Source organism: Astatotilapia calliptera, chromosome 14 (assembly GCF_964374335.1).
Source record: "Astatotilapia calliptera chromosome 14, fAstCal68.1, whole genome shotgun sequence".
In the NCBI taxonomy this organism is placed as follows: Eukaryota; Metazoa; Chordata; class Actinopteri; order Cichliformes; family Cichlidae; genus Astatotilapia; species Astatotilapia calliptera.
Window position 1 is genome coordinate 32,605,312 of NC_137435.1, and position 143,329 is coordinate 32,748,640.

At 40.9% G+C, this 143,329-nt stretch overlaps 8 protein-coding genes and 1 long non-coding RNA gene across 16 annotated transcripts; 5 read left to right on the top strand and 4 right to left on the bottom strand.

Moving 5' to 3' along the window:
- Nucleotides 1–1,152: 1,152 nt before the first annotated feature.
- Nucleotides 1,153–4,954, bottom strand: LOC113035789 (histone H3.3A). Its single transcript, XM_026191508.2, has 4 exons — nt 4,795–4,954; nt 3,724–3,867; nt 3,373–3,526; nt 1,153–2,656 (listed from the first exon to the last, which is right to left on the bottom strand). Exons 2-4 carry the CDS (start codon nt 3,849–3,851, stop codon nt 2,528–2,530), a joined length of 411 nt encoding a protein of 136 aa, XP_026047293.1. The 5' UTR covers nt 3,852–3,867; nt 4,795–4,954; the 3' UTR covers nt 1,153–2,527.
- A 1,238-nt stretch (nt 4,955–6,192) lies between these two features.
- On the bottom strand, nt 6,193–8,923 carry LOC113035788 (histone H3.3A). The gene is made up of 4 exons (XM_026191507.2): nt 8,753–8,923; nt 7,546–7,689; nt 7,210–7,363; nt 6,193–7,100 (listed from the first exon to the last, which is right to left on the bottom strand). Exons 2-4 carry the CDS (start codon nt 7,671–7,673, stop codon nt 6,972–6,974), a joined length of 411 nt encoding a protein of 136 aa, XP_026047292.1. The 5' UTR covers nt 7,674–7,689; nt 8,753–8,923; the 3' UTR covers nt 6,193–6,971.
- A 507-nt stretch (nt 8,924–9,430) lies between these two features.
- nop53 (NOP53 ribosome biogenesis factor) lies at nt 9,431–17,640 on the top strand. The gene is made up of 12 exons (XM_026192910.2): nt 9,431–9,673; nt 10,179–10,255; nt 10,375–10,480; nt 12,114–12,316; nt 13,573–13,628; nt 14,103–14,198; nt 14,487–14,588; nt 14,702–14,869; nt 15,891–16,066; nt 16,614–16,680; nt 17,059–17,135; nt 17,247–17,640. Exons 1-12 carry the CDS (start codon nt 9,468–9,470, stop codon nt 17,305–17,307), a joined length of 1,395 nt encoding a protein of 464 aa, XP_026048695.2. The 5' UTR covers nt 9,431–9,467; the 3' UTR covers nt 17,308–17,640.
- A 3,082-nt stretch (nt 17,641–20,722) lies between these two features.
- On the top strand, nt 20,723–57,174 carry gjd1b (gap junction protein delta 1b). Its single transcript, XM_026192398.2, has 2 exons — nt 20,723–21,780; nt 50,655–57,174. Exons 1-2 carry the CDS (start codon nt 21,710–21,712, stop codon nt 51,502–51,504), a joined length of 921 nt encoding a protein of 306 aa, XP_026048183.1. The 5' UTR covers nt 20,723–21,709; the 3' UTR covers nt 51,505–57,174.
- A 34,998-nt stretch (nt 57,175–92,172) lies between these two features.
- Nucleotides 92,173–97,505, top strand: dmac2 (distal membrane arm assembly component 2). 2 transcript variants are annotated; one of them, XM_026192358.2, is made up of 6 exons: nt 92,173–92,321; nt 92,692–92,882; nt 92,996–93,076; nt 94,931–95,070; nt 95,169–95,331; nt 96,715–97,505. In XM_026192358.2, the coding sequence occupies exons 1-6, from the start codon at nt 92,304–92,306 to the stop codon at nt 96,884–96,886; spliced, it is 765 nt and encodes a 254-aa protein (XP_026048143.1). In that variant the 5' UTR covers nt 92,173–92,303; the 3' UTR covers nt 96,887–97,505. The 2 variants fall into 2 exon arrangements, with proteins under 2 accessions (XP_026048143.1, XP_080144684.1); XM_080288558.1 differs by lacking the exon at nt 92,173–92,321 and adding an exon at nt 92,398–92,436.
- A 94-nt stretch (nt 97,506–97,599) lies between these two features.
- On the top strand, nt 97,600–107,328 carry sirt2 (sirtuin 2 (silent mating type information regulation 2, homolog) 2 (S. cerevisiae)). Of its 3 annotated transcripts, none has more exons than XM_080288556.1 (16): nt 97,600–98,030; nt 100,263–100,309; nt 100,509–100,557; nt 100,896–101,006; nt 101,128–101,169; nt 101,301–101,407; nt 101,930–101,986; nt 102,098–102,166; nt 102,240–102,369; nt 102,460–102,519; nt 102,612–102,667; nt 102,788–102,864; nt 103,041–103,092; nt 103,170–103,237; nt 104,402–104,468; nt 106,386–107,328. In XM_080288556.1, coding segments are annotated over exons 3-16 (1,038 nt in total). In that variant the 5' UTR covers nt 97,600–98,030; nt 100,263–100,309; nt 100,509–100,556; the 3' UTR covers nt 106,527–107,328. The 3 variants fall into 3 exon arrangements, with proteins under 3 accessions (XP_080144682.1, XP_026048932.1, XP_026048931.1); XM_026193147.2 differs by lacking the exon at nt 97,600–98,030 and adding an exon at nt 98,858–99,912; XM_026193146.2 differs by lacking the exon at nt 97,600–98,030 and adding an exon at nt 99,937–100,107.
- Nucleotides 107,329–109,518: 2,190 nt separating this feature from the next.
- Nucleotides 109,519–119,491, bottom strand: LOC145419974 (uncharacterized). Its single transcript, XR_013901244.1, has 3 exons — nt 119,353–119,491; nt 111,090–111,284; nt 109,519–110,988 (listed from the first exon to the last, which is right to left on the bottom strand). It is a non-coding gene; the product is annotated as an uncharacterized LOC145419974 (long non-coding RNA).
- rinl (Ras and Rab interactor-like) lies at nt 112,112–123,260 on the top strand. 3 transcript variants are annotated; one of them, XM_075410394.2, is made up of 11 exons: nt 112,112–112,399; nt 112,667–112,832; nt 116,762–116,873; nt 117,486–117,558; nt 117,705–117,793; nt 117,902–117,981; nt 118,274–118,484; nt 119,227–119,907; nt 120,059–120,376; nt 120,464–120,598; nt 121,728–123,260. In XM_075410394.2, coding segments are annotated over exons 1-11 (2,319 nt in total). In that variant the 5' UTR covers nt 112,112–112,397; the 3' UTR covers nt 122,180–123,260. The 3 variants fall into 3 exon arrangements, with proteins under 3 accessions (XP_075266509.2, XP_080144680.1, XP_080144679.1); XM_080288554.1 differs by lacking the exon at nt 116,762–116,873; XM_080288553.1 differs by lacking the exons at nt 112,112–112,399; nt 112,667–112,832 and adding an exon at nt 113,312–113,632.
- Nucleotides 123,261–129,997: 6,737 nt separating this feature from the next.
- On the bottom strand, nt 129,998–141,448 carry meis3 (myeloid ecotropic viral integration site 3). Of its 3 annotated transcripts, XM_026193365.2 has the most exons (14): nt 141,054–141,447; nt 140,609–140,711; nt 140,085–140,155; nt 137,179–137,318; nt 136,717–136,891; nt 136,580–136,630; nt 136,441–136,491; nt 136,035–136,184; nt 135,766–135,874; nt 134,596–134,741; nt 133,897–133,973; nt 132,495–132,553; nt 132,312–132,398; nt 129,998–131,334 (listed from the first exon to the last, which is right to left on the bottom strand). In XM_026193365.2, exons 3-14 carry the CDS (start codon nt 140,100–140,102, stop codon nt 131,135–131,137), a joined length of 1,263 nt encoding a protein of 420 aa, XP_026049150.2. In that variant the 5' UTR covers nt 140,103–140,155; nt 140,609–140,711; nt 141,054–141,447; the 3' UTR covers nt 129,998–131,134. The 3 variants fall into 3 exon arrangements, with proteins under 3 accessions (XP_026049150.2, XP_080144681.1, XP_026049151.2); XM_080288555.1 differs by lacking the exon at nt 136,580–136,630 and having other exon boundaries at nt 141,054–141,448; XM_026193366.2 differs by lacking the exon at nt 140,085–140,155.
- Nucleotides 141,449–143,329: the final 1,881 nt, after the last annotated feature.

Consider the following 143,329-nt stretch of genomic DNA (forward strand, 5'->3'; position numbering starts at 1 on the left):
AAGTATTGACTCAATAAAGTCATGTGAGCTTTTGATTAGAAGTGACATCAGACAGAAAAATGGTGCCCAGAAGCGATCGCTTGTCTGTGGGTATGTGGGTGTACATCCATACATGTTTGTAAGTCTGCACCAATGTACAGTGGTTGGTCAAAACAAAAGGATTAAAGGCTGGTGTTTGATTAGATGTTTGTTTGTCTGTGTGCGTTTCATTGTAATCAGTATAGCTGAGGTCACACAGACATGCAGCGACATGGGCAAATGTGTGTGTTTTATTGTGATGAACATGGCTGAGGGTATGGCTTTATCCCTTTTAATCAAGGGAGTAGAAGGATGAAATGAAACAGTGATGAGGGGAATGATGTCAACCCAGGAAGGGAGTCTCACATCTGTGTGTGTCAGAGAGAGGGGCCTAAAAATATTAAAAGGCAAAGTTTAATGGACAAAAAAAAAAAAAATTTAATGTTAGAGCTGAGCTTAAGGTTAACTTAATTTTGGTTAACCACATTAGTGGTAAGAAAGATGGAAAAATATTTTGATTTCATTCATACAATTACAATCATATACATATATTTCTAAATTAAGGCCCATCGTAATTTTAGAAGTAACTAATTTCTTGGTGTAGAGGAGCTATGAGTTCAAGTCACAAACACTGTGTTGTAGCGCCATCTAGTGGTGTCACTGCCATTAATATAATATAAGGAACTTAAGGAAGTCCCAGGTGCTCTCGAACCTGCTGTTTGTGCATCTCATTTAGCTTCAAGTTTTAAAGTTTGGGGTCATATTGAGTCATAAAAACTATTTTATTTATTTTTGTTTCTGATTTGTTGGGAGCAGTTTGTAAGTGTTTGAAAATGAAGAGCCAAAAATATTTAAAGCTTACAGAGCACAAAGTACTCTTCACAATAAACTGGATCCTTACAGCGCCAACTCTAGCTATTTATTCCTGCTACAGAATAAGAAGCTATACAGGTCAGCAACCATTTACATGTAGCCTGAACCGAAATGTAAATTCTTAATATATTTTAGACTTCTCTTTTGTAATGCTGCTAAACTGTTGGAAAAGCTTATTGGTAAATGAACAGTGGTCTTTCTTTAACAGGTATAAACAATCCACCTGAGAGCATTTATTTATGCAGCACAGACACAGAGGAGTGTGTGTAACATCCATTTATTACCACCTTATATGACAAATCTGGAAATTACAAACATTGTTTAATTGAAACATTATCTTCAACATTTAAAAAAAAGAAACTCAAATAAAGCAAAAAACAAATTTAAGTTAAAAGGGGTGAAAAGTCAACCTGAGAAGCGGTATACAGATGATCAATTGATCCAGAGTGAAGAAAATAAAAGTACAGGGGGGACGTATACAGAAAAAATGACTATTATTAGTCATTCAATGCTGATTCAGAATATCCTTCACATTTTAATCAGTTGTTTTATTTTCTTAAAAAAATCTTTTTTACACTTTGAGAACTTTTGGTTTTACAGAATGTTACAAATCTTGATGAGCCTTTGCTATAAAAAGGTCTTGGTATTAAAAAACGTGCCACTGCTAAAAAAGTATCTCTGACACCATTTGAGCTCATAAGCTTTGGTTTTAAATAATTAGAACCCAATTTGAACACAACAAACAGACAGATGAGGTTAAACTCTATAAGAGCGTGTACAAGAGGATCAAACTTTGGTGTCACTGAGAGTCAGTAGCATCACATTTCAGTAGAAAAAAATATTTCAAATCTGCTTTCTGTATTTGTTTTGTTTTGAATCTGTTTCATCCCCCCAACTCTGTGTCAAATAGTTTCAAAAATAAAATAAAACAAACAAAGAAAAAATCACAAGTGTGAGACTTATTTGGAAAGACAAAACCCAACACAATGAATAACAGCAATGAGCCATATGGTAATCATAGAACTACTTCCCCAAGATGCTGATAGACTGTATACAATTTGCTGTGGTGATCAGAGCCAACACTCACGCAGACACACAGGACACCAAGTCCAGGCTCAGCTCTCTGGGGCAGAAACAAACTGCTGCTGAGCCGAGGCTGGCAGGACAGGAAGCAGGACGAGAGGACCAGGCAAGTTCTTCTAGCACCCTGCTGCAGAAAGGAGACCAGAGTCCCCCCAGCAGAAAAAAAACAGCCATCCTGTCCTCCTGCTTGTCCCTCCCACGTTTGCATTGTTCTACTCTGTTTCTCTCCTCACTTTATCCATGTTACCCACTCTCTCACAGAGCCTGTTAGAAACAGTGCAAACCAGGATATGTGTGCTTGAGGAGATCTCATCACCAAAGATTTGGTACATGCACAAAAAGAGAGTACCCTAGAAGTCTGCTGCCGAGAGCACTAAGAAAAACACGACTATACACTTTAATTATAATATAATCAGTTTTCCTCTACACACTACTAACACAGGGAGGGAGGGAGGGACGGCGGGTGAGGGGCAGAGGGATGGAGAGGCAGAAAGGTGAAGGAAGGACAGGAAGAGGTGAGAAGGAGAAAGACCAAGAGGGAGAACGAGAGCGTTTAAGCACGCTCTCCGCGGATGCGACGTGCCAGCTGGATGTCTTTGGGCATGATGGTGACACGCTTGGCGTGGATGGCGCACAGATTGGTGTCCTCAAACAGACCCACCAGATAGGCCTCGCTGGCCTCCTGCAGAAAAGAGGAAATGCAACAGTTTTCAGCAGAGCTGAAACAATCACTTCAATGATCACTTGAATTTGGTATATTTATTACACTTTTGGAGTTCATCAGTCATTTTGCAAAAAAAACAACAAAAACAACAAAAAATCTTGAACAAAATTGTGCAGAGATTTAATTTTTTTTAAACTACATACTAGAGATATGTTTGTGTGTGTGTGCACACTGTATAAAGTCTTCAGCACACCTGATATACAATATAGATGTAAATTTTAGGAGTGCAACAGTTTGCAAAATGCACTCTAGCAATGTTGGTTCAAATCACATTTTCAGCACAAAAAAAAGCACAATAACATGCCAATGTTTAAAAAAAAAATGCATAAAGTAATGACACCTCTCTCTTGTTGTGTCAACACTGAACACACAGCTTCAAGAACCCTGAGCTTCACATGGTGGCAGGATGATGGATCTGCACAGTGTGAGCACAGAGGCTGCAGGTTCTGACCCTGATTAAATATCAACATATTGTGTGAGTTAACACATCACACACATTTATTCAAACCAGCATAGTGTCTGGCCAGCTTTAGAAACTAACCCTGCGAGCAGTCAGGCTGTTTCAGGTGGAAACAGTCAGGTACAGATACCTCATCCAAAGTCATGTGTGGGCAGAGCTAGCTGAGAATTTTTTCAGAGGGATACTCCTCTTGAAAGCCCCATTTCATACTGACCTGCAGAGCTCCGATGGCTGCGCTCTGGAAACGCAAGTCAGTCTTGAAGTCCTGGGCAATTTCTCTCACCAGACGCTGGAAGGGCAGCTTGCGGATCAGCAGCTCAGTGGACTTCTGATAACGACGGATCTCACGCAGAGCCACAGTACCCGGCCTGAAGTGCAGAGGTGGAAATTAAACTTACTTTAAACTTGGCTTTGACTTGCACTGTGCATATGCAACAATAAACACATTTAGAAGAGGAGAGACATCAGTGATAGCCTGAAGAAAAAACAATAACACAAAACCCTTACAGTAAGCTGAAAAAAACGGAGAGGAGAAGTTTTGCAAGTTAGTTTTTGCCTGCCTTACCTGTAGCGATGGGGCTTCTTGACACCACCAGTGGAAGGGGCGCTCTTGCGAGCAGCCTTAGTGGCCAGCTGCTTACGTGGAGCTTTACCTCCAGTGGACTTACGGGCAGTCTGCTTGGTACGGGCCATGGCTACTACAGATCACCTGAAAAAGAGTGAATAAAAAGGTTGAATTTGGCATTTTATAGGACAATTTTTCAAATGCCTTCTTTTTCTTGCTGAGTAATATGGAGGACAAATACATTAAATGCTTGAAAGGCTCCAATAATTAAAATATGATAACAGGAAAACCTTTTATTGCATTTTGTGTTATTTTCTGTTATTACAGCAACAGCACTGATGTAATGCTACTGCTGTGTCGAATATGCTCAATAATGGCAATTTGAAATTAGGCAATTATTTAATCACAGCTACCGCAGCTTGTAGGTTGCAGCAGACAACTTAGATTTACTCAACTTTTCTAGTAAATAAACACACAAGACATTTCCCGTTGACGACCAGCCAGACATGCGTCAATCAAAGCTGAACGACTACACGATTGGCTGGCAAAGCTAAAACTATTACCATGAGCCAACCAGCGTATGGAAACTAAAATGGGCGGGCTCTCCAGCTACCTTCCACTGTTACTAGGTCCGCCCACCTCGCTCTGATGATGGCGGCGGTTTGATGCGCAAGCGGGATAAAGACCCAGGGCAGAAGAACAAGCGGGTAGCACATAAACAACTTCAATTTTACAACTCTCCGACGCTCCAGCGAATCGGAAAATGAAAAAAACAGAGATAGTACATGTTAAGGAACTCATAGGTGAACACAGGAATGCTGAACGACCCCTAATGGCAGCGTAGAACCGAGCTGAACCGGCGCATAATTTGAACCAGAATATCCGCTCATCTGAAAGGCTGCAAAGAGGACTGCATTTCACCGCCGCTTCGACAGCCGTGTGTGTCTTATTTTCTCACACGACGAAAACACTGCTTTTTCTCCCTCAAACGAGCTTGTGAATTGTAAATAAAACAAACAGAAAAATTCAAAGTTCAGCCACGAACCAGGTGACACATTTCGAGACGCTTACCTAGAGGGAAAGTGAAGAGAAGTGGAGAGAAATGTGTCGCTTGGCTGTATTTTCTTCTTCGTATCCACAATGGGAAGCAGCGTCCAGCGGGAAAATGGCCGCCGCGTCAATCATGCGTCCCACAATGCAACGGCGTTAACAACATTTCTGTGGTTACAGTGACAGGTGCTGCCCGGTGTTGTGCCAAAAAGTGATTGTCTGCCAAAAACTGATTTCCGGTATTTGCCAAAAATTGATTGCTCGTATTTAAACTGCTATAAGTAACTTGTTGGCCTATAATATGTGAAACATATGTCAAATGCATCCCTCATGGATGACACAAAGTCATATTGAGCCACAAACAACATTCGTGTAACAAGGTAGAAGCCGCAATCAGTTTTTGGCAGCGACTTTTATAGAACCTTTATTTATGCAGTTAAAAAAAATCTCATTAACATTAAAAATGTCTTTTGTAAGAGTAAGACAGCAGAAATGGCAGCAAATATTACAATAGTTCTGTAAAAATATTGTAAGTGGGGAAAAAGGACCGGATTGGTTATAATGTGAGTACAATAACACAGAGTTATAAAGATACTTGAAAAAACAGATAATCTTTTAATTCTATATATAACCCCTTTGTAAACGCTGTTCACCGAAGTCTATTTACCAACATACGTAAAGATATTACACATAAAAAATACACGGAAACATTGGAAATCACTTTTTGGCACAACACCGGCACTGGGGAGTTAGTTTGACGTTTTCTTTTTAATCGAACATTTCGGGCTTTTAAATGTCGGTAAAGCTAAATGTAGAAAACGGAAGTGCCTGCGCTTCCTTTGAGTGCCTTCTTTATTGTCGAATTAAAGTATTAACATTTGAGTCAAACTGAAAGAGACATTTAAAAGTTGGCTTCATGCAGTGACAGTTCAAAGGTTGTTTTTAAGTGCTTTTTCGCAGCAGTCGGAAAACTACTGTCAAAATGTTTCATATTCGAAATGCTGTTATTTAGTTTTACAAGGACTAACTTTAAAAAATAAAAATAACTTTGGAGTAGTTCTTCCGACATTTTTAATAGTATTTTCACTAACTATTGCTGTTTTATGAATTTACAATAAAAAAGTAAGTAAAGTTATCCTTGTCCCTGGAGTGAGTTTTTCTCCCCAACCCCTGTTAAAAGGACGTTTTTCCTACCTACTGTCACCAAGTAATTCCTTATAAATGGTCATCTTTTTTCCTCTATTATTGCAGGGTATTTACCTTACAATATAAAGCACTTTGAAGCAACTGTTATTGTGATTTAGTGCTATATAAATACAACTGAAATTAATCTTACTAGGTTAATTTTTATAAATGAATATGCCAAAAATACAAAGCTGGGGACTTTAAATTGCTTCAAGATAAAAATCACAACTCATCTAAGCACAAGAATCTGTTTATTATGTTTGTATGTGAATTCTGGAGTACAAATATTTTGCTCTTAAAAATGACTGAAACATAAATCAAGAACACAGTAGAAAAAAAAAGGTTACCATATCAACCTGAGAGAGGAACAAAAAGTCATAATATTACCTGGACATGATAACGTGGCTGAAAATTAAAATATGATTAACAAAGGTCTGCTACATATATGCCGCTCATCATCTGTCAAACCATGCAGTGTCATCATAGCACAATGACATTTCCAATTGACAACCAGAATTGATCTTTTGAATTTTGATACATCAAACAGCAACAGTAGAAATACACCATATCGTAAAAAAAAAAAAGCAAAAGAAAACTTACTACTTTTACAACAAATTTCTACTTGTTTTTTTAAAAAAAGAAAAGAAAGTCAGAAGACTCATATCAATGTATGTGTCTGTCTGAAGATGAAACTCAACCTTAATGCTAATTTCTATTCCCATGTTCAGATCATACACTATTCTTGGTTCGCAAAAGCATCTTATTCATAGAGGTCACAAGGTATTCCTGTGGCTCACTAATTAGAACTGATGAATGATTTCAAAGTACATGAAGATACCGCTAAGAAAAATCTGCTACCGGTAGCACCAAAGAAGACATGATCACACATTTACGGTTATCACAATCATGATATATATAGAGAACCTCAAACCAAACTACTAAGTATAGAGGAAGGAAAAGGAGAAATGAGTGGCGAAGGGACGAGAGGACAGAGTATAATAAATCAAAATGTTTTAAGCACGCTCTCCGCGGATGCGACGTGCCAGCTGGATGTCTTTTGGCATGATGGTGACACGCTTGGCGTGGATGGCGCACAGATTGGTGTCCTCAAACAGACCCACCAGATAGGCCTCGCTGGCCTCCTGCAGGTGGCAGAAAAATTCAACATTAGAGGCATTTTAGTGAACAGATGACAAATAGCCTGTTTTTTTGTTGTTTTAAAAATGAAATTAATCAGTGAGAGCTACTGACCTGCAGAGCTCCGATGGCTGCGCTCTGGAAACGCAGGTCAGTCTTGAAGTCCTGAGCAATTTCCCTCACCAGACGCTGGAAGGGCAGCTTGCGGATCAGCAGCTCAGTGGACTTCTGATAACGACGGATCTCACGCAGAGCCACAGTACCCGGCCTGAAGTGCAGAGGTGGAAATTAAACTGGCAGTGAGTCAGTCTTATCTTATAGTGAGAATGTGCAACAATACAACGGGGGCCCCTAGTTAAGAAGACTGACTAATGACGGATGCCTGCTCTTTTCATACACATTAGGTTTACATTATACTATAGTTTCCAGGAGAGCTAGGTGACATCTCACCTGTAGCGATGGGGCTTCTTGACACCACCAGTGGAAGGGGCGCTCTTGCGAGCAGCCTTGGTGGCCAGCTGCTTACGTGGAGCTTTACCTCCAGTGGATTTACGGGCAGTCTGCTTGGTACGGGCCATGGCTACTAAAGATCACCTGAAGAAAACAAGTAAAAGGCTGCATTAATAAAAACAATAACAACAATAATAATAAATACAGACACTTTTTCCCATATCTATGACAATCTTTTTCGTTACAGCAATAATAAAAATAAAGTGATTGCATATTAATTTAGTTTCATATTTCTTAGATGTTCAACAGACAGGGGTTTTTTTTTTTTTCTTCCGGAAAGTTCAGAATAAAATATGTGTACAGGCTGTAAAGAATGAAAATTAACTTTCGCATTGTATTTAAAATGATTTGGAAGTTAACAGCAACATGACAGACTCCACTCTTCCACGGGAGCCTGAGTTTTGTTTTGTTTTTTTTAAATACCCGAGGTGGCTTATGCAATGGCTATAAAAAAAAAACAAAACAGTAATAGGCAGCATAGGCACCCAATCAAAACTGAGCCCTTTATCAGATAACCCAAACACATCATGGATTAGCGCCTTTGGGGCGGGACGTAATGAACATGCCAACCACTCAGGGCACGGGGTTTCCCAGACAAACCTCGCCCCTTGCGCACTGAACGTGGGTTTGTTCGTTTCTTCATATTGGGCTCTCCGCTTGCTCACAAGTCTAGTGTTTTTCATTCAGAATGAGCTATTTTAAAGGAAAACCAGTCGACCCCGCCCACCCCGGCGGCCTCGTAAAGGCAAACTAGCGCACCGAAGATGATGGCTGGCTGGTTGGCTTGAAGAATGTAAACGGGAAGGAAAAATCGTTGTACCAAACGAAGAGGGTGACGATAAAAACGACGGAAGAATATAAAAACCGCGGCGTGAAAGTGGAATACACTTTTTGAGGACGACACTAGACATGTCAGGGGATCGATTGATGATAATTATTGTGTCAGATGACCCCTCACTTTAGGCGCATTTCCGAGTCAAATTCGACCGGATCACAAGTGCTTTTTAGGTCCCTCACTCCCCGAGCAGGCAGATAATAGCTCGAGTGCCCTGCGTTTTCGTCGAAAATAAACGAAAAAACACATAATTTCCAAACTAACTTGACATTAAAAGATAAAGTGGAGTTTTATTCAAATAATGATACTCACCTTTGAAAACTTGGTCAAAGATTGCCGCCTAAAACTGGGAATGTATTCTTGAGACTCTTAAGCGTTGTTCTCGCAATAAAATGAAGGGAGGAAAAAAAGGAAAAAGAACATATGAAAGCAAGAGGAGACACGTTTCCCATGATGCAACTGTGACAAACATATTTCACACATGCTGCAACATGATAAACAACTGCATCATCACCTTCACCAGCAACGTCCCGCAACAAGTTTTTCCCCAAGCTGATTTTTGACCTTTTTGTTGGTTAAAGTAATTATTAGAGAAGTGTTTAAACCAAACGCCCATTACAGGAAAAGGGAGACTGAAGCACCATCAGCATTCAAGAGTCATTGCAGAAACAGTGATATTCAGTCTTTCAGCCCTTTAGAGCTATATTTGCTGTTTATTTTATATTATTTCTCGAAATAAAAATGTAAAAGCAGTGTAATTAAACTGTTAATATTATACAAATATAAATATATATATTTTACATTAGAGCCAGTCCTACAATATGGTGAGTTTGTAAAATATATAAACAAATCTCATCTTAATCTTGTAAACAATGCAGTGAAAAGCAGAACTACTTTTTCATTAAGTTAGTTATAAAAGCAGTTTAATAGCGTTTACTCTGCCAGTCCGGCTGGTGGCGCCAAACTGTGGTTCCCGCATACAAAAGAAGAAGAAACGCGCTTCTCCCTCCCCCACTAGTCCTCCAACATGGCGGCTGCCAGGAGATTGAAGCGCGTGGCGATCTCACAGCCAGGTTTTTTAACTTTAAACCCCAAAGTAACCCCTACAGACCTGGTCAGCAGTCGGAGAAAGCGTGTGAACAAGAATAAGAAGAAGAACTGGAACAAATACAGTGACGTACAGGACGTAGAGGAGTTTCTAGAAGACGTCAGGCATCAAGAGAGGACCACGGGGTGAGTTAACAGCCAGTGAGACGTGTTGAAAATGTGTATTTTAAGTCTAAAATTAAAAACAGAAATTGTCAACTATTATATCTGATACTAGTATTTCTGCTCACCTTTACCCCTAGGTTTATATTGGGCAGATAAAAATGTGCTGTGTTTACCTTTCAGTTGATAATAATCATGGTCTCAGAACATATCCGTTTTAAACATTACAAGGATGAAGTTGCTTCTGTCGTGGGACTTTTATTTTGTCACTATCATGGTTTGTAATGACTTGATAGTTTCAAACCTGCTGTCGGCCAAAAATAAACAGACGTGTTGGTTTGTGGTCTTGAAATGTGAGCGTTTACTGTTATTGACTTTGGTGGTTTTTAGTCTGCTTAAAAACCCCTGTGATGGACTTTGTTTTTCTCCACTGTCCACAGCATACATGACACTGTTGAATAATTGTTGTAGTTGAAAATCTGTCTTTTAAATTATACGTATGACATAATGGCATCTTTTTGGATTTCAGGGGTTTGCTGTGTGAGAAATCAGATGACAGTTTGTTCTTTTTGGATGTTGGACAGCCGAAGAAAGTTGAAGAGAAAGGTAAACTTGTTTCCCTGTCATCTAAAGCACTTTATTTCTATCCAATTATTTCTATTATTTTGTTTAAAAAATGCACCTGAACAAGTTGGTAAATCTGAAATTTTGTTTCCTCTGTGAAGAAGCTGCAGAACCAGTCAAGGGGAAGAAGAGGAAAGGGAAATCATCGCGTCCTCTGAGGATAGACCTGATCCTTCAGCATGACTCCCTTGTTGCACCGCCTAAAGAGTCAGTAATCCTAGTCTCTCTGATCCTTGAATCTGTGGTCTTTCAACAGTATTTTTTGCCTTTATTAAGTGGCACAGTAGTGAAGAGTAGACAAGTGTGGGAGCGTCAGGGAAGACACACAGCAAAGGGCCTTGGGACCAAGGTCTGGGCATATAGTCCTACTCACTGAGTGTGACACCCCCCCATCCCCCCTTTGAATCTGTTTTAAATTGTTTGTCTGATTTCCAGTTTTTTGTTTATCACACTTAAATGTTTTAGATCATCAAACAAATGTAAGTATTAGACAAAAATGATGCACGTAAACACGATGCAGATTTTAACTGAAGGTGTTAATTATTAAGGGGGAAAAGAAATTCAAAACCTACATGGTCCTATGTGGAAAAAGTGATTGTCCCCTCCTTTTGTAACATAAATTGGTGTATTGCATCTTTGCAAAGCTGTGTTCAATTTCTCTAGCCACACCCAGGCCTGATTACTGCCACTCCTATTCTCAGTCAAGAAATCATTGAAATAGGACCTGCTTGTGGCGTAGATCAAAAGATCCTTGAAAGACATCATGCCAAGGAAATTCAGGAACAAATGACAAAGTAATTGAGATCTGTCAGTCTGGAAAATTTTATAAAGCCCTTTCTAAAGCTGTGGGACTCCAGCAAACCACGTTGAGAGCCATTATCCACAAATGGCAAAAACATGGAACTCCTTCACAGGAGTGCCTGGTCAGTCAAAATGACTCCAAAAGTGCAGCAATGACTCATCCAAGAGGTCACAAAAAACTCCAGAACAACATCCGAAGAACTGCAGGCCTCACCTGCCTTAGTCAGTGTGGTGGAGTCAGTGTCAATGACTCCACCATAAGAAAGAGACTGGGCAAAAAAGGGCTGTATGGCAGAGTTCCAAGATGAAAACCACTGCTGAGCAAAAGGAACATAAAGGGTGGTCTCAGTTTTGCAAGAAAACATCTTGATCTTCAAGACTTTTGGGAAAATACTCTGTGGACTGACGACTTCACCTGTGAATGGCTTAAGGAAAACAAAAAGACAACTTTAGATTGGCCTAGTCAAAGTCCTGACTGGAACCCGATTGAGATGCTGTGGCATGATCTTAGAAAGGCAATTATGCTCGAAAACCCCCCAGTGTGGCTCAGTTATAAGTGTGCAAAGATGAGCGGGCCAAAATTCCAGTTATCCCAACACTTGATTGCAGTTGTTGCTGCTAAGGGTGACCCAAACAGTTATTAGGTTAAGGAGGCAGTCACTTTTTCACGCGGGACAATGTAGGTTTGGATTTTTTTTCCCCCTTAATAATAAACACCTTCATTTAGAAATTCAGGAGACAATTTGTAGAATATAAACCTATGTTTTAAGAATATTTATTTGGCTTAATGTGGAGGACTGTGTGTGTCCTGTGATGATCTCATCCTTGCGCTCCCAGTATTTCCTTCATGGGAATGTGAAGACAGTTCACAGGAGCTCAGGAGACTGTTATGTGAACAGTGTCCTGGGATCTGAGGATATAAAAACACACCAGGAGAGGAGATTCTGCTCTAACACTTCCATTTCTTTTGCATCCTTCTTCCGCATGTAATCAAATAATCATCTCTTCTGCTTCCTCTTCCACCCCACCCCCCCACTAGTGTGCTGGCCTACCAGAAGCCAAATGCCAAGAAACTTCGTCGCACTGCCGAGAGAGCGGAGAAGCTGGCAGCCAACGGCGTGGTCCCACGGAGCAAGAAGCGTCTGCTGAATAGAACCGTTGTCGACAGGACGAGCAAAAAGACAGAAACTGAGGCCAACAACAACCCAGAGAGAGATTTTTATGACATTTGGGGACAAGAGAGTGAGTTTTGTGTGTTCATTTATGTACATCCAATGATGATCCCATCCTTGCGCTCCCAGTATTTCCTTCTTGGGAATGTGAAGACTAACATGGAGCTCAGCTGATTGTTGTGTGAACAGTCGTCTGGGACCTGAGGATGCATCTTATACATATCAGATTATATCTACTGTCTACTCTGAGATTAAAAAACAAAAAACCTTTTGCCTAAGATTTTCTCGCAGTGGTGCAGCCAGTGATGCAGTCACTGACAGTTCTATTTGTTTCATGCTTCTACTCAAATCTACAGCACGAGATCCACCTGACATATTTTGATGGTTCACTGGTTTCTGTAACTTTATAGAAGTTGTTAATGGCTTCAAGGGTAAAGGTGCCAGAGCACTTCATTGATTTTTGATGGATTCAGCAGTGATTTAACACTTTCACATGGCTCTGAGACTCGGGGTTCATGCAGAACTGTGGATATCTGTATCTTGTTTACATTCTGGTAGTTTATATGTGAAGGATAAGCTATAAGCAAGCATGAACCTGAAATGTGTTTGCATGCATTTCTAGGTTTGGGTATAGCTATTGACTAATATTAAGCTGGGTATCCATAGAGCAGGTAGCCATCAGTGATATGGGCACCGTGTGAGTGAATACTCATTTAAAGATTTCTGTGGCACAGAATGTTTGTCCATAACAGCTGATGTGATTAGGGGAACCCAGAGGAGGAAGCTGTAGGTCACAGGTGTCGAACTACAGGCCTTGAGGGCCGGTGTCCTGTAGGTATTAGATGTGTCCTTGACCCAAAACAGCTGATTTAAATGGCTAAATTACCTCAACATGTCTGGAAGTTCTCCAGAAACCTGGTAATGAACTAATCATATGATTCGGGTGTGTTGACTCAGGGTGAGATTTAAAACCTGCGGGACACCGGCCCTCGAGGCCTGGAGTTCGACACCCCTGTGTAGGTTTTAGTGCTGGCTTGTTTAGAGTTGATTGCAGTATGCCAGTGTTATTGTACATGTATTATGAAGTTCCAGTTTAGGTCAGCCAAAGGAAATGTTCCAGCTGAGGTGGAGGGATACTTTAACATGCTGCTTTGCTGTCTAACAGCTGCTTTCCCTGCAGCTGTGTTGACAACTTGCAAGACTGGCACAGGGGTGTGGTTTGATTTTTCCAATATCTGTTGTTAATTTAGAAAATGTGGAAGTTTTGACACATTTTATTGGAATGTTGTGTATAAACCCCCCCCCCCCCCCCAATTTCAATTACAGCCAAAGATTTGGGCGAACCCTGGTATCTTCAACAGACGCGCAAGAAACTTGTCAAGGTGAGAATAACAGTTGACTAAGATTAATCATGCTGTCTGAAGTGCTCCAATTATGCTCATTTACACGACCTACTAATTGCCTTATTTTGGGGGGTTAGAATAGGTTCAGCTTGGTGTTAATTTGCATAGATGTGCATGGACCCCATGTATTCACGCTTTCATATAATTACAGAACGTATTAAGGTTGTAGTAGAGGAAGCTGCTCATTCATTCATTGTGTGCAGAGATACTGGTTTGACATCACGGCAGTGTGTTACATGGCAGTGTAGATAAATAATATAACTTGACTACAGCAGTGTGATAAGCGGGTTGGCAGCAGTGTTTTCTGTGGGGGGGGGTGTAACTGTTTGGCACAGGCTTTAACATTTCAGAACCCTTACGTGTAAGATAGGGGGAGGGCTTTAATTGATTCGAATCAGTGTATAAAAATATATTTGTTTGATTTTGTTGAAGTGTGGTATTTTGATATTTCAGCGTCCAGAGAAGCTGAACGAGAAGCCGTCTGTGCTCCCGGCTGTAGAGGTGATCGCTCCGGGAGGGTCCTACAACCCAGACTTTTTCTCCCACCAGGTAAATTAAAAACCTGCATCTTTGGGTGTAGTTACTGATCCTACATATTGAAATGTAATTGCCGAAAAAGATTAAAGTGTTGCATAACTGTTAATAATTTAATATTAGTGCTCTTTGGTGCAAAAAATAAACATGGTAACTTTTATGTAGGCAAATTTTTGAATGGAAACAGTATTTAGAGCAAGGTGACTTTGAAACTATGGCCCCAGCCTAACAACCACTGACTTAGATTATTATAAAGCTGCAGCTGGTAATTAACAAATGTTCATCTCTCTCTTCTGAATGCAGGAATTGCTCAGGGAAGCCCATGAGGTGGAGTTGAAAAAGAAGAAGGTAGAAGACAAACTAGAGAGACAGCTGGCTTACAACAAAGCAGACACAGCTACAGAGGTACAGCTGACAATTCCTCTAGCTCGCCTTCATCTTTCACTTTGTTTTTGGTGCTGCTGATGAATGTGTCTTTGACTTTTTTCAATTCTATTGTGCGTTATTGCGTTTTTCAGGAGACAATCCTCCGTGAGCAGGTAGAAGGCTTGGTAGAGGAGAGTGAAGAGGAGGAAGAAAAAGATGCTCCAAAAGAGGATGGGGAGGAAGTGGCAGTGGGAGCCATCGCAGTGGCCGACAAGAAGACTGAAAGACAGAGAAAGAGAGAGAAGGCAGAAAAAATGAAGGTACGGCTACAAGGTTTAAAACATCCCAAATTACAGTGACCCTGACCCTAAGAAGTCTTCATACATCTGCAAAAAGATTGCACAAAACCCAAAGTGCAATGATTTTCACAGCACACATTTTGATTTGCCACTGTTGGTAAAGGACGGGTTTGTTAAGGACTGCTTCTTTCCACTTGGGTGGTCCTTCTGTATACATGCTCACTGTCGTGGCTTATTAAGGGCACCTAATGGAGTCACTATTGGGCTGATGAATGTGTGCCTACAGTGAAAAGCCAAAAAGTTCCACTGAAAACTCATTAATTGCATTTTATTGTATTAAGATTTTTCACTGGAGGATACACTGATGTCTGTGTAAGAATATTTAGTTCAGTTAGTGGTGGGTGGGACTTCAATACTCACGGACGCAGCTGGCAATATCTGCTCTCCCTGAAACCATACGGGACCAAGAGTAGAAAAAACTAATGGAAACTGAAGTTTTAAAGTTAGTCTAACAAGCTCACCTCCTATTACCCATATTATCATTCCACTCACATTTTAAACATTTATCTCACTGCCTAAGACTCCAAATTAATCATTTTTATAAAGTATACAATATCTCTTAAACAGTATAACAGTACTTGATATAAACACACCAGTCAGAACAGATGGGTTAGACGTGAGTACATCAGAGGGCAGCTTAGGTTGAGCAATTTGGAGCCAAAGTTAGAGGCAAGGCAGAGATCATTTGGACATGTACAGAGGAGGGACAGTGGATACACTGGACAAAGGATGACCAGAGATTCATGGATTTAATGCAGATGAATATGCAGAGGGGCAGTGTGACAGAGGAGGGCGTGAGAGGCAGGTGATCTGCTGTGGTGACCCCCTAAATAGGCAGCCAAAAGAAGAGTCAGAACAAACAGCTCAAACGTAATCTGGTGACTTCAACACTTGTAAATAGTTAACCTGAAATCTGAAGGGGATAAAACATGCGTGTATGTAACACAGTCCACTCATGGCTCTCTTTTGAACCCTAATATAGGAGCAGCAGCGGTTGACAGAGAGGCGACAGACTGAGCAGCAACAGCAGCTCTTCCAGCTTCGCTCCATAAAGACCTCGATCAAACAGCAGGAAGAGACGACCCAGATCAGACAGAAACGACGCAAGGCCAAGGAGGAGGCCCAGAAAGCTCAGCCCAGGCGACTCGGCAAACTCAAGTACAAGCCTAACATGTTTTTTTACACACTCATACTTACGTGCTCCAGAGTTTTAACAACTTTTATACAGTCTGAGGTGCAAAATGGGTTTAAATGACAGGTTTTCTTTTTTCTTTTTTTTTTAAAGTTTTTATTATTTCGTATGACATACGAAATATTATTTCTTTGTTTCTTTGACAGCTGTTGTTGTGAAATCAAAAAAAAAAAAAAAATCTGATTATGACAAGGGAAGTTTGAACACTTAGACTCTTTATTGCTCATCTGGGTTTTCTCCTTCAGTCACAGCTGCTAATGGGGACAGAACTGCAATCCTGTAAAGTTGTACAACAGCTTCAGTGCACTCTAGTAATGGCTGCTATTCCTGATAGCTATGAAATCAAAATATTGTTTTTAACTAAACAAAACTAGCATGACAAGTCACATCACCTCGCCCCAGCTCAATTTTCTGTTGGTAGTGGCCAACATTGTCTCAGCAGGGGTCATTTTTGGCTATAAATAGCCTTTTCTATCCACGTCTTTAATGTTTGCTTTATATATTTCTTCACAGGTTCCAGCCTCAGGACATGGAGGTTCAGTTGAGCGACGAGCTAGCCGGCTCCCTGCGACAACTCAAGGTACTTCAGAAGCACTTTGACCTCCGTGAGCAAGGACACAGTTTATCTGTAATGGGTTTTGGCTAATTTGGCTGCTGTATTATCTTCAGCACTTCTCCACTATTCAAAGCTTTATCCCATTCTCTCATACTGTGCTGACTCGCTTTCCCCACAGGGATCATTAGTTTCATTTGATGTAATTGCTGGTGGAAAATTCCCAGTCCTTCCCTCTTATCTCCCCCAATTATGTCTTTGAATAATACTTAAATCGGTCTTTGTGATGAGAATAGGATTTTATGATGCACGTGGGAATTGCATATCCAGTGAGAGCAGCGTGACATTTGTGTCACATGGCTTTGTTTTGACTATTTCTCTTTGTGTAATGTTGCGACTCCACAGCCAGAGGGCAGCGTGCTCATGGACCGCTTCAAGAGTCTGCAGAAGAGAAACCTTATTGAACCCAGAGAAAGAGCCAAGTAAGGACCTCTGCTTCGCTCTTACATAACATCTCATCAAAGGCCCAGAGTGATGTGTGAATTCATAAGGTGTGTAGTGAATAACATGAGTTTCCACCCTCTCCCTCCTAGGTTCAAGAGAAGACTCAAGGTGAAGTATGTGGAGAAGAGGGCTTTCAAGGAGATTAGTTGATGCCGACCTACACATCACGGGACTGAACGCAAGAAGCTGGGAGACTTTTAAACCACCAGTGCAGAATAATGGAACTGTGTATATACGACATAATGACTGCTGAGGGCCTGCTGGGCCCTTTCAGACTGATGTCACCTGCAGCAGTGATATATAAACTCTGACCAAGAGTGCCGGATATGAGTTTTAATTGTTTCCTGTAGTGCATCTGCCATGCAGTGTTTCTATAATTTCTTTCAGTTAAATACAGATTACTGTATCATTGTGTGTTTGTGTTACATAATGTCATGCCTATCAGGGCACGATCAAAGGGTTTGTAGTAAATGGTCGAGTCCAGCTGTCAGTGTGTCACTACGCTGCTCATACAAGAGTACACTAGGTTAATGAAGGGTTAAACCCTGTAGTGGTAATGGCAATATGTCAGCTCATTGCTTAAGATTATGCCATACTCACACACCTAAACATTTTTCTGTGCTTGTTTGTTTTTATATATTGATTACACAAGTCCATCATAGAAGCTGCTCAAATGAGATTGCATCATTTAGTCTGTTTTCACAAATAGTTAATACACTCTGCTTTAGATGCTAGGATGCCCACATTATATAACAATTTGCAGCATACAAAGTTAAGGGTACACAATAGAAACAAAGTATGTCTTTTTAAAATCCTCACTTACATTAGTTGATTGAGCTGAGCTTAACTGAAGTAGATTAATGCATTTCTTTTTTTTTTAATATTGGGTTTAAAAAAAACAAACAGATGGGCTTGAGGAAGTTGGCATGTGATAATTGATTCCATCCCGCTGGCTTAAAACCATAATTGCCTTCAGTGTCCCACTGGCGTGAACAAGGACCTGCATGCACACACACAGACACCCACGCCCCGTCCCCTAAGCCCCATGGTCCCTGGAGTTGCTCCAAAGCTTCTTATCTGTTAATCAGTGTGAAATTGTAGTCTTTACCTTCAGTGTCCACAAAAGGGCTCCCAACCACATGCTAGTCGGTTGAGCTGTCCCTCCTCCCTCTCAAGACAAACTGAGCACCTGATCCTGGGCTATGCTCGTTTGAGCACTTATTAGTGGTGATGACGCCAAATTACCTGCTGATGAATTAACCTGCTGACTCATAAAGCCACAGCTCGTCTCCAACCCCTCGTTCTATATTTAAAGTTTTTACGAGATACTGGGCCAGAAGTAATTTTATCAAATAATTTGTTGTACAGATATTTTTGTGGATGTTGCTGGGTTTTTTTGGGGTTTTTTTTTAAGTATTTGGTAGGTTGTATCAAAAAAATTGAGGCATTTTGACATATAACACCAAATCTGTAGGCCTTCATGGGAGGTGACAGGTCTGGAGAACTGAGATTTGATAAATCAGGCCTATGGTGAGGCCTGCAGCTCTACAACGCTATCACCAACTGCACATAAACATACCGTGGCTAATCAACATAAAAATTTGTCACCAAGCTGTTTCCAAACTAATTTCATTGTTTTAGTCAAAACAAAAGCGCGCACATCACCATATAAGGATATTAGTGTTTTCTCCTGCACTCATGCCAGTGACCGACTGCAGCCAAGTTGTTTGCTCCCCTCCCGTTTGCCCTCCTCTCTTCACGTGTGAGACATGGTGCTGCCAGATTGTGTTGGCATGAGGAGTAGGAGGGATTACGTGTGTGCGCAGTCACTCATTACCTCCTTCAGAATAGATTACTATTCCTCCGGTCTGCAGAGCCAGCGAGTAACAGTGGAAGCCTCTAAAACACTCAGCTGCACTGCATGGAGATGCCACAGTGTGTATATGTGTGTGTGAGTCAACGTTGTCAAGTGATCTCAGGCTTGTTTGCTGCAAAGTGACAGGCATTTTTTTCCCCTCCCTCTCTCGTGCTCTTTTTTTTCTTTCTTATTTTTTTGGGGGGGCGGCCCAGTATCCTCCTGCCTGTCTCACCTTGTCCTCCTTGCGTACACGCAGCACACGCAGAGGCACGTGGACGCACTGAGCTCTGTGATGCAGGATACAGGGATATAAAGATCCCAGAATGACCCCAAAACAAGATACACTTCAGACAAGGAAGCAGTGCTGAAAAATCATATACGTTTGTTGTGTTTAGAATGTACAATCTGTGTGTCAGAGCACCTGTCAAATCAACACAGAAGCTCTCCTAACTCACACAAAATATATGGACTGAAGTCGACATCTATCAATCTTTGAATCCAGGTGTTTTCAGTCCCAGTACTCACTTATTCTGAAGGGGAAACTAGCCATAGAAACATACTGCTTTTTGTACCATACTGTAAATATACCTTTTAATCAAGTTTATGGGAGCATAGCACCTTTTCAGCACTGTCTCTGAAACTACAGGAAATGTGTCCTGAGGAGCTGAAAGTCAAATATTTTAATATTAAACATAAAAAAAAAGTCAAATATTTTCAAGTTTTTGTTTTTAATGTCATTGCAAACTAAATATGGGATTGTTCGAGCAAAATAGCCAAAGGAGGACCCTATCCTTTGTGCTAGATTCGGGATTCATATTTTTTCTGTAATACTGAGTAGGGATGCCCTGAATGTGAAATATCAACACTCGTTTGTTTTGATTTTGTTCTTTTCTGGCTTTCTATCATCTTTAAAAGTGCTTAAACACACAATTTTTCCACATTAAGCCTGTGGAAAATGGATGTAATAAAAATATCAGAAGGTACAAGATGTGACATCTTATTTGCAAATACTGAAATTCCTCATTATTGACTAATATTTATATCACATTAATATTTATATTACCACTGCGAAATATATCTAATGTATATCCCTTATAGACTATTGTCCAGGTAGTATTTAAAAGCCTTACTAGCAGCATATTACATAATATCTGAATTATTATTTATCACCGTAGATCATGAAACAGAGTACTACAGTGCCTCTTTGCAACATCTGCTCTGTGACATTTAATGATGATTAATGCATTTGTTAAAAAAAAAAGAGCAACAACGGGAAGAATCACTGATAATGAAAACACCTAGATGTTTGGTCATGCGTGATTTACTCGCATAATTACTGATGGTGTGTTTGAGTGAGTATCTCACACACACAAACACACACATGGAGCGCTTCCATCGTGTTCTCGCTCTGTCACACACTTCCCCTGTGTCGCCTCAGTATCCTTGCATAGCCTCGGCGTGACACTGCCTCTAATGTCTCCGTCTGCAGTGTACAGTAGGTATCACTGCACAGACGCGAGAACACAATGGATGGCAAAAATGTAAATGCAGGAGAAAATCGTGTGTGGCGGAAGAGTGAAAAACTGTTTGTATGGTATGATGGGGGGGGGGGGGGGGGATAAACACGGTGATGGAGAGTGAGTGAGAGGGAGCCAGAGGGGGGAGGAGCAGAGAGATGATTCCTCGCTCTAATCCTCTAGACACACGCTCGGTCTGGCTGCCTACTGGCTCAGAGAGACAGAGGGAGAGAGACGGAGGCAGGTGGAGGGCGCACACAGAGAGAAACCAAGTGGGAAGGAAAAAAACAAGATGAAGGGAAGAAAGGAAAGGAGCGCTGCCTCGTAAAGCACGCTGACAGAAACAAACAGAGAGAGAGAGGCAGGGAGGAACTGGATAACCCAGCGACTCCGGCACGGTTTCTAGCAGAGGGAAGGAGGAGGAAGAGTGCGATGCTACAGTGCTGCTCTGCCTGAACCAAAGCAGGAGGGAAGGAAGGAGCAAAAACAGCCTGAAGAGTGGACAGAGAAACAGGATGGAGGAGAGGAGAACACGCAGAAACCCCTGGCTGCTCAGGCTCACATGAGTGTATGGACCTCTGCCCGGCCGGAGTTACTACAAGATGCTGTCAAAGAACGAGCGTACGAGGGCGTAGTGTTAGTGTGCGAGCGATGGATGTCTGTTTGCACAAACTACGGCCGCTCCGCAAAAGTCAGCAGAAGTAGACGAGAGGCTCGGGTCTCTGTCAGAGCAGGTGTGTGCGAGTGTTGGTGTGAGAACATAGGACACACCAGCTGTTTTAGGAGGTAAACAGAGCCGGGGTAGCCCAGAGGAGAGGAGAAGGAAGACACGTTCACGTGAAGAAGTGCATGGAAGGCGAATCGCACACGCGGAGTCAGGAGTCACAGTTAGTGGTGTGAGGAAAGCGTGGCGGACAGCACATTTAATAGAAGACACGGAGTTTACAATGAGGTGTCACTGAGGTTCCTGACTTCTCTATACCAAACCAGCCACCTGAAGCCACTCCCTACCTCAACTCAACCTAACAAGTGGACTTGAACACTGAGAGACAAGGACGAATAAAGCTTTGATTGATTGATTGATTGATTGACTTGAACCCCAGCTGTCTGGGAAGCCCACCTGAAGTGGGGTCAGTCCTGACTTTCTGTGCCCAGTGGATGCCTCCTGACTCCAACCATGGGAGAATGGACCATCCTAGAGCGCCTCCTGGAGGCTGCTGTGCAGCAGCACTCTACTATGATTGGAAGGTGAGCTGTTGAAGACGTGAATGCTATCTTTTAATTGAAATTATGTGCATGTGTCCTTATCTATATGTGTTTCTACAGTATAGTAAGTGTGTGCATGCTGACTGTGAGTCCCTCTGTGCTCACATTCAGGTCCAGGGTGACGGGCTGCAGGTTGTGGGGGGTAGGTGGGTTAGTTTCTTTAATCTGTCTGGGTGATACGATGGGAGGGTTATGCAGCCATGAGGGCTACTATTAGTCCACACAGAGGACTAAAACATCTACAATTCTGTCATTCCCAGTTTTTGCCATGTGCTTCTCCACGCTGATGCCTCCCTCCTTGCCGTAACATCAAGTTGGTTTCAGAAGCCAGCACGCTACACAAGCGTGACCCAGTTGACAATTTACCACAGTTTTCTTCACCTCTTGTCTTTTTCTGTCAAGTATGATGTCATCTTCTTTATCTTTACTCCCCCCCCCCCAAAAGAAAAAAATCCACGAGCCACAGCCGATCACAGCAGTTATGATTTATGCATTCTCTAACATGCCGAGATGTGTTGCATCTTAGTTGGAGTAACTCGTTCTCAGGGCCGCAGGACGAGCAATTATTCATGAGCATTTTAGCACATCGGCTCTGTAAACATTATTAGAAACGTCTTAACATTAAGTAAAGGACGTATTCCTGAGTATGAAGGCTTTCTCAGGATATGTGTGAAACCGCAAGTTCAACTTAAGTTCATGAGAAACCATCTGAATTTGCAGTTTAAACCAATTCCCTCCAGCTACTGACTCACCCTTGCTAGTGGTACTCTTGAATTATTGAGCGAATGAATGTTGGGCAGTTTATAAAGTAAACGATGCGTGGAGTTTGTTTTTTTTCTGGATGAGTCTTCTTCTGCTTACAAAACTCTGAGTGTGAAGATTGTCGTGTTGACTTGAAGCTTGATTTTGAGAGTCAGACTGGTCAGAGTCGTTTCCTTTGGTGTTATGATACATGGTTTGTCAGCATTTGCTTTCCCTCATTCACGAGACCCTGGGAGCACACTGTCCCTCATCATCTAGGCTAGTCATAATGGGTGTGGGGTCTCAGCAAAGAGCGGGAAGGAGAAAAGACAGAAAGAGAGGGTAGCTAAGGAGAAACTCTCAAAAAGAACAATGACATCTACGGCAGGCAGTGAAGGGAAAGGGTAAAAATTAAACAAATCAAAAAGCAGAGCAAGAGAACTTGGTTCCAAAGTAGAACGGGGATGAGGAGAACCGACAAGCGGAGTGCGAGATGTGGGAGACACGAAGCAGATGACGGAGAAAGAGTAAAAAGACCGAGTGAAGGCGAAGGCAGCGGGGAGCGCTTATTCACAGACAAGCGAGCAGACACATGGCTTCAGTCTGCAGGGCGTTGGTAGGAAGCCAAGAGGAGTCTCGTCACGAGATGGTGCTGCATGTCATGACCTAAGCAGAGCAAGCAGGACACCCAGAGGCTCAGATCATCTTTGCACAGATTATATCTATTGTACAGACAGCTGAAATGTTCAGAACACAGGAGGAGCCCATTAGAAATTTAAAAAAATATCCAAACATTCACATGGGCTTACCAGCAGCCCTTTCCTGCTTAAGTTGCATCTGCTCTGGCTCAATGAGTACCCTCACTCTAGATACTCATATGGCAATATTTGTAGCAAGTCTGCAAATTATAGCACCTGAAAAGTTCCCACATATCTACAGACAACAAAAGTTCATACATAATCTTTCTGATAAAACTGAGGTGGTACTTTTTTAAATAAAGAAGTTTTTATCATGAATACACCACCATCACTATCCAAGCTAAGGGCTCATTCTCCTTGTTGTGGTTTGCCTGGTTTCACTGCCAACACGCCACTAATGAAAGTTTTGGGCGAGACTCCTTATGTGTGATTTAGACTTCTGCAGGAAATTTACACTGTGAATTAATAATGTAACTGGAAACCCCTTTTAAACCCTTTAACACAATAACGTCCCATTAGATGATGGGGTGGCTGTAGCTCAGGTGGCAGAGCAGGTCAGCCACTAATCAGAAGGTCGGTGGTTCGATCCCAGGCTGCCTCCTGGCTGCATGCCAAATATCCTTGGGCAAGATACTAACCGCATGTTTGCCTACTGGTGGTGGTCAGAGGGCCCGGTGGCGCCAGTGTCCGGCAGCCTCGCCTCTGTTAGTGCGCCCCAGGGCAGCTGTGGCTACAATGTAGCTTGTGTGTGAATGTAGTGTAAAGCGCTTTGGGGTCCTTAAGGACTAGAAAAGCGCTATACAAATGCAGGCCATTTACCATTAGCACTGGGGTGTCCAACTCCAGGCCTCAAGAACTGGTGTCCTGCAGGTTTCAGATGTATCCTTCATCCAACACAGCTGATTTAAATGGCTCAATTACCTCCTCAACATGTCTTGAAGTTCTCCAGAGGCCTGGTAATGAATTGATATGAATGAATGATTTGATTCAGCTGTGTTGACCCAGGGTTATATCTAAAACCTGCAGGACACTAGTCCTTGAGGCCTGGAGTTGCCCACCCCTGCATTAGCACTAGTTTGTTAATATGTAGAGTTCATGCTGCGGCAGGACCTAATTGCGATCTTTTCTTAAACCCAACCCTTTTGGTGCTTGAAGCTAACAAAAGCAAAAGTGAACAGTAAGTAAAAAGAGAGTTCCCACTCAAAATACGAACTCCAGTCTTCTGATAGACATCATTGCCAATGCCTAAAGTGGGGATTATGTTTTCCCTCTCTGCGAGTTTGCTAGCGTCTGCTTGGGTCCCAGTGATGTCAATGTCATCATGAGACAGTCAGCGAGAGGGTTCATGCAAGAGTGTGCATGCCTGGCTGTTTTCTGTGCCCGTGTGGACTTGTCTGTAAAGAATTTACATTACAATGCACCGACTATGCATGCGGCCAGGCAGCGGACTTTAAAGCAGTATAATAGGAACGACTACTTGCCTGTCGGGTCTCTAGCTGTCCGCAACCAAGTATAACTAAGGCTTTAAATGCACCTTCCTGTTCTTTCAATCAGGAGCATTTTTTGTTGGTGTCTAACATTGCAGCAGTTATTACATAATGGCACTGACATCAAAGAACACCTTGCGCATATGTGCAAGACCCCAGCGACTTTGACAGAACGGCAGTATTTGATGCCCTAGGATTGAGCTCAGGTTAGAAGTGGGTTAAAGGCTGCTGTTATATCAGCATTTGAATTCCAATTCCAAGACACAAAGCCATGTCCCAACAGACATTTTTGCAAAGACAGATATCGCTATCCGGTGGAGAGAAAGCGGGTTTCAGGCACTTCCACGCTTATAATTTGGAAGCAATGTCCATTTTTTATACCGTCTATGATGACATCAACGTGAATGTAAAGAGGCAATTTAAAGTTTCAACCCCACACCGAAAACACTGGTTGACACCAGTCTGTGTTTACTGTAGAAGTGTTTTTGGAACTACTTTGTCCTCCACTCCCACATTGTTTGACATACTGACAGACTGTGTAATGACCAGCTGATTGATAAACAGCTTTGCCTTTCTCAGGCAGTCTTGCCAACCGACCGCTTATTTTCGTTGCTTCTGGTGGGAGTGACTCGGATATTTATTCACTCATCATGAGATACACAGTCTGTTTATTGGAAATCTCAAACACATTGCTGTTTATCTCAGTCATGCTGGAGGACATTTTAGCAACTTGTCCAATTAAAAAATGGATGAACATGGGGATTATGTCTGTTGTTTACTACGGTGAATGGACCAGCAGTGTAATGAGGTGGGTGCTTTGAAATATGTAGTCAAACTTCAGGCGGGCATTTGTAAGCAAGTTCGGGCTGGCGCTGTGGAAGTCAAAAACCGTGTGACTGCTCTTAAGTGTCAGTCTGACTTGCTGGCTGGGGCTGCTACTCGGAGCGCTGAGGGACCGGGGGACCGCTTCTCACTTTATCCTGGGGGAATCATTCTGAAGAGCTGCAGGAGAGTCAAGGCAAAGGTGGCCTGACTGGAAGGCAGGGAGCTGGAGGCTTGGCTGGTTCGAGGATCTGGGTGAGTGATGAGTCAGTGTGTTATCTAGAGATTTTAGTGTGTGATCAAGATCTGGCTCTGATGACAGCCACTTAACATGGACACTACTACTATGAAGGATCCAGCTGAGTCAGAGCTCTTCACGTGTTCTCCACAATAGAGTAAAGTTGTGAAGAAGGGGAGGATTTCCGGTAGCCGGAGAAGGTTGTTTCAGGTTCGGCAATGGATGTTGCAACCATTGGACGCAACAAGAGACCTGGAACTGTATCTATCATTGGTACTGCAGCTGTGAGTACTATCAAAACTGTAAAGACTAAATTAGTTATTATGTTCGACACTAAATTTGCCACAGATGTAGATGCAGAAACGCGTTCTCTGTATCTTAAAGAGAAACTTAATAGAGATGTCACCCACCAGAAAACTGTCAATATATGCAACAAGCCCAGTTCTTTCAAGGTTACTGCTGAATGTAATGACATTAGTGAAATGGTCAAAAAGTGCATCCAGCAGGGGAGATAATTGCATCTCCTGGTGTTAACATATTAGCATGATGATGTCTCTTCAGGTGTTGTCTTACAACTGTGGTGGCCTGCGTGGCCTACAGGGGATAAAGCTCGACATATCGTTGTGGACAGTTTGCTTGCAGAATGGGACATTTTATGTTTGCGAGAGACATGGTTACCTAAAAAAGACTTGGGAAACTTAACTACCTTTCCAAAATTTGATGTCAGCACAGCTATAGTCAGAGACAGAATAGCGGGGGGTGTGAATGTGCTTTGGGGCAAAGAAAAATGATGCTGTGATAAAGTCAGTTAGACTGGATGATCAGCTGGTGTATTGGTATACAATATACGCAGAAAAACAATAGTTTTGTTATCCTAAATGTTTATACTCCCTATAATCTTTCAGCCATGGATGAAAGACCTAAGCAAGGTCCAGAGTTTGAACAGAAGAAACTTGCGAATTCCAGATATAAGTATGCTATTCGCTTTATATTTAAAATGAGAAAGTTATGACTCTATGGCCAGGACAATGGTGAGTAATAAAGTCACAGATTTTTGGAAAGAAACCATCAGCCATCAGGCAAACCATCTCTACCGTGTGTGGTTGAAGATATTTCTGGGGCAGATAATATTGCAGCATTATGGAGACAACATTACATTACTGCATTATGGATCACATTACTGCAGCACATCTAAAAAATGCTCGTTTAAGCTCTTTTAGCACTCTGTTTCCCTGGTTTTATGATCCATACCAGACTCAATGTTGTGTATTTTGCTTTTCCCTGTTATTAAGGACAAAGCTGGACTAGTGAGCTGTCTGGATGATTATAGGCCGACTACACTAGCCAGTATTTTATCTAAGGTTCTAGAAAGAATCCTGCTTGATAAAGTGTGTATATCTCTTCTCTGGATAATCAGTTTAGTTTCAAGCATGGTATCAACATATGTATATGTGGACTTAAGAAAACAGTGAACTTGTATAGGACCAAAAATTCATCAGTCCTCATGTGTTTTATTGATGTGTGTAAAGCTTTTGATCGAGCAAACCACAGGAAACTATTGGTAAATTTAAACAATGTGTTCCTGGGTACATTGTGAGGGTTCTCTTTTACTGGCATGCTCATCAGTAGATCCAGAAGGTACACGTTGCATCCAAAGATGCAATGTCAGATGTTTGTAAGTGTAGGTGTTTGTACTTTAAAAGCACTTTTCAGGAAGTTAATGTTCACTTTTATAGAAAGTTTGAATGGTTCTGCTAACAGTATAATTTTAGCGCTCATGAATCCTACTGTGAATTTTTCCTGTTACTCATCCAGTCTAATGAATCAATGGTTGAAGTGTTTGTGTAAACTGATTTCTTATAACTGCGCTATGTGTAATATAAGATTTGTATTCATTGTAGATTCTATTTCTAATATTGTTTCATGTTTTAAATATATATATACATATATATATATTTTATGTTGTGCTTTTTCTGTGTAATCATGGACTTAAGTCTCTTAATAAAGCTTGTTTCCGTCAGTCCTAAACCCATTTGTCTCTCCCCTGCTATTTTCCTTCATCTCATTGGTCACTGAAGGTGGCGTCCTGTGAAAGAAGCACTGGACAGGTTGCTGTCCCTAAGGCGATGCCAGCGTGTGCCTGAGTCAATTTGTCATACATGAGTCACGCACACTTTAGCAGTAATATAACACTCCTTCGTGTAAGAATACACACGACCGTGACTGTAGAGTCCCTTCTACAGTCAGGGTTTATATGTATGTGTGTGTGTGTCTACAGAAACACTCAGGCTGTACGTAAAACGTGAGCTCTAACGTACTTTGGCAGCAGATCATGTGCGCTTGCTTTAGTTCTGCCTGCGAGTGTGTGTGTTCTTGTGCATCACCTGCTAGCAGTGATTTATTCTTCCCATTACGAGCAGCGGCCCAGGTGTAAATCAAGTTCTCCGGGATCACATGATGGACTGTGGCACTGCCTTTTGGTACACACAGCCTCTGAACACAAGCTGTGATATAACACTCGCCACTTAACTGCTGTCAACACATCACTCATTCTGTCGCTATGGTCCTCCTTCCATATGCGGAAGTGTCATTTGTCAGCTGCCATTGGCCAGCACGAGACTGCTAAACATGTAAGTCCATCCTCCCACCTCCTAATATTGATCTCCAATAATCGAATGGAAAGCGGCGCTTGATAGAAGACAGGTCGCTTAATGAAACAGACTTTCAGGCCTGTCCATTTGCAATACGAATTACCTCATGGGTTTAACTGACTGAAATGTTAAGTGAGCGATTAAAGCTCTAAGTACCTCATTGACTTTTTGCCTGTTAACATAAACCTTGATATTAATTAGCAGGCCAAATATTTATTCTTACAATGGCTTTCTCAATGAGCCACCCCAAAGACAGTAAAATAAAAGTTCAGTGATCAGCATCACCATTTATGAGCAGCAGTGTTAAACAGGTCCATTGACAGCCCTAATAGGCATGACTAGAGACAATATAAGAGAGAACAACCGCCCTCAAAGAATCCAGAATAAAAGCAAAACATTGAAACAATGAACACTAAGATTAAAGTTCATAAGATAAAAATATCAAGAAGCAAGTGACTCTCTGAAGCTACAAAACATGACTCTATGATACTAATAGTTCAAAGACATGATCCTCTCCATCTTTCAATTTTTCAATTTTATTCAGAATCTGCTGGGAAAAAGAACAACCTTAATCAAGCATTTGCATGTCTTTCTATCACACATTCGCTCTCTGGAGCCATCAGGACAAGTTTCTCTGGCTGATTTTCAGTCCTTATGTTGAGCCTCTTTAGGTGGCACTGCTCGTTCTTGGCTACCTGACAGAGGAGCCGGCGTATTTATGGAGTAAAGGCGTAAAGGAGTTGCATTTGCTCGAATTTTCTCATAAATAATTTTCTTTGTTGACTTCAGTAAATTCTTAAACTTAGCCAAATCAACAGATAATGCAGCACTCTGAGAGCTGGTATGCAGAAACACTCTCACTACTCAAAGTGAATATTTAAATACCTAATTCTCAAATACAACATGACTTTTCACATTTTTACAGAAAATTATACTCTTGCATATTTGGAGGCTAATGCTGTTATTTGCACATCAGCTATAGAGAAAATAACAATATTAATCAATTTTATATCAACTATATCATTTGTAATATATTGTATTTTTAAATTTAGTTTGGTACTTACTGTCTCTAAGCAACTGTGACCACATAATTCATTGGGATTAATAAAGTATTCTGATCTAAGGCCGGATTTAGACTTCTGTGAGGAATCTTTGTAGAGACTATGACCAATGTTACTGCCAACATTTCTGCTTGTGCTGCTACATTATTAATGTGTTAATTACCATGTGGTCGCGTCCTGGTGTTTTATATGCAGTGCAAGTTGACAAAAACGAATAAAATGCCGGGACTTTTTTCCCTGCTGGTTCCTGCTTTTTGTTGTTTATTTCAGGGGCAAACATACTTGTGATTCTAGTTTTTCCACTTCTTTTTATGTTTCCTCACATTGCATAGTATTTACAATCCACTTTGGGGGAATTTGTGAGTCCTTATATTGATGCTATGATTATTGCACCTTATATTGAGATGATGATGGTTATTCTCACTCTGTGAAAAGTAGCTGCAAATGCAAAGGAGGAACTGTCAGTACTGAAGAGAACAATCCCAGAAGTTGCGAGGTGCATTGACCTGATGTGTAGTTATATTTCTAGGGAGGTGCATGCTACATTACAGAGTAGGGTTTCAGAGGGGTTTGCAGCTGTGACGTTGCTACAGCATAGATTTCCCGGTGAAGCATAAATCCCCAGTAATCAAACAGTATTTACGCTGGCTTTGAACAGTCACACTTGAAGACAGGATAACAAGTTTTTTGCAAATCCTGATCTGTTTAACCCTTTCATGGATGAATTATGACAACCTCAATCAGGATTTTTTTTCTTAAGTATTTTTATTAATCTTTAGGCATGAAAAAAAGATTTTTGAACTTCATTATTTAAACATGTACTTTTCTAAGAGTTTGTCCACTTAGGAGGACAACATACATTCTGAATTTGGTGTAGAGTGACACATCAGTGTCCAATGTAGTGGTTTATGTGCAAGTATACCATCAACACTGACACAAATACAAGAAAACAGCCTTTGAATAGCTGTCACTGTGACCACCACCATGCGTGAAAGGGTTAAATTCCCAAACTGTAGTTCGTTCAGCTCTCGCTGTTTCTGCTTTAAAAAAAATGTAAAGAATTTACTGTAAGCCTGACCAAACGCACCCAAAGGTTTTCAGACACTGTTAGATGATCTGACGAGCACTTTGTCTGGAGCATTTTGAAGCCTTCGAACTGCTTAGATGTGCATTTCAAGTAGGCCTTCCAGCTTCAGTTCATTAACGTCTCCCTTCAGAAGAGAAGATGATGGAGGATTTCATTTGATCTCAGCGTGTCTGTGCACATGCAGACTTATCAATACTGTATGTTTCCAGTCAAGGTCTCCATCTCGTTCTTGACGAAGGCCTGCTCTCTCAGTGGGATTCATCAGCACGGCCCCTGTAAATCTCAAGAGTGTTCACTCAGGGAGCTCATCCATATATATGTGTGCATGTATCTGTGTATGCCACTTTATCAGCACACTCCAATGCATGCATTAAGCTAAAACCAATATTTATTAGTGACCTTTGTTATCTGCAACTCGATGCGTCTCTGGTTGGTGGCAAGTTTCAGCTCTGTCGTCACATGACCTTTAGATCATGGTGCATTTATTTAGCAAGTCCCTGTGGAGCACTCGCAACCCCGTAGAGGCTACGCTCGATTTTGTTTGTACATAATTAGAATTAGCTCACAAATGATGCTATATTGCAGGAAAAAAAAGGAAAGAGGCTGCGATATCGAGTCGCTTGCGGCAGATTCCCCTGCGAGACTGTTAAAAAGACACTCTAACAGGGAGCCAAGTGAGACCGCCAACATGTATTCCCTCCATCCCTCTCTGTCTCTGCTTTCACACTTCCTTCCATTCATATGTAATGACCCCTGAGATGCTGCCGGCTGTAATGTCAGCGCCTTCACGGTGCTACCACACAACACTTATTAAAATGACCTCACATGTTATATTGCCAGATTATGAATTACTGATGGGAGTAAGACTCATGCCATTCCTGCTACATTAGATGGCTCCTACACAGCTGCTGATAAAACTTTAATTACATGCAGCATCTGGAAATGAAATATCAAACATAAGTTTATTATTGACGGTGCCTCACAAGTATGCACTAGTGTTCCTGCTCGAGATACAAAGATCCTGGAAATGAGCCCTCAGAGCAGGAAAGAGCTGCTCTTTAGCTGCTCACAGCCTTTCATGGCTGGAATACTACAACCAGCCTCCATTGGGATTACTATAGAGGCAGAGTTGTAGCTGGGGGAGAAAAAGAGAGCAACTGCATGTAATTACACAGCTTGTGTTCTCATTTCTTTTTGCTTACACCCCGTATCTACTTCCTCCCCCATCCTCTCGCTGTACCCCAGCTGCTTATTCTTCCTTGCTTCAATCTCACGCTCCACATATGCTAAGGTCAGAGTTGACATGGCATTTACTGTCATGCTCCTGGGTCATTAACCGAGCACCCACACTGCGTGCTTAACATTTATATGTTCTTAATGTATTTTCATTAGCGTACTTAGTCTCAAGCTCGTAGTTCCTGAGGATAGTCTTATTATTCGGCATTCCTTGCGTTTCTATTTGTTTCTAGCTCCCTTTTGTTTCTTGTTAAATCTTCTTTTGCTTGATTGGTTACACCTGTTTTATTTACCGACCACCTAATCAGCCTTTGTGTATTTGAACGCTCAGTTTGGGTCTGTCCCTGATTGCTCTTCACTTTCTTGCTCTGTTTTCTCTGAGGAATTTATTCCAAGTGATTTTGAATATTTGGATTCAGTTCAAAAAAACATTTCTAAACAGCATTAAAGAATGATTTTGATTTTAAATACTGTGTACTGCATTTGGGTTTCACAGCTGCCTATGACATTTACAGGCTGACAGCTTACTGGTTACACTGTAAGACATTATTTAAAGTAGATGATAAACCTGTACATTAATGCCAATCTGCTTTGTGCATCTAGGAGGGCATCAATTTATAAAAACATCTCAAGGGTGGAGGGGATGAAAATTAGAGCAGGGGTCAAAGTTCAGAAAGAATTCACCTTGCAGAGCCTCAGAGGGAAGCTGTCCCTGTCGGGGTGACTCAGCAAGGCTTATGGGTTTAGTGTTAGCACCTCACTGGAGGACGGAGCAGGTCAGTGTTAGAATGATACTGGAGGGTTAGTTTAACCTGGACAATACCACACACACACACACACACACACACACACACACACACACACACACACACACACACACACACACACACACACACACACACACACACACACACACACACACACACACACACACACACACACAAAAACATGGGATCCACCCTGGAAAAATGTCTATCTAAGGCAATTTAGTCTTATCTTCATTTATAAGATATTGTTTCTTTTTAAAGCTCTGCTACATTAACTTTGGTACCCTGCTGTAAAAAGTAATTATAGTTGAAATATCTAGAAGACTTTATTGTTACTTATCATATATGTGCTTGTTAGTTCTAGACTGATACATTTTTCTACCCTTCCAGGCAGTCATTAGCTTTGTATCACTTGAGAACAGTGCAGTGAAAATCATTTTTGCCAACAGCAGTGTAAATCCAAGTTGCAACTGAATCCTTAGCAGTTATCATATGGTTCGCTCTACTTTTTATAAAATGGAGTGGAAAGCAGAACCAGTTGTGTCCCTGGTGGTGCATCCACGCACTTCTGATTCACCTTAAGTTATTAAGAACCACCTGCCGGCATCCACTGTTGTGTTGTCACAAAGTCAATACCTTAAAACCCACCCAAGAAAAGCAGTCCCTGTGCTCATCTGTATTACTGCATGATACTCAGAGTGATGCAATGAATTATTTATCATAAACAAACTTCACATCACTGCATGCTGGTTTTCATGCTTTAGCGGCACAAGCTGAATCCAAAGTAAAGCAAACATTACACCTTTCGGATCCCTGATTTTTTTTTTTTTTAAAAGCCAGACAATGAGTTTAAACTACAAAAATCACCTCTACCCACAGTAAATGTGGTTTTGGGGTATTGATGTAACTCACAGACTGTAAATAAAAGATGGATAAGATGATGGCCCATGAGGTAATCCTCTAGTGGATTCTCATTGTGAAGCTGGAAATGGTTGGTTGGTTTTTCAGGGCCAGAAGTGACCATTTTTAGACTGCCAAGTTATTAGCTAATGTGAGCTACCCTAGTCAAAAAGCTGCATCCATAGACAGATACCAAGATTTGCTCATTGCCATGTTGGATGACCTAGTTTCAGGTTATGCATTTCAGATTCTACTTTGCTATACAGAGGAGTTCATAGATGACACAGTAACGCTAATGTGCTTGGGGATCTTGTGGGTGCAAAACAAGCCCAAATTATTACCGTGTTTACTACCGTGTTTGACAGCTGGTATGAGGTGTCCATGGAAACCCTTTGCAAAGTTGTGCCTTTTTTGGCTTCCATTTCAGACGCCATTTACTTTTCTTAATTCAGACTTTGTCCTGCCAAACCTTTTTGACCTTTTTTGCAGGATTGTCTCGTATAACCAGGGGTGCACATAAGTGGTCCGCAGGTGCGCATTCGCTGTCAAAATAAAAGACGCACACCAGATAAGAAGTTGCAACGCGCGTTTGCATACATAAGATTTTCTGGAGGAGGACAGACATTTGTTCAGAACTCTTAAAGATGTCGAAGAAGCAAGCTTTGGTGTTCCTCCACCTCCAAAGAAATGTCAGAAGGAGTCCGAACCGCAAAAGAAGCGCGTATTCTCGGAAAAGTGGTTGCAGGAGGTGAGCTGGCTTCAAACAAATGATGAACGCACAGAGATGTGGTGCAGAATATGCTGTGAAAATACCACTCTACCGGACAAAAACACTGCCTTTAATATGTACGCAAACGCGCGTGGCAACTTCTTATCTGGTGTGCGTCTTTTATTTTGACAGCGAATGCGCACCTGCAGACCACTTATGTGCAACCCTGCGTATAACAATATTGTCACCACCTTTTCCACCTCAAGGTGAACTTGTTTCCTTATACAAATAAATGGCAGTATAGTGGTAAGCAGATAGTATGCGGATTGTAGGCAGTGAGCATGACACCAAGGATTTGCAAAAAGTCTGATTCACTTTTTCATCATCACTTTTTTTCACTTTTTGTGCAGGGTAAGAACAATTCCTTATGCATATTAGTGAGTCACTATTGTTCTACAAGTCTTTTTGGTTTATTCAGATTAACTTTGCAAACCTAAGCCATGCTGCCATGTTCTTTGTAGAGAGAAAAGTCTTTCTACTGGTAACACTTCCAAACTAGCCACACTTGTTCAGTCTTTTTCTAATTGTTCTGTCATGAACTTTAACATTTAACATGTTAACTGCGGCCACTAGAGTCTGAGATGTAGCTTTTGCATTTTTTTGCATTTTCTCTAAGCAATACTCGGTCCGACCTCGGAGTGAATTTGCTGCCACGTCCAATCCTGGGGAGGTTGCGGCATTGTGGTAACACATACCTGAATGCTCCAGACCAGCAAACTGCCAAGACTTCTGCTTTTACAGCAGTGGTCACACTTTCTAATTATCCGTAAATCAAATGCATTTGATTAGCAGCACTTGGCTGCTACCTCTGCTCTTAATTCCTGTGGAAACAGTAAGGTTGTACTTAACATTGTCCAGGACTGGACATAAAAGTCCTGTGAATTCTTACTTCTTCACATGATTGTATTTAATGCACTCCTATGCATGTAAACACAGCTGTTACCAAGGGAGACAGTTGTGTTTGAAATATTTAAACATTTGATTACAGTGGAACAAATTCCCATGTAGGGCCACCCAGAATATCTGTAAGTGTATGGTGCACGCAGTGCTTACAAAACACAGTGAATCTGTGATTTAATGATAATGAAATGTCATTAAAACTCATCCTTGCCTGGCTGTTTTCAGTGCTATAAAAAGGTTAGGAAGAGGGGAAAAAAAGCAACTTACATAAAATATGAGGGCTAAAATTACAACAAATATCTATCTTTGATCTTTGTTTGGAACAAGGCAGAGCGTCAGCTTTTGATGTTCTCTCACTTGGGTCTATTTTTGTGAGCTTGGTGTTTTTATTGTGAGATTACTGTGAGATTATTGTCTTATTTATACAATATGCTTTTGTGAGACATGACTAAGAGCATTACTATGCAGGCTTTGTAAAGACGCTCCATTTTATTTGATTGATCATCATGTTTGTCTGTTGATCAGATAAAACCACTCCTCTACACATCATCATGTATCCTGTTATCTCATCCCATCTCGCTTTTTGAAGATGAAAAGGATATTCTTCTGACACTGATTTATCCCCCTTGCACCCCACAAAGCAACTCCCATCTTCGGCTGCATCTTAACACTTCACTTGGATTACTTTTAGGACCACTTGGTTTGTGGTCGATCCATCTGTTTCTGCTGTTTATAGTGTGCGTGTTTGTGATGACTATTCCTCAGAGGCAGTATCAGCGACTGCACAGTGCAACTGACTCAACACGAATAAACAAATAGCAAAAGTGCACACACCTTACACCTTGCTAAGACACACACAATCTCTGCCAGGACTAACATGCTGCACCATCTGATTCACTGCCTTCTCACACAAATGCCCCTTCACACACATGTGCGCACTCATAACCAGATGGTCATCCAAATATACGAACATGTGCGTAAGCTTGCAGTGCGGTTACTATATTTACTCATCACTCAGGGGCAGGAGCATACACATAGACACGCTTTCTCACACGAACGTGCATGCTGCCAAAACTGTCGCAGTCCCCATGTCTGCAGCTGATCATATCAGCAAGCAGATAGGGGGTGACAATGCATTCACACCTCGGCACACACACACACTCCACGAAGCACGATCCCATTTGCAGATTCTTCAATTAAGCGGTGAGGCAGAGCTGCAGGGAGCGCGCTTTATTCTCAGCAGTAGGTTGCATTTGCACCACTCTCGTAGCTAATTATGAAAAAAGAGATACTTGGTAGACAGTGTTGTGAGGTGAATACAGATAAATTTAGACTTCACAACTTGTAGAATGACAGCAGAAAAGACTTGTGATGCCGGCTGCAATTTACTGGAGAAAGCTGTGTCTCCCAACAGGCATCTGTGTGGCATTTATCGAGGCTCCATTCATATCACGTCACATGGTTTCGATAGAAGCTTTTCACTTCAAGCTTTCTGACAATAAATAGCATGTGAATTCTTAATGGGAGAGCTTAGCAGGGAATGAAAGAAATAGTTAACTCTAGGCAATTATCACTCAGTTATTTCTATTTAATGAAAGACTAAGAAAACATGTATTTACTACAGGCAGTTTGTGATCACACCTCTGAAAAGCAGGATAAAACCATAGACTGTATATGAAAGATGGAGAAAGTTGTCTGTTGCCATTTTTAAGGCAACCATGCACTAAACATGCCCAGGTTTATATTGTATTCCTAAATGAAAAAGCTAAATAAAAACAAAATAAACATCTTGCTCTTTCTATCTGCAGTTTGCATGTTCTTCCCGTGTTAGTGTGGGTTCTCTCTAGGTACTCTGCCTTCTGTCCACAGTCCAAATAAGTGCAGTTAGGTTAATTAGTGATTGGCCATAGTGTGAATGGTTGTCTGTCTCTCCGTGTTAAGGCCCCAGTATACACTGCAATGGTCTCTTTGCTTGCTGCCGCAACATCATCTCATAGTTACTTGTTTCTATCTCATCGACTTTTGCTAAATTTTTTACACAAACTCTCAGTTTTTCAAAATGTTCCAACATGTCCCTCTGTATATCTGTATATCTCTGAGCTTCTGTACTGGAATATCATTAAAATTGTGGTAAAAACCGAAGCAAGCACACGCTCGTGTCTTTAAACCAGCTACAGTGGCAGCTTTTATTCTCATACTTTATGTTGATCTTTTACATCTATATAAAACCCAGGATTTAAGATCATTTAAAAAATTTTATGTCATGTGTCTTTCAGTCATTCATATTTGTCATTGATTTGCATGATTGCATGATTGTAGAAACACTGTATAAAAATAGGTATTAGTAATATTTTTTTTCTGGAGTGTGTTTTGTGTGAGTGGGTTTGGGATGTTCCCTGCATGGCCATGTGCTGTCTGCTTGTGTGTCATGGAGGCTCCCTGCATGTGCCAAAGAGGCTGATTTGGGCTGGGGCTTGGCACGGGATTGCCACGGTGGGTGGGGAGTTGGCACGGACGGTCTTAGCTCGGGATTGTCCAAAACCCACTGATTTAATCCGGATTACGGCCATCATTTCTCTCTGTCTCTCTCTCTCTCTCTCTGTCTTTCTCTATTTCCCTCCACTGACCCCCACCCCCACCCCCGCTCCATCCCTCGTCTCCTGCCCACGCAATCGCTTGCTTCCTCTGTCCTGCTGCTCTTTCTCCTGCTCGTGCCTCACTCCTCCATCACGACCTTAAAACCTACCCCCCAAAACCAACGCTCCCACTGGCTGCTCTGTTGCCATGGTGACTCATTTCACTCCTTTCACTTTTTTCAGTCTCACCATTGATACAGAGTGAATGATCAGTGAGTCAATTTTAGAAAGTCTATTTTTAATGTCGTGTTCTCCCATTGAACTCTATCACATGGTCTGTTGCCAAGGTAGAGCTACCTGAGCATCGGCAGGAAAACAGTATACTAATCTAATCCCCATTAGTGATACAACACCATACAAAACTGTAGTCACACCACTATGCTGGATATTTTTGTAAATTACTGTAGTGTTCTATGAATACTGTAAAGTACTGCAGATGGAAATGCCTTTGAGAAAAAACCCAGCAAGCTAGTGTGCGTTGTCTAAATTTAACACCTTACAGTACTTTTTTCTTTGGCAAATGGAAAAATGTATGAAAACGTAAAAGTTAATTCATTAATTTGCTTATGTATTTATACTGCTTTCATTTAATTTGGTTATGTGTTTTGACCTTGATTTTCATGTGTGTGTGATGTAGTTTTGACTGTTTGTAGGTCAAAGATAAGTTTTAAGGTTTGCTGTCCAACAGGCCACAAAGACCAAAATCATTGTTTGTCAGTCTTATAAGTAGTAGCAAAATCGTGGCAATGCATTCACACCTCGACACACACACTCACTCCACGAAACACGATCCCACACCGTTACAAAAAACATCTTAAAAAACGGTAATATTCCAGCAGCTGGGGCGCCAAAATACTACTGTAAAATAACAGAAAATAACTTCCTCATAAAAATATGGTTATTTCCAGTAATGACGATTCAGTTTGTTGCGCTAATTTTACATGGGATCTTGCCTTTTCAAGTGATTTTAAACATTAAATTAAGAAGATGTTAATGTGATTAAACAATGAAATTATCTATAAATAGGAAAAAAAAAAACAAATCTTAAGAAAACGGTAATATTCCAGCAGCTGGGGCACCAAAATACTACAGTAAAATAACAGAAAATAACTTTCTCATGAAAATACAGTCATTTTCAGTAATGAAAATAGAGTTTGTTGCGCTAATTTTACATGGGATTCTGCCTTTTCCAAGTGCTTTTAGACATTAAATTAGGAACATTTTAACGTGATCAAATAATGAAATTACCTATAAACAAGGTCAATTAATATGGCAATATGAATCATAATACGTAAATGTACAGAAATATACAGTTAATAGTTGGTTTAAATAATAATGGATTGCATGCCCTGGGACAGACTGACAGAGGGGAGGCTGCCATATCGCACCATCATCCCCTCTGGCCATCACCAGTAGGTGGAGAGTCTTGTCCACGGACACAATACTGAGAATGTCCGAGCCGGGGCTCGAATCAGCAACCTTCTGATCACAAGACGAACTGCCAACTCTTGAGCCACGATCACCCTAAATAGCAATGATAATAATACTTATGTGATGTAACACAAGCTTATAGGAATCATGTTATATACTTTTCCATAGCATTACATTTGAATTCAACAGTTCGATCTTTCAAATAATGGACAGATATTTGTGAAATCATGATACATTTGTGAATGTGTTTTAACAATCTAAATATGCATATGTACAGACAGATACATTTAATAATCATGACAATTATGTTTTATTACATTTCAGTGATTTAACGTTCATTTACATTTGAAATGTGAAGTCAAAGTCTATTTACGCAACTTTAAGGATATTCTAGAAGAACAGAACAAAACTGTAAAACGCACAGTAAAATACTTTTATATTAGGATTTTTTCCTACAGTACAGCCATACCCACGACCTTGTGGTTGTTAGTTCACATTCATTAGCCGATGCTTAGCGTCATGTTATTATGTGTCCCAACATCCAATGGCATGTCACATTGTTTTCATGGCCACACCCTCACCCCATGTGCAGAGGCCTATTTCTGTTCAGGAATGTTGTGAATACTTTGAGATTTATATTAATTGCAATTCCTACCTCTACATTTACTTTTTAAAATATATAATTAGCACAGCTAATATACAAAAAATATATATTTAAAAAACAAGTAAATTGTGTTTTACGATATGTACAGTGATGTTATGTTATTTTACCTTTGACATATAAAATCACAGTCTACTTATGTAAATTTCATGATATTCTAGAAGGACAGTACAAAACTGTAAAATATACAGTAAGATACTTTGACATAACTATTTTTTGGAACAGTGCATTTGCAGATTCTTCAATTAAGCGGTGAGGCAGAGCTGCAGGGAGGTAGGTCAGCAGTAGGTTGCATTTGCACCACTCTCGTAGCTAATTATAAAAAAAAGAGATACTTGGTAGACAGTGTTGTGAGGTGAATACAGATAAATTTAGACTTCACAACTTGTAGAATGACAGCAGAAAAGACTTGTGATGCCAGCTGCAATTTACTGGAGAAAGCTGTGTCTCCCAACAGGCATCTGTGTGGCATTTATCGAGGCTCCATTCATATCACGTCACATGGTTTCGATAGAAGCTTTTCACTTCAAGCTTTCTGACAATAAATAGCATGTGAAATCTTAAAGGGAGAGCTTAGCAGGGAATGAAAAGAAATAGTTTACTTTAGGCAATTATCACTCAGTTATTTCTATTTAAATGAAAGACTAAGAAAACATGTATTTACTACAGGCAGTTTGTGATCACACCTCTGAAAAGCAGGATAAAACCATAGACTGTATATGAAAGATGGAGAAAGTTGTCTGTTGCCATTTTTAAGGCAGCCATGCACTAAACACGTCCAGGTTTATATTTTATTCCTAAATGAAAAAGCTAAATAAAAACAAAATAAACATCTTGCTCTTTCTATCTGCAGTTTGCATGTTCTTCCCGTGTTAGTGTGGGTTCTCTCTAGGTACCCTGGCTTCCGTCCACAACTCATGTCTTGCCAGATATCAAGAAAGACGAGAAAATCAATTTAGCAAGCAGCAAAGGTGAATAGTCAGTTTTGCCATGTTAGAGAACCGCAAACTGTTAGTAAACAGCTACGGAGCCCTGATCCCAGCTTACTCGAGAGCAAAGGTCCGGTAACTATTTTCACTGGTCTCTGTATTAGAAATTCATCTTCTCCTGAGATGGCGGACTCAGCAATGTCAGTCACAATCGGCTTTGTGATGCCCTGTAACAGCTGGAAGACTGCGTGTATCTGATTAAATGTGTGTGTGTATGCACGCACATGTGCATGGAAAGGTGTCCTGACAGAATTGGTGCTCAGTGCAATCGCTGGTGTTACAGGTCTCCGTATTTTAGTTTAGTTCGTTTAGAGTGTCTGTGCATGTGATTATGTGTGTGTGTGTGTGTGTGTGTGTGTGTGGTGAGGTGGGTGGCCATGCAGGATAAAGGTCTGTCAGCAGGGGAGAGGGCAGCCCCCTCACTCCTTCTGTCGCTGGCCTGAAGCACCGGAACATCCCCCTGGGTGTGTGTGTGTGAGAGTGTGGGTCTCAGGGTTCCTGTATGAGGCTGGATCCAACCTGGTGCCAGATGACCTGCTGTGAACTACGAGCTATTGATAAACCTTGGCAAAGGAACAGACAGACTGTGAGAGAGAGTGTGTGACAAGTGTCCATCCATATTTGATGTGACAGGATTAAATCTGTCCGCGCTGTTGGTTGGATTTGGGTTAACAACTGGTTTACTTAAGACACACAGGAGAGATAAAGAGTTGAACCTTTCAGAGAAAAAGCAGAAAGAGAAGCAGGATAAAGGGTGGCGATGGGGTGCAAGAAAAAAAATCAGCAATATTTTGTCTGTTGTATTGCTGAACATCATTAAGAGTTTATATACCTAATAACTGTCTCCAAAGTGACCTACATGACTTTTTTGTGACCCTCTGAAAAGTACTTTTTTCTGGGTCCAAGCCTTAACTGCCTCAGCTGAGGCACTTGTCCTTTCAACATGCTGCAGTACTGTGTCCCTTCTTTTTCTGAAGCGCCATGGCTATCAAAAACTACTCAGTTCTTATTCTACCCCTCTACAGCTTTTTATTAGCACTCATCTGCAGCCCGCCTTTAAGCTAAGCTTTTAAAAACTCACGGTGTACACCACAGCCCTCAGGCTCTCAGTGTCCCAGACACCAATATTTTAATGCTTCAGAAAAGATGAATCACTGTCTGCCCAACTATGAAATCAGTATAGAGATTAATTTTAGGATTATGAGTCTTTAGTAAAAAAATGTAATTCAAAATACAGCAATATTAAAATGACTAATCTCTAGGTAAACAGTTCATGTAGAAAAGGCAAAACATTGACTGAAATGCAAACCAGAATCACTGGTTATTGTCAGACAACAACACAGCTTTTTTATTAGCTTTTAAAAATATATGTGGTTGTATAAACTATAGCTGGTGTGTGGAACAGGAAATCAGCAGGATGTTCACTGACTACACTACAAAACCCCAAAACAGCAGTGTATGGAGGGCTCCCTGATTGTTAAACTTGTCCTTTTTCCACCTCTATGGCAGACCTTAATGCCTAAGTTTATTAAAAACTCAACCCTCAAGGCCTTTACACACTGGACGTGTAACATCCTGGAAGTATTGCACCTATTCCTGATGCTAGTGTTCACACCAAGCACCTAAATTTGAATTTGCGGCATTTATTTTTTGAACCAAGCCCATTTCTGATCCGATATGGCAAATCAAGCCACTGCATTTTGCAACAAGTGCACTCTTAGCTCAAAATATGTGTCGGAACTGAAAACACAAAAAGCAAAATAATACGATTTTACCTCAGACACTGAGATAAGACTCTGCTCTGGGGCAAACAGGTCTCTGAAATGATTCCTCTGACTCCTCAGATGTGGACCCAGCTCTGACAACAAGAGCTCAAACTGTCCCACTGACATCCTGAAATATGTACTAAAGCAGTCATGATGCAGCTTCAGCATTGTCTTCTTTTAGCATGCTAACAGCTAGCTGTCAATGTATATTATTTTATGACAGTTATGCAATCTAGCCAGCATATAGCAGAACCAAACAGAGTCATCTTTTTATTTCCCGTCTCTAGTTAGTTTTTCCATTGTGATAATGGATGAGGTCATTTTCAGTTGCTCTCTATCAAATGTGACACTTGAAAGGCATTTTGAAAGACAGTTCCAATGAATGCAACCATCCAGCTCCTCTAGAACCGCTCATGTCAGGAAATTTAATTTATAGTGGAGGCACAGCAAGAAGATAACCTTGTTCCACTGCTCTCCATTTGAAGTCAAAAAGCAATTCAGATCGATTATCAGGGTCAGTGAGGGACAGATCTGAGGTGAAACAGATGACACAAGATGGAACTGCCTGGTCAGTTTGTGAGGGACAAAAACTAATGGATAACAAAAAGAAACAAGCGGGTTGGGGATGTAACTAATAGAAACTGAGTGGCAGCAGCGATGCGGGGTTGACAGTGGAGGTAGTGGTGTGACGTGCAAACAAAAGCCGAGCTAAGCACCCAACAGGTATCGAAGGAGACCAAAGGTGAAAGTCTGAAAAAGATTAGCAGGTTAACCGTATCAATGAGCCTTACATCACAACCCGAAGCAGCTGATGGACTCCTCAGCCTGCAGAGACAGAGCTCAGAGCTTTCTCTTTGACTTAATATTACTGGGGATTTCATAAACTGAAACTGTAGCATTAAAAGTCGAGACTATGTATCCATATTTTAAAATAGTTACTGTATCTTATCTCTAAAACTTCCTTTATCTTCTCACCTTAAAATGCAATAACTGTGGAGCCCGAGCCCCCCTTTCCCACCCCCACACACAAACACTTAAAAGCAGGGCCAGTATATTCTGGATTTGAAAATCTGAATTACTTCTAAACAACCTCAACATTGGATAATTTGCTGTGCCTTGCTGGCATAATTTACTCTTTCAGTGAACTCTTCTTTGGACTTTTTGCATAAAGTGAACTTGCATCGAGCCCTTTGAGGCACCGAAGCTCCGCTCTGACTGGTGCGACAAATGTGCCCCCCTGCTCGGCTGAAACACGCTGTTCTTTAGTTGACTTAGCTTCTAGTCTGCACACTTCTTTCTCTTCATCTCCCTTCATTTTCTGCCCCTTGCCTGTTGCCGTGGTAACTAGCAGAGGGAAGTTGAGTAGAGGGGAGATTGAAGGGAGAGAGGGAAGATAGGGGTGTGTGTGTGTGTTTGCTGGGTTTATGGGTAAAGGAACCACTGCTGCGCTTCCTCATCCCTCTTCTTCTTCTTCTTCTTCTTTTTTTTTAATCTCCACTGCCACATCTTCCAATCTACAATCCTGTGTTCCTTATTGATCCCTCGAGCCACTTATTTTCTGTCCTTCCCCTCCTCTTCCTCAATATCCGCCTCAATATGAGCTTAAGAGAGCCTCAGCTCTCTCATGATCGCATTCATCCACAGTTAATGAATTTTGTGATGTTTTTCCACCATATTAACATCTCAACCTTTCTCCCTGTCTAACACAGCACACTCAAAAATGCCTTTCCACAAACATCATAACACAGAGATCTACATTTGTTCATCTGCTATGCCTCATTATTATCTGAAACTCAGCTCCAGCGCATAATGAGAAACAACTCCCACATCACCTCGATTTCTATCATTTTTGAGGAAAGTTTAATTGGAAAAGACTGACATTAAAGATAGATTAAAGATTTCATTTCTAATACCACGGAGGCTGCACTGTGAATTGCACTTTAATTTCTCTGAAAGTTGAATAGTGTTGATTACCAGGGCAGCAGCAGCAGCAGCATTGCGTGTGTTTGTGTCCATGTATGTCTGCATACATATGGAGAAACAGATGGAACAAGATTTCTCCAGTCACATGCCAGAGCTATAATTTTTTTCATGCTATTGTACATTACATCAATTTTTTTTACAATTAACTGCATGCCCGTAATGAGAGCTTTCAAAACATACAACCACCCCTTTATTGCTAGAGCTCTATTGTCAGATAATGAGAAAGACAAAAAAAAGATGGCGGGTCAGGGACTCGCAGTTGCTGGAGGAGAGGAGGCGTTTTGGAGTTGGTGTAATGTTTTTGCATAATCACCAATAAATTAGTCAAAAGGAACAACAAACACTGTCTGCTGGGAACCGAGGGTGTGAGTGTGCTGAGAAACGTGTCTGTAATATCGTTCAAGCATATTTATAAATTACCCGGTGTATAAATATGCTCACTGGCTAGACACTCAGTGATAAAGCAACACAAAAATCATGTAAATGAAGCTGATTTCAACTTTTTTGTAAAAATCTTTGCTTCATTTTAATTGTGCATGTTAATGTGAATCTGCACATTTCTCCACATGAGATAAGAAGGAAGTTTACTCTGTGGAATTTCATTTTTATTTTTTTTGTGGGAATCACTTGTGAATCAAGGCTTTACATAGAAAACTACAGACACAATTTTAAGATTATTCCGGATTATTCCTCATGGGGGCCGACGACTGCTGTTGTGGTGCAAGGGAGATAAATGGGGGCCCAAAGCTGCATGAAGAGTGAATAAAACCAAGAAAAGAAAGAATAATGCTCTGAAAAGGAGAGGGAAAAAAACAGGTGGGGTTTGCTCTGTGCGGTACGATAATCTAAAGCTATTCGATGGCATTAACAAAAAGACCCCTAATGGAAGAATCCTCCCTTGGCCCAGCCACAGATTACAGAACTGGGTTTGCGTGTGGAAGCTATTATATAATTCATTCTCTACGATGAGATTTTCCTCCATTGCTGGTTTTCTTTACTAACCCCTCTCTATCTCTCGCACGCCGTCACACTACTGGCACATACCTCTTTTAATTTAAGTTGAAGATGTCTGAGCCACTGCGTTTTTGGTGACTTTATAATCTTTTATCCCTGTCTGGAACTCATTCATCTTCAACAGAAAGCTGATGTCTTCTGTTAGCGCTCACTCAACAGTTTCCCGTCCCCGTTTGGACGTTCCTCTGCTACAGTATATGTGTGTTTGTGTGCGCACAATTACTGCTATACACTCTCCACCATTGTATTGTGAATTCCCTGCTTACTAAGCTCCTTAATGGAATCGCTTATTATTTTTGGGTTTTTTTTTGCATCTATTCCTTTCCCCCTTGCTCCGACATTCCTCTCTCCCTGCTGCTGATCACAGGTGAAAGGATTGGCAGTGAGTCTTTTATTTTTCATTTTGGAAGCCATCACTGGTGACCTGTCGTTTTGATAGGAGTTACATGTGAGCTGCATGCCGCTGGACTCTGGAAAGGATTAACTCTGCCCTTCAACTCCACATCTGCGCCACGCAAGACTGGCGAAGCCACTGTGCGATTGGTAGATTACCGTTCACACAGCCAAATGCCATCTAATGATTATCTGGCAGGGTCTCAGGTGCAGCACCATGGGTCTCCCCCTGGATTCACAGTCCACTCCCAACAGTGTCCAGATAAACAAATCCTCTAATTGATATGATAAATCTGAGAAAGCTTTGTACTTTACCTTTTACATACTGAGTTGATGAAATGCTGAAACTGTTTTGTTTCACAAAAGTTAGATTTTACTGTTAAACAGAAACTGATTTGATAAATGGATCAGCAATGAACAAATAGTGATGTATTATAGTAACACTGGCTGTGTCTAAAAGATGTATATAGCCACCATCGCATCATCTGATGGTTTTGGATGCATTCTGGGATAATAATCGGACAAGAGAGTTGAGTGCTAAGCAAGTACTAGTAAGCTGCATTCTTAAGGTGTAAGGCTGCCAGAAGCAGACACAAATCTGGTAATTAGTGCAGGCTAATAAAAAAATACTAAAATTTTACTTGCAAAATGAAGTAATGGGGCTACCACACAGGAAGCCCCATTATTTGTCAGGCAATTCTATGAAAATGCTCCAAACACAAGACAGTGGAGAAATCCAGTTTGGTGACTGTCAGTATCAGAGATGAGACCAAACAGAGCAAACAGGTATAGCTCCTTGTGTCAGACACCTGTTAAAGTATATATACATAATGTTTTAGGCTTAAAAAAGGATTCTTCTGATCAAGGAGCAGCACCTAGGAGCCTCAAGTCTTGCCCCCTTTTTAGTGGCTTGCATTATGTAATATATGCAATATTACCAACATATTTAAATGAATGCAAACACAACTGCAAAAATAACACTAACATGTAAAATTGGGAAGTGTATCATTCACTACTGCTGTCTAAATTACACCCAAAACACTCCAACTGTCTGTTGTGAAGCTCTTTTTCAAGAATGAGCTTCTCTTCATTCATCATACTGTAATGCCTGTTAGCACTAACTCCATGGCTATTTTTATATGTCAAAATCTAATGACTCGCACATGCACAAAACCCATAAGTCCATGATAAATGTAATGAGGTCAGGTTTTGATGAGCCAGTGAATGGCGTGTCCTCTGGGTTCATGTGAAGCAACGACAGCGATTCTTATTTATGACACTTTCATTTATCTAAACATTGGTGATTGGTGAGAGCACATCTTACACAGAATTCAAACCTCGTATTTAAGGGATTGAACAGTAATGCAACAATCGATCAACACACTAACAATATTGCTGAGCCTGTCTGCGGTGCACAATCTTGTTTTAGACAAGTATGGTCGCAGAATACAGTGCCAGACAGCCATCGGCTCATGGAGCGTGCAAAAAGCTTGCTATCTAAAGTGCTTGCTCGGTCTAAGATCTGAAAAATAAATGAAGGATGCCTAAAGTAAGAACAGAACAAAGAAAAAGATGTTGGCAAGAAAGAAAGTAGAGAGGAATATAAGAATCCAGTTTACCTAATATGTGTGTCTAACATAATGGAGGCACACAGACTCACAAAGTGTACAGATATGCCAAGTCATCACATGCAAGCAAATGCCCGGATAGACGCGAATAACGAGGCACACCTACACCGAGGCTGAGTTGATGTGAACCCATTTCAGGAGCAATAATCTCTGTCTCACCACACCACACACAGGAATAGCACCAAATCTGCAAACAAAGCTCACCTCCTTCTCACCTGTTGCTATGGAACTAAAAGGAAAGAGGGTGTATTGTTAACAAGAAAGCCAACAACACAGAGATGGTGCTTGGATATTACCAAGATTAATCACATTTCCAACTTAAGTGAGTCTAAACTGTGGTTGCTATGCTAGCTGGGCCTAAAGATGCAAAGAAAAGAGAGACTAAATTTAGATGTGGATATGTCATCGCTGCTTCCCCTCTTCACAAAACACACATACTCTGTTTGTAAGATACAGGTAGCAGGTTGACTTATGAGGACTGACGAGTAGCGTTAGCAATGCTCTGCACATAAATGTTTTTCTTCTGGAGTGTTTACTCTGGCTGATAAATGACATTTGGAGCACTCTTCTTCTCTGGTTCTTATCCGGGGGAACAGTGACTTAACAGTGACACAATGCCTCTCTCTCTCTCTCTCTCTCTCTCTCTCTCGTTAATACAGGTTTTCCCTTTTCTTTTCGGCTTTCGTCCTTAAAGCCCGTGCTTTGATTTCAGCGTCAAGTCACCTTGCTTAACTTTGTAGCCTTAATAAGGTCATTTCTATTGCCCTTTGGTCTTTATAGCTTTGTTTTCCTAATAATGAGTCAGCCATTGACAGTTCGGAACCCTTCAGTTCAATTCAGTCATATTTATATATCACCAATTCACACTAACAGTCCTCTTAAGGCAGTTTATACTTTTTAGGCAAAGGCCCTACAATATTGGAAGGTAACCCCAATAATCATACAACTCCTATGAGAAAGCACTTGGTGAGAGTGAGAAGGAAAAACTCCCTTTTAAGGGGAAGAAACCTCAGAGGAGGGGCAGCCATCTGCCACGACTGGTTCAGGTTGAGCGGAGGAAGATATGACAAAAGACGCGCTATGGGAGAAAGAGTTTTTTCCATAACTAACGATGAAATATAACACTGGTGTATAAACACAAGGGAGTGGAAAGAGTTGATTGAATTGTTCAATCACCAAGAGAAGCAGTATGGGAAGATTTATCATAAAGGAAGTCCAAATCCAAACTGGGAGCTGGTTCTATAGTAGAGAGCCCTGATAGCTAACCCTTAGTTAAGACCAGAAAATAAATGTAGCTACATTCTTCTTATCAGTTTGCTCATATCGGGGTTAAATGGTACAGCAAAATGTATCCATGCACCTAACATGCGAGTAAAGAGAAACATGATGGTACCAGTCAGTCACAATAGCTCTGTGAGCTGCCATCTGTTTTCTCTCTAATGTTACTTTGACTTCCTGCTAGCATTTTGTTCAAAGGACTGGACATAATTTCATTAAACAAATAACTTCTGGTGGAGGGAATGAGGTTACCATAACCCAGCTAGAGATGCTGATGTATTTTAGGGAGAGGACATCTCATCCCCTCATCACCTCTATCACCTTTCTGATAGGGACGTTTTCTTGTAGATGAACACAATCAATCAATCAATCAATCAATCAATCAATCAATCAATCAATCAATCAATCAATCAATCAATCAATCAATCTTTATTTATAAAGCACTTTTCATACAAAAAAAATGTAGCACAAAGTGCTTTACATAGTTAAAAGCAGCCCACCCCACCCTCCAACTCACTCCCCACACTCTCATTAACGTAAATGATGTGAATACACACATATCCCCCCCCCACACACACACACACATACACACACGCGCACACTTAAAGAGTAAAAATTGGGCTGGGCTCGCATGAGCCAAGTGAGGAAACATTATAACAGAGAGCCGTCTGCACCAGGAACCGGTCACAGACCGCAGCCTCCAGGCTGGGCACACAGCAGGAGGGAGGCCAAGGAGCCCCCCAGCCAGGCTGAGAGGACCCCCAGAGACCCAGCAGCCATGGTCGATCACAGCCCCGGTGCAGAGAGCGCCCTCTGAGGAAACACTGGAGATATGACACAATAGGATATATACAGGGTAAAATGATAAAATAAATAAGAACAGGATACAATATAAATATAAATAGAGTAAGAAGATTAAAAAATGAATAAGAATAAAATCAATAAATATTAGGTAAAGTCTAAATTAATAATAGAATAACAGGATAGAATAAATAAGCATAAAATAAATAAACGTTAAGTAAAAGCTAAATTAAAAAGGTGGTCTTGAGCCTGTTCTTAAAAACATGTACGTTCTCTGCGGCCCTGAGCTCCTCCAGCAGGCTGTTCCACAGACGAGGACCATACCACTGAAAAGCTGCCTCTCCGTGAGTATGTGTCCTGACTTTAGGGACAATTAAAAGGCCAGTACCAGAGGACCTCAGGGTCCGCGAGGGTTCGTATGGTAAAAGCAGATCTGAGAGATAAGAAGGCCCAAGACCATTAAGACATTTAAAAACCAATAAAAGAACTTTAAAGTTGATCCTGAAACACATGGGGAGCCAGTGCAGCGATTCTAAAACCGGTGTAATGTGGGCCCGCCCTCTGGTCTTCGTCAGCACACGAGCTGCCGAGTTTTGCAAAAGTTGTAAAGTTGAAATATTCTTCTTAGGAAGACCAGAGAGCAGGGCATTACAGTAATCAATGTGACTGGTAATAAAAGCATGCATCAGCATCTCCGTGTTGGCCCGAGAGAGAATAGGGCGGACTCTGGCTATATTTTTTAGATGATAAAATCCAGTTTTGGTTACATGTTTAGTATGTGGGATAAAACCAAGTTCAGAGTCAAAAATAACACCCAGGTGAGATGGTGAGATGAAATGCACAGTATTGTTATTCAGTGCATTCTCCAAAAGAAAATATTGTATTAACCCCATTTATCTCTGTGTTGTTTGTCTTTTAGGATCTTGCTGACTGTCGTTGTCATCTTCCGTATTCTGATTGTGGCCATCGTCGGAGAGACGGTGTACGAGGATGAGCAGACCATGTTCATCTGTAATACTTTACAGCCGGGCTGCAACCAAGCTTGCTATGACAAAGCCTTCCCCATTTCCCACATCCGCTACTGGGTCTTCCAGATCATACTGGTGTGCACACCCAGCCTCTGCTTTATCACCTACTCTGTCCATCAGTCAGCCAAGCAGAGAGACCGGCGCTACTCTTTTCTCTATCCAATAATGGAGAGGGACTACGGCGGAAGGGATGGGGCTCGGAAGCTCCGCAACATAAATGGAATTCTAGTTCAGCACGGAGGGGATAGTGGAGGAGGGAAGGAAGAACCTGACTGTCTGGAGGTGAAGGAGATCCCCAATGCCCCACGGGGCCTCACGCACGGGAAGAGCTCCAAGGTTCGCCGTCAAGAAGGGATCTCCCGCTTTTACATCATTCAGGTGGTGTTCAGAAACGCCCTAGAGATTGGCTTCTTAGCGGGCCAGTACTTCCTTTATGGCTTCAGCGTGCCTGGGATTTTCGAGTGCGACCGCTACCCGTGTCTCAAGGAGGTGGAGTGCTACGTGTCCCGGCCCACAGAAAAAACGGTTTTCCTGGTCTTCATGTTTGCCGTGAGCGGCATTTGCGTTGTGCTCAATCTGGCTGAGCTCAATCATCTCGGCTGGCGCAAGATCAAGGCCGCCATCAGGGGCGTCCAGGCCCGCAGGAAGTCTATCTGTGAAATCAGGAAGAAGGACATGGCGCATCTGTCTCAGCCACCCAACCTGGGACGCACACAGTCCAGCGAATCGGCCTACGTCTGACGATGAAGACAGACAACAGAGGGGGAGCGGGATGAATGTGCAACAGAGAGAATGAACGAATTCTGATTTTAATTTAATGAAGATGGTGTGGAGGTCAAACAAGATGACCTCTCCTCTATGACAGAATGAAACAGAATGTAAAAAAAAGACCAAACCTCAGGCTCTGCGGCGCTGAAAGTCAGCAGAGGCTTGAGAAGGAAGAAAATTAGAGAGCATCAAAGAGGACAACAAATTTCGTTTTGCAAACATACATAATAAAGACATGCTGATCTCATAAGGAGATAGTCCAACTGCCATTTTATACTTCTGTCTTTTTTAACTAACGACCTTCTCTGCTTCTCGTTTCTTATGCGGAGAATTAAATCCTCACGGGGCTGATCTAGAGATGAGAGTAAGAGGGGAAGAGGGAGGAAAACAGATGAGAGGCTGTTTTGTGTTCTCTGGGGATATTCGAAGGCGACATGGTTGTTTGATGCATCCCATGGTGCTTTTCTTCTGGACTGTGTCAGCCTCAGTGAAAAAAAATGGGAGGGGGGGGGGGCAGGATAGGGGATGGGACAGGGAGGATGAGCAGCAGCAACATTATTAAAAAGAGGAACGGAAGAACTGTCAAAGCCGTGACAGACTCTGGGGAATGAAGGCAAGTTTGAGAGTGAGGGAGAACAGGAGGGAGACGTCACGCTTTGGGAAAACATATGAACCAAGGAGGGGGGGGAAGACAGAACGTTTTTCTTTTGCTTCCTCTCTTTGCCTGCTTGAGATTTTGAGGTAGACCGACGCCAAGAGAGAAAGCGCTGCCTCCCAACAGCGTGTCATGCCTCTGCTGGAACACCGTTACAAGCCAAAACCAAGAGAGTAAGACTGACGATGTTTATGTTTAGTCTCTTGGCAAAAGTTGATTTTAACAGAAACACAGTGAGTACAATAAACACTCCCCCCCCCTCTCTGCCCTATCCCTTACTCTTGCTCTGCTCCACTGTACAGACCTGTACAGACCCGAGGGGTTTTTCGAACGACAGCAGTGACCTTCGCTGCTCTCCTGCTGCGTAAACATCTGAGAGGAACTAATGAACAAACGGATGATCGGCCAGACAGCGTCAGTCTCTGCTAAAGCACAAACTCCACTCCCTCCAGCTTTTTCGTGTGCTAAGAGATGAAACAAAAAGAGAAGAGCGAAAGATAACGAAAGAGCTAGAGAAGAGATCGCTTTACTACAACTTTAAACAGATTTCATAAAACACATCACAATGAATAATGATTTTTCTTCTTTTGAGAAAGCGATGGTGCCATCCTTGAGATATTTAATTATTGCTGAAACGTTACATAGAGTATATCATGGTAATATTATTTATCCATTTAGAGTATATCCAAATAGATTTATTTATCTTTATGGGGCGGGTTGATTGGGAAATCTTGTTGCTGTACTTTTTATGTATAAACTGTCTGTCTTTTCTTTTCATTTTAGTTGAGTTTGAAGCATTTGTCACTGTAGGTCCTGATTAATGACATGCACGGTGTAGGAAGGGGAGAGATTTGTGAGCTTTGATATAAAAAAATGCTTTGAGGATGTGCAGCTGATTTTTTCAAACTTCTTTTGCAGCTCTTTAGAATAACACTTCTTGTTACTTATCTGAATTTAAAATGCAGTTACACCTTTATGTGTTTTATAGAGCCTTGATTTTCTTCAAAAATCAGCTGCGCAGCTTCAGGTAATTAAGGCCTATGAGCCATTAGACAAAGGCATGTTTACACAATGCGGTGTTTCTTGAATGATCAAGCTGTGTAACTGATCGTAGTTGCTCTCTAGGGACAGTTGTAGGTTGTTTGTTTTTTTAATTTCAGTGGCTTTCGTTTTGCATTTCTTTCCTGACTGGATTTCAGCATGCATGCATGGTGAGAGAAAAGAGAATGATGTGCAAGAAACAGAAAAAGATAAAGATGACAGAGAGTGTTGCACCTTGATTATTGCAGACGAGTGAAAGAGTGGCAGACTGAAGGAAGTCACGCTGGGAAAAAGATTGTATTTCTGGACACATACAGACATGCACGAGTTTATGATGCAAAAGATGGAGGGAACACACTGTGTGCCTACTGAACCAGATATAGAGACAGTTGGGTATACTTTCGTTCCACCAGCATGATTTCCTCCTGTAACTCTGCGGGGAGGAGGCCCAGGTGACTGAGACAAGGGCACAAGAACATAGCAGTTCATGCCAAACTCACAATTTGTCTGTTTAAGTCTTGTTGCAGAGGCCATAATCAGTTTACAGGTAATTGTTACAGACCAACACTCTGTGCTTTCGCCATTTAGGAGTATCAAGTGAGCATTTGCAAACTGATCACCCCTATGGAGCTCTACAGTGCAGTGGCTTCTTGTATTTTCTACACAGTCAGCCTTTAACTTATATTTTATGTTAAGTCATAAAAACCATGCAGAGTACATATAAATGATCACTGATCATTTTAAAAAGAAAAATCAGTGCCACAAAATGATATTGAAGCTATAGTGGAAATACTCTGGATATGACATGATGCTAAGTAATGGCCCTAGATCTGCAGTTGGCCTTTGAGCTTAAGCAGCAGCTCTATTTTTACATTCACTCTTACTTTTATAATCTCTGTGATTCTTACAGGTGATTATCCCCAGATTTAGTCTCTTCTGAGGATGCCGATGGGACTCGGTGAAATCAGCGAAGTTTACTACGTGGACTAGGAGGGACAAATGTGCTGACAGGCCATGCCAGAATGCCTAAGGGTTGAGCAACCTCTTGGCCTTCACTTACTGTGAGCGTGTACTTCTAGTGAAAGCTTAAATGCTGACCTTGAGCTTAAAAGCCAAGCCAATGTCCTGTACTATATGCAGCTCTGGCTGAAGAGTCACTGCACAGTACAGCGCTGATCTAATCCCTGCAGAGCACAGGTCAGTGCTGGACTATTTTTACTGAATGGCGTGCACGCATGTTCAACATACACTCATTCCGCTACAAAAACAAGCGAATGCAAAAGTAGGAAGAGGAGTTTGAGCTCAGTTTAGAGCTCTTGGATTCTGTCGTTATGTCTGGTTTCATTCAGGTCAGAAACACAAACATGCACGCAGTGTGAGGATGTGGAAGGCCATAAACGTGTCCTGGTTTTCTTCGGTTTACATTTATCCAGAGTTCATTAGCGACTTGCAGCCAGTCAGTGGGTCCATCACGTTCCAAAAGTAAAAGCAGGCCTCAGTTCTTCCAGCAGTCCACTACTCTCCACCGTCTGCTTTTCTATTTGTCAATGTGAAATGAATTATGCAATTTATTTATTTTGTTTTTTTATTTGCTTCTCTTTTTGACGTGTGGGTTCATTTTGTTGTCTGTTGCTCTTTTCGTGCAGTGACATATCAAAAAAAAAAAAGAAAGATGTTTTTTCTATGTAACGGAACAAAAAAAACCTATATGTGTAAAATCAAGGGTAGAGTTCTGAAATATAAGACTAGCAGAAAATATGTTATATTTCCTCCCTTGCCAAAGTGATATGCAAAATTTAATTAATTTTCAAAGATTTTGTTTATTTTAAATGCATGTGTAATTGCTAGAGTAAGCATGTTTCTATGTTTTCTTCAACAGAATCTTAAAAGAAAGGCTTTTTAAAGTCCAAAATATGGAATGAAGCTATTTTGTCTCGATGCCAAGTGTGTATATAATTTACCCAGTTTTCAGACACTACAGAGCCAGGCAGAGTATACCAACTCAGTGATGTTAAAACTACCTATTACATTTTAGCCATTTGAATTTCCAAAAGGCTAAACCACTGCATACGGTAAATCTTCTAGTTCAAGAAATTTGCACACCGATATATACCTTTATAATTAGTTGAGCTTTGTAAGCCAGTCGCTCAAATGTTGTACTGTAAAAACCACAGGGTACACAGGAATATGAACGTACAGGTAAAAGACTGGCACCATTTAGATGTCAGAACATTCCAGGGTTTAGCCTCCAGCACAAAGTGTAACTGACCTACAGTTTCCCGCGTTTTAGAGTTCGATGATTGACTCCTCAGTGAAGCTCCCTACGGACAACCTATTCAGGAAAGAAAACTGGTGATCTTTTACACCAGTCTTTTTTTTAGTACAAATACACAAAAGATTGCTTTTATAAAAACAGTATGCGTGTCAGCATACCTTCCATTTTCGATCGAACCTTGTACTGTAAAGCCCAACAATGAAAATTGTCCTCAAGCCTGATTGTTTACCTGTTGGTGCTACTGAGGTTGGATTTCAGATACATTGCCACATTCCCTAATGTCCAGCACACTACTGCCCACAAATGTACCACAGATCAGTGCAGGTCTCCTTAAAAAAAATCAAGCCGTTTCTCTTGACTGTTACTAACAGATGGCCACGTGTGCAAAAGCATACAGCCTGATGACATCATTTCCCTAACTCTCCACTTACTTTACAATGCAGAAAAGTAGCAAACAAATTGATTCCTCAGGAAACGCAGCCTGTAAATGAGCTGTTTCATTCATTCACACAGAGCTCATTGAACTTCTACATAACTCTTTATTCTGCTGCCAGAAAGACCTTAAATTAACTTAATCCCATTATGTAGCCAATTTTAAGGGCTAGTAGTGGCCTCTGAGCAAGTTTTGAAAAATGCCCCTCTCATTCACTCAAGGGCTTCTTAGTACAAATTGAAAAGCCATGGAAAACAGAAAAGAAATTCAAACTAGGCATGGACAATGTGCACTCATAGCCCAAGATTAATATAGTATCGTCAGTTAGGCATTAAAATCATTTTTGCATTTAAATTGAAAATTAGACAACTTGTGTCAAATGAAAAGCTTTTTACTCAGTTTAATTAAATGGAAATGAAAGTTAAAAAACTCCTTTACCAGATGTTCAGCTTCATTTTATTGTGAAACAAAATGTTCCCTCTTCCTCCTCTGAGCTCTGGGCGATGCTGGTGCTGCCACCCTACAAGGTGCATAACACCCATTTCAGGTTTCAGGAATGCACCTCTCAGTTATAATTACTTCATCTAATTAGACTGAGTGGTAGATCCAGGCAGGATGGAATTTAACCAGTGCTGCCACCACCTACAGCAGTGGTCACAGTGCCATTGATGTGATATTACTACCTGGAAAGCTTCAGGTTGTTACAGTTAGTGGAAAAAAGGAGGTGCAGAACAAGTGGAACATCAGTTCCACTCCCTTATTTTCCATCCTCCTGATTAAGACCAGCATTTCATGAGCTCAGACCACGCTGTGTCTTTAAACCGATGTTACAGTGAGAGGGATGAAACCAGAATTGTTGTGTTTTAGGGGAATGGGGGAGCAATGTCAAACATGGCCAATATTTGGCATCCATTAGTGGTGATCAATATTTAAAGGATAACAGATATAGAATATAGAGAATATAGTTTAAAAAAATGTAGCCCTAGGCAATCATCATTTGTAAGCTTAACCTTTGCAGTCATCTGTGACATCTCCAGATGTAAAAAACATGGACTGAACATATGAACAATGGACTACACGCTGAAACACGCTCACACTTGTAACCGTGATCGGAGAACCTGTCGTTTCTGACTGCTGATTTTACAATGTACGTGACGGACCTTCGTTGAAGGTTCACTGTATATTTCTGACTGGTGTACTGTATGTAAAGACTGAATAAAACCTTGAATGTTACATCGAGCCTGAACTGGCATCCAGCCTGCTGATTTATGACCTATAAGCGAGCGTATTCGTCCATTTGTGTGTTACAGATCGGGTCGTTTTCTGAACGATGTGTTGTGTGCGTGCGTGTGTGTGTGTATAGAAAACGTGAGTGGGTGGATATGTGACCACGTGGGAATGATGAGATTTAGGGGGGGAAGCTTTCTGTGGTGTGAAGGAAACTGAACAAAGGTGGCCACAATTCATATTTATACAGGTCTATTTATAGCAGACAGAAAACAATATTTGAAGAGCTGCGTGCAGCACAGCTGGCTGGTGTAATGATATTTCTGAACTCAATAGGTGACAGCAGGATTAAAACCTGATTTTATGATGAAAGGACAGTGTGCAGTGCTTTTTTCACACTACATGCAACAGAGTGCATCCAAAAAATACAATGCCTGCATGTATGTAGCATGTTTCTGTGTGTGTGTGTGTGTGTGTGTGTGTGTGTGCGTGTGTGAGAGAGAGAGCCTATTTGTGTGTGTGCATGTGTGACCAACCCCCATCCACCTTCCTCAGCAAGGTCACATGGTGGCTGTGCTGGACTGGGATTGAAGGCTTGTTGCCACGGCGATAAGCCAGCCGGTAATATCTCTAAGCACAGCCAGGATTAATCTGCCAACAGATGGCTGGCTGCTCAGCACCACTTCCTGAAACACAGACATACACAGAATTCATATTCACCATCATCATCCTCGGCATTATTGTCCTCTTATCCTTTCATATCACCTTTGCTTCCGCTGGGACGCCGCCATACACATCATCAGTTTCCTCCAACATCGAAGCCATCCACCTTTACTGCATCAACTGTAAGACCAGGGTTACGAGTTTTCATCATCACCATCATTTCTCCTCATGTACATTATGATGAGGAGCCGTCATAAATTACTTTTTCTCTCACCTGAATGACCACGGCCATTATCTGAAACTGCCTTCATCTCACAGGGATCAATACACGGGGTATAAGTTAAATCACCTTGTGTGCCTCTCTATTCATCACCATGGCCTCATGAAAATGGAAGCAGGACCTTAGTTCACAGTTCAGAGATTTGACATGTCATGCACACGGCTACTGAGAACACTGCAGAGCAGATGTAAGCAGTGAACCTCACAGTGAAGGTGTGGGGTTTAAATCTTTTGGTTTGGTGGGTACACTTTCTCTGGAGAGTTTCTGTTCTCCATGTGGAATCAGTTCAGCATCATATACCAAAAGTTGGGGGAATTTATTTGTGAAGACAGTCATAGCAGTATTGCCTGCTGCATCTGGAAAAGCCGGTTTATCTGCAGCACACTGCAAGAAAGATGAATGTGTAAGGCAACCTGAAAATGAATGGATGGTAAATACCTAAATGCATGTCCACATAATAAAAAGTGTACCATATGCACATATGTGCAGACTAAGAAAATTTCCTCCTTCAACACAAGTGTCAGGGAGATGAATCTTTTAACTTACCAAAGTAAGTAAAAATGCATTTGTGCATCTGCACTCATCTGTTACAAGCCTAATAATCCATGACTTCATTATGCATGTGACAGGTGACTGTAGACTGATACTAAATAAGAGTCGCTGAACCTGACAAATAGCATGACTTCTTCCACCACAGGTCACCTAGAAAGTCTCTGCTTTAGTTTTGGCCACTAAATTGTAGTATTTTATCCATCTATACTGGTGTTAGCACTAATTACCAGGTATATGTATGTGTGCAGTGTTAGCTGATATCTTTTCATCTCACCCAAATATGTAGCATGATTTTATATCTCTGTGCTGGTGTTGTTCCATCATCTTCATAATAATGTTGACATAAATAATTGCATTTTTATTCTTTTTCCTCCATATTGCAAAGCTATGACATCACACGCCTGATCAGTTGCAATGTTGATGCTGGACAAACATGTTTGTGATGCAGCATCAATACCAACACAGGGAAATTAGACAGACCACAAATATGAGAGGGGTGGAATGTGCTCAAACAGACCTACACACCAGTGGGCAAATTACTGAACTTGAGGTGTAGTTGCTTTTTCAATCAGTAATTAGTGGAGTGAACTCTACACATATTTCAGGGCCTCTCAGAAAAGCCTTTACAAACATCTGGGAGTGAAATAAATCCCTGTGTGTTAAAACCAGGTGTTTAACACACAGGATAATGTGAGATGGGGTCAAGAGGGATAGCTGTGTGCTGCAGATCTATTTACAGTTTACAGGTTTTTATGATTTCTTTGCACTTTTCTTTTCGCAGGATGGAATGATAGTGCAGCATACACCTTCAGTTTCTTAGGTTTCCTTATTGTTTTGTGTACTGGTGAATCCAAAGTGCTGTCAAACAAATCCATTCAGGCTCACAATGTGAAACTACCAGCTGTAGTCAATCATGATCACTAACGAGAACTAGAGAACAGGCTTTGTCAAGTTAAAGGACAGCGTAGAACCTTTAGCACCATTAAAAACATTAAAGTGAATGTATGTATACATGTGAGTCTGTATGTTTACTTCTGACCATCTGCAGATCCAAGATAAAAAAAAATCGGGTTTGAATATATTTGGATATTCAAATCCGATTTTTGTTTTTTAAAGTCAATAAAGATGTAAGATGTACAATTTTTCCACCCTAGAAAAAAAAAATAGTTCAAAGAAATCATTAAAAGCCCCAAATTACTATAACATTTATGCTCATGATACATGTCTCCCCTGTATGTATCACCAAAACGAGTAACCAGAACTATACTATAGACAAGTTGCCAGTCAATCAGAGGCTGACAATTAAAAACATGTCATGTCCTTGAACTGAAGGGACAGCAAAGGGAGGGGATGAAAACTGCGGGATGAAAAAGCGTTTATTTTTGGTCTATTTGACAAACAGAATTATGCTACTGACCAACAGCAGAGAACTGGTGCATCCAAAATAAATTAAGCTGTTAATGTGTATTCTCCCGTTTTGTCAAAAATGAAGCAACACTAACAGCTCTTTGCATTTTTTATGTATTTTGACTTGATAGTCAATTCAATTTTTATTTGTGTAGCCCAATATCACAAGTTTGCCTCTGGGGTCTTTACAATTTGTACAGCATATGACAACCTCTATTCTTAGACTCTTGATTCAAATGAGGAAAACTTCCTCTCTTGCAAATAACCCAGCACACACTTTTTTCTTTTCCCCCCCAAGCTTTCAGCACTGAATATTCCTAAGTCCATGATTTTAAAAAATGAAACACTGTTTCATAAAAAATAATATACGTAAACACATAACAATTTGATAACATACATTTTTGAACTAATGTGCTAATTCTTGACAACCAGTAGTTAATGAAGAGTGTTTCCTGACACAAAGAGCTAATAGGCAACTGAAGCAGTTAGCCGAGAGCTGAATCAATATGACAGAAATATGTAGCGGTCAGACTCAATAAGTCTATTTATTTAACTGAAAATGTCGAACTTATTTTTTAAACTAAGCCAGTCTTACCACAAAACTCTTCTCTACATGATTTGCCATGGCTGATGGGCAAAGCAAGAAAATGGCAGGATGAACACATGTGAACACACTAACAAAAAGTGTTGAAGAAAGCAATGAAAAGATGATGGGAATCACAGGGTGCATAAAAATAAAACAAGACCATCAGAATGAAAGGAAAGAAGAAAGCTGATAAGCCATACTGGTAATGATAGAAGTAGAACGGGAATGAAATGAAGATTTGAGACAGGAAGAGAAACAAATGGCCTCGAGGAATGTTAAGAAGGGTGCGAGAAGATAGAGGAGATGGGTAAGGCCAGAGAAAAGCCTGGAGGGGTAATGAATGGAGGCTCAGGGTGAAGTGAAGCATAATGGAAGGAAGGAAGGAGGGAAGGAAGGAGGTGAATGGAAAATTAACAAAGTTAGAAGACACAAGAAATTAAAAAGTCACAAAGAGAATGCTGTGTAGAATGCGTAAGGAAAGCATGTAGGGTGGAGTGAAGGGGAGGTGGTGTAAGGCGAGAGCAGAGAGGTTTAAGAGTGCTGCTGCAGCCGCAGAGCTGGAGTAAGGGAACATGCGAACATGCTGGCTGTTCTGCCTGGCTGCCCCTGCTCTGTCTTCAGGGAGAGCAGCTGAGGAGGAGGGAAAGAAGGGGATGAGGAAGAGAGGGACGAGGGTAAGCGATTGCTTTGAGACTGAATATAGAGAAAGATAAATAGGTTGCGGAAAGTGTTGATTTTTTTTTGAGGGGGTAACAGGTGAAGAAATGGGAGATGAAGATGATGAAATGGCAGTCATGCTGTTCAAACAAAAGGGGCCTTCTGAGAGTCAACAGGGAGAGTGAGTGAAGTGAGAGGGGCTTTAGGGGAAATCAGTACTATGGTAAGATGGGAAGAAATGTAGAAAAGAGAAAAAGTTTTAAAAAAGGAGTGATGGGACCAGAGAATCAGGAGGCATTTAAACCAATGATGGACAGCGACGCAATGAGTAAGAAGGACAGTAGAGACAAGAGAAGAGGCATGAAGGAGGGTGGAAGAGGAAAAAGAAGAAGAAGAAAAAATAAGGAGAAGGAAAGGAATCATGTCAGAGTGATTGTGAGATGGCGAGGCAGTAGCTCTGGGCAGGGTGAGAGGAAGTGATGCGTATGCTAACAGGAAGGAGCAGATCTCGGCGGCATGCGCCAATCAAACACCAGTCCTCCCAGGCGCCCTCTCTGACCGCCAGCACAAACATATACTACCAACACGTGCACACACACAAACACACAAACAAATTACAAAGCATTGGAGCCGATCCTGGGACCACTTTGCTTATACCTACTTGAACAGACATCTAACATGCATACACAAAAATTAGGACCGGCAGGAGCTTAATGAAGGGATCAAGCACGAATGCACACACAAGGTTCACCTGGCAAGCTCTCAGTGGCATGAGACAGTGTCCAGGCAACGTCTGACCATTTCATTAAGCACCAGCCAATGCATATTCTAACATGCTATGTATATGGAAAATACTGGAGCCATGACGTGAGATGTGCATCATACAGTAAGAAGCTTTAACTCAAGTGTACACCACACACACACACACACACACACACACACACACACACACACACACACACACACACACACACACACACACACACACACACATCTAATAATTCATTATGCAGGCCCATCAGACTGTGAAATCATGGAGCCCCCAAGCTCATTAAAGATGACTTTTTAAATAGTACTTATTTATATATTTATAATATTTAACACACATATAATTATTTTGTAGCTTAACTGGAGGTTTTCAAGTTTAACAAAACAGGGAAAGTTACAGAAAAACCCTCTAATTATTAACATATGAAAACCTGTGGTATCTTGAATACCCATCAGCTCTGCTAATCATGTTTTTATGCATACAGTTGCCATATAAATCTTTCGTAGTAACCTGAATAAAAATAACTTATGAGAACACTTACATAAAGCAGCATTTTCACTGGTATTAAAATGATAAAATTACAGTGGCATTATTACCCCCCTACAAATCTCAACTTACTTAGCATTTAGCAGGTAAAGCTAAGCTAACATAAAACTCAGTGGGTGCAATTAGCAACATTTTTTATGTTAACATAACAGCGCTAATGTATGTGGGACTAATAGTAAGAACAAAATTTCTCTCTTGATTTGCACTTTTAAAACAAACTAAAAAAAGGGAGAGGTGCTCCAAACACCAAGCTTGCACAGTAAGCTAGCAGGTAGTCCTGTTAGCAAAGTTAATTTAGCTCGTGTTTTAGGAGCAGTAACAGTAACTACAAGATGAACACAGCTGTAGCCATCAGGTTCATGTCAGCCCTTCACACTCACCATTAGAGTTAACATAGTAGCCCCATGGATACGTATCCCAATGTAGCATTGGGAAGCTATCCTGGAATCTGTGAATGTTTTAGATTAGAAGCATTGTTTAATACCAACCACAGACATACTATTCACATACTAGTCACCTAAAGCCAAGGTACACTTAACAGTTCTATTAATCCTTGATAATTTCATGTTGTGATGAATAATTGTCTTGGCCACTGCTGCTTTATTTAGTTTTTTTTCTTTTCAATTTATATAATTTATTTTATTACACTGTTTCCTGTTTATATTCAAACCACCAATGTGTGTTTTTATTAAAATTTGTAAAATTAACTTCAGGGTCTTAAAGGTATGGTGTGTAAAATCTCACTATTAGATGTCAGTAGATTGCAGACTGCAGTCTGCTGAGTCATGTTTTCTTACCACTCCCAATTCAAGCACACTAGCTACAGTGACTGCTGTCGGACAAATAAGTGAGTTCCTCATTCATCTGTAGTGAGTGTAGGTCTGATATGAGTCAGTGAAGCTCTTTCCAATGAGGTTTTACTGCTGTTAAATGCTGTTAGCTGGCATTGGTGAAACTTTCTCTGTAGCTAATGTAACATTTAACACTTTAATAAAGTTGAATATGGTCTTTCAGTTATTTGTCAGTAATGTCAGTCAGGTTCTGCTTCCTGTAAACAGAGGCGAGGCTTCTGTGTACATGCACTGAGGCTGAGGTTACAAACCAGGTGAAGAAGATGGCTGGTTAGGAGAAGTTCAGCAAGAAACGACGCTTACTTAGGTGATATGGTTTGTTATGAGTACTGGCTGTCTCCACTGAATCTGGATTTCACCCCAGAAGGTCATTGCAAAGAAAAACTTGTTAAGTTTTTACCTCATCTTTACTCTGCACCTTGCAGAGCATTGCATTTCTAGTTGAAATGGTATCTGGTCTGGTAACACCTAGACTTCCACCTTTACCTTCTTTAAGCTATAGGGCTGACCTATGTTTTATTTGGCATGGGATTGGTTGGGATTGGTGTCACAAGTACATGAGCTGGTCCATGTGCTCTCTCTCTAGAATAACTTTGAGTAGTTCAGTTTGTGGTGGGAGCATTTTATTTTAGAGAAACTTTTCATCTTTCAGGTAATGACTGGAAATGTCTATACATACAGATGCCTGTATAGCTATATCTAGAGGGATATCTGTATATATCCCCCTTCCCCCAAGGCAATGGTAGTATGGTAACATACTTTATAACTTTTGGCTGCTCCCTTAATTAACAAAGGGTCCCCAAAACAGGTAGTTTTGTTTGATTTGGCTAAATTATTACATTGGATGACCTTTGTATGCAACCCCATAGAGGATTTGTGTCTAATTTTATATTATATTTTAAATGACATTGTAGCCCCACATCCATTTTGGGGAATTTAATGAGGACTAAAAGTGAACGACTGAGGCTTAACTTTTAAGAACAATTCTTTAGGTGAAGACTACAGTTGCTGTATAATCCCAGTCCATGTGCTTGCATAGCAAGCAGTTACAATTTATAGTGTCAGCGCGACACTTTGCTTCAAATTGCTGATTGCTTTTAAATGGTTTGAAATGCATTCAGGTTTGTTTAACTCGTTGAGCAAAGTGGCATTTTGCACTATGAGTTACTCGATCACACATTAGGGGCTTAACTCACCACAGGGGCTCAAGAACCGGAGGAAATCAGAGCCTGTGAGATGGCAGAAAGGATGCCTTTTGTTTTTTTCAGGTTTGGATTTGGAATAGAGAGAAAGACAGAATGACAGTGGTTGTATTTGTACATTTTTACAGCAATTGCCTTTTCTTAATTTGGATTGTTTTTTTTGTTTTTTTTAAGGGCTTAGTGACTCCAGCTCCAGGAAAATGTAAGATGATTACAGCCTGTACAAGGAATAAAAATGATAAGGATAGACATGTGATGGTTCAGAGAAGACGACCTAAATGCAGCTCGCCACAGGCAAATAAAATCAATTCATTGCACAATTTTGGGCCACGGGCACGGGGAACATAACATGACAATGGCTGAAAAACTGACAGGAAACCCAGACCCCAATAAGACTAAATAAAAATAAAGTTCAGAAAGCAAGCACAAATTATTTAAAATATGACAATATGGACCTGAAATCTGATTAAAAATATAAAAACTTAAAACTATCAGTTTTAACATTTGTGTGGTAAAACTACTTGCTTATTCAGAATGCTACATGTCATTGTGGCATTGGTTGTATTTTTTGTATACTTGGTGCTAAAATTAATATAGACCAGTAAAGCTGATGATGGCTTGCAGACTGGAGGGAATCAACATGTATAGCACATAAATTTACAGGTTATGTTCATTTTAAGCTGTAAATTATGGATGGTCTAATTTATTGACTATCTGCCTGACAGTTATTGCCTAGAGAATGACATGATGTATAACCGAAGCGTGAACAAAACCTTATAGGTGCACTCTAAATGATGGACCCTTAAATAAAACTCTCATCATCATGTTAGATTTTATGGGGTAGTGTGTTACCTCGTCTTTTAACAGTAAAGGTGAAATCTAATCTAGTGCATGTTTGATTTTTTTGTGAACATTTGCATTATTTTGATTAAAGCTTATTTTCTTCCTGTCGTGTTGATGTATGTGGTACTTCCAAATGCAGACCAAATGCAGAAAAACTTGAAATGTACTGTTAATATTAATCTGGGGTTATAGTCCAAAAAAACCCTGCCAAAACAAAACAGGAAGTGAAATGGACTAAATGGAGGAACACAGACATGAATGAACCTAATGCAGGGAAACTGACACAAGAGGATGGAGCTAAACTCTACAGACAACCAAAACTAGAAGCAAGAATCAAGGAAAAAGAAAACATAAAGTAAATAACAAGACAAACTAAGAATCACCGGTAGATGTTAAAATAAAACAAAACTAGATGCTTTCAGATCTCTTGACATATCAAAACAAGAGAATCACAGGGGTAGCTAAGATTAATAAAGGCTGCACTTCATATTAAGTGAGCCATGATTTCTTTTTGTGTGTCTGTGTGACACTAAGAGGAATTATTTTCTGGCAAGGGACTTTGCTACAGTGGTGAAATTTACTGTCTGCATTGTCCCATATAGATAATAACTAATGCAGCATATTCTCACAAGACTGTGGTATATTTAATCTGAGCATGTCTGGCACTATCGGTCAATCGTAAATAAAAACATCGTTATAGACTTGTGTGCATAGGGCATTTTGAATTCCTGGAACCAGTGAGAAAAAAAGAAAGAAAAAGGCAGCAGCTACGTTGTACTGTGTGATGCTGAATAACACCACACCCTCCCAGAGGTTAATAAGTGCATATCCACTGTGGGATTGTATTCATGTATACATAATAAAGTCGAGAATGGCATGCACAGTTACAAATATTTTATTATGGGGATGTGATAGCAAAGAATTTGTTGGAGAGTGAAGAATAAACTAAAGGAAGTTGTTGCTGGCAGTGACAAACTGTAATAACTTCCAGCAGAATAACAAATAGTCGGCCTGTTTGTCATGGAGCAGGAACCTCAATGTAAACAGAACAATGTGCCAGGAGCCATAAGACCTTTCAAACAGTGTGAACACCGCACACCGCTGTGCCCATGGCAACCACGTGACTTTAATAATTGATGCTATCATTCCAGTTTGTTTATTTAAATCTTCAACTTGTAAACTTTATAGCCTGTCACAACATTTACTTTGTATATGAAAGCTTGCATGCACTTGGGTATATTATTATTATCTCATGTGGGCCGGATGATGTCTCATATAGGCTTAACATAGCATGTTGTTATGCTTTGCACAGACATGGCATATTCAGTCTGACATGCCTTTTAAAGCAGCCTGGTTTGACAGTAGCCACTTACTAGCAAACACACTCTTCAAGTCAGGAACATCAAGAATTGCAGTGAGATACAGGTAAAAGAAAAAATTACAATGCTGCTTTGGAACAAAAGGTATTTGATCTATAATTCAGGTTAAAAAAAAGTGAAATTTGAATTTCCCTTGTCCTATGTCCCTGACTTACTTCATCCCTGAATATATCTATGAATTATTGAGCGTATCTTCCTATTGTTTTGGCTGTGATATTTCTACTTTTTAGTGGCTCAATACTCCTGGCGTCATTGAAAAAAATAAAACAGTTCTAATTCGCATTTAACATTAAAATCAGTCCCAAGATCCCATCATTGAAGTAATCATTAAAACCTTCTAATGGAGATTTAAAGCACACGACTAATACAAATTACAGCTTTAACTGCTACATTAAGAAAATCCTTTATAGTAGGCATTTCCACTGCCTTTGATCTCTTTTCTTCCTTCACTGTTGCCAGAGGAGCATTCCCCCAAAACTCACATCCTGTAACGTTACGCTGTGCTCCCAGTTTTATTTTAACTTTTAAAAATTCATACATCAAAAAATGAAAATCAGTGATAATATGGTACATGATATTTAGATATCCCAGTTTTGTTTCTGCAGTTGTTGAAATGACTGCACTGTGAAATGCTGCGTAGAGTCAAGGAGCATGTTTTATAGATGAGTGTTTCCAAATGCCCAGGAACAGGGACAGTGGAGATTAGACAGGAGCTCTTTACAGGACTGGACTGTGTCTGCTGAGCGCTTTCAGGGAAACAGCGTTAGGTCAACTTACACTGACAAACACAAATTTTCAATCAAACACACATACATATATACATACTCTACCAGCCTGCACGGGTTCGCAAACCACAGATATTCCCTATCCATCCATACAACACGCTTTCCTCATATAATCCTCATCACTATGGATCATTACACAGGCTTTGAAGCTCCAATCCGTCACTTTAACTGCATCCCGGACCTCTGACACTTTGTTTATGGTAAGCTGAGGGATGCAGAATATCTTGGAAGCTCTCATCAAGTTACACACATGATGTAGTTTTAGCCACCGTGGTGCAGAGACAGAACAGTGATGATGAAACCTGAAGGGTGATTTCTCATCACTTGACATTTTTACAGGTAACATACAGATCTGTCTGTAAGAAGTTCTAAATGAGACTGACTGAGAATGAATGAAACCTAATCTTGGTTTGGCAAATTTTTGAAAAAGAACTGAAATTGTTTTTTGTTGCATTTGCTGTTTGCAGTAGCTTTAATTATACCTGCACCTTCATTGGTTACCCACAAGATCCCTGTGTGTATCCTCATGCGCACATTTATTAAACAGTTAAGCTGTCACATGCAGAGCGTATAGGAGATTTAGTCCTCAAATTCATCAAAGCTGACAAAAAATATATTTCCTGTCACATTTTCACATTTTTTTCAGATTACATTTAAGTTTAAAGTCAGTGTTTGCAGGATTGAACCCTTTCACATTAATGCGCCCAGGTTTTTTTTTTTTACTATCACTAATGTGACTCTAATCAAAATATGGCCACAGGTAACACTGAAGACACATTTTATGGATTCATATGTCAGTTTGGTTGGAGAAATTATCATTATACATGGACTGAAATTTTAGTATGTAGAAAATCATGAAAACACGAATGAGCAAATTTTATTTCCAGCGTGTATTATGGTGTTGGCTTCATAGAAGTGACACCTTTGCCCTCAAATACAAGGTGGCACTAAAACTGACTATGTTCTTGCTGGTTGACTGCGCTCATATAATATAAAGTAATGTAATGACAAACAAATATGCTTTCACAATCTGAAATAGCTAATTTTTCTGTCAAGTACCATCGTGCTCTATATAACATCTGCTGGTCTCTTGATGTGTGTCCAGAGGTGCATGACTGGCCGAAGCGAGAACATAACGATGACATCAGTTTCATTACACGGGGGCACAGGTGCGATGGGGGGTGAGCAGTCAGCATAAAAGCGCACTTATCCTTTTATCTGTAAATTCTTTATCTGAAAAAAACTGCTATTTTTAAATGAATGTGCAGATCTTTTAGATTTAGATTCTTGTAGATATGTTCCAGAGAACTGTTCCATGAACGTTTGAAACTACGCTGAAGTTTTACTCTCTGAAAATGTTTATGGATTACCAGGAACAAGTTTTATGTAGCTTTGCCACTTTGTAAAAGTATTTGCAGATCGTTTTGGCATCTTTTCAGATTCTTAACTTATATCTTTCACACCTTTTTATAAAATGATGCCTCTGATAAGAGCAAAGAAGGAAAGGGGAAAGGAACATATCTGTAAACCTTGTCATGGTGATCAAACTCATGTGGATATTTTTGATGGTGAAATGGAAACAAGGTCGCCATGCATGTCTCCATTTCTGTATACATTAGTGAATGAGTATACGTTCTATTGCCTGCTTCCTCGTTACCACTTCGAATGCTGTTGCCGTAACTTCTTTTGCTAAAGCAAATGTTAACTTCATGCTATTGGAGCTCAAATTATCTCACCAACTTGACCACATTTGGAACCAGAAACTGGTTCCAAATAAATGCAAAACTTAAATTTCTCCCCACAGATGATAAAACAACAACAATGATAAAACACACCAGATGCACATGCTTATGGACCCATATGATATGTTTAAACCCACAAGCAATATATTTCCCTGCTGAAGTTTTGGAGAGAGGAGATGGGAAATGGATTTAATCGCAGTAGATCTAAAAACTGCAAGAACTCACAAGAAAAACAAAAAGAACTTCTGCAGCTGGGAAACGGCTGCGATTGCCAGACAACCAGTGATGATAACAAAGAAAGAAGCCCACCTTGCACTAGTACTGTGTGCAAGAAATCAATTATCCCCAGTGCCGAGGATCTGCCGCTACAGATCAGTTCTTGTAAAGGAAGGTGCCAAGGTTATTTTAAGACAAGCTGAGATGTCTTCCTGAACAATTTTGTCCACCTCCACGGTTGTTAAAAAGAAGACTTCCAGCCTTGGCTTTATTGCTTGTGGTAAAACTGTTCTACCTGGTGATTCAGAAACTAGAGCTCTCAGCATTCAGAGGATATTGTGTGGGGGGCTGACAGCAAAGGCAATGCAATGCATTGCCTGCGAACATATGAAGAAGTGCACAGTAAACTCTTTTCTTCCTGACAACGCCAGGAAATGTTGCTTGCAGGATGGATGTGGAGCACTGAAACCAAATGACTTGAACTGCATATTTTTTTCTGGAATTAAAGAGCGTAGTTGGCCCATAGCATAAAAGCCATTATGTGATATAATTGCTGTTTTTGAAACTACTGCAACATGGTTTTAGAGACTGCGTAAAACCAACAGGAAGAAGGCTCCACAGCAAAAACTCCAACATAATTTATACCAAATTCATAAATGTTGTATTGTTGAGGCTGCTGAAAACATATGAGAGATGGTTTTAATGGGGCATGGAAATGGCAAATGCATGACAGCAGAGAACAACAGTATTGCATCATTTACTTCTCAAGGACCTCTAAAGTAAATCCATTTGAAGCAGGCCGTGTTTTAGAAAGCCTTTGTTTTTTATTCAGTAGCCTATAAGTATTTTCAAGGGCAATGTTATTTTTGAAACAGCCCTTCTTGTACAAATGTTAGACAAGATTTAACACACAGAGGAAATCGATACCTTAAAAACGCTGAGGTTCTCGCCAATCAGATGACTTCTACATAGACTGCTTTTAGTGCTGCATACACATTACATTCTGACAGACTGAAAACTAATCACAGGAGCCTGCTAATGTAACAGATGCAGCTGCTGCAACATTTCAGGATGTAAACATTAGGACAGCATGTCCTTAATATAAAGTTAAATGAAACTTTCTCAAAATAAATTGTGTCTACAATTTGGATTTCACCTTTAGCTGTGTAGCTGTGTTTGAGTTGTCTCCTCCTTTTGGTTGTCTAAAACATAATTGATCCTGTCTGTACTAAATTGGCCACTTTTTTTGGGGGGGGTGTAATCCCTGTTCAACTGTATGTTGCAGCTGATCATGTTGCAGCTATCTGACACATTTAGGGGCATAATCAAGTCGACCTGTTGAATTTCAAACTGGAAATCAGAAGCTGATGATCTGCTGGGATTTTAACACACAACGTCTCTAGTGTTTGTAGAGAGAGAAAAATATCCAGTGAGCAGAAGTTAGCTGGATCTTGTTGATCTTATAGGTCAGAGAAGAATGGCCAGACTGCTTTGAGCTGATAGGAATGCAACAGTAAATCAAATAGCCACACATTACAACTAACAAATGCAGAAGAGCATCTCTGACTGCACACGTCGAACCTTGAAGCAGATGGGCCACAGCAGCAGAAGACCACAGCAGGTTCCACTCATTAAATGACTGTGATAACTGCAGACAGATGCAGGATTCAGGAAACAACGGTAAGCTCAAAAATCAGCTGTTAACTCAAAGGAATACAAAAGTTTGAGTATTTGCAGAGCAAGAAATACAAAAACAAAGATTCTTTAGGAAACCACGGGACAGGAAAGCTCACAATCAAGAGAGACAGCACGACAATGGACAAGAGGAGACTCAGACAGTATAAAAACACACACACAGGATAATAATGGGATTGGTAACAGGGGGGAAACACACACATAAAGGAATTTAAACTAAACACAGAGATTAACAATCACCAAAATAAAACAGCAAGAGGACTGAACTGAATGGGTTCACTGTACTAATATGGCCCCCACAGGCAGTAGATCTCAATCTAATAGATGCTAAAGCTCTTCATGTGATTTCACATCACTGTTACCTACTTCTTTGCTTCTCATGCGCCTTAAATGCCTTGTAAAAAATAAATCGATAAATACAAAATATGTGTGTAGTACTATTTTGAAAACTCTTGTGCTGGTACCTCTGTCCTGATCAGCGCTGTTGTGCAAGTAAATTATGGTGGTTGAGAAAGTGTTATGATCTTCATCCATGTATAATAATTCACTGTACGTAGACGGACCAATCCAGCTCCATGAATTTTTGTATAGCCACATTTTTGTGTAGGTATATTTGTTTCTTCATGTTGAGCGAAAAACAGTTATTACAAAATTATTTCAAACTGAGTTTTGTCTTATGTAGTTATGTCAGAGATTTGCAGAGTTGCGTCAGCCAGATCTAACATTGCTAGTAATTACTTGTAAGATTCTGAGCTGTCACTTCCCCTTTCTGTAATTTCGTAGTAGGTCTGTCAGCATCAGCAGTTAGTCATCTGACTTTGGATGTAGCTATAAGCCAGAGTGCCATCAATAATTCTTCCCCTTTAGGCTGTTAGATGTCGGAAAGGCACGCAGATGGACAGATGAGTCAGCTGCCTCTTCAACAGGAAAAAAGCTGAATGTCAGGAAGAACTGGCAGAACTACTAATTAGATTTGGATGGAGTTGACCTAAACTCTGAGGTGAAGGTGAAAAGAGTCCATCTAAGTCAGTCATTATGACCTCTGTGTAAATTGCACATTCATACTGGTTCGTTTCCCAATGTGTGTTAATCTCTGAAGCAAAAGAAGAGTGGCTCAAAATGTACTGTAGTTATATTACACTAAAACTCTCTCTCTATAGGAGAAATGTGTTAATAGACAGACATGTAGCAATATTAAATGACTACCATATTGCAGTCTGCTCCAGTATATGGAAGCCTCCACACCTCTTCTGAATCATCCTGAATAACTGTGGCCTGTTAGCAGGAGCACTGAAGCTCCACAGTGTGACTAGTCTGTCAGTCGCTGGTGCACAACTCTGGCCTGGCTATGCTCATTGAGCTGGTGGTGTGTGTGGGTGGTGAATGGCTGGAGATGTAGGTTTGCATGCGTGGATGCCTATAACAATATGAGCTGTCGGTATGTATGTGTGCCATGTTTTCTCCTTATTATTATATTATGAGTTTGTCATTAATATTTTAGACATTTACATTCGATTTTAACTTCAACTTTTTCCCCTCATCATGCATTATTAATACAACTCATATTGTTAAAATCCAACCGGGTTCATTTTTAAGCCATAGTATATGTGTTCAAAATGAATATGCAAATGAGTATTTACAAAGTATGTACAAATATATACAAATAAATGAGGTCTATGAAACAGCGTTAACGGTGAACAAGTGGCACCGACTGCTTTGGTATACGTTTTTCTAATGTTCAGACTGGGTGAACATCTACTAATATTACACTGACAACAGAAAAAGACAATACAATACACACTATCTGCCATCAGAATGTTGAGGAAGATTAAATATTTTTCCATAATTGCATGATCTAGTATGATCAAGGTGGCGGCATCTCCGAAATGGAGTATAGGAACAGTTACAAGTTACAAAGCAAAAAGATCAATAAACAAAAACAGACCCTTAGTAGGGTGATAATGTGCCAAATGAAGGTCCAAAATTTGAGTTTATTATTACAGACTGCAGAAAAGTCTGTATTTTGCTCCGCCTCTGAAAGGAATACAAACAGGATAAATAATAAATCAGTTGACTCTAAACACTTATACAACCCATTATACTGTGTGATCCACTGTGGTTAGAGGAGAGGAAAAATGAAAATACTGGTGGCCACCAGTGTTACCCCTCAGCCTTGTAGCCTTGTGGTATAAATTTGAAAATCCTAGGTGATTTTCAGAAAAGTTGGCCTTTGACCTTGTGATCAAGGTGCAAAAGATTTTTGGTAATTTAATTTATGGGAGGAATTTGAAAATCTCACTTTTCATCGTTCTCAAGACGTTGTGTTCCAAATTCTTTATATTATTTTATTTATTTATAATATTTTCAGAAAACTTGATCTCTAGCCGTGACGTTGAGGTCAAGATCACTGAAATTCGCTGACATCCCAGATTTTTAATGGATGGACCTATTGGATAAATGTTAAAATCCACCTCGTTCTCATGTTATCGCCTGGCTTGGTGACGACAATACCAAAGGAGGTGGTTGGTAAAAGTGATTGTGAAAAAAACCTCTGGCATTATGTGTGGCAAACTGAAACAAAGATATTATTATACTTTCAGAGTGACCATATTGGTCCAGTTTTATTGGAAATACAGGATTTGCAATCAGTAATTGTAATCAGTGTAAGGTTTTCCTGACTTTCAAAGTTGACCCATGACCAACAATGGTCTTCAAAAGGCCAATGATGACATCAGGTAGACCGACTATCCATTCATCCATTTTCTACCACGTATCCAAGCTCATCCAGGGACACCAAGTTGTTCTTAACCCAGCCAAGAGACATAATCTCTCCTGCGAGGGTCTCCCTTGGTCCCTCTCCTAGTAGTATATAACTGAAACACCTGGCCTAGGAGGCATCCAGGAGGCATCCTAATCAGATGCCCAAGCCACCTCAACTAGCTTTTTTCTATGTGGAAGAGCAGCGGCTCTACTCCGAGTCCCTCTTCAATGATGGAGCTCCTCCTCACCCTATCCCTATAACCACCCTTACAAGGAAACTAATTTCTGCTGCTTTCGGTCACTACCCACTACAGTAAGGTCAGATCCCCAGTGGCAACAGTCTAAAGAAATGTACTGCAGACATTCCTCCACAACATTTTCCAGATGTAAAAACTCAAATGGCTCTCTAAAGGAAACTCCAATCTAGTTCAAGCTCCTGTGGGTTAACCCAACACCACCTGATGGAGAAAACACATTTTGGCACTTCTTTTTGTAATCTCAATCTTTCTTTCAATACTTGACGTTCTTGCCAAAAGGTGAAGGCTCGAGCAGAAATCAAATGGCAAACATAATGCTCTGCATTCCTCTTACCCTCACCACACTGTTACAGTACAGTTTTTTGGTTTTGTTTCTTACTGTAGAAACCCTTTCTCCTCTTTCTTCTTACAGTTTAATGTTGATCCTAACAAGATTCAGAAACTTGAACTCTTGATGTAGAAGTAATTCTAAACCTTGATGGAGAAAACCACCATTTTACAGGAATGGACCAAGACGTGGGTGTACCCAGCCACACACATAATGCTGCAAACCACTGCAATGCAGGTTCAATATCATGATTTGATGGCACCAGCAAAACAACCCCTGTTGCACATTTTCTGTCATTTTTATTTTCAAATGTGTTTGTTTTTCACGCTCATCCAGCTCAAATAACTGAGTTTCATCAAAACTCAGTTACTTCTTCAATTTATGGAAATCAGCACCAGCAGGGAAAAGATGCACAGAACTAATTCTACTTTATGACACAGGCAAGTAAGGAAAGATAGACGGAAGATTATACGACACAGTAGATGAAGATGAGACAGATGAAAAGAGAGGCTGATTGCTGCACTATGTGCTTCCTCTGCTGTCCAGCTCCCGGCTGGTGCTCGCATGACATGACAATCTTGGCTGAGCACGTATTAAGCACGAGCCCCATTAATTAGCTTTCAACCTTCAACGCGATAAAGGACTGTTGGCATGCATGGGTGGAGCAAGGGTGGGATTATGATGATAATGACAGAGGGGGAGAGCGGGAGCGCTGTGCAAAGAGAAAGTGAAGCTGATGAGTGATTTTGAATTCACAAGCGCAGGCCAATTTCTGTCGAAAAATTTTACTTCTTACTACAGCTCATACAGTTGCAGAATTTCGAATGAATCCAGCATCAGTGGTACAAAAGCATGAGAGAGCATGTGTGATGGAGAGACAGGGTGAAGCAGATGATCAAGGCTGAGCTGCATGGATGGATGAGTGCACAGATGGGTGAAGGGTGAGAGATGAAACTGAAGAGATATTGTGGGTACGTCAGAGGAAATAAATGAACGGAGGAAGAAGGAGGAAAGGGCAATGATGAAGCTATGAGGGACAAAGACAGATGAATGGATAATGATGCTGGGGTGTAGGAGATGAAAGTGCGCTGTAGATTATGATTAACTTTGTCGGCACTGTACATGTACATGTCCTACATCATACTGAGTAATGCTGTAATGCATAGTTCGTGGACTGCGCCCATGAAGAACTTGACAGATCTTATGTGCCAATGCCAAACAGCTCATTCTGCAACTGACTCCAGTTTTGAGCACGAACTCTGGATGGACCCTGCTACAGCAGTACATTGGTGCGTGCTCCAAGCATGCCATATTTGACTGATCTGGATGGGGCCCATGCCATAGGGATGATATGGCTGAGATCATAATGCAGGGAATAACGTTCTTGTATTGTGAACTAAAAAAGTGATTATTTTTTTAATGAAATGTTAAAATATTGATGACCAGGCTACCATAAGGGCAGGCTCATGGTACATCTTGGCTTTATGGCCAGTGATCTGGTGTTATGATTTACAATTACATCTCACATTTTTCCAGTGTGCAATCCCTGCCCACTCCACTCTGAATGATTCCTTGGATATTATACTGAACTGTTACCCTTAAACATGCATTAGTGTGTAAGTATCATAGATAGGTTTGCTTTAATACAGCATCAATACCAGTAAAAAAATTGATTGGTCAAAAACTCGAGCTGTTTGACTATTAACGTGCTCGACACTTACAGATCCAGACTCCGTGTGCCGAAGGAAAGAAAACACTCAAACTCTCCAACAACTGCAGATAAGTACTACTGAAGTGTTATTTATAAACCTCAAATCACAGGTCTGTCCCACAGCTGCTTTTAATGATGTCACTTCCAGTCTTTTACCAAAGATGTCACTGCTTTTTACAGTTTAGGTATTTTCTAGGGAGCTGATGTGGCACTTCCAGTATGAGTGACAGAAAGATGTGAAGGGCTGCTATGCCCCATGTGGACATCAAACAAGTACAAAATGGTGACTGTTAGACTAACAGCGTTATTGAGCTATGGCTGTACAACAACACAGCTGGTCTTTTATCACATTTTATCACATGTGCATCAACGCTAGCTTTATTTACCTCAAGTGATTAACTGGGTCATGACATATGTCTTATAAAATAAAGACAATATGTAGTTTCTCTTCACAGATTTTTGAGAATTTAGGCAGTAAATACTAATTTCAAGAATGGTGAAAGAAAGCTATCACCTCATTCTGTTCTGATCTTTAGGAATATCGACACATTAAAATTATATCTGGAAAACCCGCAAGCAGAATAATCTTTACTCTGACTTCTGCAGAATCAATCAGTATTTTAGACGGGGGTCTGGCTCCGCTTCATGAGACCTCCCGCTGCGCCTGTCTGTGACAGGAGGCTGTCATCTTGGTAATCAGCTTATCACCTGAAAGAACATTGGGTCCTGATTTAGGTGAGGGGAAGGGGCTAAGATTGGTTGGTTATGTAATGCCTCACACTCAACCACCTAACAAATCGGATGCAGTTATTAATGTATGACATCAAAGGTATGTTTTAGTAGTAAACTAACACACACACACACACACACACACACACACACACACACACACACACACACACACACACACACACACACACACACACACACACAATATGTGCAAAAACTGAAGTCCTTTGATTACATATAAATTTTGTTACATAACTAAATGTACACAGTTACATTTAATGAAATATGATCAAATTAAATTTAATATACTGGTAAATGTTAATTTTATACCAAGCATATTTTCCCTAATGAATCAATATTTGAATAAATAAACTGTTGACTTTATATATTTCAGTTGCATGTTTACTCTAGGTCATTGCTTCATGTTTACGAGGGTCAAGAATCATGTTTTTTAGTGTGTTTCATCTCTCTTCTTTGCAACTTCTGAATCAGTTTTCCTCACCTTCATCTTTTATTGGATTGTTTTCAGCTTCTGCTCAGTCTCCACATCCCTTTTCCCTCTGTTATATTTTAGATTTCTTTATTTTTCTTCATCACTTCATCAGTGCTTTCTGCATCAAGTAGTCCGTAGACTCGCACAGTTTTAATTACATTAGTCAAACATTATGGTCTGCATGCTGAAGTACTTAAAAATCTAATAAATTATTAATAAATTATACAGCTGAAGCAAGACTTGTGTAAAAATAACTTTGAGCCCACTGAGCGGCTCACAACTTCTAAGATTACTTACTGATCTTTCATGTGACGTGTTGCTATTTTCAGCTAAGATTTCTCTTGTCTCTGAACTCTGGTCCATGTTCTGCCTCATGAAAGCAGCTGTACTGACGGCTTAAGAACCAACAGTGCTTTTAATTTTAAATCCTGTGTACCATGAGTGGATGGTTGATAGGTAGTGGCATGGGAACCTGATATTTCAAATGACAATAAAGCAGACAAGCCAAGAATTTGTAGTCGGGACTGAAGGATGGACCCTGGCCTAGTGGTTTCCAGTAAACACCTTCTTAACAATGAAGCACATTTAACACCCAGTGACTCTGGCTGTCAAATGTGCTTCAGGCGAGGTTATTTAATCATAGTTTGAATAGAAGCAGATATTACCTAGATGATATGCAGCCCAGAGTCCATTATGAGATTAATGAAGCTGTAGCGGAGTAAAAAGATTGAGCCGTGATTGATGACGCCGAAAACGAAGAGCCAGAGTCTGAACATGCTTTAAGTTATTCATGATTAGCAGTTCGATCTCACAGTCAATTTGAATCTTTTGTCCCCCCTTCGTGTTATTCCTTTTGCACTGTGCACAGCATGCACTGTATTTATATGCATGTGCGCATTTGACCTGTAAAGTAGGCGTGCTTATTATGCGCCACGAGCTCAACTCAATATTCTGCTGACAAAAACAGAGGGAAGTAGAGATTAGAGAAGATGGTGAGCAGAAATGATGATGCATGTGCTGAGATTATACATTAAAGACCCGACTGTTTTATGAAAGGAGGACAAGAAAGGCTTTGTGTGCAAAGTTCAACAAGAACGAATGGGAATAAAAAAAGATGAAGAAAATGAGAGGAAAACTGTCAAATGACTGAAATGTATAATACATTATTCCTAATTTAGCATGTTCTAGTTATAGTTTTAATTTGCATGAATATATCCTTCAGAGCAGTGCATTATAATAATTCTTGCAATCTTATCTCATATACTCAGCTTTTCATTTTCTTGAATTAGGTGAAGCTCACCCATCAGCACAACTAACAACAGACACAGCATATAAGCTCTGTCAATTCAACGTGACTGTAGAGGACTGAAGAGGTCCTTCGGGATTTCCGTAGATACGCCACAAGTGAAGCAGGTTTGTGTTGGCATCAGTTTTTTAACTTGCGCAACTGATGTATTATGGCTCATGTAGCTAAAATGTAGAAAAAAGCCCTTTATTCCCTTTGCATTATTCATCTGCTGCTGCTTTGAAAAGTGTCTCCAACCTAATGGGAATACTCAAACAGTATGTACAAAAACAAAAGATACATGGAAATAGTTTGAAAGTTTTTTTTTAAAATTTTAACTATAGAGGAGGACTCATATATAGCACATATATTTATATAGGACTTGCTAGATACTAAAGTACCGTGACCTCAGCTTATGGACATATACCCCAAACATGCTGTTCTGGATCATTCCAGCACACTTTAACCAATCAATTATACGGTTTTGCTTCTTTCATCTCTTTGTATGTGATAAGTAATAGATATACCTACACTAATAGGATTGTCTTTCATTTGTTTTTGGTAAAGTAACAAGCCTGGTTTGAAAATATAAGTAGTCACAGTTTTTGACTTTGAATTAAATTTTTTGAAAATACCTGTGTGTGTGTGGATCCAGGCTTACATAGACAGGGCAGTGATTATCATCAACTTTATGTACAATACTTACATAGTAAATGTTCTCCTCTCAAAGAAATAGCATCACACAGTCTGAGATCCTGCACAGGAAATCAAGTAAATCTAAAGAATCCACATAATATGTGCATTTCATTTGAAATAAAACAATGAAAATCTTCAGGAGCCAATGAAAATCCTTAAATATCACAGACTGACAGTGAGGTCATTGTTGTGGCAATAATTTGACAACTACATACTTGTGATACTTTCTCAGACTGTCCCGTAACCCTGGAGAAAGGAACCCAATGTAAGACAGAGAGGCAGGTTCAGTAAATAAAAAGCAAATCTTTAACGGCTGATCCAAAACACCAAGGACATACAAAGTCCCGACATAAAAAGAAAAAACAGGAATAAGACAGAACAGGATACGCTGGGCTGTTTAGACACAGATGAAAACAATTAACTGTTAACACAGGTGCAACCAATGAGGGCGGAGCGGGCAGTCACAAAAGAAGGAAAACACAACATGGGAAGTGAGCACAAGGAAAGACAAGGAGCTGCTTTTATTTCTCTCGTTTGTGCCGTCGTCTCCTCTGCCTCCAAGCTGATATGGCCTTAAGAGGCAAAGTTACCAAGTGGATACTTAAGCAGGACCCAGAAGACAGCAATTGGCAGTTCACATACTTTATTAACGCAACAGAGAGCTATATTAGGAAATAATACAAACAGGGAGGGATCTATTGGTTCAGAGAGGAGGCTCAGGGTCAGCAGCTGAAGGGACTGAGGCAGAGTGGCAGTACAGTGGAATCAATGGTATGTTTGAAGGTTTGCAGAACTGCTTTACTTGACAGGACGGTAGCTGCTGGTCTGGTTCCAGGGGTAACTCAAAACCAAAGCAGGGTGGAGTGTGAAAAAATGCATCTGGCGTCTAGGAGAGAGGAGCTGTAATCAAGGATCCACAGGTGATTTTACTTTCAGCAGATAAAAGTGGCACGACACTCGGCCAGAGTACGCAAATCACAGCAGGAGGACTCTTTAAGCAACTCTCAGCTTTACCCACGTGTTGCTTCAGTCACTTAAGATAATCAGACTTTCTGCCCTTAAACTGTTGCTGTTTGCATGTGTCTGTATAACATCTTATCACATTTCACCAAGTCATGAATTTAATTAAATGTGGCCTTAAATATAGAAAGTGTCATGAACGCTGTCACATCTCAGATCATAGAGTACAGCTGTAGCTGGGCGGTAACAAAAAACAGTTTCTGATACAGTTTTGTCAAATGTCACATTTAATTGGCATCGCTTTAAAACTGAGCTCCGAGGGGAAGCCGTCTCATCAAGTTAGACGCTTGTTGCCTAGCCTCCTCGCTCGCATCTCGGGTGGGAGTACAACATAAAATCTGAACATTTCATGCCTCCTCTGTCAAACAGTATAACAGACACAGATCTAATGTAGCTTTCCTGGTATTCCATACAAATCTTCAGAAGAAAAGATGAAGGTAACGATAAGGGTAAATCACAAAACACACAAAGTGTTGTTGAGTATTCGTTTTTAGAGTACGGATGCTTCCAATCCAAAATAATAGTAATGAAATCTATGAACTCTTTCTTTAGCAGTTTCTTCTCTTAGTGGCCCATAATTGGCATCAACCCTATCTTCTATCAATTGTCCCACCTCATTAAACTGAGCTACTTCAGACAATGGGTTCCTTGTTTTCCATTTCTGTATGACATTTTAAAAGGTTATACTGGAATTTCTGTAATTTAATAATAGACTGTATTAAAATGGTTATAAGCACATAACTGCCACAACTAACATCTGCTAACTTTAGCCATAGAGTGCAACAATAATTGACTTGATCACAGGCGTTTTGTTAGTGTTTCAGCCACATGTCTTATGACACAATGAGTCAGCATGTTCAAAGGTTTAGAGAACAAAAACAGATTATTTTATTTCTGATGTGAATTCTCAAAGAAAGATCCAACCCAAGCCTTGATCCAGTTTTTTTAAACCCTCCACGCTGGAGATGCACACTTGGGGCTGCCCACCCCAGGAGAGAGTACTGAGCTCCAAACTGCAGCATTTGATGGTGTTTGCATCCTTGCCTTACACGTGCACAAGCCAGATTTGAAGTCAGCGCAGCACGGTGAGCCTGCGTGTGTGCACGACACACCATCTCACGAAAGTCAGTGAATACTGGTAATTTTAGGTGTATCAGCATTTTCCAAAGCTCAATACAGCTTCAATCTAATGACATGCTCTGCTCGGCTCATGCTATTCTTGGTAGATGTGCTATTCCGAGTGAAGTCTCCCAGACAAGATAATGGTGCTGTGTGTAATTGGGCAGCATTTATAAGTGTGGGTTGGGTCGGCGTGCTGTTCATCACCATGTAAATTAATTCTGCCAATGGAAATTAGTACAAATGTGTGGAAAGGAAAGATAACAAGATGATGATTATGTTCTCTGGTGCACGGACACACACACAACATGCTAAGGTGTTTGAATAGTGAGTGAATGTACAAAAGATCAGGAGACACACATCACATTAACAGCCCAGTGATTTAATGCAAACTTAATTATAGAAGATGTGTTTGCGCTTCAGGAAAGGAAAATTGGTTCATCCATGACAACAGTGCACTTATTTTACCAGTTAAACTCTACAGCTTTTTGTCTGGGAGATACAAACATCTGTGCTTTTCAGAATTTTAAGCACAAATGCCCCTTTTGCCCCTCCAAATTGACTGTCCTTCAAAGACAGCATTAAACAAACTGGCCCAGTATGACCGCCCACTAATTGCTTTCCTGCCAGGACAGCAGAGATTTACAGACTCCGCTGGCCTTATGGGACCTGGTCAAAACAAAACAACTCTGACAGCCTCTAACGGTCTCGAGAATTGGTGCAGTGGTTTGTGTTTGTGTGTGCGTGTATGCATGGTGAACGTGTGTGTTTTTACTAGATCTCTCCAGAAACTGGGAAAAGCAGCAAGAGAGAAAGAACAAAAGAGACCATGAGCGGCTAATGGCTTTCCCACAGGGCCATCACTTACTCTAACTCACAGTAAAAAGTGGCAAGCCATAGGGGAGCAGGAACTGGGAAATTTCATTTTCTAACAAAACTGGTAGCAGTGTTTTCTCTTCCAGAATGAGAAACAGTCCCAGTGATGAACGTCTGACAAATGTGGGTGAAAATAAAATATGCGTTCTTATAATCGTGGTAGTTTTCTTCAAGCATGCTCTAATGCTGCCTGAAGAGCATGAATTGCTTTGAACTCAATGACAGTCTGCCAGGCAAGCAGAAGGAATATTGGATTTACATCAGGTCGAGTGAGCAGAGAAGCATGTATAATTAGTAAATATGACAATTAGAGTCATGTGAAAAAGAGAGTACACCCTCTGTTAGCTGTAAGGAAATAGTAAAAAAAATGATCTGGTCCTTAGCAGTGCTTAAAATGAGGTAAACGCCTCAGCTCTGTACCATTTAGACATTTGTGTGAGTTAATAGATGGTTGAAATAAGGTTAAATTAACCACTTATAACAGCCTCAAAATATATATTTTCAACTTTAATTTTTCAACCAATTTAGATGTAATGTCTCTTTTAAAAAGGCTATAGACTGGCCAACCAAAACTGAAAACAGTGTCATTTTTTTCTGGGGAAATGATAATAAAATTAAAGATTCTCTGTAATGTCATCAGAATTTTGTAAGCCTGCAGTCTCAGACTCAACATTATTACATACGTTAAACCATCCTGATTCCAACCTCTGCTTGGCATCACTGTTGTCTGGAGCAACCCTGTCAGTAGCTGAGAAGGTAAAAAAAGAAGTGCAGGGCAAATTGTTGACATCAGGTTGATTGACAGCAGAAAATTATTCATAAAAATAGTCCTCTTAAAAGCCCAGCAGGCAACCAGAACATGTTGTATGTAAGGATTCATTGATTTTATTGATTTTCCTGCTGCCACAGAGGACAAAAGAACACCAGAGAGCTCAGAGTGACAGTAAAACAGTATGATCACTCATTACTATTAAAAATACCCTACAGTGTATAAATACAAGATGTCTGTGTTGGTGTGCTTCACAAACACTAAAAAAGGATGTCAAGACAAAGAATATTACGTCTTGGGATCAGTGCATCTTGAAGACAGGATTTTGTGATTTTTATAAAAGAACTGTAGAAAGAAAAGTAGCTGCCAGTGCAACTCCTGAGCCTCCTGGCAGAAGAAATTTTTACCACTTAATCTTAATTCCTCCAGAATTAACATGGAAAAGCTTTCATTGCTCCTCCTATCAAATTGTGCCCTGGCCTGAAAATCCATACAGTCTGACAGTCTGAAAATCCGACAACAGAAGGGTGACTATCATTGTGAAATTTCACTGAATGCAAACTGTGGAAAAAGCTTTAAATGTCATTTTGTCAAAAGACTGAAACAGTGGTGACATCATAGCTACATATTATAGTGCAACATAGAGAAACCTGCATATAAAAAAATGCATGAATTTTATGAATTTTGCAGAATTCCAGACTGTCAAAGATTGTCTGTCGATGCAACTAAGATACCAGTATGAGAGGCATATATTATATCCTTCCTAAATAAATGCACTATGGCACTATGTACACTCTGGCTCTCTTCCACAGCATGTCTTTTGTCCTGTCTTGCTTCTGCTGGATGGCCCCGCCCCTCCCTGAGCCTAGTTCTAACGGAGGTTTCTTCCTGTTACAGTTTTTTCTGAATGCTTAAACCCTAACTGTGATTCCTGTAGCACAATCTCTAAAACTATTCAGACTTATAGCAAAACCACTCACTGAGTTTGCAAAACTAAAAGCACAAAAACTGCTTTGCACTCAGTTTGCAATTTTGTAACACACACTTTGCAAAGCTGTAGGCACAATTCACTGCACAACACTCAATTACCAAATTTCCAACACACTCCTAGCAAAAGTATACACATGTATGGCTATCATTAACACTAATTTGCCAACTGTCTGGCACACTTTCACATGTGAAAACTTTTTTAGATAATTAGTTCACTTTGCAATCAGCCTAAGCACTATAATACAGGTAAGCTGTGTGTGCGGAGTACAATGGAGGGAGCAGAAAGAGTGAGAAGTAGAGGAGGCCGAGGAAGAGGACGTGGAGGTGAAGAAGTAGGACGAAGAGGACGACAAGGACAAGGAGGAGCAAGAGGAAGACGAGGAGGGGGGAGAGGAAGATGAGGAGGGGGGAGAGGAAGGGTAGGAAGAGTAAGAAATACAATTGCTGATGACATCAGAGCTACAATAGTGGACCATGTCATCAACCGTGGAATGACCCTGAGGGTAGCTGGCCAACGGGTCCAGCCTAACTCGAGCCACTACACTGGAGCAAGTACCATAAGGACATCTTGAAATGAGAATCGGTTAGTACAGTCACTTCGCACAAAGATTTGTAGCACTGCCATATGCCAATGAGAAACACACCAATACCATTGATGTAAAAATACTGAAATTGTACTTTACAGAATTGCTAGATGACCAGATGCTGGGGCAGAGGAAGCATGTTCACTGCAGACCAAGTAACCCATATAGTCATTATAGCGATTGCAAATAATCCTATACTTGGAAATAAACACTTGTGTTTGTTTTGATGTGTTTGAATAAACACCAGTACTTGAAGTTTGGATCCCTCTATGCTTATGGATCTATGACAGAAGTATGAGCTCAAACTGACATAGCCTACCTTGTGCACAGAGAAAGCAAAAGCCAGATGTGTTTTGTATTCATACCATCAGTGTGCAGTTGGCGCATTGTGTGCTTAGTAGATGATGGCTTGTGTGTACTGTTTGATACGGAAACACCATTTTTACGAAGGTGTGTAGAGTTAATCTAGCTGTGTTTGCTTTTGCAAGAGAACTACAATGTTTTGATGATTGGGTGACAGGTTTTCTTATTTGTGTGAAGAGTTTTGCAAAATTAGCCAATAGTTGCAAAAAATGTGCTTAAGCAATCAGAAAAAACTGTAAAAGGGAGTTTTTCCTTCCCACTGTTGCCAAAGTGCTTGCTCATAGAGGATCATATGATTATTGGGTTTTTCTCTGTGTCTATTATTGTAGGGTCTGTTTTACAATATAAAGCACCTTGAAGTGACTATTGTTGTGATTTGGCGCTGTATAAAATTTAAATACACACACACACACACACACACACACACACACACACACACACACACACACACACACACACACACACACACACACACACACACACACACACACACATATATATAATTGAAATTGAAATTGAAACTGAATTGAAATTTCAGAAATCCTGTTGTCCTCCTTTGGCTATTATGTTTGCCAAATTTTCAATATCAAAATTTTTCGTAGAGGCATGTATCGTATCAGTTTGTTCTCACATTATTGTGTTCACAAAGTTGTCCATGCAGCGCCCACCCCAAGCCTTTCAAGCTGACGGGTAAATATATTTAAACTGTTTCGTGTAGCCAGTGGAATGTTATACAAGCATATTTTGTAATTAGGAGCACGAATAATGTATTTCCTTGTCTTCTTGTGTTTTGATTGTCTTTAATTAATGTCTTTATGCTACCCTGTAACAACAACAATAACAACAACAACAGGAAGGACATTTTATGGGTCAATAAATCTATTAATTAATGTTACTGGTTACCTGATTGTGACTTCACTGTAAAAAATGAAAATCACTCATGCACAAAATGCAGTCATGCATTCACACAAGTCAAAGTCACGTGAGTAATCCTAATTGGCCAGTTTTTGGGGAAGTAGATGGCAGCTTTTGTTGATATGACCCTCCTCTGCTCTTTTCCCGAAAAGCAGGCGACCATCACTGTTGGGCACAAGCTCAGGTTTTATATACCTGGTAACTGATCTAGCACCACTATTCTTGGCCGTTCACACTTTATGTGTTATTTAAGAATCTAATGCTACCTCTCCAAAGCATTTGCTGACATTTTTATGGCATAGACTAGCAACATGTGCAGTATAACTGTGGTCTCACTTTTTGTTGACTCCACACTTGAAGTGAACACCCGGTCCTTTAAGGCATATATGAACAGAATGCATCAAACTTTATGTGAATTATGGGAAAAAAGCCCATCAGTAACGCAGCGAGGTGCACGGAAAAGCTTCTGGTGATTTGTTTCTGGGTGTTTCCGAGCAGAGCTGCATGCAGAATACTTATTTACTGAATATCTCAAACTGATCAGAATCTATGATCATCAGTCGCTCTGACAGTTAACTCTGAGTCAAACCACTTCCACACATGAGCACTTTAACCATGGAGGGAAAAAACAGAAGCGTTGTCTAACAACCTCTGATAAAGCATTAAAATTCTGCTCTAGTAAGCAGCGCATCTATTCTGTGCACCAATCAATTCACTCATTACCTCTGCCAGTCACTTCGTTTACCTCATTGGTCCATATGTTCATTCAGCCATTCCTTCAACAGTGTGAGTTGCTTGCACTCCACAGAGACTCTTACTTTGTCACTAACTTCTCTTCCTCCTGCCATGTTTCCATTGTATGAATCGTGTGATACATGTGCAAAATATTCTGGCAGGGTGTTTTATTCATGCTGATTACTGCTGCATTGCATGGACTACCGACACAGCTTTAAGCACTAACATCAGCATCACCATCACACCAAAGAGATCTTTTTTCAACTGTGGCTTCTTTTCTCTGCCTGTCATTTGCAAACACTCAGGAAAAGTGCTAGCCATGATCTCATTTGCTAATTGTGTGCGCCTCCAGCAGGTGCGAGCCGCCCGTCACTTCATACTGATGGCCTACGTAGGGAGATGTGTGCGTGCGTGGAAAAGGGAGTGTGGCATTGGCTTGTTTTTCAGCAGTAAATCTGTCTGATGAGAGACATTTCACACTCTCCCTTATCTCCCTGTGGTGTCAAAGAGAAAAACACTCAGTGCTTGCAGAGAAGTTCTATAAAGAAGTGATACTGACATAGAGATGTATGCCTTGAGGTGAATGATTCAGAAGCATACTGACTGACATGTCAGAAGCAGACAGCTATTTGTATGGTCTGAATAATTAAGAGGCGACACAGGAGAATACAAACAGCAGCAGATTCATAAAATGACTTCAGTATCATTGGCAGTGGTGTATCACTGCCTCCTCTACCTCAGTGTAGAGGAGGCTAGACTACAGTCTATCTGCAGATTAAATTAAATCTCATTCACCTCCTTTTTACTGAAGGTTTTGGAAGCTGTAAAGATTTAGATACAGACATGATTTGCATGTGATGTTGTGATGACTGCTGTCTTTGGGGGTCACCACAGCTGCACACACAACTGCATCCATGGATCTTCTCTGTCGTCTTCCTCTTCAGCATCTTTTTTCCAGTATATCCCTTCTCTGCACATGTATAAACCATCTCAGCCTTGCCTAACCTTGTCTCCAAAAAGCTCCATCCTGGTCACCCCCAATAAAAATATTCACTTCTTCAGTTCTGACAGATTTTTGTCAGTGCTACCGTCCCCAAACTATACACTACAGCATGTCTCACTACCATCTTGTAAACTTCTCTTTCACTCCTACTGCTGTCCTGTCACAAATCTACCTAACCATGCCACAACTCCTCCTGGGAGATGACACCCACAGCAAACTCTGCAACTAACTGTCTGCAGGCAGGGCTGGAAATCTTAACACTTCAACCCCAAAACATAAATATCGTATCTGTTTGATTATTTCTTGGATTTCTGTGTGGAGGTGTGCAGCCTGACTAACCCAAGCTGGGAGAACTAGTGACCCCTGACACTCTGAGGTTTGCAGCATCAGTGGATTAGACGTGATTCTTCACTGTACAACCAAACACACAGCTCTTAAAAGGTTGTGAAAGCTTTGCTTCAACATTTACCACAGCACTTCTGTACAGCTGAAATGCCAATGAGCTGAGATGTTTGTAAATGTCTTTGTTCTGGCATAATGGAAGCTTCGGGGGGCCTGTACTGAGAGCAAAGTCCAGCATTCCCAGGATACATTGTTCTTATCTGGGTTCATTTACACATGTTGTCAGAAATCAGGCTAAGCGGTCACAGCAAGCTGGTTATCAACTCAAAAAGTCAGGATTTCCCCATTCAGCTATGAGCATGTTTATAATGAAAAGGCAGTGCACATGTACACTGGCAGCTACTGCACCAGAATGGCATATTTTACAAACAAAGGTTAAGTTATAATAGAAAAATCCAAAAAGGTTAAACACATACTGCTGACTTAAGCAACAATGCTGAAGCAACAAAGCAGCAGTCTGGGAATGTGTGTGAGGAAAACCTCATAGACCACATTATGTAGGATATTCCATAATATGGACTATAATTGCATGTACTGGGAGAGTACTACCAGCTAAGAAAAGCTTCCCATGTCAGCCTAGCTCTAACAAGCATTTTAAGAAAATGGAAAATAACTGAAAAATGTTTTCTGACTACACAGGACGAATAACTTTATGGCTAAAACCTTAATCACAGGAGACTGCAATTAAAAGTTTTGGTTACCTGAAAATGAGCCAGTGATATCCTCTTTATGTTCACTTCAAATCTAGTCAGATCCTATTCCATGAGAATCTAAATAAAATCCCTCAAAATAGTCAGACACCTGGGAGACAATCAGGGACTGAAGCAGTTTTTCCTTTGTCCCAACTGGCCTGGTACTATGAGGGATTTGTGTCCAAACAAGCAAATAAACGGTTGATTGACCTTTAAACGTTTTTTTGTTTTTATGCTTTGCACCTCGGAGCCACAAAACCTACACAGCTGTTCTGACTCTGCCAGACAGAATCCCATTTGAAGGATGAATAACTGGTAACTGATTTTTACAATCAATTTAAAAATCGATGTTGGTATTCCAGAGGTGGGACCAAGTCATTGTTTTGCAAGTCTCAAGTAAGTCTCAAGTCTTTATCCTCAAGTCTCAAGTCAAGTCTCAAGTAATGTCAGGCAAGTCAGAGTCGAGTCTCAAGTCACTGGTGTAAAAGTCCGAGTCAAGTCACAAGTCTGAAACTTTGAATTTCAAGTCCTTTCGAGTCATTCAAAAAAACGAAAAAAAGCATGTTGCAGTTATATGCTAAATGTAAATATTAGACCATGTAATTTTTAAATCTGTGTTTTTCTCAACACATGACAAAATAGTGAACTTAGAAAATATACACAAATTGTGAAATTGCACCTCTTTAAAATGCAGCTCAATTAAACCTAGCTCCAAGAATAATTTTCACGGACAGTTCTGAGATAAGCTGCATGTTATTCTTGGATGCGCTTGTAGGACCGGCTTTAAAATCGCATGACAAAAATATCATACACATTAAAAAAAACTGCATCACCAACGTAGCCTGGACAACATTTGCTAGTTAGATGAAGTCAGCTATCTCATCGTAGCATATTTATATGCATATTTATAATCGGTTCTTGGAGTGAGTGCATACACTCATGAAGTTTAGTAACTTCAGGTCACTGCAACAAGCCCAGGTACAGTTTACCGACGGATGGGTACAGGACCTTGAAATGCACCGTGTAGAACGAAAGACCATCGTACGTATCATAAGTTTACCAGTCTCACAAATCGTCGTCATAAATACACATTCCTTAACCGTTTATTAATAGGACCTTTGAGCTCAACGATAATTAATTAGTAGTGGAAATAATTTCTGGTAGCATCACAGAAATGTAGCAGTGACAATAATACTGTATGCTGTAATCGTACTGGGCAATTAGTGATACAAAAAAACCCGTTTTATCCTGTGAATAAAAGTATGTTTTTGTCAATGTACCATAATAACAGAAGCGAAACGCAATATTGTGTCAGGACAATTCACTATTTATGCACAATAAATAAAGGAGCATAGCGCGACAATTTCTGTTCAGCGCCAGACTTGCTTGTAACCTATATCACCAATTATGTTATGAAAATGACGTATTAACTACTAAAAAACACTGACCTTTGTGTAAATGCTTGGAGCAGACTAACCTGTGAGCTGGAGTGTTCTGGGACGTTATATTTGGTCTTTGAATGGCTGCGATCCAGGCCATCCGTCGCGTCTTTGTTACTTCGGAAACATGGCTCGAACAATTTCTCTTCAACGACGTAATCCGATAACAACCGATCTCTTTACCCGTCGGCTTCCCGTGGCTGTCATGCGACCGGCTATTGCAGTTAATAATACAACAGCTTCTTGACATTTTTGTGTTTCTTTTTATCGCTGTATAACTGATTTCAATTGAAAGTCTGTGTGCGCTAGTACCTCTTGCCACGAGTTCCCAGAATCCTTTGCGGTTCTACCCGTGAATGACGTCACATTTTCAATCTCTATATAATATGCGTGTTAAATTTTATATTTGGGGTAAAATATCAAGTCTTTTCAAGTAAACAGGTTCAAGTCCAATTCAAGTCCCAAGTCATTGGTGTAAAAGTCCAAGTCAAGTCACAAGTCTTAGAACATTTTTTCAAGTCAAGTCTAAAGTCATAAAATTAATGACTCGAGTCTGACTCGAGTCCAAGTCATGTGACTCGAGTCCACACCTCTGTGGTATTCTCTTTGGATATCTAATTGTATAATTGAATTTGGACTATTTTTTGAGAGCCTTAGTCTGCAGTGATTTAAAGGTTGTGTTTAATGATACAGAAACACACTCAATTTGAATTGCAGCATCACATCAGCTGTGTTCTTGCATGAAAAGCAGAGTGAAGATGGAACAGGATTAACACTATCCCCGCTAATAATGCGTGTGTTATTCTTGAATATTTAGTTCACTGCACATATAAGCATCATACTCTTCTGCACTCTTTTGTGTTTGCCTGGTTATAAACGTAAGAGTGTAACGTGTTGACAGCTCTTTCTGATGTCAGGATGGGGGGACAGTAACCTGCTTAGTGTGCATATGCAAATTCAATTATACGCTCCTGGTGTTTCAAAACGATTTTGAAGGAATCGTTCTTAATAACAAGAAGATAAGACAGCAGTGCTTTAAAATGAGTTAGCACACTGGCAAAAACACTTCCAAATGTGACTTTCGTTGAGCTTAAAATGTTCCTTTTTGATAAAGCAGATAGTTAGTTAGGGCTGGATCATGTGACCCTGAAGCCTAGGTTGCTGGGGATTTTCCATGATGCCCTGAGTGTTTCTTTTTCACTCACAACATGCTGAAACAGCAATCGTTTAATCATTAGTTATTATTAAGCTCTGGATCTCTTCCACAGCTTCTCTTTGTCCTGCTTCTCTCAACTCACCCCCAACCGGTCTCAGCAGATGGCTACCCCTCCCTGAGCCTGGTTCTGTTGGTGGTTTCTTCCTGTTAAAAGAGAGTTTTTCCTTTCCACTGTTGCCAAGTGCTTGCTCACAGGGGGTCAGTCTAAACTGTTGGGGTTTTCTCTGTATTTTTGTGGGGCCTTGCAGTACAAAGTGCCTTAAGGCACTGTTGTTATTTAGCGCTATATAAATAAAACTGAAATTGTACTCTTTTCATAACAGTGTCATGTATATACATTTGGTAATCAAAGACATTGAATGCTTGTTAGACCATGTTTTTTTCTCACTGCCTCACGATTTGCCTAGTTGTAAGTCCGTCTGGACTTTATGAGGGAAGAACTCCACTCAGGAGCTTCTAATCTGGACTAGACACGTGGATTGAGCGACACCTTGCGGTGAACACGAAAAACAACAACAAACTGACACCAGCAAGAAGCGGAAGCGTGCGGTTTGTCCTTTCCGACTTTCTGTAGAGCGGCGTCAACATGTCGGCCCCCTTGACAGTAAGTTACCCTTCAAATTTCGACTTATTACTGCATTAAGCTGACTAAATTACATGTTGTACGTAAGGCAGGCCCGGCAGGCTTAAAGCGCATGGTGTTGTTAGGATTTTGCAAGGTAGCTGAACCATATAAATACGATAAGAGTAACGTTAGCTAATGTTAGAAAAGACCTGTGGTTGAATTTGTGTGAGACACGTTTTTACATAACCTAACTGTAAGATACGTAATTATGGCAAAATCTCCGTGTCTGAATGGAAAACAAAAACCACACTGTTAACAGACATGTGCTGTCATTGATTCTCTACTTAGGTTTAACCTGACAGTAGTCACCGTTCATATCCTCCATCCCATTTCCTGTCTCTGTGCACAGTATCTACACAGATGTTGCCAGCGATCAGTTCTCCTCGTTGTTGCTAGGCGACAGTGGAGCACCAACTCAGCATCTCCTCCTCCTCTGCACAGGAGACTCCTCCTGTTCCTCACCCAGCGTTTCTATGATGTAGAGATGCTCCTCAGGTGGAGGTATCAGGCACAAAGGAGCCAGCTTCAAAAGAAAAATGTGTAGGACTCATTTTGGGACTTTGTAACATGATGATGCACCTGTTCCTGCTCCTGCTGCTCTCTGTTGTTTGGTGTAAATCACTGACTTTTCTGCTACTTTTACTTTCTTCCAGCTACTATAGCTACACACAAAGGTTTTATGGGCCAGACATAGCATCAGCGTATTACATCTTGAGTCTGAAGGGAGGATTTAGGTAAGTGCCTTGTTCCCTTGTGCCTGCACTGTAGCTATAGAAGGATTGTTTACATATTTAATAACTGTCCACCAAACATTTTCAGGTTTAATAATGGTCAGTTTTTTCTTGAAATCTTGAAAAATAGTTCCAGGATGAAATTTGAACCGTGTTGCAAACATTTCTTGCACAGAAACAGTTTATTGAAGGGAGAAAAACAGAAAAGGTTCAGATATGCCAAATTACTCAGCTGGCCTGAATATCATTGGTAATAAGATAAGATAAGATAAGATAGAACTTTATTAATCCCTCGGGTGGGTTCCTCTGGGAAATTCGACTTCCAAAAAAAGCACAGCAACGACCGAAGTTACAGTTACAGAATTGTTATATATATATACACACACACACACACACACACACACACACACACACACACACACACACACACACACACACACACACATAAATACAGAGACAAATATAAATAAAATATACAAAGGGGATAAATAGAATAAATAGGAATAAAAAATAAAAATACAAGTGAATTGCACATTTCAAGTATTGAGTCTATTGCACTGTTGACTATTTACAAAAAGTATTGCACAAGGTATTGTACAGTGAGGTGAAGAGGCACTACAGCTTAGTTGTTCCCCCCTCCTTTGTCCTCCTGTTTCCCCTCCCTCTCCCCTCCAGGGAGGAGTTAAACAGTCTGATGGCGTGTGGGACAAAGGAGTTTTTAAGTCTGTTAGTTCTTGTCTTGGGGAGAAGCAACCTGTCACTGAACAGACTCTTCTGATTGTTTATGGCCGTGTGCAGAGGATGCCCAGCATTGTTCATAATGTCCAGCAGTTTTTTTAGTGTCCTTTTCTCTGCCACTGTCACCAGAGTGTCCAGCTTCATGCCGACCACAGAGCTAGCCTTCCTGATCAGTTTCTCCAGCCTGGATGAGTCCTTCTTTGCTGTGCTGCTCCCCCAGCACACCACAGCATAGAAAAGTACTCCAGCAACCACCGACTGGTAAAACATCCTCAGGAGCTTCCTGCAGATGTTAAAAGACCTCAGCCTCCTGAGGAAGTACAGTCGGCTTTGGGCTTTTTTATACAGGTGCTGAGTGTTGCATTACCAGTCCAGTTTGTTGTCCACCCACAGCCCGAGGCTCTTATGGAGTAATTAATCCAAATTTGAAATTTGTGGTTCAAATTATTGAACACAAACATCTTCACTGTGAGATGGGGATCACAGTGAGTGTCTACAGCCAACAGTAAAACATAGTGGAGGCTCTGTCATGGTTTGTGGCTGCATTCCCAGTGGTGTTGGGTCAAAGCTGATTGGCTGCATCAGATTTTGATTCAACATGCAATACCATGTTGAAAGTGTCTGATTGGCAACAGCTTCATTTTTCAGCATAAGAATGATCCCAAAACACTGGCAATGCAGTAAAAACTCACAGTAAAACACTGATAGTGTTATGGATTGGCCTCTCCAGAGCCCAGACCTCAACATTAGTTAAGCAGATCAGTGAGACAAAGAACAGAACAAAATGCAAAACATCGAAAGAAGAACTTTTAAGAAGCCTGGAGCACTATTCCTGAAGAAAGCTTGACCAAGAGAGTTCAGGCTGTGCTGAAGAATAAAGATGATGAGCAGATGAGTCTCATGACAAAAGCACTAGAGTTGGATACTTTTAAACTTTTTAGTTTTTTCTTTTCTCTTGCTGTTGCTGTTTCGGGGATGTGTATATATATATATGTATGTATATGTGTGTATATATATATATATGTGTGTGTGTGTGTGTGTGTGTGTGTGTATACGTGTGTGTGTGAAGTGTTTGAGTTAAGTTCTTGTCTTTGTGCTGCTGTGATCCATGATTCTCAGGTATGTCGGCCAGTCTGAGTGGTTTCGTACAAACCAGAGGGGCAAATTCAGCTGGGACTTCTTAAATCACAAAAACACGCCTATAGAAGAAGCAGACATGAGTTATACCATCATCAACTACACAGGACTGGAAAATTTGGGTACTGAGTTCAAACTTAATTTTTTCACTTGCTGATAATTAATTTCTTTAATATTCAGCAAGCAAGTCTAGTTTCTGATCTGATTTATGTCACCACAGAGAGGCAGCGATCTTTGCGGACTCTAAAATTAAAAGGCTGTCCTGAAGTGGACGACTGGTTCCTGGCCAGGCTCCATTTGTTCCAGGACTCTCTGGAGGAGCTAGACATCTCACATTGTCCACGCATCACCACAGGCGGCCTGGCTGCGCTCAGGAATCTCAAGTAAATGAGCCAAAATGCATCAAAATACTAGTTAATATCACTAGTGATATTTGTTATAATACAGTTTTTTCTGATTGCTTAAGCACATTTTTTGTAACTATTGGCTAATTTTGCAAAACTCTTCACACAAATAAGAAAACCTGTCACCCAATAATCAAAACATTGTAGTTCTCTTGCAAAAGCAAACACAGCTAGATTAACTCTTCACACCTTCGTAAAAATGGTGTTTCCGTATCAAACAGTACACACAAGCCATCATCTCCTAAGCACACAATGCGCCAACTGCACACCGATGGTATGAATACAAAACACATCTGGCGTTTGCCTTCCCTGTGCACAAGGTAGGCTATGTCAGTTTGAGCTCATACTTCTGTCATAGATCCATAAGCATAGAGGGATCCAAACTTCAAGTACTGGTGTTTATTCAAACACATCAAAACAAACACAAGTGTTTATTTCCAAGTATAGGATTATTTGCAATCGCCATAATGACTATATGGGTTACTTGGTCTGCAGTGAACATGCTTCCTCTGCCCCAGCATCTGGTCATCTAGCAATTCTGTAAAGTAACAATTTCAGTATTTTTACATCAATGGTATTGGTGTGTTTCTCATTGGCATATGGCAGTGCTACAAGTCTTTGTGCGAAGTGACTGTACTAACCGATTCTCATTTCAAGATGTCCTTATGGTACTTGCTCTAGTGTAGCGGCTCGAGTTAGGCTGGACCCGTTGGCCAGCTACCCTCAGGGTCATTCCACGGTTGATGACATGGTCCACTATTGTAGCTCTGATGTCATCAGCAATTCTATTTCTTACTCTTCCTACCCTTCCTCTCCCCCCTCCTCATCTTCCTCTCCCCCCTCCTCGTCTTCCTCTTGCTCCTCCTTGTCCTTGTCGTCCTCTTCATCCTACTTCTTCACCTCCACGTCCTCTTCCTCGGCCTCCTCTACTTCTCACTCTTTCTGCTCCCTCCATTGTACTCCGCACACACAGCTTACCTGTATTATAGTGCTTAGGCTGATTGCAAAGTGAACTAATTATCTAAAAAGGTTTTCACATGTGAAAGTGTGCCAGACAGTTGGCAAATTAGTGTTAATGATAGCCATACATGTGTATACTTTTGCTAGGAGTGTGTTGGAAATTTGGTAATTGAGTGTTGTGCAGTGAATTGTGCCTGCAGTTTTGCAAAGTGTGTGTTACAAAATTGCAAACTGAGTGCAAAGCAGTTTTTGTGCTTTTAGTTTTGCAAACTCAGTGAGTGGTTTTGCTATAAGTCTGAATAGTTTTAAAGATTGTGCTACAGGAATCACAGTTAGGGTTTAAGCATTCAGAAAAAACTGTAAGTACTTCTTTATTTCTTTTACTGTCTCTGCCTGCTGCAGGGGACTGAAGCATCTGAATGTCTCATCCCTACCTGGGATTTCAAATCCCGGCCTGGTCATCATCCTGCTGGAGGAAATGCTACCACAGTGCCAGATCACAGCTAATGGCTACGACCACAATCTGAGGAAGGTGGAAGAAGAAGAAGAGGAGCAAATGCAAAGACAGAGGTAGCATGTGGATTGGGATGGAAATCAGAGAGGAAACGGGCAATCTCTTCTGTCTGTTCATGTGCCATCTCACTCGATACAGCCTGTGAGACATCAGAGAAATGCAGCATGGAGAAGGGCAGCAGATACAACAGCAAGAAAAAATTAGCAGAGCCAATATATCTGACTTATGCAGCAGTTCACAAATCCCAGAATACACATTTTTCCTTAGAAACAGGTGGTTGCCGGGGGTCACTGACTGGTCTTTAGGCCTGCATGACTGGGATTTTGGAAATCATTTTTCTCAGTGTCTGCCATCAACCTCCAGCAACCATTTGCAACTGGTCAGGGAATGCAAATTTTTCTCTCATAACTGGTTGCCAGATGGTTGCAGATCTGCTGTTCGGGCCAACATTGTCACCATGGTTGTCACATTGACCTCAATATCAGACTTATAGTTTATGAAGTCAAATGTGATTAAACAATCACAAACCCAACAAACTGGGTTGCTTTAAACCAGAATCAGTTTATAGGTATGTACACATATGTGATGTAAATTTATATGCCACCTAAACCGTTTCTGTCTCAATTGTTGCTGAATGTAAATATAAGTGTAAATATAATAAAGACTGACAAAGAATAAAGAGTGTGACAATTATTGTTAGCTTTACTGCCAACTCTGAGTTGGCAGTTCGTCTTGTAACCGGAAGGTTGCCGGTTTGAGCACTGGCTCGGACAGTCTCGGTCGTTGTGTCCTTGGGCAAGACACTTCACCCGTTGCCTACTGGTGGTGGTCAGAGGGCCCGGTGGCGCCAGTGTCCAGCAGCCTTGCCTCTGTCAGTGCGCCCCAGGGCATCTGTGGCTACAATGTAGCTTGCCATCACCAGTAGTGTAAAGCGCTTTGGGGTCCTTAGGGACTAAATAAAGTGCTGTACAAATACAGGCCATTTATCATTTACTCTTGTCACATGTTTTAAAGATAGTGCAAGCGATGTCGTCACACATCACAGCGTGTCTGTATGTATTTGTAATCTGCACTGCAGGAGCTTATGTGAGGAAACTAAAGCCCATAATCCAGTGTGAGCCTTGTTCTGCAGCAGTGTCAATGGACTGATGAAGACACCTATGAGAGAAGAGTGAATGTGGGTGAAGAAACTGCTGCTACTTTTGTATGTAAATATACCATCTCAAGTCATTTGGTAGCATTTATTTTGTTATGTTGGATAGTACTGGAAGCTATATTAAAGTACAAAATGTATAATAATTTCAAATGTTAAGTAACAGTTTACTGACTACATGCATTTTTGGTGATATTTAATATAATATCAAGTATTGGGATCAGCTGTAGTGATGGGCACAGCGAGGCTTTGTGAGAGACTGAAACGCTGGAAGGAGTTGTGCCAGAATTAAAATGAGGTTTTGAACCAATCTGACACCCGCAGCCTTCTACTGACACCTACTGGCCACTTTTTCCTATTATCACATGTATTGAAAATGCTATTTTGTGAAGCAACACCAAAACAAATTAATTTATAAAACAAAATATATGGAGAAAAGGCTGCTGTGTTTATTGTAATATCCACACAGGTTGTGAGGATTTGAATGTCGTCCACTTTGTAGGTGAGCTCAGTGTAAACCAATGGATTTTGTGGAACATGATTTGTGGAATGCAGCTAATTATTTCATGGGACATGAAAATAAATAAGAGAAAGTCGAAATGGTCCTCAATTAGTAATTTGTGGGTGGAAACTTCCTTACCCTGAGGATTGTTTGAGGTTTTAGTTTGCGAGCAAAGTAATTGTCACATTTATGGCCAGTTTTCTGACCTTAAATTGTGTGTTAGTAAATCAGATTCACTGATAAGGGATGTCTGTTCGTGTTTCCATGGGAGTGACCAGTCGAACAGTGACCATTAAAAATTTGAATAATAATTATATATATGTATATATATATATATATATATTTATTTATTTATTTATTTATTTATTTCAAACAAATTCTCCAGTGGACATCACACTCACGGTGAATTAAGTAAAAAAAAACAAAAAAACAAAATCTGATATGAAAGAAAAAAGGAGCACGTGATCTGTCAGCCTGAGATCTGAGATGAGAAATTACACTCTAAATGATTACATCACCCAAGGAATGCGGGAAAAGGTATTTTGTGGTATAGACTGTAAGTAAATATCAAAATGTATTATTATTATTATTATTTACCTGGAGGCAATTTTTGTATTCAAAAATATATCATAATTATATAATAATATAAATTAATTTTAAAGCTGTTTTAGGGTTAAAACCAAGAAGCAGCAGTTAAGAACTTTCCAAATGCTGGTATTGGCATTGGATAGATGCTAGCATGACAGGATTGATGATACTTTGTTTCTGTCCTCGAAGTTCAGTATGTAGTCCACTGCATTTTTGGAAGTGAAGAAGAAGAAGAAGAACATCAAAAATGCACTCTGAAAAATGTCTGAGCCTTTATGTTTGACTTTGGTATCTTATTTTATTTTTTTAATTATTAAAAAAACTAAACATTTTTTTTATAGCTAATAGCACATTTAAACAACAGAAGTTGATCAATAAAACCTTAAAGACAGCCACATTTACATTAAAAGAAGAAAAAAAAAACAGTTTCAAAATAAAAAGTTGAAAGGTGTGTTTTGTTGTGTTCATTAATTATTGTGGAAAGCAAAAATGACAGTGATTTATTGGTCATTAAAATGTGTTCAGAATTTCGAAATTGATTATGATTCATCTCACAAGTCATAACACACTGCTCCCGCTACATAAGCTGGCTTTATGGAGTAAAGGTCTCAGTATCGGTATTGGTATGGGCAATACTGACCGCGTCTTTACTTGGTGTTACATCAATACGTAACTTTGCAGCATGGTACAGCACTACCCACCTGTCGAAACTTGTGTGAAACACATCAAACTGTAAATTAGCATTGGCCACATGATGTGGGTGCTTTGGTTGGAACCACACCACCGAGCAGTGTTTCGGAGTAACTGGAGTCAAATAGTCTTATCGAAAGTCCCAAACTGAAGGTAGGAACAGACTTTTCTTGTGAAGCTGAACAAAAGAGTAAGCACGGACCGCGTTTGTGACGGACAACAACAGAACAGCTAGCTGTGTGTTAGATACCTCTCATAACTTCTTAAAATTCGGCATTTAAATCGATTGTCATCAGAACCCTTGTGGTGTAAGATCCTCAGCAGACGGATAAATGTCTGATTCGTCAGGTAGGACGGATGTATGATAGTTAAATTTCGGTTAAACTTCGAGAATGTGTCGCTGTTTCTGCGTGCTAGTGTAGCTAGCTTCAAAGCTAGGTGCATTCGTTTTACGTGAAACTGTGCGGTGAGTTTGACGTGCTGTTTTATTTTTACATTTGTAGAACTTCCTAAATCAGAAAAAGAGGAGGAGGTCACTCCCGAACCAGAGGTGAGAATAGTAGTGTGTGTGAAGCAGTGAATGCTAGCAGCGAGGTGTGGTTAAATCCGTCAGATTGACATAATCCAAACAAAACCCTCATTTGTCAGTGTCTGAGACAGGAAGAGGTGATAAAGCTGTTCAGCAATATTTCAGTGCAGTGTAGATAAATGTGATATGCTTGTAAATGTTAGTATTGTTTCCTATGCAGGAACAATCCGACGACAGCAGTGAAGACGAGGCTGCAGGAGACGTAGACAGTACGTGAACACATAGACACGGGATTTATAACTTCTGTATTTTCATTTTCACTCTTACTTTACTGCTTACATCCAGTGATTGGACTGGTTCCCAGTTGTATATATTTCTGCTGTTAGTTTGACCATTGTGCCAACCCAGCAGTATAATGTACTTCTTAGTAGCTAAATCCCAAGATATACTTTACTACTTGTGACTAAACAGTGTCAGTGTCCTCTGCATTTTCCTGCTAATGCAGTGGCTGTGCTGAGACATGTTTTATCAGACTAGGAGCTGCCTCTTGACTTGGCTGAATGTATCGATTTCTGCCTTTATCTGATTTTCCCTGTGTTCCCATCAGTGGATTTCATGCGCAACCTCTTCTCCAGCGCGCTGGGCCTCAGTTCAGCTGAGAAAGTCCTGGATGAGCTGACTCTGGATGGAGTGGCACGATACATAAACAGCGGCAAATGTGAGTCTTTGCCCGCCTTCACTCTGCCCCCCACCGGAGTGGATCGATTTACCGCTTACGAGCCTGTTTCCACAATGCAGTTATTATTGATTGAGCCGCAAGCTTCTCTGCTTTCATGCAGGTAAAAACATCATCTGCATGGTTGGAGCAGGAATATCCACATGTGAGTATCTCTCTTTTATATCACAGAATAAGCACTTAAACTGCTTAAAGATCACCTCTTTTATTAATTACTATTATTATAATAATCATTATTATTCTTAATGAGTAACTGAACATCATTTCTCTCTACAGCTGCTGGAATCCCAGATTTTCGCTCTCCAGAAACTGGCCTGTATGCAAACCTGCAAAAATACAACTTGCCTTACCCAGAGGCTATTTTCCAGATAGATTACTTTAAGGTTTGTGAGAGATTGTTTTGGACATACTTGAGGGGAGATAGTGGCTATAAAACTTTGCCCATTTATTACTCACTTCTTAAACAACTTTGTATTCGCTAATATTGACACAAAAAACAACATATTAATTACTGTCGGCCTCGAATTCAACACATTAAACCATAACTCATATTTCAGTCAAAAAACTACTTTTTTATGTTCATTTTCAGCTCAATTTGTTTTATTCTTGGACTCTCCCAGAGTAGGTTCCCATGATTCACAGCTCAAAATAAACCCCTCAGATCATCCACTATCTGAAACATATCTCTTGTAGCTTTCTTTGCCCTCCCTTTAAACCATGTTTCTTGTGAATGGCTTTGGCCATGTTTAGTATGAACACGCACCATTGTAACAGGATAAAGTAAGTAAACACATAAAAGGTCAACTTCAAGGCTTTGGCTTTAACTCATCTACATTTATCTTGTAACTTTTTTGAAATTGTTATTTTAGAAAAAAAATTATCTTTTTCTCCGTCTCGTATTTCAGAAACATCCAGAGCCATTCTTTGCCTTGGCAAGGGAGCTTTACCCGGGACAATTTAAGGTACAACACGCACACTTGCGGATTATTTGTCACATGTGTTGTTATATAGAAAACTACAAATGGCCTCACACTGTGTTCATTCTCTCATGTTGGACCTTTGCGGGTGTTTAGCCAACAATCTGTCACTATTTCATGAAGATGTTGAAAGACAAGGGCATCCTGAGACGCTGCTACACACAGGTAGGAGGAACACTCGCTTTTCACAAATGAAGTCACTATTGCTGCATTTACATTCCCGCCTGTGTTCATTCAGAATATCGACACGCTGGAGCGAGTAGCCGGGCTCGAAGGAGACGACCTAATCGAAGCTCACGGGACGTTCTACACGTCACACTGTGTCAGCTTCTGCTGCCGCAAAGAGTACAGCCTGGAGTGGATGAAAGGTGTGGTGTTTTTGTTTTCTTGCTTTGGATTGTTGCTTTAGTCTGATTAAGAGACACTTGGAATCTTAACTTTCTCCTGCTGTCTTGTAGAGAAAATCTTTTCTGACGACATTCCCAAATGTGACAAGTGCAGCAGTTTGGTTAAACCAGGTCAGTAGATGTTCATTTGTTTAAATGTTAGTAATGTTGAGTTTCAACCATGACTTTTAGAAAGTCTCTCTCTTCTGCTTTTTCTTACACAGATATTGTCTTCTTTGGAGAGAACCTACCTGCCCGATTCTTCACTTCAATGAAGATGGTGAGTGGACACCAGCGGCTTGTGAACATTCTGGCATATTTTGAGGAAATGTGATGCAGCTACTTAGTAACAGTAAACGTTGTTTTTGGGTTTGTTTTTTTTTTTTGGTAAACCTTTCAGGATTTTCCTCGTTGCGACCTTCTCATTGTTATGGGGACATCCCTTCAGGTTCAACCATTTGCGAGTCTAGTCAGCAGGTACTGCAGCTCAACTTTCACATTCCTGTCTGAGCACAGAGACCGCCACAGTAATTGTGGTAGTAGACCACAGACCTGCAGGAGAGTTTGTTTGAGAGCTTTTGCACTCAACCACATTTTATAATTTCATGTAGATCTGGTGAAAACTTTATTTTGTGTGTTTCTTTTTCATTTAGGGTTTCAAAAAATTGCCCCAGACTGCTCATTAACATGGAGAAATCAGGGCAGGTAAGCACTCACCACTTCCTTTTCCTTCTTTCTTGGATTCTTTGTGCAGGCTTGTGTTGATGTGCGTCTCTGTGCAGGTTAAGCCCATGATGAGTTTGTTTGGTTTCGGCGAAGGGATGGACTTTGACTCAGACAAGGCTTACAGGTGATAATGAGACACAGCTACTCCTCTCCATAGCTTTACTCTGCATTTGCCGTTTACTACAAACTAATATAAACAAAAGATCTTAATGAGTGCAGTGTACTGTAGCCGTACCTTTACATTAAGCTGCACAATATATGTGTCAAATACAGTTTAACAGATACTCAGGAAAAGGTTTTTTGTTTTATGATTTAGTTATTTTTATGTGAAATGTATGCTGTAAGTTCAGACTGATGCACAGAGTAATGAACACACATCACGCAGGCCACCATTTTACAACCAGAGGGCACCAAAGACTTATCTATCTGTCCCAAATGGAATTGGTAGATACTTTGAATATACTACATTTTTTTCATACTACTCACTACATTAATGATTGAACTAATTTATAACTACGTTGCTCAGTATCTGACTTGCTAAAAAGTTTCTATGAAACTGAAAAGTCATCGAAAGTTATCAGATTCCCTTTAAATCAGCGGTCCCCAACTTTTTTTGCGCCACAGACCGGTTTAATGTCAGACAATAATTTCACGGATCGGCCTCTGCGGTTTTGCGGATAAATACAACAAAATAAGATTTCACGACCAAGACAAAAACTGTGATATTTTGTAAATATAATAATAAACGCGTATTCGCTGTGTAGTTGTGTAACTTTATTAGCAGCGTCCTCCTAAAATCCGCCAACAACATGAGATTAACAGCCTTCTCTCTGCCCCTTAGCTTTCTGGTCGCTATGGTAACATGTAAATATTTCTTTCAAAATAAGACGCACAACTACAACACGGGAAAAGACCTAGGGAAACCAAGTTAACAATAAAAACCCTGAAACCATCAATTTCACACCCGAGCCTCAAATCTTGCAGCCCGGTACTAAACGCCTCACAGACTGGTACCGGCCCGGGGGTTGGGGACCGCTGCCTTAAATGACCAAGAAAGCTTTAGTGGAAGCAGTGAGTTTAATTTATTAGCATCTTGTGCCAAAACAAACAAAAAGCAAATAAATTAAAATGATGGTTATTTTTAAACTGCTTTCTTCAGTAAGGTGTCCATTGCTGCCTTATTTGCAGCTCAGTTTATGCTGTAAAAGATAAGCGGTGCTGGTGTTGTCAGTGAAATAAAAAGTTGTTTTGCACTAACACGTTGCTATTTATTTGCCTCTCTCTCCAGAGATGTAGCTCACATTAGTACTTGTGATGATGGATGTTTGGCTCTAGCTGATCTTCTGGGATGGAAGGTAAGTTACATGTCCCCTTTCAAGGATGCTGTCCTATGTTATGTTTTTGCTATGTTTTTAGGCCTATCATGTGTAAGGTTAAAACAAGTAAACACTGCTCAGAAAGTGATGGGAACACTTGATCATCAAAATATAACATAAGGTAATTTTAACTTCAGGGTATCAGTCTGTCTGGTTGGGAAGCAGAAACCACTGTGAGTCCATTTCACCTGCTTTGGTGCAAATGAGAGTGACAACAGTTGTACTGTAGAGGTGACAACCACTAAAAAAAATTTTTGCGTGTGGACCATTTCTTACCTTTTTTTTTTTTTTTTTCCCTTTTCTTTTTTTGGCTGTTAACTTTTTTTGATCTAGTTCTGCATTTTGCTGGTGTCCTTGTCACTGCTGTTAGGATGACACAGTGCCTGCAGTCAATTCAGATTGTAGAGATAGTTCAGCTCATAGGCACAGCCATAAGTGCTGTCACACAGATGTTTGCTGTGCCTCGCAGCACAGGGCAGTAGAAGCAGTAGAAGCCGGCCTAGCAGGAGGGTCAGTGTCTGCTTCTTTGTGGGAGGAGGAACAAGAGCGCATACTCATACATATTTAACACAACTGTCAGAATCAGACTACATTAGGGTAGCACGAGGGCCTCATGTCCTTCAGTGGGACCTTTGCTGATAGTGCAGCACCATGCAGCTCGATTAACCTTTGCAAGAGAGGAAGTGGTGGGTCTGTCACTCCAGACCTGCTAGCTGAGAACCTCTGGGATGTCTTATATTAGTGGTGACCCATTTTCCTTGCAGATGAGAGCAGGATCAGACGGATCACATGTGACAGGCATGAAAGAGTCTGGAGACGTTGTGGTGAATGATATGTGATATGACCAGCTTGGCAGAGGATCAATGATGTTCTGTGGAGGCATATCCTTAGACAGTGTTAGCCAACAGTGCTTACTACTGTTAGGTACTGAGATGAAAGTTTCATTATGCCAGCGAAGATCCTGTGTTCCTCCTGGTGTAGGACAGTAATAATAATAATGGATTGGATTTATATAGCGCTTTTCAAGGCACCCAAAGCGCTTTACAATGCCACTATTCATTCACTCTCACATTAACACACTGGTGGAGGCAAGCTACAGTTGTAGCCACAGCTGCCCTGGGGCAGACTGACAGAAGCGAGGCTGCCATATCGCGCCATCGGCCCCTCTGGCCAACACCAGTAGGCGGTAGGGTAAAGTGTCTTGCCCAAGGACACAACGACCAGGACAGAGAGCCCGGGGATCGAACCGGCGACCTTCCGGTTACAGATACGCTTCCCAACCCCCTGAGCCATGGTCGCCGTGCACAGTAGCCGTGCTCATGTGGCCAGAGTGCATAGGCTGTTCTTAGATGATGCTGGCATTGATGGCATTAACTGGTCCTCACATGCCCCAAAACTGAATCCAACTGAGAACCTTTGGGGCATCCTATCGGTGCATCTGAAGCAGCCAAACAGCAGCAGGGAGACCCTGTTGGACATCATTCACCATCTCATGAGGCCTTTAGAATGTTGTGTACATGCATGTGGAGGCCATAAACATTACTGAGCTGATCGGATTTAAATTTTGAACTTTAGATTTTTTGTGCGATTATGTAGCCCACAACGTGTTGATTACTTTGTTTTTTTCCTAAACAAAATCATCAATGTGTCTAAAGATTTTTAACTGCTCTTATTTATTTTGTTTGTTTTTGAGCAGCAAAAACATCCTAGTGTCAAGGTAGCCTATTGTAGATCGTTGTGAAGTTGTGGTTTTCCTGATGGAAGAGGTGTCGCAGAACAAAACAAAAAAAAAAGCTTGAGCTGTTTGTCTTGTAGCTTTTCTTGTTGCCACCACTTTGGGCTCCATATCTCAGTGACTCAGCTGCATTAAAGCTCTTGTTTGTTACGTCTCTCCAGGCAGAGCTGGAAGAGCTGGTGAAGAAGGAGCACGCCAAGATCGACAGTCAGGATGCAAAAGAGAAGGCCAGTGAAAACAAAGGAGCGACAGCCAAGGCGAGCTCTGCATCAGCGCCACCAGAACCCAAAGCTGAGGAGTAACCAATAAAAAGCTCCCTGATTAAATGAAGCTCCTGTGGTGATGTCACAGATTGAAGTGGCATCGGGGGGTTACCTGGAAGCGAGGCTGTGGTGGACTTTCTGACATCTGTTTATATCAGTCATTTGCATTTTTTTTTTTTTTTTTTTTTTTTAACTCAGTCTAAACTGTTTATCACTTTCTCTGTGGCTCGGCAGATTTTATGTTGCAACAGAACCTATTGTTCATTTATCTGTATTGCAGTAGCACATAGCGTGCCCATGTGCGTTGTGGTTAATGTCTCTAAAATAGGCGCCATTGCACTTCACAGCGGCTCAGACGAATATGCAAACCAGCAATTGAACATGTGATATTTTGTTTAATCAAAAATGATCTTTTCTGTGAAGATAAGCGGGCTGTTTTAGGTGCTGTGTTATTTCCCTCAAGCCAAAACCTGCTGTGCTGATAACTTTCCTACTAACAAAATTAACTTCCTGATGGGTGACTGCAGTTGGGCACATGGCTCTTCTAAAATGTCTCAATTTGTAATTTACTGTGTTTTTCATGTTCCTCTCATGTTTAATTTTTTTTAATGATGTTTAAAAAAAAAAAAAGCAATGTAAAAAATGCAAAAGAAAGTCTACACCTAAGTTGATTTGGGGCATGGGGGACATGAGAAGATCTGGTTTTATTGTAAACTTGTGTGATCATGAATTGATTTGTGGGTTTAAAAATACTCGGGTGGATGCAATAACATTAACATCTGTACAATGTCACAGGAACCAGTGCAACCCCCTGCAATAAATTTTACCTTTTCAAAGCTGATCATTTTCACTTCTGTTAAGTCTTTCATAGAGGAGTTGGTTACACTGTGGTTATGTATGCTACATGGACAAAGTATAGGACCACATGCACAACACACCTACAGGAGCTGCTCAGAAACCACTGCCATGACGCTCCTGCTTACGTTAAAGCCAGGGGGGGTCTGCAGATGTTGGGTCTTGGTGACTTTTACACACCATCACCTCACCTCGGCAACACTGCTTTGTATACTTCATACCTGAGTTGCTGTGATTCCTAAATCGTTACCGTGGCACTCTTGAATTAAGTGAGATTTTTAGAACGACTCTTTCTGTCGCGAATGTTTGTGGCTTAACTTTGTACGCCGGTACCAATGAGACCAATCAATGCTAATATTGTTTCTTTATTATGTGTTCTGCTATAACAATGTATCACACCTCAGTGTAATGGATCTCCTAAACTTCATCCTGATGACAGCATCCTTCCAGGGCCTTGAGGTTTCTCTCTCTCCACTGCTGCCCTTGTCACACAGGAAAATATCGCTTTAGCCCTGCAGCCTCAGTCTACCCCATATGGTGTAGATTGTTTTTTGGAGCATCTACCTGCATAAATCTGCATAAGAATGAATGCTGTTTTCCCCAAAAAGGCTGTTATTTTTCAACATTTTCCAACTTCTCGCAGGCTCTGCAGGCATTTCATTATAGCAAATGAATGAACTTAGATTAATTAGAAGGAAACAGATTTTACAGGAGAGCTCAGAAACACTATATTTACACCAAATACACCACACAGAGTAACCTAGGTAACGTGGTAAGATACAGTCTGCCTCATGTGCCTAATTTTGTCATGCTTCAAAATATTAAAAAATCTTGTTGAGAAACTTTAAAAAAAGTGCACACATTATATAAACATGAAATATATGGTCTTGCCCTGTTTCTTTCACTACTACAGTGATGGGTGTTTTCTAACAGTTTTTTCCTGGCTCTGTATGATGTCAGAGAAAGGAGCTTATTAGGGTCACATCAGGCACACAGCGTTGGCTGTGAACATCGAAGGTCCACCTTCATATTGCTTAAGCCTCCTGTTTACACGAAGAAGTCAATGACAAGAAAGGTGGGTTTAAAGGAAGAGGAGGAGCCAAAGCAGATCATAGACCAGGGATGTCAAACTCATTTTACAGTATAGGCCACATTCAGTCTCGGTGTAAAGAAGTGTAATGGCATATTTAATCCCTGGAATATCTTAATATATAATTGCCCAGACTGTCCTGTAATAATAAAACAAATTTCTATAGTAGTTAACTACATTGGTGTAGTGTGAATGGTCCTGGGGGACCTCTTCACTAAGAGGCAAAGATGTAAAACCTATGAAAAGTGTAAGTCTTATGTTTCAGCTTAGGGCGTAATATCTGACACCCCTGCCATAGACAGTACACAAGGTGACTGTAGCTACCATGTTATGATCATAGATAATTCTACATTTTTAAATAATGTATGACAAAGACAACAAAACAAGCGACTGAGCCCATAAACTCACCAATAAAGTGTTCACAGAGGTCAAGTCAGAACGCTGTTTTACCACACACCTCTACAGGACTGAAAGTCTTTTTGCAACCACAGCTGTTGCTATCGAGTGGCCTTCAGATGGGACGCAGGTTTAAGTCACTTCCACACCTTCATGTTTTTGAGCCGGAAGCTACCTCTATGCTTCATAATGCTGTATAAATATACTTAACACATTTAACTCAAGCCTGAAAAATTGTCTCTTAATGCCCCCGCATTTTTGTCAAGTGTATGTTGTTGTCATGTACTGTCATACAGGTAAATCGCAAAGGCACGTAAATATGCAATATAATGAAAGTTAATTTACTATATGGGTGCATATTAAAGTGAAAGAAATCATTCATACCAATTTGTCATTAAGTATATGAATTTGCCCAAAGCAAAGGTTAAATAATACTTAAACATTTGCATACGGTTGTAAGATTAATAAAGATTCATGGAAACCTTTTTTAGAGTCTGAGAATAAAATATGGAACTGGAAATTATCATTATAGGTCTATTTTTAAGGTGGCCTCATGTCAGTGCACATTAAATTACCCCAATGTATTGCCAGATATAGTTTGTTATGATGTAAACTGAATGAAATTCTGCTACCGTGCTTTCAAGGCTTTACTTTGCACACTGGTATTTTCAGGTGAATACTAACACAAGCTAACGTGTGCAGTTTATTTTTAGCCTTGTAGATGTGTTAACATGCAAGCATTCAATAAGAACAAAATACTTTTGCATGACCCATTTCAGACCCGATGACAGCAGTAGATAAACATCAAGGATCTCCCAAAGTCGCTTTTATTTATGATTGCATGCATTGATCTGAAAGTATCAGAATGTGCATAATCTCTGGTTCTGTAGTTTTTTACAAACTAAGCAACATCGACAATGGGGAGGAAGTTTTAACCTGGTTTTAAACTGATGGTTAGTGTCATGGTGTTGGCAGGATATGATTTAAGCTGCAGGTGTGACAATGCTGCTTCTAAAACTAAAACTAGAAGTCTGCTTGCCACGGAAATGGTGACCAAACAGCAACACCTCAGTCTGTGGTTTCTTCGTAAGGCTGAGATGAGGTACCATGACAGAAAATAGCCTCAGACATGTTCAGCCCAGTCTTTACTTCCAATACTTCTATTTTTCTAAATAAAGTTGCAAGAAAAAGTGCAACTGATTTTGAATTACCAGTATTTATACACTGGTTATTTAAAATGCAATTAGCAGTAAGGTGCAAATATGGACAAAGTGACTAAATTAATCCATTCAGATCTTGAACATGTTATATAATCACTCACGTAACAGGCTGGCAAAAGTGAGTAAACTACACTAGGTTTGCTTACTTGCACCTCCTTTAGCAGCAAAACCTCCATCGGATGTGTCTTGTAGATGCTTATGTGACCCACAAAGAGGTGAAGAGGAAATATTAACCACAAATGTATACTCAATCATTCAGGTAAGGAAATCCCAAAAGATTCTGTTGATCTGGACATACCAAATGAACAAAATCAACGTTTTGGAATTTAATTTAATTGATAATGGTTTATAAAATACTGTGGGGTTAGTGTGTGTGGCGAGTGAACTATTTTCAGTGTCTAAAGTAGGGCACGCCAGACAAACTTTGAGAACCGCTGGGCTGAGGTCAGGTCTGTGCTGGAAATGCCAAAACACTTTTTTTCTTTATCAGCCATACTGTGGTTGGTCCACTTTTCATGCTTTGGGTTATTGTCACCAAAACTCTCCACAGCTTCATACTTTGTTCACATTCTTCTGAAGAATTCTTAATGCAATTAAAATTCATTGTTGCCTCGATGAATGCACGATTTCCATCAACCTGGGGCAACAAAGCAGCCACAAACCATGATGCTCCCTCCACCGTGCTTCACAGCTAGAGTGAGGTTTTCATGTTGGTGTGCTGTGCTATCTTCCTCTGAACACAGCGTTCCTTATCGCTCGTCTACCCACAGAACAGCGTCCCGTAGCTGCGGTGGAACATTCAGACACGTCGGTAATTTTTGTACAGCATTTTATCCTTCACCTGATATTTGCAGGTGTATTGCTTTTACCATTGGATTGTTTTAGGGTAGCTTGTTGCGCTCTTGTTGTGATCACTGTGAAGAACTAGTGGAGAGGAGCTCTGCCAGAGAGGAAATACAGAGTTAACAGCAGTTCAGAAGAGGCATAGTATTGACAGAGAATTTGTAAAATGTAAATGTAGCTACAACACTTGTACTGTACATGAATGGAGTCATGGAGGGCGTCTGTGGGTGGCAGGTGGCAAGCCAAAAGCTAGCAACAGGCAGAGGGTGGGCAGGCTGGTGATCAGGTGAGTCCTCCTTCTTCTTCACACGTTACAGAGAGTGGGTGATGAGCTGGTGGTTTCCACAGGCAGCTGACAAGTGTGTTTCCAAGGAGGCAAGATTTCCAAGAGAGCTGGGAGCAGGGAGAGAGACAGGATTACTACAGACAGATGATCATAAACAACAATAATAGTTACAAAAGTGACCTAAAGTTCACCATATTGGCAATGACGACCTGGCAAAGAATTGGCGCAGATATAATAATGATTAATAATCTTAAACAGGTAGGAAGGAGGAAACCAGGTGAAACTTCATCCAGGGGTGGATCCAGAGGGATCAGCCAGCCCAGGAACTCCAAGAAAATCAGGCTTTAAAGGCCGCACTCTGACAAGAAGTAGAGTAGCTTTAAATTCATTTGTGTACATTTTTCTTATTGTATATTTGTTATAATCTGGTCTTTAAAAAAAACCCCCAAAAAAACGTTTATATCACTAATCAATCTTTCAGACTTTTTCAATAATTTCACTGTGCATGCTTTTATTTATTTATCCATTTACTCTTCCCACACTCAGCATTTCTCACCAGTTGTTGGAACTGAATCTCAATGACTTTGTCCATCCTCCGCTGTGAGCGAGTTCTCACACATGAAAAGTAAAACCATCCGTGTGATCTTACTTTAATCAGATGATGTTTGTCTATAATTGTCACAGAGATGAAGACATGGTGAAGCATTCTCAGACCATTGGCTGTTCTTAGCTTTGATGGTTTTACAGTTCAGAATCAGATCAGAAGAAAGGTGCTGCAGAGAGAGTAAGAAAATAGGCACATAGCTCTTTAGAGAACATGCAGTGTTTTCTCTCTCTCCACGCTGTAGTCAGAGCTGGGTTAACCACAGGCAGACTTGGAGGGGGGAGGGAAGGGTGAAGAAGGTGTCGTGAACATTCACATGAAAATTGAAACTACATTAAATGCCAGCGTGAGCAGGAGGCAGAAGCAGGCGAGCATGAGAGCCGTACATCAAATACCTGAATTTGAGAAACTTAAGAAAATTTTGCTGCGAAACCTTTTGACGACGTGTTAGTGAGAAAGATGACAGCTTCCTATTTCAGCTATTCTGAACTCTTAAGCAACACTTTGCACTGCGCAGAAAGAAAGAGTTCAAGAGTGGGAAGATTGCAATATGTGTAGAAACTGCTAACAGTGTAAAGGAGGGAAGATACGCCAACTAACCGAGCCAGCCTGACACATGTGAGTATCAGCTATTTCTATACCACTAATGTGCTTGTGTTTAATTCTCTGTCTAACATTGTCTTGAGTTTGATGTCTAGTTATTAAAAATGATTGTCCCAGAAGCCAAATCTTAGAGGAAACTTTCTTAGTTTTGTATACTTTTTTTTGCTGAATTATGCACTGTTAACTACCCAGATTGTCTTTTTTACTGAATGGACCTTCTGTTTTATCTACAGCTGATGTCCATAGATGTAGACAAAAATATGTCAATGTGTTTGTGTCCAGGGCTGTTCACAGTTCAGTTAATGGGACAACAGCCATCCCATGGAGGAGCAGCAGGAGGAAACTGTCACTGCTGGATCAGCTGAAAGGCTGCCAGGAGGCCTGGTGCCCTGGGGGAGCCTGGGACAGAGAGGGGGCTCACGCTGCTATCTGTGGGACACCTGCTGGGGTAAGAGCAGACATCACTGAATGACTCTCGCTGTTATTATGTGACATCAAGCGTCCAGTGTGTGTCAAATGAAGTCCAGATGATTGATCAAATCATTCAAGGATCTCCCTGTAAAGCTTCCCACTAACACTAAATAATGACTCTGTTTCCTCACACGTCCTTGATCTTAGTCATTGCCTGCTACTCAGTTTTTTTTCTTTCCCCTTGTCCTATTTGGCAGTGTGGCGATCAGAATCGTTGTCCGACGGCCAAAAAACGCCCAACAGATTCACTTTCCCAATTGGACCATTACGGCATTTGCTATAACAGCCCACTTGATAGTCATATTTTATTAGAATTTGACCAGTTTAATCAACTGCTACTCAGTCGATTCAATTTTGACAACTCTTATGCAATAAAACAACTTTACATTTAATGACTTACTTACTTTGCATTTACTTTTAGACTATTTTTAAAAAAAGAAATCTTAGTTCTTTATTTTTTTCTCAGTTTCCCGCCAGTGTCTCCCACTTCCCAGTGTGTCCTCTCTTCTGCTTCCTCTCCCAGTTTCGCTGCTTTTTGCGTTCCCAAGCTCGAAGTCGCGGGCATCATTTACATTTTCTCTAGCAACCAAGTGTTTTTTGTGGGTCTGAATGTTGACATGCACTCGTCACTTAAATGTAGTTCCTTCTTTTTTTTCTATTTGAGGTCTGATAACACAACGAACGGTTTTAAATGCAGAAGTAGTGCTGAATAAAAGCAAGTTCATGTCAGGGAAATGACATTTCATGGTGGGTTTGGCTGCTGCACTCGCAGGGAATGTAAGTAACAAAGTAACAACGTATGATGCTTTACGTATTCATTGTTCTCGGTTATTATAAAGCGTGACATGGAGACAATTACACTGAAATGCAAAACTCTGACTGGCAGCAACAAGTCGTTGAACCGTGACAAATGTGTTATGGAGGAGGAGTGTGCTTTTTTTGTTTTGTATTAAGTGTTAAGAGACAAGTTTACTGGCATAATGTGATAAGCAGAATGCTGTGGAGGTTGTAGTCGACTTTTGTTCAATCAGATGTTGGAAGGGAGGGTTGATTGACTCATTTCTTCTTGTTTTTATGAATGGCAAACAGTAAGATGGCTGTTATGAATCAGTGGAAGATATATTTTTCCTAATCGCCGCCGTTTTTGCTGTCTTTCGGTGTGTTTCTGTGCTCAGAGTTTGGTGACTTCAAGTAAGCTTGTCAGTCTTTATTTTTGTACACACAGAGCCTGAAAACCACTTCCTCTGTACATGTTTGTAAATGTGTGCTGGTCTAAAGAGCACCTTTGAATTTGGCTGTGATGATGTAACTACTTGACAGAGCCGTTGCCTGGGATTACATGCGTTTTGCTTTACTCAAGTTAATTGTGTCTCAACTGGCCGTTTTATTGTCTTTGCTTCCAAAAAAGGTGTCGTGATCGATGCAAGTCTCTGTGCAGACAAAGCAAAGCTCTGTGTATAAAAGGAGACATGAAGAAGTGAAAGGGCCTCTTGAGATATTCACACCAGAAACAGAAACACTTCACATTTTTTTCTAAAGTGGACAAATACCAGGAACAAGATTAGTCTTTTACCATCACTGACGAGGCTAGAGTCAGCAGTACAACGTTTTAGCCTCATCACTGACTGTAACTGATCCTGTTTCTTGTACATTTTTATGCCATCTAAGTTAAAATACATGAATCACGTTAGCCCGCTCGAGTTACAGCAGTGCCTGATTCAATGAGGCCTTTACAAAAGCTAGTCACAAGGCACGTTTAAAGACAGAATGAGTTTGATATGATCTGAGAGTAAGAACCTAAAAATAAATGCCCTAACTGCAAGACCCTATTCACAGTAATGCGAAAAAGAAAGTGCAGCCACTTTCACTGCTAAGGTTTTGCATGTCAGCACATATAAAGATCATCTGCTCTTTAGAAGGTCTTCAAATTATTCAAATGCAACCTCACATGAACGACAACAAATGTCATACTGTCATTGTTTATCAGCTCTATAACATCAAGTAGAAAGTACATCCTCTGATTCATTAGCTTGTAAACCCACCTTTAGCAGAAGTATTTCTTCAAACTAATAAAGTCACACAGAGAGTGGGCAGTTTGACTGGGCCATTCCGATGCCTTCATTTTCTTCTTTTTCAGCCATTCTGTCATAGATTCACTGCTGTGTTTGGGATCATTGTCCTGTTGCATGACCCACTCTGGGTCAAGCTTTAGTTGTCAGACAGATGGCCTCACATTTGACTCTAAAATACTTGCAGAGGAGTTCAGTAATGCAAAGTATCCAGTTCTCAAGCCCGAATCATCACCCTTCCTCCAGCGTGCCTGACAGCTGGTATGAGGTTTCTGTACTAAAAAAGCTGTGTTTGGTTTTTGCCAAACGTGGCGATGTGCATTACGGCCAATCACCTTCACTTTGGTCTCATCTGTCCAGAGAACATTGTTCCAGAAGTCTTGTGGTTTGTTCACATCCAACTTTGCAAAATTAAGCTCTGGTTTCTCCTGGCAACTGTTCCATACAAGCCATTCAGTCCTTTTATAATCGTACTGTATCATTTAGTGCTAACTGAGGTGTCGGTATTAGATGTAGCTCTTGGGTTTTCTGCAGTTTCTCTGAGCATTGCACGGTCTTCAGGTGAATTTAATAGGATGCCACACCGGAGAAGACTGTCATAAATGATCTCTACTTGTTAATAATCCCTATTACTGTATAATAACCCTGTACTTCTACAGTAATAAATTACCCTGAACTTACAGTCTATTTCTGCACGACATATTTCTTTGCTGCAGGTATCCCTGAGTGCCAGTTTAAGGAGTCAGCACATGGTTGAAAGCTGGGCAGGAAACTACACACGTAAAACTCTTTTAGTTATCGTTATGATTATGGTTGTTCGGAAGATGGTGGCATTTTGTGTTAGCATTTGTGTTTATTTACTTTAGTCCACTCTTGTACTGGTTTATAGTTTTTCCACCATGAGTTAAGACAGTTTAGTCGGCTCTGATGGCTAAAACAGAAGCTAGAAAAGAAACAACATCTTTGGGGTCGTGGTGTGTGCTGCTGTATCACACATGTGGTGTGAACTGTGAGTGAATAAAATGCACAGTAGAGAGCTCTCTCTTCTTGTCAGACTCAAGGGCTGCATGAAATATGAACGAGTCCTGCCACCGGCCTGTGGGCCACTCTTTGAAACCCTCGGTTTTCAAGGTTTTCTTGTATAGGATTTGATTGGTTTTAATGAAGATGGATTTGCGCACTAACAGTGTTGTGGGGCTCAGTTTCAGGTTTTAGTTTTGATGCATGCGCAAAATAAAACATGAAGAATAGAACATGGTTAAAGAAAATCATGTGATGTGAGCGGTCCTAAGCCACACTGGTTCGTCACTCAGAGTTAACCATCATCTACAGATTCATATCAGCATCTCTGAGTGGGCAAACAAACACTTATCAGCACTTAATGCATGAGCCCTTAGACATTTGCAGTGTGCATGACGCTCTGTCACGTCGAGATCAAATCAATTGACTCTTGTCACAGAAATTCTGACACATTTCTTTGTAAACCACACGCTAAAATAGTTTTTTTTCTCTCTGTGTCCATCCATCACTCAGTTGTTCTCTTACTGCTGCCTGCTTACCATCTGGCCACGCCTTGTAGCCTGCCAGCGTGAACATTTAACCCTCTCGAGGCAGGCGTTGCCGATTTGCAACAGTTAAAAACTAACAACCTGATTACCCCACATACATATTTTATGAGTTTTTTTTACTCAGAAGTACCACTGCAGGACTTGGTTGTGCATTAGCAACAAAAAGTTTAATTTGAGCCTGAGAGGGTTAAAAGTAAACGTTCTCCTGCTTAACAGGTTTCTGTGACAGTTGAAATCTTTAAATGAGTCACACGTGTGTTTCCCTGCAGAGTTTCCTGGTTGTGCGGGACTCTGTGACGTCTCAGCCAAGCCTGCTGTGTGTGTCTGCCGGAGCGCAGAATGAGGAAGTCTTTGATTATAATATCAAATGCACAGGAGCAGGTAGGATCCCGCCACATGCAAACATCTGTGCGTGTGTGTGTGCGCTCGGGCGTGCATGTATGTGCTTGTGCTTGTGTGTGTGTCTGTGTGACCAAGCTACCAATTTCCCTGCGTCATTTTTAGTGGTTATTTTATGAGTCAGTACTTCTGTCAAACATGTCAAACTGAACCGATAAATAGAAAATAACCTAGTAACGTCATGGTTGCACTTTCTCTTCTCAGGTTTGTGTACCTGCAGACATGGCAGTTATTGTAGATTGATGCAGATTAAAACATAAAACTCTGGTCCTATTTTATTTATTTACCAAACTTTTCCACTTACTGATCTACATGATGTATCTAAAAGATAAAAAAAAATCAAACACTAAAGGGTCATCTGACTCCTCTAGCCTGCAACACCCTCTTCAGGCTTTATAAACCACACACTGCCAGGAAATAATCAAGCTGTAAAGCTACTGTGGAAATATGTGAAACCCTAACGCTGGCTTATCTTAAGTTCCCTTTTAGTTTTTTTCTGGTATAAACTTTGGTGCATTTCCAGGAAAGTATTTTTCACCAGAGCATTTCAGAATGAGACTAAAGCTGCCCACTCTTTCTGTTTCTCTCTGACAGTTTTCCAACTGTCTGAGTCTCATCTGTCTTTCTCTGACTTGACTCAGCTGGTGCTCTTCTACTCTCTGACCAGGTAAGAATCTCCTGTCTCAGCTACATAAAAAACTCTCCATGCTTGGTTATTGGTGGAACTGTGGACATTGTGAAAGACTGTTCGAACCTGTGTTTAACCAAATCCTGTCTGTTTATCTCTTGGATCTCTCTCCCTCTGTGTTTCAGGGATGTGCTGGATGTTTGTCTCCACATTCCTCGCTGGATCTACAGCGTAACAGACACAAAAAAAGAGCATCTTTCACAGCTTGAACCTAGTGCGTCCGGGCCTTCCTGAGCTTTTGCCTTTCATAATCTTCAACAAAACAATTCAAAACTGTGTTGAGGAGCCTTGTCAGCTAATTTCACTGATATCTCTGTTGCAGAAACTTGGCTTTCCACCACCGATCAACAGACTGATCAAATGTCCCAAAGGGAACCAAGCAGCATGATGTGCTCCATACAGGTATGTTGCTTATCTACGTGTGTGTAGATTTTTGTGAGGGAGGGGGAGGGACTTAAGGGGAAATGGTGTCTTTACTTCCTTCAGTGGGTAAATCAATAGCCTGGTAATTGTCTCAGAAACAGAACATTCATCATGCAACCAGAAGCACCACTCCAAAATAATGTTCAGGTGCCCACAAGAATATTTAAATTAAGAATAATTTAACTTTCTAAAGTGGTTATATGTGTCTATTATGTAACCAATGTTGCGTTCTATCCTGTTAACACTGTATGTATGTGTTTTTTTTCACTAGCTGACGTCCACAAACGGGGCCCTGTGTATCATCAATCCCCTCTACCTCCGTGAACACGGAGACGAGTGGCTGACCCACAGGCCAGCTGCCGCACAGCCGTCAAATTTCAGACGCCTCAGCACCACCCGGCAATGGGCAGGCGCAGGGTTACAAAGTAAACGAGCCATCTCTTTGGAGCAAGAAACCCCTGCTCCCAATACAGAGAGCTCAGGTCAGTGCACCAACTTCAGATTTCACCCAATATAAAAAAAAGCTTCCTCAGTTCTGAACAGCAATGTTAGACAGTGTAGTTTCATTTCCCCTCACAGTTTTGGAAAACAATGCTTCTATCTATCCAGATCAGGAGATGCTTTGAACTTAAAGTTCCTCTCCTTGCACTGTTTAAACCCCTAAAAACCTTTTCTTCCCTTTATAAAAAATAAGCCTACCAATAAACTCGTAACTGTGTTTTCCATACATTTTGTACATGCAGTCCTGGTCAGTTCTGCTGAAGTGTGTGAGAGGCAAAAACACAGGAGTTTCTAAATCAGGAAGTCCTGGGCCACAGAGAGTATGCTGTTCCTGCAGGTCAGGGGGAGAAAAAAATCCACTGTGTCTGGTGCAAACAGGAAGTGGCTTTGTGCGAGCTTTTAAAACTAAATGGAAATATCACCACAAAAAGCATTCATGTGGGTTAGCACTTATTAAAATACTTTAATCATTGTCAGCTGTTCTGTCGTCTTGCTCCACACTTGCACATGGCTTGACCACACTGTTAATTGCTAGCTCTGACAAGTTAGCCCTGCGTAGCAAGTGGACAAAACTAATTCCTATGGTTGTTTTTGAGACTGTCAGAGGTACATCATATTTCAGAAATAGTTAAAATGCCAGTCCTGTCTTTCTGTTTATGTCACTTGTGATATCAGTAAGTGGGATCAGTTAAATTCATTGCAAAAAACTGTGATGTTATTCAGGTTTAATCAGAGCCTGTTCCGCTGATTCTGCACCAACTGAGCAAACACCAGCAGGGGTGGTCCTCCGGCGGCCCAGTCGGGATTTAGTAATCGCCCAGCCTCAGAGGGTGAGCACGGGGAGCCTACCTTCATCCACTTCCTCCACCCCCAGAAATGGAACACCTGAGTTGCAGCGCCACAGCAGCCCCGTGCCTCAGTCTCCTCACAGGGTGTCCTGGATTGAGGATGGCGTCTGGCTGCCTCCACCCAGGCCTTCTTCCTTGCTCCAGCCTCCATCACTCGAGCTTGACTCGCTTTCAATCAGCAGCATAGAGGAAGAGATGGAGCCCCAGATGCTAAGCTCGTCACATCACCACGCTTCAGCACACCGTTTGGCTGATAAGGTCCTACATCGCCTTTCTGCCGTGGGCCAGGCGCTGGGTGGGCTGGTAAGCCAGAGAAAAAGACTGTCCAATCGTGTGCAAGAGCTGAGTGAGAAGAAAGGTGCTGCATTTGCAGAGGCTGTGAAGGGATTTGTGGAGATGACATCGAAGAGAGGGACTGATTCTAGCGGTGTCACAGGGTCGGAGTTCTTACAGGAAGTGAGATTATCACTCACATCACTGAGGGAGACACTGCTGGAATATGCAGAAATCCAGATGTTACTGGAAAGCATAACTGACTTAAACGACTCAGAGATTGGTGAGTGGGCTGTGACATAACACAGAAATGATTTTAGGTTTTTGTTGTCAGCATAAATGACAGAATATATATTTTGCATTCTTAAAACCTTGTGGTTGAACGCTTAGTGCTCCAATAATTATCCCTCTGCTATCTTTTGATCCTGGTGTAGACACCCTGGTGGAGCTCTCCATCCACAAAGTGGCTCTGAAGCCTGTCTCCAGCCACCTCTACTCCTGCATAGAAACCTCCCGAACCAATGATGGCACCTTCGAGCGTCTCCAGAGCAACCTGCGCTTGCTGGAAAAGAACGAGGTGACTGAACTAGGAGGTTCAGCAGGAGTTGGAGTTCCTGACTCCGTCACGCTTGATCGTATCCAGCAGAAATGGAATAATATGCACGATGTCTACTCTCCAAACAAGAAAGTGGAGATCATGCTCAAAGTCTGCAAGAGCATCTATCACAGCATGAGTGCCAATGCTAGCTCAGGTAGCCTGGCAGTGTTTCGTAAATACCACTCTTCTACTTTGAGTCGCTTGGTTGCTATATCCACTTAAAGTCATGTTCTCCTCACAGCAGGTAAAGTGTATGGAGCAGATGATTTCCTGCCCTGCCTGACGTGGGTGCTGCTCCGTAGCAACCTGGTCACCTTGCAGGTAGACACAGATTACATGATGGAACTGCTGGATCCCACACAGCTACAAGGAGAGGGTAAGCCAGTTATAATTCAAGGACAATGTAGAGGAAGTGTGATGCTCCATTTGAGTAAATCATGTTTGAAACTAAATAGAAGTTTTTCTGACTTTACTCAGAAACTTAGTAAGTGACTTGCTAACACACTCTGACAGTAATGCCTATGTTTGCCTGGTCAACAACTATCTGGAAATCATCAGATGTGAGAGGAAAGTGTGTATTCCCCGACTGGTTGTGAGTGGATGCTGGAAGTTGCTAGGATGAATTGGTCAAAGGGATTGCTTTGGTGGCTAGCAGATTGCTGCAGTCACCAGTAGTTTACATGTGTGTTTACTCCTCGATAAATGTAAATAAACTGTACAAAGTAAGAAACTGGGCTAAAATGTGTTTACTCAGGGAGTGAACAGCAAATGTTTGCACACAGGTCCGCATTTTTCATGGAACTCTAACAATCTGCTAGTAATGGCTTTGCACATTTTTCCCTAATGATGGCTGCTCACTGGTCTCCAGGCCCACGTGACTAAGGGCTTATTCTTTTAAGTGAAGCCTTTTTTATAGTCCTGCAAATGTGTTCATCTGCATACCGGTTTAAATTTTGATGGAGGAGTGGCTCTTGTGTAGTCCTCCAAGATCCTGACTGCACATGATTGGATGTACATGAACTTAAAAAGTATGGCCTTTTAAAGTCTAAAGATGACTATAGACTATAGAGGGCCTTACCCTTATAATTTTATTCTTGCACTACTAATATGGCATTGCATACTTAAAATAATCCTTACGTTTTCTTAATTTTGTCCTTGGTGCAGCCCTTTAGTTTTTCAGCTGTCTGAAAAAAACAGTTTTAGCTCCCCTTTGTTTTAGTGATCTTTCTTTTGATTGGCTGCCCCTCGCACACAGGAAACAGCAAGTGGATGGTGTTTCTGTTCTTGCAGCCTCAGAGCTGTATGCCTGGGATGTCACACAGCGCAAAGAACAAACAAATATGAGCATTTAGTGTACTCCCAAGGGCTAAGCTTTGGGTTTAATCAGTCCCCCTACATGTGTGGAACTTTATGATGACACTTTGTAGTTGTAGTTTTGTAGTTTCCCCCCTGCTTATAGGTTGTCTCACTCAATGTCACCTTTTTCTATATCCCCATATCAACAGGTGGCTACTACCTTACAACTCTATATGCCTCTCTCTACTACATCAGCAGTTTCCGCCCACGACTGGCTGCCCGTCAGCTCAGTGTGGAAGCCCAACAGTCTCTCAATCAGTGGCATCGCAGACGCACACTGCACTGTAACCAGTCGCGTCGCAGCAAGCACAGACGGACTATTCGGAGGCAGGTTTGTCGGGACGGGAGTAAAGATGAAAGCAAAAATGAAAATGCATCTGTTAGTATGGAGGGGTCACAAGAACAGAAAGAACGCAACACAGAGGCTCTGCAGACACTGAGCGAGGAGACAGGGAGGGAACAAGGAGCCAATGACCAATCACAGCCTACTAGTCCAACTTCAGACTCTCAACCTGTGACACAGGAAGAGGAAACAGCAAGCAAACAGGAAGATAGCCAGACTTCTGGTGAAGGAAAAGAGGAGGACCACAGAGCATTATAATGAGATGCACGTCGTCAGGAGAAGGTCAAAGACCCTCAAAATGTTCTTACTGGTCAAAGCTATTTCACACCTGTTGAAATTCTTGCAAAGAGGTAAATTAACCTTTTAGCATGTGTCACTAATACCATGGTGTCAGTTAAGGTGAACGTGTGCCTGACTCAGCCTGAGGATTGGGGCTCCTCTTGGGTCTCATTATAAAGCTGGAGGGTCACAAGTTGAGAGGATGAATGAGATACTAAAGTGACATTTCTTAAATTTGAGCTGTTTTCTTCTAAAGTGTAACAAGGGGTGTCACACATGGATACCGCTCTCTTGTCACACTCCAAAAAGATTCAAAGCACTGGTCTAAATGACAACAAGTTCAATGTCATAAGTGAGCTGTAAAGACAACACTTGTTACTAGAGACTTGCTTAATGGGAGCTTATTTGGCCACCATCATCAGTGTAAATGTGTGACATAGATCTAGTAATTGATCACATTGATCAATTAACAGTATATATTAAACATAAGCGATGTATTTGATACAGTTGCTTTATCACATTTCCTAAACCCCCCTGACCAGGAAGCGGTTGCATTTTGTAAGCTGTGCCCTGGGTTGGAATCCTTCATGCTGATTAATTTAAACTTGTATCATTCGACATTTTTAAATGTGGTCATATTAAAGCAGTAGCCTGCCAAAAGAGTGAAGTCATCAAGGTCTAAAAAAGTCTGCTTAGGTTGTACAGTTTATTCTGCTCTTTTTAGCACCGCCTACAACAGACGGCTATTTTCAGGTAAATGCAGTCCCACTTTGTGTTGCTCGTAGAGTTTATTATTATTATTATTATTATTATTATTATTATTATTATTATTATTATTATTATTATTATTATTATTATTATTATTGCAGAAGCTTGCTCCAGGATGAAATGCTAAAATCTACTTGGACTTGTTGCTAACTTTATTAATTTTGTTAATAGCGTTAAATGGTGTTAACAGTAACATTTTGACAATGCTATGGGCATGTCTTTTCCTTTCGTCCTAAAGTGGCAATAAATTAAACTAATCAATAAATAAAACTGAATCATTTGATTTTCTCAATTCTGTCTCAGGCTCTTTTCTAACAGCATTTTGCTGCAAAGGCATGTGCTATGTTGTTTCTGGTCTCCACAGTAATGCACAAACACTTTAAATCCACAGACTCCCCACAAAAAGCAATTACAGTAGCACCATTATCACTTATCTCTACACTACAGTAAAGTTCATCCGCAGTTTGGGCCACTAGAGGGCAGCATTCAACCTTCTCTGTTATGAACAGCTTTTAGCCCCTTGATTGGTGGGTGGCTTTGGAGCTTTCTTGAAGAGGAAGCTGAAACTAAACTAAGTTACATAAGTTAAAATCACTGTGCTACCACTACTAGTACTAGTGATAGTGTGCCTCTTTTGGCACAGTATAATCTTTAGCAGAAGCAGAAGCTATAGCACCAAACAGGTAAGTAAGGAATAAATCATTGGTCATGAGACAAAGCTGAAAATGACAACTGAAATTACAAGACTGAAAGGAAGGAGTCAAAACCAAATTTGCATATATGTAAGGGAGATGGCATGTCTGTAAAAGTTGCAGTTGAAGTGATAATGAAAAGATAGTTGCAAGTCACATTCGAAGAGGTTCTTGAAAGGAGACTTGAAAGGAGGTACGTTAGGCTAGTCATTGACATTAAATGTGTAAGTCAAGTTAAAGCACCTGTAAAAACAGAGTGACAGGTGACGGTTCAGCACTGGGCATGGGGGGTTGGGGGTAAGCTGTCAGCTAATGCTAACTTGGTTTGTAAGGTGCATCCATAGACAGGATTAATGCATTACACAGAAACTGCTCGTGAGTGCTAAGACGTATACACATAAGATACTAGAACCAAATTTACCAAATTTGCGTCACTGCTGTTAAAGTCAATTCATTTGTTAAACTGTTGCACTGAAAAGTGCAAAGACTTTATTGACTTAAATAAGTTGAGGTGAGCCCAGTCAGGAAGTGGCCACAGGCCTAATATCGCACAATTTAAAGTAAGTAAGTAAGTAAGTTAGAGCCTCTACAGTCTACTTCTAAAATGCAGCTTCTGAAACCCATACAGCTGAAAACACATTAAATCTGCTGTATAAAGTTTGGCATTTCACATGGCAGTTTGTGGTTCACTTTTGGAGCCACCCTCAAGTGGTCATTCAAAAATCGAGTTTTTGGTACATCAGCTATTTTTTAGTCTTCGGGGTTGTCAATTGGTTAAGACTTTAAGAAGTGGCTATTAATAAACTAAAAATTAAGGCTGAAGCATCTCACTTAAAGTAGACTTAGTGGAAAAATAGCACAGTTAAAAATTAAAATAAAAGGAGTCATCGGCTCAGGAGGCCTCGGCTCCTAGGGGTTTCCCATGATTTCTTCTTCGCTCATCTTTTTTTGCTTTCTATGTTTATACACCACTCTGTATTTAATCATTAGTTATTATTAAACTCTGGCTTTTTCTCCCATAGTTTACCTTTCATCCTGTCTTCCTCTGCTCTCTTCTTGTTCCCCTTACCACGAACTGGTTGCGGCTAATGGCTGCACCTCCCTGAGCCAGAGTCTCCTGCAGGTTTGTTCCTGTTAAAAGGAAGTTTTTCTTTCCCACTGTTGCCAAGTGCTTGCTTATAGGGGGTCATATGATGGTTATTGTAGGAACTTTACAATATAAAGTGCTTTGAATTGATGCTGTATAAATAAAACTTAATAAAAATGCTAAATCAAAAAAAAAGGTGGAAAAGACAGTTGAATTCTTGTAAGAACTGAAGTAGAATTTAAATTCATTATTGTAATTTAATCTACAGTCTGTAGCTATTGTTCTTGTACATTTTCCTATGATTCATGATACATTTATGCTATTACATTGCTATTTTTGTTGTTATAATATAATTAACAGCTTGTAAATTCAAATGTTACCACAATACTTAATAAATGCACATACATTGAGCGTGTACACATGTGAATAGTTATGCAGAGGGCCTCTCATGTAAATGTACACACACAGCTCCATGTACATGCACATATGGAACCCTCTCATCGCTGCATTCTAAATGACCGAGCCAATCAAATTTGCCTAATGAGACATCTGGCATTCTGCCTGCATGTGGATGGCAAGCCCAGAAACAGCTGGGCCTTTACAAACACACACACACACACACACACACACACACACACACACACACACACACACACACACACACACACACACACACACTTTTTCTTTACACATACTATCAGTATGTGATAGTTGGTGGACAGAGCAAGAAATGCTGCGATACACACTGAATCACATTTGTAGTGATTCTCTATATCACACACACATGCATACATATACGTACACACATGGGCAATATTTTAAGAAGTGCTGAAGATAGAGTTGTGGTCCAAACCATACATGGCCAGTACGTGTCATTCTCCCACACATAGTCCTTTCACATATGTGATATATTATGCATACATGAGTGTGTGTAACTCACTCACCACTGCCATAAATTAGATATATGGCAGTGGCAGAGGTGGTGGTGGTGGTGTGTGTGTGTGTGTGTGTGTGTGTGTGTGTGTGTGTGTGTGTGTGTGTGTGTGAAATGAAGAGCGTAAGGCAGGGATGTGGGAGGGGGCACAGATGGCTGTGGCCTGAGGCGTTTGAGATACTGCAGCTAAACACGGAAACTGCAACACACACACACACACACACACACACACACACACACACACACACACACACACACACACACACACACATGCTCACATATAAAGAAACAAGGACGGGAAAACAAAGTTTGATTTATTAATGTTCCCTCAAATATCTGCATTATATATTACTTCACACAACTACTTAGTAACTCAGTTACTCAGTTAAATATTGTAGTTTTTCTTCACTATATTAACACGATAGTAGTACAGTAAGTTGATTTAATGTGATACATTACATAGACAGGGAGTGCAGACAGTAAATAAAAATAATTCACCGTCTTACCCCAGCTGGTTGCAGCAGATGGCCGCCCCTCCCTGAGTCTGGTTCTGCTGGAGGTTCCTTCCTGTCAAAAGGGGAGTTTTTCCTTCCCACTGTCGCCAAAGTGCTCGCTCATAGGGGGTCATATGATTGTTGGGATTTGCTCTGTCTACCTTGCAGTATAAAGCGCCTTGAGGTGACTGTTGCTGCGATTTGGTGCTGTATAAATAAAATTGAATTGAATTATTAATAACGATATACTTCTTTCCCCCTCCTTTGCTTTTCATAACTCCCACAGTGCACCTTGTAATGCCTCACTTTGACCAAAGCAATCCCGTTGAACAGCAGAGCATCTTTACTGCCGTGCTCTTCCTTGTCCTCACATGTCTCTTGTCCCTCTATGATGCGCGTGAGGGTCCTTTGTCTTTACTGCAGCCTCTGACTAACCATCACCGTACAACAGCTTTCCTCTGTCACAGCTCATTCACACGCCCACAATAAAACTTTCTCCTTTTCTCTTTTTAACCCTCGTGGAGATTTTACATTTTCCCTTGTCATTCAGTCCCCCCCCCCCCCCCCCCCCCCCCGCATTCCTCCATTCCTTTCTCTTTCTCTACCCCTCTCTCTGTTACTCCCTCCCCCTCCCCATCTCTCCTACTTGTCTGAACTCTGACAGGTGTGTAATTGAATGATTAATGACCACCACAGTAACCCTCCTCCTCTCTCTCTCTTTCTCTCTCTCCTGCTCAACCACGCAGACTTTATATTAAAATGGAACTGTGCAATGTTTATGCACACACACACGCACATTTATGCGCACAGGTGTGCACATTTCCACACGTGTTCATTTTGCTTCAATAACCTGAATCGTCAAATTCAAGAAGATGAGTCTTGAAACGATGGAGATGTAAGGAGTGTAGTGATATGTATATGAAGGGCCAACACTGCACCAGTGCTGCAATAAAAATCGGAATAGCTTGATCTTATGTGAATTTAATAAATAAATAATAAATGTTTCCCATGCTTTAATGCATTAAGAAAATAAAAGTAAAAATCTGATTTGTGACGCTGTATGGCTCAAATCTACTGTAATGCCAAACTACACACCTCTACGGGCTACAGCAGATTTTCTGTCAATAAGTCCCGTGCACTGACAGGTGTGATTATTTCTGGTTATTATTATTAATATTATTTTCTGATGCTGAGGGGGAAAATTAATGATAATGTGTGTGTGTTTTTTTGTACAGATTATAAAAACAGCGTGTCATTTGAAAACCAATCATCTGTTTCAAAGGTCAGAGGAGTGAATATTGATATTAGAGCCTTTTTCTTGTTTAAACATACATGTTTACACACTTAGGTTATATGGATTGAGAATGTAAAGGCCTCAGTCTTAAACTTCAGTGGTAAGGAGACATTTCTTTGCATTTCTTCATCTTTTCCCATGTTGATGCTGGAGGTTCTCAAATATTTAAAACCATGCCCTTCACTCCGTGATATGCTAAATGTCAGATACGGCACCATCAAGATGTTATTTTTCATAGACAAACCATATTCATTCATTCCCCTGGTTATCCACATCCCCTGGAGAGACTCTGTGCTTCACCAGGGAGAGACATTTATATAAAATTATATAAAATGTCTCACTGAAAAACTTCCTGTTATCCCTTTTTGACTTTTGTGCCCTCCTTTTGGTCTGACTAAACAGTGGCAGTGTGATGGACAGTGTGTTTGCTGTAGGCTTTAGTATCTACTTTGGTGCAGAGCTCAGTTTCAAAACCAGTATAAAAAATAATGGTACATTTTCACAGATCATACTGAAACAAAAGTTGCTGAACTATTTGCATGACAGTGTTGTGAAAAAAAAAAAGGGATTACCAGGCATACAGGGCTGCATGGGGGGGTGGGGGGGATTAGAGAGTAAAAGTGAGGGGCCCGTCCTGACCAGCATGGCTGAGGAGCGAGTGCGTGAAGGGACAAAGAGAAACGAAAAGTGGAGGAGTGCTGAGGTCAGGACCTGCGTGCTAAGGGAGAACGACCATTTCCTGTTGACCCCTGTCTGAACTCTGGCCTCTGACCTCCCCTGCAAGTCCCCATCCTCCTGCAGGCCAAATGGGGGTAGGGCGAGGATGGGGTATTACGTGTTTGTTGTGTCCTTTGGGTGCTGTGAGTGGATGTAAGGCAGCAAACGGTGTAATTATGTGTGGATGTTTGGGGCCTAAAGTAGAAGAGAGGTGAAGGTTATGAATAGGATTGGTGTCTACCAGGCTTTAAGGGGGGAAAGTGAGGCGACAGGCTGCTCAAGTTTTAAGTGTTTGTGCTTCTAAATATGGCATAAACAGACAGGAAAGAAGAATGTGAGCTCTTGTCTGCGCTATAAAACATTTAAGAATTCGGACTCTTTTTTTCCTCCCTGTGATAATCCAGCCTGCGTGACAGATCACTGCAGCTGCAGCCTGAGGCCTCCATCAGATAAACAGATAGTCAGAGGACACCGACGTGACTTATGAGTGGAAAATAGAGAAAGATCGAACCATTTTTCAAAAAATGGTTCTTAGAAAAGCCAGCGGCTGCGATGTTTGTTATGAATGTTTGAATGTCTCTGGAGTTCCACATTTTCTAAGTGGAACGGATTGTTGTAAATCTCACGAGCTGTTTTTATTTCTTGGTGCTGTTTTGCATTAGCTTTGCTGTCCCATTGCCATATGTGTATATATCTACCAATAAGAGAAAAGGTTTATAGTTGAGGAGAATAGATGCATTTAAGGAACTCCAAACTTTTAAATGACTGTTTCTGCAAAATGAGCCGTGTGTTTACTCATAAGTGGCTGTGTTTTCATCAAAAAGCCTGCACTCTGAATGTATGGCTCTTTACAGCATACGATAGAAATGCAATGCAAAGCTGAGTTCATAATTTGACATTTGTCTGGGTTATCCTTTATGTACATCAGACGTATTATCACTCAGCTTTTGCACAGGCTTGTGTATGTGCCAAATAAAACCAGATGCACACATTTCTCCGTTTTTTATTCACATCACCTCAGTAGATGTGAAATGGAGCATTCATAAAGCATTAGAAGTTTGAGCTTCCAGCTTTAATTTAAGGAGTTTAACAACACTATTTTATTTACAGTTGAAGAATTTCATTTTAAGGTCATTTGATTTAACCACTGTCTCGTTTAAATCTAAGAAACACAAGCAGTTTACAACACATTTGAGTGCCAGATCATTTTTAAAGGGGTGACCAGGTTGAGAACACTCACAGACAATGAGGTGAAAATCAGCTTATATCAGTATCATGTCATATCATCGATACCTTTCAATGTGTCCAGCTGGCAGATCTTTAGGGTGCTTTCTGCTTCATTTATGGTACTGTGGTTGTGACCATTTGCTTATGTATTTGCTTTTCAACCAATGCAATGCAATGCTTTGCAATCCACTCCCCGATACCTGCTTCTCCTTTCATGCTGCATGACTTAATCAGTGTTAGGCCTGTTGTTATTGCTCAGCGATGTGTTGCTCTCCCCTCCTCAAGAGTGGAGAGATCCCAGAACAGATCCATGCCAGAATATGAATCACTGCAGATGGAAATAACCGTCTTCTTTTGACTACAGTGGCCTTGACTGAACCGATGTCTTCTAATTTTTCTGGGAAACACATTGCTTCACGACAAATATGAATTTTCTGATCATGATTCGTACAATTTGCTTATGCAGACATTACGACCATGTTACGATAAGCTTTTAAATAAAGGAACACTTGCAAAAGTTAATTTTAACCTGCTAATAAATGTCATGTGATAATATTACTGGTTTAAGACAAAAAACCCTCAAGTTTTATAAAAAGATTTTAATACTTTAACTGTATTCCCATCAACATCTTCATCATCATAATCATTCAGAAATACTTCAGCAGTCCAAGCAGAGTGGAGAGGGAGCCGAATGTTTAAAGAGTCCTTTGGCAGCAGCTCCCCTCACGCACCGCTGTGACAGACAACACTGTAATAGAAATGCTTACAGAGGACTTTGTGTGTGCGTGCGTGTGCGTGCTGCAATGGCTTTCAATGTAGTGTTTACTGCAATGTGTGTGTATGTGCGTGTGTATAGGAAAGATCCTAAGGTAACGGACGCCTGCAGGCGTCTTAAGGAGGTCAGTGGTACGATAGCGAGGCAGACTGGAAGTCATTCATAGTGTTTAGCTTCATGCTGAGGAAGAGCACTAATATTTCAATAAACTCACGTGAAGCTGCAGCCGCCTGGAGTGGCGTGCATAAATATAAAAATAGAATAAGAAAAAACTAACAAAAAAAATAACAACACAAAAAAACAAAAGAACAAAGCTTTAAATAAAGTTTGTGTGTGAAGGGGAGTGTGTGTGTGTGTGTGTGTGTCTCAGTCTCTGACAGTCAAACATGTGTAGGAAGACAGGGAGGAGTGAAGAAGGCGTGCTCACAGGACCCGAGCCCCGTGCTGTGGCAAAAAGTCCGGGATGAGTATTCATCGGTGTGTCTGATCCAATCCCTGGGTCTTCCTGTGGTTCAGCAGGCATGATGGGAAGTGTAGTTTAAAGCATATGTCTCACCCACAGGACACAGTGGAGTCATTTAAAGAAGAGGAAGCACTTCTACTCTGAAAGAGGTATGGCTTAAACCTGTGGGTCCAGACTAACGCATGTGTGTAAGGGTCACATCCACTTGTGTGAGTGTGTGTTTGTGTGCATGTGTGTTAGGGTGGAACAGCTACATTGAGGTCAGTGTCTTTCAGTGGGGAATGTAAACTTTTGGAGAAATGTGTCTTTTTTTCTTTAAATAGTGTACCTTCATTACACATAATCAGCCGCACGCACTCACACACACACACGCATACATATCCCTCCAAACATATACACACATTCAAACGGCAATTACCCCTCTCTCTCTCTCACACACACACACACACACACACCACATATACACCCCAGATCCTCCCACAACTAATGTGCGTGTATGTCCAGTCCTTGGGTGAGCAGCGGCTCTGCGGGGTGTGCATGAGGCGGCGGGTGGAGCAGCATGGCCGCGTGAGGGTGCGGGCCAGGATAAGAATGGAGGGACGGTCCTGGGTGGGGAGGATAGCCTGGTTGGGACAGGAGAGCGCCGGGGTAGTCACCCTGCAGGGAGGACATTCCCTGGAGACCTGGTGCGAGAAGAAAGTGGAATATTTACGAGGATCCTCCAAGATGCAGAAGTACAGAAGACCCTTCCCTTCTGTCTTAAATCAGTCTTTTCACATTATTAATGGATTATAGGTTTGCACTGGAAACTATGTGAACCTGACACAGGTATTCAGTGCAGGTTCACCTGTTTAGTTCCTCTTAAGCACCTGAATCCTTTGAAATTTGTAACAGCTTTCAATTAAAGCTACAAATAATTGTTATAATTCATTGCAATATTCTATAAATCAGGAAACATCCCTGTCAGACTTAAAAACAAACGTATGCAGGTTTTAAACACTGCCCTGCTGTACAGCATGTATTTCAGTCCCTTGAACACTGCTGCTGACTTTTAAGAGGTTTTTTAACAACTTTATTTTAGGACACGGGGTTTGGTATTTCAGAGTGGTGTTTAGTGCTGGGCAAAGTTTTTTGTTAATATTAAAATCACAAACTTTAAAACTTCTACTTCAACTAGAAATGAAAATGAAAAAGAAACTGGTGGGTCGTTAATTAACTGTAGCCACGCAGGTAGTTATATTTTATTTAATATGTATAGATATTTCACCTAATCCATGTTATTTATTTTCATTTATTTTCGTTTCATAATCAGCGTTGCTGGTAATTTTCTATAGATTCATACTTCATACTAACTTCTACAGCAAACTGAAAAGACCAAAACAAACATTTCTTAATAATTTCAACTTCCCTCCATAATTTAGTTCCAAAACCAAAGGCTCCTATTGAAGATATAATATATCATAATATAATAACATAATGATTTCCAGATTCAGCTTGGTGCTGCAGTTGTTGGGGGGTGTTTTCAGAGATGGATAACTCCACATTTGGTGTGCTAATGAGTATTTCCAGCAGCACAAACGGTGTGTGTCTGTCAAAATAAACTATAGTGTTTGTGCTCCTAGTGACGAATGCAGTTCAGCTGTATTTAATTCTGCCGTACCTGCTGTTCGAAGCCCGAGGTGGGCCTGGCCGTCAAGCCCGTAGCCCCCGAGAGCCGCGCCCTCCGGGCTGTAGGGACCACCCTGACCTGTGAGACAACACACGCCTTCTTACACAAATACACAACAGACACACACTCATATGCACACATTTAGATTTACTGAATGACTGACTAAACACTGACCTGAGCGATTTGACTGATCAATCATTGGCTGGACTATTCTCCTCCTGGCATTGATGAACCTGTATGAAGCATTCACATAGATAGAGAGAGAGAGAGAGAGAGAGAGAGAGAGAGAGAGAGCGAGAGAGAGAGAGACACCCGTTAATGGAGAAAAAGGCTGACCGGGAGACTATTAACCTTTTCCATTTTACAACCACTTAACCCTTTCAGAGGACAGAGTAAATCAGCGTTAGGGCAAAGGACGTATCGATCAGCCCTGTGATAATTGATTGATCTGCATTGATTGGATTTGTGTGTGTGTGTGTGTGTGTGTGTGTGTGTGTGTGTGTGTGTGCGTGCGTGTGTGTGTGTGTGTGTGTGTGTGTGTGTGCGTGCGTGCGTGTGTGTGTGTGTGCTCAGAGAGTGTATAGGAAAGATGCGAGCACTAAATAATTTGATTATTTGATTATTGGTTTACTATTCCGAACACAGAGCTTGTGAATTACATGGCACTGCAGCTTGGGAAAAATGCTTCCTGTTACACGGCACACTCCAGTAAAGTACATTAAATGTCTATTTTCAAATCAATTTTTTTTGTGTGCACTTTTTAACTGGATTAAAAAAAAATACTTTGGGCTTTGTAGAATAAAAACTTGCAAAAAAAGTTCACAAAGCAAAGTAGCAGCAACATAATTTCAACACAACATTAAAAACAGGGCATGCTGGCAGGGAGGATCTTAAATCTCCATCAATAGAGCACCAGAGAAACGAGTCCTAAAACCCAGAAGAGATATAGCAGTTCTACACCTCTGGTTCCCTCGTTTGGATTCAGGTCTCTTTGGTTAGAAAGATGAAATAAGGTCTAGCTTTAAGCTTTAGAAATCTGGATGCATGCTCAATCACCCACACATTTGCATAATGACAAAAAATAGCACTACTGACTAACAATGGGCCAATTAACGTCATTACGCTGAACCCAGGTGGTTTTGTTTATACCATAATGCCTGCATTTTAGTTTTTCCAATTGCACTTATGCTGCAAAGATCAGAAAAGAGATGTGCATTCATTCAGATTAATTTGCTGACATGCCATGAGCTTTTATTTTACACGATAATTAAAGAACAAGAATCTGCTTTGTGCGGAGAAAACAAAGGTGATGCTAACTTCTGGTTTAACCTACAGAAAAAGGAAAAAAAACCTTTCCCTGCCACACTTTAAAGGAACAATGAACGTCAGAGGGGCGGAGCCTAAAGGAGCGTAACTATTGGACAAAGTTTAAACCCTGGAACGCAGTTCTGTTCATATAGCACCAAATCACAAAACTAGTAACATGCACAATAAAAATAAATCTTGGCATAAGAAACATAAAATGTAAAGGTTATGCTTCACATCTAAAAATGTAACTGATGTTGAGCACACTTACCAGTTGTTGACCTGTAAGATGGTCAGTCCTGTATCCTGTGACAGCTGCTTCTTCTGCTCCTCAGATGGGTACGGATGCTGCAGGAGGACACACGAGGCTCAGGTTAGAGAAATCAAACATTCCAGACTCTGCGCTGTGATCTTTTCAGCTTTTGTTGAGAATCATCTCGAGGCCTGAATCTAGAATAAAGCGACGTGTGTGAGCTCTCAGCTCGAACATCGATGACCTTCCGTCTGAGCGAACATCTGCACTCCCATTTTCACCCTCATCAGCCCCTCTCGCTTTCCATCTCAGTATCTCTCTCTAACTCACACACACGTTTTAATAATTGAAGTGAAGCAACATTTGACCTGCCTCATTTAGTAGCTAATTACCAATCCAAGCAGCTCACCAACAATTACTCACTCCATTTCTGTCGCTTCCACAATTATTCAGCAGCAAGCATATTCACATAATCACTTAATCCCAGATTTTTCATTTAATTTAATTGACCTCCATTATACCTCCATTCACCCCTCTTTCTATTCCTGTCATAGACGTTTTGTTCCATGCTAAATCCTCTCTTTCACTAATTACAGCGCGCAGACTTCCTTTGTTTGGTTACCAGTGTGGAAGGATGACTTAACTACCGTTTAAATTCAATATTTTCAAGGGTAATAATTCACTTTAATGTGGAAGGTAGATGAAAAGCCAACCCACCGACAGGTGCTGGAAGAGCCAAGCTCTCATGATATTTGTGGCCACTTTAGGGAAGATCCCCCTCTTCTTGTTGTTCCTCCTGTCTCTGTCCGTCTCGTCCTCCTCACCTGTGCTGGGAGAGGCCACGCCTCCATCGAGACCATCGCCTGCAGGGAGACCATGGAATCATCATCATCCTAAATGACTGCCAGCATCTATCAGGTCCCAACTCACGCGAGCCCACTAAGCAAATGTGTTTGACCCGAGACAGGCAAACTGCGTCAGCTTTAAAACCACACTCTGCTTTCACAAATCAAACTCACCATAACTATTATTTTACAGTTTAGTATAACTGCTGTGCATGTCATTCATTTTACGGTTGAAAGATGGTTAATTTTCTAGAGTTATTGCACTGAAACTATTTTTTCTATCCAGCTTGAAATATTTAATATTGCGAATGACAGAGAAAGGCAGTAATGTGTCTTTAAGAAGCTGAAAGCGAAGAATGTTTCTCATTTTTGTTTAAAAACACCTAAAGTGATTCATTGATTATCAATGCAGCTACCAGTAGTTATGATAATACTGGCTTGTTTTAACACACAGTTATTTATATTCTTACTATACACAGTGAATGTGTAACCTGCTTTCCCTGTGTCTGCTTCCTCACTGCAGTGTTTTCTGGTGCACACAGTAGCTCTGTTCATCATTAACTATTGATGTCATGTAAATAATACACATATGATCATGTCTCACGCACAAATTGTCCTCTGCTCTGCGCAGACTGATTCTTTTACTTTCCACTCTATCTGCCTGTCTTTTCTGTACTCTGACTCTTTAACCCTGTGGACACCTGCCAGGTAACACCCTTATGTCTCTTCTCTAAACTGAGTGGTTTCTGTCATGTTTCAGGCATGCTTCCAGCACAAAAGGACTGGCTGTGCATCAGACGTTAGTGAGAATGACCTCTCCCTATACAGTTTATTAGGACTACCCTCAGAAAAACCTGAAGCCTGCTCTTATGGCCATCAAACTAAGTATTTATAGATATATATTGAGAAACACATCATTGAGGGTACAGAGATTGGGGAAAGAGTTAAATTTAATTCCCTGATGGTTTTAGATATATCATAGCTGCGACTTCCTTTGGCTATTATAATTATGCAGCTAAGATCTGTGCTAGCGTATGTGTACCTGCATCACTACAGGTGTCTGCTGTGCTGTGTGAAGGTAGGCCACAGGTGCCTGGCGTTCCCAGAGGAGTAGTGGCACATTCATCTGGCTCTCGTAGCCACGATGCATTCTGCAGGCACAGGGAAAGATGGAGGACAGAGGTGAGATGAGGAATTCCTAGTACAGGCGGAATAAAAGGGAATTGAGAAACACTAGGGGCACTACTCTGGATTCTCAGTGGACACAGATGGATGTGTGATAAGCATGCCGATCAACATCCAACGTCTCACCTGCTCCGACAGACTGGTACAGGACCCGGTGAAATCCTCCATGTCAGACTTGGACCCACCCTCTCGCTCATCCAGCACAAGGTCTGTGGGCATTTTGCCCTTCAGACAGGTGATGTAGCGATGGCAGAAATTATCACACAGGTCGTGCACCTTGGGAAAAAGATTTATTTATTTATTTATTTTTACAGATTTTTACTTAATAATTAATACTAATAATACCTAATAATGAGCTTTAAGCTTTAAGCCTACCAACAGATTAAAGGACAGGTGCACATATTTCAAATTTAAAGAAATTATAACTATAACAATAAGAATTTTACAGACTTATTGCCTTTCTTGTTTAGTTTAATAAAAAGAAATATGATGCTAAACAAAGATAACATCAACAACATGCAGTCTCACCAACCTTCTCTAACTCCAGTAAATGAAAGCGAAGAACCTGTATGGCCTGGATCATCTGAGGAGGAAAGATGCACTTTAGTTATGAAAACATATCCCACAATGTGAAATCTGAGTTAAGTGTGAAGTTAGTTGGTGCATCATACCAAATTGTCCAGCTCGGGATTGGAAGAAAAAATGGGTTTCTCTGACCGAATCTACAACCCGGTATTAAAAAAATCTGTAAGCAAACAACATCAGCTGAGACCTGGTTCTCTGATTGGGCCTCACAGTCACCGCTCACCTGCTTTGCGAAGGCGGCGATGTCATCGTTGAAGGATTCGGAGGAGCAGACGTCACTGTGATTGGTCATGCCAGGGAGGTGGGAGGTTGCTGACAGGGAGGTGGAGTCTCGAGGGGAGCAGGTGGCCAGCTCACACTTCTCAAACACTAAGGCCAGCAGTGGAAACAGTGGGTGACTGTACACACACACACACACACACACACACACACACACACACACACACACACACACACACACACAGAGTTAACAAACTATACATAAACACAGTCACAGTTGACATTCATGTGTTAAGAGAAACTTTAAACCGCAGTATTTATGTTGCACACAGCTATAAACACTCCATGTGTATTTTCATATTCAGCACAAACATATACTTTATGTTAATCTCATAAGAGTGTGCATGTACTTAAAATTTTTCTATCCACTGGAAGGCTACTAAATCATTTTTTGACACATGCTTACCCGTAGATCTGGTCCTTGTGGTGTTTGAGGGAGTCGGGGATGGTGGGTCCGTACTGCGGGGGAGGAAGCCCCCGGACTTCATCCCCGTACCCCCCCACCGACATGCCCTCTGACCCTGAGTAGTGCAGCAGCTCTTCATACTGAAACACAATTAGATGAAAAGACAGAAAACATGAGACACGTTGGACATCTGTGGCTGTCTGACATCAAATCACACTGGGATTTTATTATGTGGTCGGGCTGTCAGTGGAACGGTCTAATATACAGTTACAGTTACTAGACCTGATGTGGGTTTATATCTGTATGCTTCTGTTTATGCTGTCATTTATATAAATGGAAAATGACCGCATATTGATATTGTAAGTTTGAGTATGTGTGTAAGTGCTATTACAACTAGTAATCCTAGCTAATCTGAAACTAACTGTCGAACCAGTGTCACTGCAGTTTGATGTAACATTCATGAGAAAAATGGCCTGGATCATCTGAGGAGGAAAGATGCACTTTAATTATGAAAAATTGCTTTTTTTTTCACTTTGGTAGAATGATGAGATACTTAAGGAAATTCTAGCAATGCCAGGATCCTAAAACACTCATGAAAGCCAAACAGAAGCAGCAGCAGCAGAGCTGCAAAGCAGTTATCCTCACTACTTGAAAAGTTTACTTTCTGTGAGCTAAGAAGAAGAGGAGGAGATAACAAAAGAAGGCGATGTCATCTTTGAAGAAAGACAGCAAGCCTGTAGCTGCTAATACAGTATCCTGGTTGCATTACTCAGACAAGACAGTAGCTGTGCAGACATCTCTCATGATTTGCTGTGTGACAGCCTCACTGAGGCCCACTTGCAGAGGGAATCATACACAGACATATGTTGCAGACGCAATGACTCACACATGCACAGAGACAATCGTGCACTCAGCAGCCCTCAAAATACGTGTCATGAATCCACATGTCTGACTCCCTGGTTCCCCCAACTTGCTCTGTCTCTGTGTGAGTTTTATTGAGTTATTGAAACTCAGTCTCTAAGGTGATGTTGCTCAGGTCAGAAGATCTGCTTCTGGGACTCCTGTTACACTCCCAAAGGGCCACTGGGATCAGACTGCACGGGACAAGTGACCCCAGCATGGACACCTTTAACTCCAGTGTTATTTTAACCCAGTCATTAATGTTATGATGCGCTTAGGCTGGTTTTTACCAGACTGCGCAGACTGTTTCCAAATAAAGGTTTCTGATTAACCACATTATTTTTATATTTATTTTACTCAGAAGTGTCCACTTCCAGATCATCAGTGATGTTTATTTGTAGAGTGCAAAAGCAGATAACCTGCAAGTGGTGAGACAGTGAAACCTGGTATAAAAGCAATTATTCTCCCTCAATGTTAACCTCTGGGAATTACATAAAAGAATGAAACAGAAATTAAATCATTCCTCTTTACACGCATGCACATGCCTTCCATGAAAACCCCTCTTTAGGACCCCTTTGGAGGTCTCCGGACCCCACTTTGGGAACCACTGTCCTAAACGCCTTATCAAATTGTTGCATTTCAGCCTCACATATGGCCACCGGGATCACAGAAAGCACCTGCTCTGAGGCCCTGTCCCCGGACACCTTCTAGTTTTTATGGAGGCTGGCTATTAACACAATCACCGCTATCAGATTGCGCGTCTCTCTTTACGCACGGCCCCTATCGAGTTTCCGTGCGTCAAGGCGGATCAAAGCGAACAAGTCGAGATGACAAATTCCGCGAATGTTCCCTTTTTTTTTCCAGAAAAGTCACGGAGCCGGTAAACAGGATTCAGATGGCAGAACAACATTTTCATTATATTTAAAAAAAAAGAAGTTATAGCTGGCCTAACAGGAGACTTTGAGCTGTTTGACTATGGTCATATGCGCCACAGTAACGCAAAGTTTTCTAAAAGAGGAAACCTGGAGCAGATGCTGTGTTTCATAAATGTCAGACACTATGTGAAAGTAAAGCTGAGCAAAAGAAGCTAATGTTCTATCAGCGGAGAATAATTTAACTGTAAATATAAATTCTTTCAAACTGAAATTTAAAAACTGTGTTTTAAAACAAGAAACACGCAATTTAATCTATGGGCTTAAAAGTACAAGCCTGCTTTCATTTTACTGGAAAATAACTAAGTGTGGATATTTTTGATAATTTTGTGCTAAACTTCAGATTTTCCACGCTCTTCTAAAATCAATAAACCTTAAAAATCGCAAAGCGCAAGCAGCGGGCGATACCCTCCACAAGGAAAGAACATAGATTTAGCATATATTTCTATAATGCACTGTTTAAAAATTGTATTAATTATTAAATTTGCCTAAGATATGGAAATGATTATCTACAGCTTTCCAAAACGAAATCTACATATTTCTTCTGAGGGTAAAATACCCGTACCTGTTGCAGGTTATAGACTGGAGCGCCACAATATAGGCGTGTTTTTCGCAGAGACACGTTAAAGCACTGATTTCCATTTGAATTGATTGTTTAATTTTAATTTTTAACTTTTCTCTTTTAATCTGCGTTATTACTGTACGAACCCGAATAAAAACATTTAACGTTAAATGGAGCAGTGAAAATCTTCTGTCTCTCAATATACAAATGAGCCATACAGCAAGTATCCATTTTATTTCTGCGATCTGAAAATCTTTCAGTTTCTTTATATGGGCTCTGTGTGCAAGCAGTTCCCGGTACACGTGGTTGTCCATGTTTGGCCCCTGCTGCTCTCGCTGTCTGCGCTGTTTTCACACGGCAGTGATTTTCTGTATACACACTGAATATCTACACTTGCTTTCCTCCATTCAGAGGTCTCTGTCCGCCTGCTGCCCGTCAGCCTATTTCTCCTCCACCACCACCACCACCACCAAGCCTCTGAATCACTGTAGCAAAAAAACTGACCTACTTACCGAGTTGCAGAGCTGCATCTCTTCTCCTCTGCCTCTTAATGACCTCCACTCTAAACCTATCTGACATTAGGCTATACGCAAAAAAAAAAAAAAAGGACATTCTTTTATGGTTCCCACACTGCAAGTTATGCATCGCATAAACTAAACTAGACCGAATTTTAACTCGTGAAATAGATTATGGTTGATTAAAAGTGGTGGGCCAAAAAGTTCTTTGAATCAATATCAAATTGATTATAAGTAAGCATTTAGCTGCTATATACAGAATATTTTATGATGAGTTTTTATAGCATGAAATTATATTAATGTTCTGTCCTTTCCCCTACTAAACATCCACTGCTCTCCTTTCACTGGGCCTTGATTTTTTCTTTTTTTTTATGTGCCCTGCAAGCAAGAGGATTTCCTACCATGTGCTCCCTTTGTGACTGTTTTCTAATTACTTCTCTGTAATGATAAAACGATGTTAGCCGAGACAGGCTCTTGTCTGCCTCACTCATTAAAAAAAAGAAAAAAAAGAGCAGCCCTACCCTCTTCTCCATGCGACCCGACAGCCAGTCCTACACCGGGGATGATGATGCGCTGCTCGGCTAGCGCAGCGTGCTTTGCTCCCTTCCTCTGCCTTCCGGGGTCCTGGAAATAAAAGTGCATTTGTTTTTATATTTATTGTGAATTAAGTTGTAATTGTAAGAACAGCCCATGGGATTCAACAACAGCGTGAGGTATTGGATATAAACACTTAGGACCTGCTCCTTGTGTGCGTGTGTGTTTACTCCGAGTCCATCGTGCTTTATATAACAACATAACGACGGGACTAGAGGTTTTATGGACGGCTGATATTCTATGGAGGACCTAATGCTTTATAGTAAGATAATAGCTAATAAACGCTATAATAATCCCAGCAGCCCATTAAACGCTATTGCCGGATGAGGAGGAGTAATGCGAGGCTCAAATAAATGGTGTAAAATGTCCCACCGAGACGTAAACGCTCGCCGTATCCTGTCCTACGCCGTGTCCGGTGTAGTCCACAATCCCCCGGTGTGAAAGGGAGCGGCGGCTTCCTGCAGCGCCTCGCCTCCGCCTGGTGCGCGTCTCGCTCCGGATCGCAGAGCGTCGAGATGCTCGGTGCTGTGGAAGACGGACTCACAGACAGCGTCCCTCCTTTCCCCCCAGTTTTTTTCTTCTTCTTCTTCCTTTCCTGGCTCCTCGCGTTTGGCTGTCCGCTCAGCATACGGCGACAGGCTGGAAAATGTCACGGCTGGGAATGAGCAATGGTGTTTTCAGCCTCCAGAGGAGAGACGGAGGAGGAGGAGGTGCAGAGAAGGAGGAGGTGGAGTGGTGGTGATGGTGATGGTGGCGGTGTGCGGGGAGGTTTCGGAGGGTCAAAACACGACGGGGTCTCTTGCCCCCCCACCCACGCCCCCCCTCATCCCTCCTCCTCCCTTTCCTTCTTTTCCCCTCCTCCTTATCCTTATCACACACACAAACGCCAGAGAAGAAGAAGAAGACGCAGACCCCCTCGATCGCTTTTTTGTTTTTATCTCCGCGCTGATTTCACTCCTCCACCCCTCCATCCTCCCCCTGCAGCTGCGCGGTTATCATCTCGGGATAACTGGGGAGAAGAATAGCGATAGCTCACACTGTTTAAGAGAATCTATGAAAATCCAGACACTTTGAAGGTGTGTGATCACCTTCACACACACACAACAAAGACATTTCATTCAAAACGGTCTCCTTCTGAAATATGGGCACTTTAATCACATGTGCAACAATTAGGACTTGAATTAGAAAGAGAAAGCTGTAGAAAAATAACGCTGGTTTGCCTTCGGCGGAGTTCATCTCCACTAATTATAGGATTAAAGTTGGTCTCGGTGAAGCTATCCCTCCTGTGCCTCATAAATAAGTTTGGAGCGTGCTCATGACATTTACAGGCTCACAGTGTTTTGCTGTTTTTGTTGACGTCCATTCAAGGGCAGCCTTTTGACCCAAATCAAATGCCACCCTTTGGCCCTCTTTCTTAATTGTTGTTGTTGATTGAAAGACGTCCGAAAATAAAACCATTACGCGTAACTTTCATTTTAACCAGAAAGAGAGAAACAGAGAGAGAGGGGGGGGACCTTTCAGATGTTAGTGGCATTGCTAAACTCGCCGTCTTGTGTTGTAAATGACATCTAAGTAACATGATAATTATCCAAAACGTTCTTTTCCCCCGGGCCCTGCTGTGAGGGGCCAACAGGCGGCTGCTTTTCAATCAGCAGCGGCTTGGCGGGGATCAGGAGGCCGGGGCAGGCGGCTCTGTGGGCGGCACGGTGTTTGGCCGTAGGGCCGCCTGCGAGGGCCCCGCGTCGTCCCTGCAGCCGGGGAGGGCTTTCAACTCCGCAGGGTGCTGCTTTCCTGCGGGGGTGATCACAGAGCTCAAGCCCCATCCTACACTGAGCCACGATGCCATGTCAATGGGCTGGAAAAGGCGATCCAAGGCTTGTTTTCTCTTTAACAGGTTAAATGAAAGGATTAACACCGAAGCGTGTAACATCTGATGGATTCATCTTCGCAGGGCTTTAGATTTTCCTCTAACCCTTTCCACAACACAAATAGCCTACTGAATTAACATAAGTTAATTTTTTCAAAGTTTTTTTTTCCAAGCCCTTAAGACTACAGTGACCCGGATGGCTGACGACATACACGACCATCAAAAGTTATTGATTTCTTGATCAGATCTTGATCCGGATTTTTCTCAAGCATTTTTCTGAATTGGACCATAAATCTTCGCACTTTATCCAACAGGCTGTTTATCTAAACACAGATTACATCCATTTACATCACAAACACTTAAACGACCCATCACTTTTATCACAGCTGTAACACCTCCTTTCACTCACAGCATAACAACACGTTTTAACACAACATATGTTATTAAGTTTGTGCTAACGGGTAACACGGCTGATCTGAATGTTCTCACGGAGGCACACAGAGATGCCCCAAAATAACTCACAGAGCAAACTGCAGGGTAGCATTTATATTCACCTTCAGCTGGTGGCTTATCAACATTCATTAGTGGTTTATTAGCTCTTCATTAGTCATTATACAACACTTCCCTTGTTCTGCACAACCAGATTGTAAGTTAGTAAGACTTTTCTCATTATAACGTCCTAGTTATTGCTTAATAAGTGAAAAACTGGTTATTGGAAGGAGGTCTCGTTGAATTTTCAGAAACAGACAGACTTAATTTAACACTACTAACTACAGAATAT

Excerpts from the sequence above, each read along its gene's own strand:
- gjd1b (XM_026192398.2), top strand. The coding sequence starts at position 21,710 with ATGGGAGAATGGACCATCCTAGAGCGCCTCCTGGAGGCTGCTGTGCAG. Across the intron at positions 21,781-50,654 it reads CACTCTACTATGATTGGAAG|GATCTTGCTGACTGTCGTTG; the intron begins GTGAGCTGTTGA and ends TTTGTCTTTTAG.
- dmac2 (XM_080288558.1), top strand. The coding sequence starts at position 92,413 with ATGGTGTTGTTAGGATTTTGCAAG. Across the intron at positions 95,071-95,168 it reads CACAGGACTGGAAAATTTGG|AGAGGCAGCGATCTTTGCGG; the intron begins GTACTGAGTTCA and ends ATGTCACCACAG. Across the intron at positions 95,332-96,714 it reads GCTGCGCTCAGGAATCTCAA|GGGACTGAAGCATCTGAATG; the intron begins GTAAATGAGCCA and ends TGCCTGCTGCAG.
- meis3 (XM_026193365.2), bottom strand. Across the intron at positions 136,892-137,178 it reads CACAAGGACCAGATCTACGG|TCACCCACTGTTTCCACTGC; the intron begins GTAAGCATGTGT and ends GTGTGTGTACAG. Across the intron at positions 132,554-133,896 it reads ATCTTACAGGTCAACAACTG|GTTCATCAATGCCAGGAGGA; the intron begins GTAAGTGTGCTC and ends TGCTTCATACAG.
- nop53 (XM_026192910.2), top strand. The coding sequence starts at position 9,468 with ATGGCGGCTGCCAGGAGATTGAAGCGCGTGGCGATCTCACAGCCAGGT. Across the intron at positions 14,199-14,486 it reads CAGACTTTTTCTCCCACCAG|GAATTGCTCAGGGAAGCCCA; the intron begins GTAAATTAAAAA and ends TTCTGAATGCAG. Across the intron at positions 16,681-17,058 it reads GCTCCCTGCGACAACTCAAG|CCAGAGGGCAGCGTGCTCAT; the intron begins GTACTTCAGAAG and ends GCGACTCCACAG.
- rinl (XM_075410394.2), top strand. Across the intron at positions 116,874-117,485 it reads TATCAAATGCACAGGAGCAG|TTTTCCAACTGTCTGAGTCT; the intron begins GTAGGATCCCGC and ends TCTCTCTGACAG. Across the intron at positions 120,377-120,463 it reads GAGTGCCAATGCTAGCTCAG|CAGGTAAAGTGTATGGAGCA; the intron begins GTAGCCTGGCAG and ends TTCTCCTCACAG.
- sirt2 (XM_026193146.2), top strand. Across the intron at positions 101,007-101,127 it reads ATACATAAACAGCGGCAAAT|GTAAAAACATCATCTGCATG; the intron begins GTGAGTCTTTGC and ends GCTTTCATGCAG. Across the intron at positions 102,668-102,787 it reads TCTTCACTTCAATGAAGATG|GATTTTCCTCGTTGCGACCT; the intron begins GTGAGTGGACAC and ends TAAACCTTTCAG.
- LOC113035788 (XM_026191507.2), bottom strand. The coding sequence starts at position 7,673 with ATGGCCCGTACCAAGCAGACTGCCCGTAAATCCACTGGAGGTAAAGCT. Across the intron at positions 7,364-7,545 it reads AAGAAGCCCCATCGCTACAG|GCCGGGTACTGTGGCTCTGC; the intron begins GTGAGATGTCAC and ends TCTGCACTTCAG. Across the intron at positions 7,101-7,209 it reads CAGCCATCGGAGCTCTGCAG|GAGGCCAGCGAGGCCTATCT; the intron begins GTCAGTAGCTCT and ends TGCCACCTGCAG.
- LOC113035789 (XM_026191508.2), bottom strand. The coding sequence starts at position 3,851 with ATGGCCCGTACCAAGCAGACTGCCCGTAAGTCCACTGGAGGTAAAGCT. Across the intron at positions 3,527-3,723 it reads AAGAAGCCCCATCGCTACAG|GCCGGGTACTGTGGCTCTGC; the intron begins GTAAGGCAGGCA and ends TCTGCACTTCAG. Across the intron at positions 2,657-3,372 it reads CAGCCATCGGAGCTCTGCAG|GAGGCCAGCGAGGCCTATCT; the intron begins GTCAGTATGAAA and ends TCTTTTCTGCAG.